The 141,905-nt window shown below is 46.9% G+C and overlaps 7 protein-coding genes, 2 long non-coding RNA genes and 3 pseudogenes across 19 annotated transcripts; 3 read left to right on the top strand and 9 right to left on the bottom strand.

Moving 5' to 3' along the window:
- The first annotated feature begins 3,704 nt into the window (after positions 1 to 3,704).
- LOC120674509 lies at positions 3,705 to 5,296 on the top strand. Its single transcript, XM_039955679.1, has 2 exons — positions 3,705 to 4,334; positions 5,141 to 5,296. The coding sequence occupies exons 1-2, from the start codon at positions 3,705 to 3,707 to the stop codon at positions 5,294 to 5,296; spliced, it is 786 nt and encodes a 261-aa protein (XP_039811613.1).
- Positions 5,297 to 38,464: 33,168 nt separating this feature from the next.
- LOC120675892 (mitochondrial substrate carrier family protein B-like) lies at positions 38,465 to 41,827 on the bottom strand. Its single transcript, XM_039957100.1, has 8 exons — positions 41,719 to 41,827; positions 41,274 to 41,493; positions 39,927 to 40,103; positions 39,685 to 39,825; positions 39,454 to 39,555; positions 39,308 to 39,378; positions 39,147 to 39,214; positions 38,465 to 39,002 (listed from the first exon to the last, which is right to left on the bottom strand). Exons 2-8 carry the CDS (start codon positions 41,451 to 41,453, stop codon positions 38,755 to 38,757), a joined length of 987 nt encoding a protein of 328 aa, XP_039813034.1. The 5' UTR covers positions 41,454 to 41,493; positions 41,719 to 41,827; the 3' UTR covers positions 38,465 to 38,754.
- A 12,500-nt stretch (positions 41,828 to 54,327) lies between these two features.
- LOC120676037 lies at positions 54,328 to 59,243 on the bottom strand. Of its 10 annotated transcripts, none has more exons than XR_005675608.1 (11): positions 59,129 to 59,243; positions 58,633 to 58,834; positions 58,196 to 58,475; positions 57,986 to 58,074; positions 57,538 to 57,904; positions 56,131 to 56,215; positions 55,921 to 56,050; positions 55,692 to 55,852; positions 55,236 to 55,568; positions 54,958 to 55,062; positions 54,328 to 54,779 (listed from the first exon to the last, which is right to left on the bottom strand). It is a non-coding gene; the product is annotated as an uncharacterized LOC120676037 (long non-coding RNA). The 10 variants fall into 10 exon arrangements; XR_005675610.1 differs by having other exon boundaries at positions 55,692 to 55,848; XR_005675605.1 differs by having other exon boundaries at positions 55,692 to 56,050; positions 57,509 to 57,904.
- On the top strand, positions 56,397 to 57,699 carry LOC120676036. The gene is made up of 2 exons (XM_039957252.1): positions 56,397 to 56,869; positions 57,382 to 57,699. Exons 1-2 carry the CDS (start codon positions 56,453 to 56,455, stop codon positions 57,406 to 57,408), a joined length of 444 nt encoding a protein of 147 aa, XP_039813186.1. The 5' UTR covers positions 56,397 to 56,452; the 3' UTR covers positions 57,409 to 57,699.
- A 1,494-nt stretch (positions 59,244 to 60,737) lies between the features above and the next one.
- Positions 60,738 to 70,732, bottom strand: LOC120673470 (annotated as a pseudogene).
- LOC120673472 lies at positions 65,316 to 67,096 on the top strand. The gene is made up of 2 exons (XR_005674664.1): positions 65,316 to 65,458; positions 65,568 to 67,096. It is a non-coding gene; the product is annotated as an uncharacterized LOC120673472 (long non-coding RNA).
- Positions 70,733 to 72,810: 2,078 nt separating the features above from the next.
- On the bottom strand, positions 72,811 to 75,037 carry LOC120671960 (annotated as a pseudogene).
- Positions 75,038 to 80,950: 5,913 nt separating this feature from the next.
- On the bottom strand, positions 80,951 to 83,523 carry LOC120671958 (uncharacterized protein At2g39795, mitochondrial-like). The gene is made up of 3 exons (XM_039952237.1): positions 83,184 to 83,523; positions 81,447 to 81,829; positions 80,951 to 81,351 (listed from the first exon to the last, which is right to left on the bottom strand). Exons 1-3 carry the CDS (start codon positions 83,457 to 83,459, stop codon positions 81,192 to 81,194), a joined length of 819 nt encoding a protein of 272 aa, XP_039808171.1. The 5' UTR covers positions 83,460 to 83,523; the 3' UTR covers positions 80,951 to 81,191.
- A 2,497-nt stretch (positions 83,524 to 86,020) lies between these two features.
- On the bottom strand, positions 86,021 to 90,761 carry LOC120671959 (probable pectin methylesterase CGR2). The gene is made up of 7 exons (XM_039952238.1): positions 90,426 to 90,761; positions 90,051 to 90,229; positions 89,915 to 89,954; positions 89,415 to 89,456; positions 88,265 to 88,633; positions 87,183 to 87,238; positions 86,021 to 86,531 (listed from the first exon to the last, which is right to left on the bottom strand). The coding sequence occupies exons 2-7, from the start codon at positions 90,171 to 90,173 to the stop codon at positions 86,385 to 86,387; spliced, it is 777 nt and encodes a 258-aa protein (XP_039808172.1). The 5' UTR covers positions 90,174 to 90,229; positions 90,426 to 90,761; the 3' UTR covers positions 86,021 to 86,384.
- Positions 90,762 to 91,970: 1,209 nt separating this feature from the next.
- On the bottom strand, positions 91,971 to 93,897 carry LOC120676240 (thylakoid lumenal 15 kDa protein 1, chloroplastic-like). Of its 2 annotated transcripts, none has more exons than XM_039957471.1 (7): positions 93,639 to 93,897; positions 93,449 to 93,544; positions 93,197 to 93,269; positions 93,025 to 93,086; positions 92,736 to 92,817; positions 92,446 to 92,506; positions 91,971 to 92,305 (listed from the first exon to the last, which is right to left on the bottom strand). In XM_039957471.1, exons 1-7 carry the CDS (start codon positions 93,807 to 93,809, stop codon positions 92,254 to 92,256), a joined length of 597 nt encoding a protein of 198 aa, XP_039813405.1. In that variant the 5' UTR covers positions 93,810 to 93,897; the 3' UTR covers positions 91,971 to 92,253. The 2 variants fall into 2 exon arrangements, with proteins under 2 accessions (XP_039813405.1, XP_039813404.1); XM_039957470.1 differs by having other exon boundaries at positions 93,194 to 93,269; positions 93,639 to 93,864.
- Positions 93,898 to 101,472: 7,575 nt separating this feature from the next.
- LOC120674508 lies at positions 101,473 to 103,279 on the bottom strand (annotated as a pseudogene).
- Positions 103,280 to 123,554: 20,275 nt separating this feature from the next.
- Positions 123,555 to 125,464, bottom strand: LOC120676009 (lecithin-cholesterol acyltransferase-like 1). Its single transcript, XM_039957218.1, has 2 exons — positions 124,999 to 125,464; positions 123,555 to 124,548 (listed from the first exon to the last, which is right to left on the bottom strand). The coding sequence occupies exons 1-2, from the start codon at positions 125,436 to 125,438 to the stop codon at positions 123,654 to 123,656; spliced, it is 1,335 nt and encodes a 444-aa protein (XP_039813152.1). The 5' UTR covers positions 125,439 to 125,464; the 3' UTR covers positions 123,555 to 123,653.
- Between the last annotated feature and the right edge of the window lie 16,441 nt (positions 125,465 to 141,905).

Genomic DNA, 141,905 nt, shown 5'->3' with positions numbered 1-141,905 from the left:
GTCTATCCATCAATTTCCCCTACCACTATGTGTGTTCAGCTGGCGGATTCCACGCTAAGATATCCAGAAGGAGTTGTGGAAATGTTAATGGTAAAGGTCAAGAATACCTACATATTAGCGGACTTTGTAGTCTTTGATATGGAAGGAGATCTTGGAATTCCGCTCATACTTGGGCAACCATTCCTCAAGGATACAAACGCCAGAATTGATGTGGGGACAGAAAGAATCAGCCTTTGTATCATGGGAAAGACCATGAAATTCAAGTTCCAGAACAAAAGGGAGGTATTCCTGATTCATGAGGATAGTGAGAAACAAGGGCTATGGGCAGAGCCAGGTTGGGATGATCAAGATTATCATCCCCCTTCCAAGCCAGTTTGGGAGGATTGGGAAATTCATACTCCACCAACCGAGCCAGTGGAAGACGACCAGAAGATCCCTGACTTCATCGCCAACACAGTATGGGAAGATCTAGAAATTGTCTATCCTGCATCCGAGGATCCTGTTCCTGCGCCGCCTACGCTACCAAAGAAGACCAAGAAGGTGTGGCGCAAGAAGAACAAGACGCCATCGACCGCTACTACTTCTCCAGGTACGGACGAAACGACCTCAACCTTATCAGGTATGGAGAAAGGTCCTGCTTTTTGGACCCTAAACCAAGAGCTAGCTTGGGGGAGGTTCCCTCCCCTAAGTCAACTGTATCCCTTTATTTGCTTTCAATAAAATTTGATAAAAAACTTTCAAAAATAAAATAAAAATTTACTGCTTTATTTCTCTTTTTCATGATGCGCTGTAAGAATGTTTTAACTCCTTTTGATATGTTGAAAGGATGAGTTTTGCTTTGCTCTATCATGTCTGTTGTGCCTAGTTTGAAAATAAGAGTTCTCTTGAGTTTAAATCTGCTGGTTATGCAAATGTCTTGTCAATGAACCTGAAAGTTCAGTGGGTTGCATATGATTAATTCAAGTCTAAGTTGTTGCGAGTTCAGATATGGTAAATAAGGTTGTGCAAGCTTGTTCTAGTGATGCTTGAAGTCTGGAGTTGTTTTCAAAATTCTAAAAGGGGCAAGTTCCTCAGCGATATGCAATGTCCTACCAAAGCCATATGTCATATTCCATGAAAAACCCTTTACACATATGCGGCTTGATATTCTGTTGAGTTTTGTCAAATTGTGTGACCCTAGTTAGATGCTTTTCATGCTTTCTCGATCATAAGTACGTACACATCCCATCCAATTGCTACATTCCTACACTGGGAATTGGCACCGCCACCTATTCATTCCACATAATAAATGCTCCATGTCTTGGTGATCTCTCTCGTAGAACATCCCTGAAATAAAATAAAGTCAGATTATGGTTGCCCCAAAAAGAGAAAAATGGCATGCCAAAGAAGCATGACCTAAAAAAAAAAGGATAGCCATGTCTCAAAAAAAAGAAAGAAAGAAAGAAAGAGACATAGGGATGATTCGAGAGAGAAAAGCTATTACCTCAAGGAGTAAGTCATATCCATCCATCCATCCACTCATACATTTGCACCTTTTGATCGAGATTGCATGACTTGTTTCTCCATGGATCCTCTCTTTGACTTTACAATAAATAGAATACAAGTGTTACAATAAATAAAGGCTTGTAGTAGTTGGCAAGATCAAAGGCAGATACTGCTCTGGTAAGGAAATACAAGATGAGTGCCTTGAGAGAGTTATCCTGGGAGCTTTGCCATGTTTTCAAAATTATTTTAAAAAAATATCTCCAGATGGATTGCGGATCTATGAACAAATAAGTATCACTCTATGCACCGTTCTGACTTTCAATAGCCCAAGATAAGGAGATAGCTACAAAGCCCCACGAAGGAGTAAGGTAATTGAGCAAAGGTATGCTAACGGACTTATTTAAGCTTATAGATGAATCCCTTTGCTTCAGACTATGACATGACAGGTAAGGTACGAGTCGAAGTGATTTTCTGATCAACAACCTGATTTGTCCTACTTTGCTCGGGACGAGCAAAGGACAGCTTGGGAGATCCTGTTGATGCTCACTAACGATCATTTCTAGGCGTCAACTTGATCAGAAAATCATGAGAGTTTGCATTTCTTACACGTACTTATATTCAATAAAGTCCCTAAACAACACTTTACCTTTTAGAATATGCAAGTTGCGCTTTTGAGCTAATATGCAGGTTGCAAACACACTTTGGCCCAGCAGAAAATCACAGAAAATATCAGAGTACCGATTCAGGCTCAAATGGACCAAGTGTAGCCAAAGAACCGAAGCAAAACAAGTCAAGACAGGCCAACCCCAGTGTGGATCAGACAAGGAGGCCCAGACAAGCCCAACCCCCAGCAGTTGGGGGCGGTTGGCGGCCAGGGCAGGCCTAGGTCGGCCGACCAGGCCTATGGGCCTCACCACCTCAACTTTGCCACGTGGCGCCTCCCTGTTGCTCCTTTAGGTCGCCCTGGGGTGCTGTGGCCGGTGGCTCCCTCCTATAAATACAAGGGAGGGGGTAGAGAATAAGAACACAAACACAGACCACACACCACTCACCTCTCCTCTCTTGCATTCCTTGCATAGTCTTTAGGCTTAGTGGAGTTTAGGAGAAGTCTAGGAGTCATCGAGTCGCTAGTGTTGCTCGAAAGTCTGGCATGGGTTCATCTCTAGTTCTCTCTTATAATATTCGGTTGTTTGTAATAGAATTAGACTATGGTTACTGATATCTGCTTGAAGTATATTCTGAGTTATCAAGTATATGCTTCTTGTCATGGTTGCGTTATCATTCTATGCTTGCATTGTATGATCGCCCTGTGCTGGAGATGGTTAGTCTTTTGTTCTTAGAACCCTATCAACTGCTCTAGTATTCGTATGATTGCTCTAGTGTGATGTCTGTCCATTCGGAGGGTGGGGGCTCCGTGCGGGACACTAGAGTATCCCTTACTAGTGTAGACATGGTGTCTAGATTAGCTAAGTGTTGCTGGATGTCAACTATACCCACGGTTTGTAGAGGTAGCCGGCAGGTGGTGACAGCCCTGTCCGAGCCTTTTAATAATCCTCCACGTTCGGTATGGGGGGTAGGAGGTACATAAAGTCGCCGGGGTATACGAGCTCCTCCCGTCGCTTCGATAGCGATCTCCCTGTTGTGTAGTTTAATCTCTGACGAGCTAACCAATGAGAAAGTGTAGATATAGCTAGCCTAGCACAACTGACTCGAGCTCTGACTTTTACCTTGCTCCCGGCCTAAAGCATCTTTTATCTTTCTTTTATTTATTTATCCGAGAGGGTAGTTTGTGTGTGTGTCACACTACCTCTTACCATGTTATTATCTTACCCCTGTTTATGCATGAGAATATCCAATCTAGATAGAGTTCACTCACTAATCTATATATTCCCTCACTCACCGCCTTCCCTGCGGAAATATAAATGACACCCCGGTATACTCCCGGGTAAAATGCTACAGCGGTATTCCGTGCGCTTGCGGATTTATTCGTGGTTCATGAAATACTGCCACCCCAAATTGGCGTCTGCGGGCGTCATCGCTGGTGACGTTGGTAGGCGCCAACACATTTTCCGGCGTCCAACAATATGGCGGAGTACGAGGCCCTCTTCAGCGGCCTCCGCATCGCCATCGAGCTTGGCATCAAGCGCCTCGATGTTCGGGGAGACTTTCAACTCATCATCAACCAGGTGATGAAAGAGGCCAGCTGCCACAACGAAAAAATGGAGGCGTACTGTAACACAGTGCGTCGCCTCAAAGACAGGTTCGACGGGCTCGAGCTCAACCACATCGCGCGTAAATACAATGAGAAAGCAGACAAACTGGCCAGGATCGTGTCTGGGCGGACCACCATTCCTCCGAACGTCTTCGCTTGTGACCTCACCAAACCATCCGTTGACTTCAAGAATCCAGCAGAAGCCATTGGAGCAGCACCTGAACCCTCGGGGGCTGCGACCACCGAGCCATCGGCCGAAGACTGCTTGGCGGAGGAGTCCGAGGCTCTGGACACTGAAGCCGAGATCTCCTCGGCAGATGAGGCTGAAGCGATGGAGATCGACGAGGCCCCGCCTTCGCGAGACTGGCGTTCCCAGTATCTCGATTGTATGATCCGAGGGGTCCTACCCTCGGACCGTGCTCAGGCGCTGTGCATCGCCAGGCGGGCCAAGTCTTTCATCTTGATTGACGACGAGCTGTACAAGCACAGTCCCTCGGGTGTTCTGCAGCGTTGCATCCCCATCCCCGAGGGCAAGGAGCTGATACGAGACATTCACGCCGGCATCTATGGCCACCACGCTGCGCCACGGACCCTCGTGGGCAACGCGTTCCGGCTGGGATTCTATTGGCCCACTGCGGTCGCCGACGCCGCAAAAGTCGTGCGGACCTGCGAGGGCTGCTAGTTCTACGGCCGGAAGACACGCCTCTCAGCTCACGTTCTGCAAACCATCCCCATCACATGGCCTTTCGCCGTGTGGGGACTGGACCTCGTCGGTCCACTGCAGAAAGCGCCCGAGGGCTTCACCCACTTGTTGGTAGCAATCGACAAGTTCTCCAAATGGATCGAGGCTCGACCCATCGACAAAATCAAATCCGAGCAAGCCGTGTTGTTCTTCACCGACATAGTCTACAGGTTCGGGGTTCCGAACTCGATCATCATCGACAACGACACCCAGTTCACAGGCAAGAAGTTCTTGCCATTTTGCGATGATTATCACATACGCGTGGATTGATCGGCTGTGGCGCACCCACAAACGAACGACCAAGTAGAACGTGCCAATGGCATGATCCTACATGGCCTCAAGCCAAGAATCTTCAACAAACTGAACAAGTTTGGCCGAAGGTGGCTCACGGAGCTACCCTCGGTTATTTGGAGTCTGAGAACGACCCCGAGTAGAGCCACGGGCTTCAGCCCGTTCTTCTCGTCTATGGTGCCGAGGCCATCCTCCCCACGGACTTGGAGTACGGGTCGCCGAGGCTCAAGGCTTATCAAGAGCAGCAGAACCAGCAAGCCCGCGAGAACTCGCGAGACCAAGTAGATGAGGCTAGAGACGTGGCGCTCTTGCACTCAGCGCGCTACCAGCAATCCCTACGAAGATATCAAGCACAAAGGGTTCGGCGCCGAGACCTCGACAAAGGGGACTTGGTGCTGAGGCTTCGGCAGGACAACAGAGGACGCCACAAGCTCACACCGCCGTGGGAAGGCCTGTACATCGTCGCGGAAGTTCTCAAGCCCGGCACGTACAAGCTAGCTAACGAAAAGGGCGAAGTCTTCATCAACGCTTGGAATATTCAGCAGCTACGTCGCTTCTATCCTTGAAATTCCAAACTCTTTGTACATAGTTTGTACTTATATTCCAAATTTCCCAAAATATTAAAGAGAATGCCTTACTTGCATATTTTTTGGGAACTATCCGAACCCTCAGGGGCTCGGACACGCAGGAACACTGAGGTAAGCTTGGTTTTGCCCTAGGCAAAGCCAAGCCTCCCTCGGGGGCTACTACAGGGGGAACCCCCGAACGTCCCCAAAAAACACCATCATTTTTCGAAAAATTCTCATGCCTAAGATTTCCGTATAATTAGAAAAATAGACGCGAGACGTAAGCAACTACGGCACAGGGCCGGCCGAGCCGCGGGACCGCCTATGCCTCCAGGATACGACATCTCCACTCACCACCCCACGCTTAAGGCGCTTATGAACGCAGAATTCCTCGCAGAAATTTATCTAAGTCAAATACGAGAACACGAAAACTCAGTAACAAAGACGGTGCGCATGAATTCACAAGGCCTCGAGTGGCCACACGGTTAAGATTACACATCTATCTTCTTACACCAAAAAGAGATTAAGACAACGTTCTAACTCATTTACATGGGCTCTACGACCCAGACTTTCTACAGATCTTCCTCTCTGTCGCGTGCACCCTCGGCGGCGTCATCTTCAGCGTCGGGGAGGAGCTCGCCCTCGAGCAGCACGGACAAGGCGGAAGCAGTACCCTCGACGGCAGTGTCAGCCTGCTCCATAGCAGCCACCGCGGCATCTCCCTTGATGCCAGGCGCGACGACGTAGCCCGTCGCCACTTGCTCGAGGTCCATGACGTAGTGCGTCGACATCACGCCAAGGGTCCTCTGAACGCCGAGGCAGAAGGCACTTTTGAGACGCTTGGCCACCTGACCGCCTAGGGATCCCAGGCGACTGGCCACCGAGCTTCCAGATGAGCCCCCTTCCCCCTCGAGCTCTTAGCACGCGTGTCAGACCCGGGGTAGCGGGACTGCTTATAGGCATAGATTGTTCTAGAGTAAGGGATAGCTCATGGATGTACCTTACCTCTCTTGTAACTACCCGAATAGGTGTAGAACTAGCTATAGTACAAAGGAAACTACCTGATTGTGTTGTAGTAGGACTCCAACTGTACTCGGCTAGGACTTTCTATGTAACCCTGTCCCCCCAGATATATAAGGATGGACAGTGATCCCCTCAAAACACATCAACACCTAAGGCAATACAAACAACCACACAGGACGTAGGGTATTATGCAACTCGCGGCCCGAACCTGTCTAAATCTTTGTGTTCCTTGCACCATCGAGTTCCAGAGCAGTCGATCCCTACCTACAAACCTTACTGCTAAGGGTATCCCTGAGCAGGCTTGGCGGTAAACATCGACAACGCGGCCACGGCGGCACCCTCCAGGTCCACGAGGTCTTTTTGAGCTGATGAATATGCGACCTGGAGGACTTCTTTCGCTGCGGTCTCGTCCGCCACCGCCTACTTCAACGCTGAACGAGAAAGCTAAGATAAGTTCTGACGAACTAAGTTCAACTAGGGCAAGTTTTAGATACTTACCCTCGGTACGCTCTCACTCCCTCTCCAGCTGAGCCCGAGCAACGTCCGCCTGCTCCTAGAGCACGGACAAGGAGGCTTCCTTCTCTCTGAGGGCAACCTCTGCGTCCCGAACGGCCACCTCTCGTGCCTCGAGGACAACGTCCTTTTGCACGATGGTCTCGGTGAGCGTCGTGACGGCCGCCTCCTTGCCCTGGAGCTCAGTATCCTTGCGCTGGAGCTCGGCCTCCTTCACCTCGAGTGCCTTGCCTCGCTGCTCTAGTGCAGCCACATTCTACTGCAGCTCTGCCACTTGTGCCTCGACCTCCTAGGCCTTCTGCTCGACTGCGGCTCTCTGCGCATCGCGCTCGCGGCGGGCTTGGGCGAGCTCGTCCTCCCGCACATGGTGCCGCTCCTCCAGGTCAGACACCAGGGCGTTGACTTCTGTAAGGATCTCCGGGTGTCCGACCCTAGAGGGGGAGTGGGTGAATAGGTTCGCTAATTCGCTTTCTAACCTAGTGCTTAATCTACTTGTATAAGATAAACCTAACACGTCCTACACATACTAGTTATGACTAAGGTTTATCTATGCTACTCTCTACTTATCCCAAAAGACTTGCAACCTATAGCCAATCCTAATCAAACTAATTAGAAAAGTAAAGTCACGCAAGATAGAGTAAATGCGGAAATGTAATACGGTAAGTAAAGAGGTAAGGGAGAGAATATGCAAACTCCCATGAAGACACCAAGACACACGATTTAATGTGGTTCGGTTAGGACAACAAGTCCCTCCCTACGTCCACGGACACTTGTCCACCAAGAACAAGTGTGATGCCGAGTCTCTTCGCTTGATCACCATCTTGCGTTTGCCACCAAGGCTTCCGGCAAGCAAAGGCTAAGTGACGCCAAGTCACCAAGACAAGGCCACCGCCACCGTCTCTCTCGAAGTGTCACCAACGGCACCATCTTCACTATCGGAGCTTCTCACCAAGAGGGGTCTCCTTCCCCGCACAAAGTGTCGTTGCCTATCCACACCAAGTCGGAGGGTCACACGACAAGTACACTTGCTTAGCCTCAGCTAAGACTTCTCTTAGGCTTGCTCTCTCAAGAACTAAACCTATACAAGTGCACAAAGCACTCTCTCAAAGCTTCTCACAAGCTAGATATAGCACTAAGCACTTCTAGGATGGTTGGTGATGAATCTTTGCTTGGGCAGCACTTTCTTCAGCTCTTGAGGCTTCCAACCATATGTGACAATCGGCCATGGGGGTATATATAGCCACACACCCCAAAAGAGCCATTGGAGGAAAGCTGACAGAAATAGTACGCAACGCCGGTTAATCCGACGCTCCTCCAATAGCCATCGTCAGTTCAACCGGTGAACACAGTTTTCCAACTACCCGTTATACTTCAACGGCTACAATAATCAACCGACGTAATCAACCGGTGAATGCATCTTCATCGCCGGTTTAACCGATGAATGTAACTGTCCCAGAGTTCCCAAAGAACCAATTCTCTGGACAACTACACCGACGTAATTGACCGGTGCATCATCGGTTCAACCGATGTATGCATTTTCCTTGGTCTTCTTCTGCCGTTGCACCGATGTATTCAATATCTTCATCGTCGGTTCAACCGGTGAGTGTATTTCCAGTTTCCAGCCTTCTGGATAACTGCACCGACGTATCTCTTTTGCCTTCATTGGTTTAACCGATGTATAGGAATGTTCTGCTTTTCTTTTGATGGCTTTAAGCGTTGAGTCTTCGTCGGTTTCTTCAACTTGTTTTCTTCATGTTTTCATGCCTTGGACCTAAAGTGCTGTATATAATCAACTAGAACACACACGTTAGTCCAAGTATTGGGTTGTCATCAAATCACCAAAACACATATTGAGGAAATATGGCAACCATGGCATGAGAGGCCATTTCCCTAAAAGGGGCCATTTTTCTTACAATCTCCTCTTTTTTTGTGATTGGTGACAACACAACCAAAGCAAGCAATATATGTAGATATTGAAAGAATTTAGACACTTGAGTTGAGAAAAAAAATCTTAGCTTGCTTGGATGACTCCTCAATGTCCAATGCTTATTTAGAGAATGTGTTGAGTTGATCTTTAGCATTGGCATTATGGTATAACACTATGGTTCAAAGGATCATTGATATTTCACTTCTCCCCCCAAATGTGTACCATAGATACATACCTCCCCCTATCACCATGCCTTTCATTTGCCATTGCACTTCTTCTTGGTCTTCTCCCCCTTAATGATGGCCTTCTAGGATCTCTTCTTCTTAGATGCTTGAAGACATGGGGTCTTTCCATCATATGCTTACTTTGAGACATCTCTCCCCCTTTGTCATCAAACACCCAAAAAGCGACCTAGAGGTCTACAACGGCCACTCACAAGGAAAGAGCATTAGTAGCAAAATGAATTAACTTGGTGAGAGGTGTTTTACCTAGCCATGCCTCCCGATAACTTTTTATCTCTTCAATCTTTTAGAGTTATGGCTTGGTCTCCTTCCCTTGTCCAATCTTGTGTGTACCATCATTTGGATTTGGGAGTGTGACTATAACAAATATCACTTTGAAAGCATGTTAGTCACAAAAACACAAGCTATAGAGTTAGCTCCCCCTAAATGTGTGCAATAGTATTTGAATCACATAGCCAAATGTATGCACTTGTATTTCACATAATAGGGACCAAACTCTACAACTTGAAAACAACATACCTAATTGAAGTGCATGTGCCATGTAAGAGTGGTGCATTTCACACCAAGATTAAGCTCATGTAGAATGCTTCAAGAATAAACATTAGTACAAACAAACTACCATATGCAAACTAGGAGGCACAAGTTTGAACAAAAAGATACCGACTTGAAAGAAATTATGCTTGTGCAAACCTAGAGAGGTATTGAGCTACAATGATGTATGATATAAATTTTTTTGGAATTTTGACATTTTTACCTTGCTCATTACCTCATTTGTAGGGTGGGGAATTTGGGTCACTAATCTTTGATTGCATACTTGGTTGCAATCCAATTGCATGATGCATCCCTACTTATGCACACCAAACTTGCCAAGTCTCCAAATTCCCCGTTACCGCTCTCATCTTCTAAGTCTATGGAACCCAAACCCTTTGGGAGCCATCCATGGTATTGATTATTTCCTTAGGCACCCAAATAGGCCGGTTCCATCCTTGATGTCTCCACCCCATGGCATGAGCAACCACCTTGCCATTTTCCTTCTTCTTGAGAATGTAGCGGTCGCACTTTTGCTTGAATTTGTGGGTGGGCTCGGTGTACACCAATGAGGCCTTCAAGTATGGAGATGTGTTTTTCTTGATCTCCTTAGCCTTCTTTTGGCTCTTCTTGATCTTGTTCAAGTTCTTGGGCTTGCCGTTTTCTTTGCCCTTTGCTTGGCCCTCTTTTTCCTTGCATTGGTAGGACTTGTGGCCTTTTTTGTGACACTTGAAGCAAGTCACGGTTTCTCCCTTCTCAAGCTTGTTCACGCCCTTGAGGGGGTTATCTTGAGAAGGTTGGGCTTGCTCTTGAGTGTACTTTCCTTTGAGCCGCCTCAAATCCACCATTAGCCTTTCTACCTCTTGTTTGAGCTCATCATTTTCCTTAGCAATGAGATCATCACATGTTTCTACAATCACATCCTCATTGCAAGGGTTTAGATCACAAGAGGTAGACGCATCTACCTTGACAATAGGAATTGCACAAGGAATATTGCAAGGGAAAGATTCATCCGATGATGATCTACTTTTAGATTCAAGGCTCTCATATTTATTTTTAAGCTCTTCATGTTCATTGTCTAACAAATTGAATTTGTTTAGCAAGTTCTCATATCATGAGACAAATGAGGCATGAAGATTTTCTTTAGCTTTGAGAGCTTTGATTTCTCTATTTTGTTTAGTGAGATGTTCTTGTTGATTATGGAGTAGTGTCATCATCTCACTAGTTTCATCGGTTTCAACATCGGATTCATCATTTGAGGAGGAGTCATCACCTACATATTTATTACCTTGTGCCATAAGACACATTGGTGGTGGTGATAATCTCCGAGGGCGATGAGTGGTGGCGCTCTTGGAATCTTTGTTGTTGCTACTTGAGCTTTCACCACTTTTCTTGGGCTTGTGGATGGTGGAGAGAGCTTGAGATCTTGACTTGTACTTTTTCTTCTTTGCCATCTTCTCCATCCCCACCGCATTCTTTCTAATGAGAGTTATGTACCCAAGCTCATAGAGCTCATGTACATGCTTGGCTATCTAGCGGTGGTGATATAGCACGGCGCTTGGGTATTCTTCATCCTCACTTGAACTTGATTCATCATCACTTTATTCCTCATCCTCTTCTTCTTGTTCACTTGAGCTTGATGAGTCTTGCCGCCTTGATTGATACTTGCATGAGTGCTTGGCGGCGAGACTCTTGTGGTTTGAAGATGAGGTGGACTCTTGCTCCTTCTTCTTTGTCATCCCCATACTATATTCATGGGCCATGATTTGATTGGTGACTTGGTTTGGTGTAAGCTTGACCAAGTCTTCTTTTTGCAAGAGTGAGTTGATGATGTCATAGTCGGGCTTGCGAAGGCTTCGGAGGATCTTCCAATTAATCTCCCAATCCTTAACTTGATTGAGACCTAAGGCATTAATTTCATTGACAAGAATATTTAATCGCGAGTACATGTCATGAGCATTTTCATTTGGAAGTTGTTTAAAGCTACTAAGCTCCTCGCCGAGAATATGATATTTTTTATTGGCAACATCCTTTGTGCCCTCATGTTTCTCGATGATTTGCGTCCATAGCTTATGAGCATCTTCACAAGCATAAACACGATTAAACACACTATCACATAAAGCGGACAATAGAGAAGATTTTGTAATAGCATCATATTGTCGCTCGGCCTTAGTCTCATTTTTCTTGCCAACCTCGGTGACACGCCAAACATCAAGCCCCCGGGCTTGAAGATGTGCTTGCATAAGCACTTTCCATTGTGGAAAACCCGTGCCATCGAAAAATAGAGCCCTATCGGTACTCATCCCTTCCGTCGGACACATACGCTCACTAGGCGGTGAAGCCTATTGATCTAATGAGCAACGAGGCTCTGATACCAATTGTAAGGATCATCGGGGTGTCCGACCCTAGAGGGGGAGGGGGTGAATAGGGTCGATAATTCGCTTTCTAACCTAGGGCTCAATCTACTTGTATAAGATAAACCTAACACATCCTACACATGCTAGTTATGACTAAGGTTTATCTATGCTACTCTCTACTTATCCCAAAAGACTTGCAACCTATAGCCAATCCTAATCAAACTAACTAGGAAAGTAAAGGCACGCAAGATAGAGTAAATGCGGAAACGTAATACGATAAGTAAAGAGGTAAGGGAGAGAATATGCAAACTCCCGTGAAGACACCAAGACACACGATTTAACGTGGTTCGGTTAGGACAACAAGTCCCTCCCTACGTCCACGGCCACTTATCCCCCAAGAACAAGTGTGATGCCGAGTCTCTTCGCTTGATCACCGTCTTGAGTTCGCCTCCAAGGCTTCCGGCAAGCAAAGGCTAAGTGACGCCAAGTCACCAAGACAAGGCCACCGCCACCGTCTCGCTCGAAGCGTCACCAATGACACCGTCTTCACTATCAGAGCTTCTCACCAAGAGGGGTCTCCTTCCCCGCACAAAGTGTCGTTGCCTCTCCACACCAAGTCGGAGGGTCACACGACGAGTACACTTTCTTAGCCTCGGCTAAGACTTCTCTTAGGCTTGCTCTCTCAAGAACTAAACCTATACAAGTGCACAAAGCACTCTCTCAAAGCTTCTCACAAGCTAGATATAGCACTAAGCACTTCTAGGATGGTTGGTGATGGATCTTTGCTTGGGCAGCACTTTCTTCAGCTCTTGAGGCTTCCAACCATATGTGACAACCGGCCATGGGGGTATATATAGCCACACACCCCAAAAAAGCCGTTGGAGGAAAGCTGACAGAAATAGTACGCTCCTCCAATAGCTATCGTCGGTTCAACCGGTGAACACAGTTTTCCAACTAGCCGCTATACTTCAACGGCTACAGTAATCAACCGACGTAATCAACTGGTGAATGCATCTTCATCGCCGGTTTAACCGGTGAATGTAACTATCCCAGAGTTCCCGAAGAACCAACTCTCTGGACAACTACACCGACGTAATTGACCGGTACATCATCGGTTCAACCGAGGTATGCATTTTCCTTGGTCTTCTTCTGCCGTTGCACCGACGTATTCAATATCTTCATCGTCGGTTCAACCGGTAAGTGTATTTCCAGTTTCCAGCCTTCTGGACAACTGCACCGACGTATCTCTTTTGCCTTCATCGGTTTAACCGATGTATAGGATTGTTCTGCTTTTCTTTTGATGGCTTTAAGCGTTGAGTCTTCGTCGGTTTCTTCAACTTGTTTTCTTCATGTTTTCATCCCTTGGACCTAAAGTGTTGTATATAATCAACTAGAACACACACGTTAGTCCAAGTGTTGGGTTGTCATCAAATCACCAAAACACATATTGGGGGAAATATGGCAACCATGGCATGAGAGGCCATTTCCCTAAAAGGGGCCATTTTCCTTACAACTTCATTTATCTGCGCGAGAAGGCGGGCATTGTCCTGCTCAAGCCAATACACCCTGGTGTACTGGTGGGCCAACTCATCGCTTTTATCGTGCGACATCTGCTTTAGCTGCTGCAAGTGGAAGGACGTGAGCAAAAAACCACAAAAACACAAAGGGACAAGTCGCAGGATAATCGCTTACGTCGCTGGCTTGGAGACTCCACCCCCGGTGGAGGTCCAGGGCAAACGTGAGGGTGTTGTAGATCTCATCGTTGGCTTTGTAATGCTCCGCCCAGGCCTCGAACTCCCACCGCTCGTTGCGGTCGAACACCAGGGGGATCCCAGGCTGAACCATCGCCTAGCTGCCCTCGTGCCCGGGCTCCTCGGACCGCCTAGCGCCAAGGACACCCTCGGATGTGGACGCAATGCCTCCGGCCGCGACGGCGACCTCCCAGGGGTCCTCCGCCGGCATCTCCTTCACCGGTGAGGCGCCAGGCGCGGCGGCGATCTCCCACGGGCCTTCATGCTGTTCCGGCGCTGTCGCCTCCGACGTCTCCTCTGCCGGCACCTCCACCGCGGGCACCGCCACCAGCGCCATTTGCGCCATCACCGCTACTGCGGCTTCTTCGGCCCCGGCCCCCGTGGATTTAGGGGCAGGGGTCTCTCCTTCCGTTTGGCCGGTGGGGTGCTCCGATGTGTCCCCAGCGGTCTCTCCTTCTCCAGCCACCGGCTGGGCGGCGTCTTCCGCGCCGCTTCGGCCGGAGTCGTCTCCAGCTCCCGGCCAGGGGTTTTTTTATCCGACCGTTTGGACCGAACCGCCGGCGCCCAGTTCCGGCTAACCGTTCCGGTTTGACCGGTTACCGGTAAAAACCGATCAAACTCAAATTTGAATTCAAAACCCGCAGTTATACCGGTTTCGAACGGCTAACTGGCCGGTTAGACCGGTTTACCGGTCCGGTTTGACCGGTTACCGGTCGGTTTGACTGGTAACCGGTCGGTTTGACTGGTAACCCGCTAAATTCAATTTTTTTTCTTTTTTTGTTTAAATTCAAATATCCGCAAAGTATACTAAATGAATGTTTGTATAACATGTTTTAGCCTAAATGAACCATACAACCCTTTTTTGTACTATTTTTACATTGTATTTGTATACTTTTGTATGCACGTTTTTTTTGTTTAACTTCAAATGCTCGCAAAGTACACTAAATGAACGAATATTTGAAAAAAATTGACATCATTAAATTCGTCGCAACTTGAAGTATTTTTAAGATTTTTCCATTTTATAGAATTCAAATTTAAAATTTGAATTTGGGCCGGTTTAAAACCGGCCGGAAACGGAACCGGTCCGGGCCGGTTAGACCGGTAACCGCGGTAACCGGACCGGTTCCGGCCGGTTTGGTAAACCCTGCTTCCGGCTGGGCGGCGTCTTCCACGCCGCCTCGGCCGGCTTCATCTCCGGCACCCGGACAGGTAGCGTGCTCCTCGTTGCCCCGGCCAGCCTCTTCCTCATCGCTCGGCCGAGCAGCCTCCTCGGCGCTGCTCCGGCCGGCGTCGCCCGCGCCCACTTGCGCTCGGGCTGACTGCGCCCTCTAGGCTCCCCGGGTTAACGCCTCCCGGTACTTTGCGATGGTCGCCTCCATCGCCTGAGGCCCTCCGGCAGGGATCTGCACCGCCGCGTGCGGCATGGCACTCGCCCCCGTCTTGAGAGCCTTGGACGGCGCTAGCAAGGCAGCGGCCGGGGCATTAGCCCTCCGACTAAAACAAGCAAGGGGAAACTGGGATCAGCATGGACCAGGGGGAGAAATGGGCAACGAACACGAAGAGCAAATTGCGGAATTACTTACCTTGAAAGAGCGATCAACTTGCGCTTACCCGTCGAGCTCCTTGGGGCTCGCGGCACCGCACCGCTTCCCGCCGATTGGCTGGTGGGCGGCGCCCCCTGGCTCACTTGCCCACACTCGTCACCGGCATGGGCGTCCTTTCACTCGCCCCCGCCGTGGATGCGGGCGTCTCCCCGACCACCGTCGTCGCAGGCACGGGCAACCTCCTGCCCGCCGCCGGCGTGGGCGACCTCCCGCCCGCTGCCGGCGCGGATGACATCCTGCTCGCCGTTGGCGTGGGCATCTTCTCAATCATTGCCGGTGCGGGCCCCTTCTTGCCTGTTGCCAATGCCGAGGCCTCGACATCGGCCCGTTGCTGGACCGGCGGAGGGCTTCCGGCCACCTCCGTGTCGAAGTCCTCGGACTCCGAGAAGTCCACCCCACCAGACAAGGAGCTCTGCTCTGGGGTGGACTAGGGAGTGGTTTCCAATGAGAGTCCCTCCCTCTCCCACCTCTTGTTCTCCCTCTCATGGTCCTCCTTCCTCTTCCTCTTTCTCTCACGGGTCGCCTTCTCCTCATCCTTCCTCTTCTTCTCCTCCTGCGCGCGCAGGCGGTTCGCGGCGCGAACCTCGTGGAGCGGGGGATCCGAGACATAGCCGCTGTGGCTTAACCCCTGCTAGCATGACCCAGATTGGGAAGGGAAGGAAATAAAACAACGCAAAATCATCAACAATCGAAACGATTCTCACCAGCTGGATGTACCCCTCCTCGGGGCGCATCTTAATCTTCTAGAGCTCCGCGGTGTCGGAGGGGAAGTGCGACACCCTACGCTTCGCCCTCTGGGCAGCGATGTCGCGGGCGAGCAAGTCCGCCATCATCCGCGAACCCTCGGATGCGGCCTTGGGGGTCAGTTGGTAGATTGCCAGCTTCCTCCCCATTAGAGGGAGCACCCTCTACCGGTGAAAGTTGGCGACGACGGCGGCCGCGGTCAGCCCTTTGCGCGCCAGGCGTTTCAGTGCCTCGGTGAACATCCCGAGCTTGGCCTGACGCTCGGGGGGTGACACCCCGTACACCCAAGAGGCTGGCTTCTCCGCCAGGACCTTGCCGCTGTACACCGGGAGCGCGCCGTCGTCATTGCGCAGGTAAAACCACGCCTTGTCCCAGTCACGATTGTTGGAAGCCATTGTGCAGGGGATGTACAGGTCCCCCCTCCCCTCACACATGTGCAGCGTGAGGCCATCGGCGCAGACGACCCACCTTGGTCCCTGCTGGACGCGCTCGATGTATAGCAACCCCGGAACAAGTGTTTCCACATGTCCCAGTGCACCTCCACCCCCAAATAGCCCTCGCAGATGGCGATGAAGACCGCCGCTTGCGAGATGGCGTTGGGGGAGAAGTTGTGCAGCTCCACCCCGTAGTGGAAGCAGAGTGCGCGGACGAATCGGCCAGCAGGGATGCCGAATCCCCGCTCGTGCAGCTGCGCCAAGCTCACGATATAGCCGCTCAGGGGCTTCGGCTCCATCTCCTCCGGCGTCGGAGCGATCCGTGCCGGGCGCGCCGAATCGGTGTTCGGCAGTAGGAGCCCGGCGGCCACCAGCGACTCCAGAGACTCCTGATCGGCGGTGGATTTACCCCACGGCACAGGGTCGGCGAACTGCGCCATCGCGTCGGCGGAAAGGAGAACGGGGGAAAAGGCTAGGCACCGTGCCTGTGAAACACCTCCGCGCGCATGCGCAATAATTACCGCGGTGCGGCAACCGATGCAGAATAGTGGCCCTGTACCGCCGTCACGTCAGCCTGTCGCTGCCCACGCCGCTCTGTATGCCCGAGGCTGCCGCCTGAAAAGGCGCGCCCACACCGCACGCGCCGGGCCATGTCGCCCACGACCAGCGGGAGACCCACGCTCGACCCACGACCCCGCGCCATATGCGGACTATAACGGAATATTCCCTCCGGGGGTTCCTTACCATCGAAGGAACTTTATTCCGAGGCCCTACTAATTAGGGGTTCGAAGGCTGGCCCGCCGAGGGTTCGACAGACACCCCAGATCACCAGAGTCAGGGACAGCATGGACGTGCCCTACAAGCTACCCTCGAATGCAGAGTTCGAGACGTCCTACGTAGTGTTCAAGGCCAGTCGAGGGTGCCTAGCAGGAGGATCCCATTGAGGGAGAGCATCAAGCCCTCGGACCCTATCTAATGGGTCCGAGCCCTGCCCAGCGAACCTTTGCGAGCGCTTTATGTGACGTGTCCACGGACCACGAGCCGACCCTTATCAAACGGAGCATGGACGTCCACTTGAACTACCTATTAACAGATCACAGAAGCATCCACAGCTCGCAGCCCTGGCATGGGTAGCGTGGCTCACTTCACCCCTCCTCCCTGCGGAAGGGCGACGAGGGTCGTAACACTAAGCCGAGGGTTCCCCTGAACGCCTTCACATAGGCCAGGGCTCGGGGGCTCCTCGCACACTGCTGAAGCGTCCCCTCACAAGAGAAGACTTAAATGTGATACAATATCAGTCCCAGGAGGCTGATAAAACATTTATTACATCAGATGATACATCACCGTACAACTCTACGCGGTAATGGGCAGTGAAGCGTCACTATCGCGAGGATAACAACTAAAACCCATACAACAATATTAACTAGGTAGAGGTCATCAGAGTCTTGCGCCATACAGAGCTTCTTGCGGGTGACCCTATTCACAGGCAAGGTTGGGTGCAGGACGGAACCCCTACTCAACGTCTTCGGGAACGAAATATGGATCTTCCTCTGTAAAAATTAAGAATGCGGTGAGTACAAACGTACTCAGCAAGTCCAACCACACCCACGGAGGGGGTATAAACAAAATTATAATGCACTGGGTAAATCAAGGATAAGGCTAGGGTTTAATTTGAGGAAAGCTAATTTTTATGCAGGGGTCTATTTGAAAGAAAGGGGTTTTCAAAAGCAATTATCTTGTACTGAGTAATACGTGGGGTTGATCCACACAGGATCCCAGTTTTAGATTGCTACCGGACTCCTCATCCGCCGACGCACACGGCACAACTGCCGGACACTTTTCCAAAACGACTCACTCCAACCCATCCATTCCCAGAAGAAATACTAGTTGTGTGACCAAACCATAACTCGCCCAGTACTGTGGGCATGGCTATTTGAATAGGTTTTAACTCTGTAGAGGTGTGCAACTTTACTCACAAGCGGGGTACCACAGCACGATCACCTTAGTGTCGGTGCAGATCCCAACAAAGCCATTACCCACCTTAGCTAGACCTGACTAGCCACCACGGGATCCACCAAGGGGTCATCGACCTATCACCGAGGTTTAGCCGGGGCATCAGTCACACAGAGCTTATCCCTTCTTCTTGGTCACCCGTTGCTCTCATCTCTCCTGATGGCTATCAGACTAACTAGTGAGGTTTATGCTAAGCCGTTGCCCATACAACAGTCAAGTGGTTTGCACAATAGTGGAGTTAGGCAAGATGATACTCCAATTCGGTCCTTAATTATGACGAGATGGATATCTCCCAACCTTGCTCTACCTCACAGGTACGAGCACACCATTCGGCAATTCACACAAAAGTGCCATCCATCCCATCTAACTCATCTTTCGAAAATTTCACATTTTCCCTTCCCACACACTCACACATTTTCCTTTTATAAAATAAGTTGTACCGTGTTCGAGGTCCTAAGCGTTCTAGCAGCGATTAACATCCCAATAGAATAAATCATATTCAGACATTAATCAAGGTGGTCAAGGAATGGTCATAACAAATCAAGGGGTGGCTATCCAACCATGTTTTCAGAAGTCAAAACTTATGCAGTTTTGTAAAACAGACCAATAGGTTGTATTTATAAAACCGGGACAAAATATGCATCAAAGGAAGAGATTGAACTTGCCGTTCTCAAAGCCTTCTGGGAAGTCCTGATCGAGGTACGGTCCTTCGGGTTTGGGGTCGCGGAACTGGTCCTCGTTCACTTGCTCGCAGTATTGCTTGTCGACGGGTTCTCCCTCGTTCACACCGTGATCTACGATGCACACAAGCAAGCACACAATCAAGAAAAAGAAATAAAGGTTTTATCGCTGAGCTCGAATCGGAAACAATTAAGATATGGATATAGGAGTAATATTTTTGGGCGGATTTCTAATGGCATGACCAAAATTGTATTAGAAATGGCGTGGTAAAGTTTCAGGTCAATCGGAGAATGTTTGGCGCATGAAATGATAGGTAAACGGAGTGGTTAGGGTTAAACCGGGGTCAGGGGCCTCTTTATAATTATTTTTGAGAGGGCTGGGGCTTGATTAGAATTTTAGATGGAAAAAGGATTCGAGCTCGAGACTAATTTTGCAAATATTTGAAAAATGATTTTTATCGAGTGATTTTAAATAATGAGTTGTTAGAAATCGAAAACGTGGGCGTTACAAACCTACCCCACTTAAAATGAATCTCGTCCTCGAGATTCGACTGGCTTCTAAAGAGGTGGGGAAACTCCTTCTTCAGAGCATCTTCGCGTTCCCACGTAGCTTGTTCTACTCCGTGTCTGCTCCACTGAACTCTGCAAATCTGTACTTCGGAGTTTCTTGTCCTCCTAGTGACAGTGTCCAGGATCTTGACCGATATTTCCTGGTATCGCAGGTCTGGCTGCAAATCTATCGCTTCTACTGGCACGTGTTCAGTCTCGGGTATCCTCAAACACCTTCTTAGTTGTGAGGCATGAAACACTGGGTGTATATCTGACATTTCTTCCGGTAGCTCCAGACGGTATGCTACGGCTCCGACTTTCTTCAGAACTTGGTACGGTCCAATGTACCGAGGGGCCAACTTTCCTTGTACTTGAAACCTTCGAGTTCCCCGAATAGGTGAGACCTTAAGGTAGACAAACTCTCCCGGGTTGAAGCTTATTTCTCGTCTCTTCTTGTCTGCGTAGCTCTTCTATCGAGACTGGGCGGCCTTCAACTTTTCTCTAATCTCGGCCACTCTTTCTTCTGCTTCCTTTATGAGTGCGGGTCCGACTAGGGCACGTTCTCCAACTTCTGACCACATCAGGGGAGTTCTGCATTTTCTTCCATAAAGAGCTTCGAATGGTGACTGCCCAAGCTTGCTTGATAACCGTTGTTGTACAAAAATTCTGAATAGGGCAAACTCTGCTCCCAATCCTTGCCATAGGTAAGGACGCATGCTCTCAACATATCCTCCATAATCTGATTTACCCTTTCTGTTTGGCCATCCGTTTGCGGGTGATAGGCGGAGCTGAAATCCAATTTGGTGCCCATGGCTTTATGCAAACTTTTCCAAAATCTAGAGGTGAATTGGGTCCCTCTATCTGAAACAATTCTGCTAGGCACACCATGCAACTTTACTATGTTTTCCACATAAAGCTTAGCTAGCTTTTCTCCACCGTAATTGGTCCGCACGGGTATGAAATGAGTCGCTTTAGTGAGTCGGTCCACTATTACCCATATGGAGTCATGTCCTTTCTGTGTTCTGGGCAAACCCACTACAAAGTCCATTCCTATCTCGTCCCATTTTCAAACCGGGATGGGTAGGGGTTGCAACAATCCTGCTGGCTTCTGATGTTCGGCTTTGATCCTTTGACAAGTATCACAATGGGCGACAAACCGTGCAATATCCACCTTCATTCCCTTCCACCAATATTTTTGTTTTATGTCCATATACATCTTGGTGGATCCTGGGTGGATGGAGTAGGCCGAGTTATGGGCTTCATCCATGATTATTTGCCGGAAGTCTCCTTCCTGGGGCACACAAATCCTATTTTTATACCATAAAGTTCTCCAGTCTGTATTCGGATTTTCATCAAGTCCTTGTCCGAACTTTAGGCCTTTCTGATTTTATTCTCCAGAGTGGGTTGAATGCTCATCTTGCGAATGGAACCTCGAGGGACAATGTGCATATTTAATCGTGCCATTTCTTCCTGCAGACGAGCATCCTTGGGTCCATAAGATTTCCGGCTTAAGGCATCGGCTACCACATTAGCTTTGCTAGGGTGGTAATGAATTTCCACATTATAATCCTTAACCAGTTCTAACCACCTCCTTTGCCTTAAGTTCAAATCTGGCTGGGTGAAAATATACTTCAAGCTCTTATGGTCAGTGTAGATCTCACACTTATTTCCAATTAGATAATGTCTCCAAATCTTGAGGGCATGCACTACGGCTGCAAACTCCAGATCATGTGTTGGGTAATTTTGCTCATGAGGCCTGAGCTATCGGGAAGCATAAGCTACTACCTTCCCGTCTTGCATGAGGACACATCACCTTCCCGTATTGCATGAGGACACATCCTAATCCTTGTCGGGATGCATCACAATAAATGACAAAATCTCGATGAATATCCGGTAGGGTCAGCACTGGGGTGGTCGTCAACCTATTCTTCAATTCTTGAAAACTTCTTTCACATGACTCTGTCCAGGTGAATTTCTTATCCTTCTTGAGCAGCTCTGTCATGGGCCGGGCTATCTTGGAAAATCCTTCAGTGAACCTCCGATAATACCTAGCTAATCCAAGAAAGCTTCTGATTTCACTAACATTGGTTGGTTGCTGCCAGTTGGAGACTGCCTCGACCTTCTCAGGGTCCACTGCTACTCCTTCTGCGATCCGAATATGACCAAGGAAAGCTATGTTCTCAAGTCAGAATTCACACTTGTTGAATTTGGCATATAGCTTATGTACTCTCAGCATTTCCAATACTAACCGCAGATGTTGCTCATGTTCCTGAACACTCTTGGAGTAAATAAGTATGTCGTCGATAAAGACTATGACGAACTTATCTAACTCGTCCATAAACACCTTGTTCATGAGATTCATGAAATAAGCAGATGCATTGGTGAGTCTAAAGGACATCACAGTGAACTCAAACTGCCCGTAACGGGTGACAAAAGCTGTCTTTGGGATGTTGCTTGCTCTGATCTTGAGCTGAAAATATCCTGACCTCAGATCAATCTTGGAGAAGTACTTGGCTCCCCTTAGTTGATCAAAAAGGTCATCAATCCTGGGGAGGGGGTACTTATTCTTGATGGTAACTTCGTTCAGTGCCCGGTAATCTGCACACAACCTCATACTCCCATCCTTCTTCTTGACAAATAGGACTGGGGCTCCCCAAGGTGACGAGCTTGGTCTGATGAAGCCAATTCGTTGTAGCTCTTCCAGTTGCTTCTTTAATTCCGCCAATTCAGAGGCTGCCATCCTATAGGGTCTCTTGGCTATAGGAGAGGTTCCAGGGACAAGGTCGATGACAAACTCTATATCCCTATCTGGTGGCATTTCGGGAAGTTCTTCAGGGAAAACCTTTGGGTATTCGTTTACTACCGGGACTTCTTCTAAGGACTTGGCTTCCATGCTAAACACCATTGGGTCTGGTCCACTTCCCCGGGTATGGCAGGTCACTCGTACTCCTTCTGGGTTCATTAGGTGTACCACCTTGTCAGTACAACCTATGAGACCATTGTGCAGGCATAACCAGTCCATTCCAAGGATCACGTCTATTCCCTTAGACTTAAGTACTACTAGGTCTGCTAGAAATTCTACCCCACTTAAATTAATCCTTACCCGTAGACAACCTAGTTGACACTTGATGTCACCTCCAGGCGTCCGGGTTAATAGGGGTGTTTTTAGTAGTACTGTAGGTATTTTATGCTTATCCACAAAGCTTGACGATATGAATGAGTGTGATACTCCAGAATCAAATAATACTGTTGCCAGAGTTGAGCTAACTAGGAACTCACCAAGTACTACTTCTTGTGCACCCTGAGCCTCCTGCGCGTTGATGTGGTTGATGCAGGCTCGTCCATAAGGCTGCTGGCTGTTGTTGTTGTTGCCCTTGTTGTTGCTGCCGATGGGGACACGGTTGGCTTCGGATACAGGTGTCCTAGGCCCATTCACCGAGTTGGAGAAGATCGATGCAGCAGGCTTGTTTTTGGCATACGGGTAGTTGGCAATGTAATGCCTGTCTCATAAGGCTGCTGGCTGTTGTTGTTGTTGCCCTTGTTGTTGCTGCCGATGGGGACACGGTTGGCTCCGGATACAGGTGTTCTAGGCCCATTCACCGAGTTGGAGAAGATCGATGCAGCAGGATTGTTTTTGGCATACGGGCAGTTGGCAATGTAATGCCCTGTCTCATGGCAGTTGAAACAGGCCCTAGCATTATTGTTGTTGGTGGTGACTTGGCTTGCATTGCTCTGCGGGGCCTTCATGGTGTTCTGGCTCTTGAACTATGTGTTAGGGGCCTGTGGGCCTGTCACCTGAGACTGGGTCCAACACTGCATTAGGGCCTGAGATCTTGGTGCAGTGTAGCTGAAGCTTCTTGGTTTCTGAAAACGGTCCTGCTGGCGGGCCTTACTTTCCAGAAACTTACGCTTGTTATCCTTCCTTTCTTCAGCTTTGGCCCGTTCTGTGAGAATGGCCTTGTTCATCAGAGTGTTAAAGTCTGGGTAGATCTGAGGGGTAAGCAAGGTCCGGAGTTCTGGGTTCAATCCCTTCTTGAACATGTCCTGCTTCTTTTCATCATTGTCCACTTCCTCTGGTGCAAATCGGGCCAGCTCCATGAACTGGTAGGTGTACTCTTCTATTGACATGCTTCCTTGCTGCAGTGCGCGGAACTCATCTGCCTTGCGCTTCATGGCGGCCGAGGGGATATGATAGTGGTGGAACTCCTTCACAAATTACTTCCAAGTGATGGTGGAGGCATCTTCGGCAGCGGCACAGTAATTCTCCCACCAGGCTAAGGCAGTCCCAGTGAGTTGGTGGGCTGCCAGAAGAACTTTGTCTCGATCCTGGCATTCGAACGGCTCGAGCTTCCTCTGGATCACATGTAGCCAGTCGTCTACATCCCAGGGATTGCTGGATCCGGCAAAGGTGGGTGGCTTGGTCCTCAGAAAAGCTATCAGCTTGTCATTCATGGTCTGCACTCGTGGCTGCTTGTTGACGAGGGCATTGGCCAGTGTTTCCAGTATGAGGGTCTGGTTGTGTATTATCTGTGCAAGGTCCCCGAGGGGTGGTGGTGGTGGCAATGGCACTTCTCCTTGATTTCCTCCTCCGTTCTGGCTCACTTCCTGTTCTTCCTGAAGAGGGTTCTGTCTATTAGGCTGTCCTCCTGCGCCAGCGGCTGCAGGGGTCCGGTTGTGGGAGGCCATCGTACCGCTCCGGGATGCCATCTATAGATTGGGCAGAGTCTTTGTGAGATTGGGATTAGGATTAAGTGATGCTTAATTTGTTTAATTCGTATTTTTGAAAAGGCAAAATCTACCTTCCGCCGAAAAGCAATCAAGCACACAAACTAGCAAACAACAAGTACAAACAACTTTATTTCTGCAAGGGGGGTACACACTGGGACAAGGCCAAACACGTACTACACGTCCGGGTACATGGTCACACTTAAGGGTACAACTTAAGCAAAAGGGGTTGGGGTGGCTTCGGGGCATGCTACTCGCGGGGCGAGCCTTCTTCGGAGCGTGCTTCCAGGGGAACGAGCAGTCCTTGCTCGCCGTTCTCTAGGTTTCCGTTTTCTCGGGGTTGCGCAGTAGCTTCTCTTTCAACAGCGGCAGTGGACCCTTCAGGGTTCTCGGGTGGGGCTTGTGGGGTTCTCAAGAGTGGTCCCATCCTATGACGGGCGTCCCAAGTAGGACATGGTCTTCCCCAATTGCCGGGACTGGTGTTCCACTTCTGGTCCATTCTTGCATACGCCGGTCTCGTGCTTTCCTGAGGCTCTCCTGGGCAACCGCTTCGCTGCTGACCGCGGCTGCGGCTCTTGCTTCGGCTTGGGCTGCCCGGATCTGTTCCAGTCTTACCGCGAGCTCTGCTTGCTCAGCTCAATGGGTCTGCTCCCTCAGGATGCTGGCTTGCTCATCAAAGAGCTGATCCAAGGAGGCTAGGTAGGTAGCCACTTGGTACAGGGGATCTTCTTCATGGCGGCGCCGTTCCAGGCTTCTCATACGAGCTTCCCAAACTGGGGTTCTGATGGCCGGAGGGAAGAACCTCATTGGTGTGGGGGCTAGGTGTCCTTCAAAAATCCGGCACAGATAACGGAGTGCCTTCCTGACGGCCAAGGGATAGGTGTCTTAGTGCCTAAACCCCGTGGCGGTCACTCGCCATGGCTGGATGTCGGGGTAGCGGTCACTTCTGGCGATGACCAGGATCACCCTGCAGCGGAGGGTACCATGGTGCTCGTACTCTCTGCTGTAGTACCTTGGGCATTCCGTAACGCCAAGGCTTTCCAGGGCATTGATCAAGAGGCTGGGAAAGCCAGGTGCAGCTTGGCAAAAGCCCTGGGTCCATCCTTCCTCTGCCATCTGAAAACAAAGATAGGGTGAACAAGCTTGCACAAATATTTGGGTACAAAGGGGATAGATGGTACTTATTATTACAATATGGTGGGGTACATATTCCATGGATACACGATTATTAGGATAGGGGTTCTAGCTTGGAGTGCTACTCCTATCATGGGGACTCTTCCTCGATCTGGATAGGGCGCTTCTTTGGTGGAAGACACTGCTCCATCACATCATCTTCGGTCTGAGTACCCCTATCCCAATGGGTTTCTTCGGGTTCTTCTTCTATCCACCCACCTACTCCTCTGTGAGCCTCGTGGTCTTGCCATTGGGCTTGGAGAGCGGCTAGGGAATACTCGGCTCGTACGGATCTTGTCTATTGTTCCTCCATTTCTTGGATTGCCTTTTCTGCCCTGTGGATTTCGTGCTTCAGTTGTGCCGCCTGTTCGCGGTAGAGCTCATTTAGGCCGGTGAGGTAGATGGATAGGTGGGAGACCGTATCTTCTAGGTCTTCTTCTTCCCTCCCAAGTCCTCTCATCCGGACAATCCATGAGCGTCCTCTCCCTCCCGTAGGCGGGAAAAATCCCATAGGAGTCCGCTGAAGATGATGCTTGTAGACCACATGCAGGCGTCGTAGGGCTTTTTGGGCGGCCTTTCGGTAGGTATCTGGGAAGCGAAAGCCACTGGTGGAGATGAACCAGGGGTCCACGTCAGGGTAGCAGGTGATTTTTCCCACGAAGATCATCATGTCGCACCGAAGAGAGCCCCTGGAGTCCTACTCACGGTAGACGTACTCTGGTGGGTCCACAACTCCGATGCGTTCCAGGCTGAGTAGCAATAACTTAGGAAGGCCGAGCTCTGCGTGGCAGATTCCGCCACTCCATCCATTGTCAGCCATCTGGAATAGGGCAAGAATCAGTGGTGAGTGTATGAGTGGAAAAAGGATTAAGCAAGGAAAGTCCTAATGTGGAAAGGCTCGAAAAAGGGGTCTCGGTCCTAGGGTCTCGTCCTATGGCCAACCTACGGCTCCGATACCACCTGAAGCGTCCCCTCACAAGAGAAGACTTAAATGTGATATAATATCAGTCCCAGGATGCTGATAACACATTTATTATATCATATGGTACATCACCATACAACTCTACGCGGTAATGGGCAGTGAAGCGCCACTATCGCAAGGATAACAACTAAAACTCATACAACAATATTAACTACGTAGAGGTCATCAGAGTCTTGCGCCATACAGAGCTTCTTGCGGGTGACCCTATCCACAGGCAAGGTTGGGTGCAGGACGGAACCCCTACTCAACGTCTTCGGGAACGAAATATGGATCTTCCTCTGTAAAAATTAAGAATGGGGTGAGTACAAACGTACTCAGCATGTCCAACCACACGCACGGAGGGGGTATAAATAGAATAATAATGCACCGGGTAAATCAAGGATAAGGCTAGGGTTTAATTTGCGGAAAGCTAATTTTTATGCAGGGGTTTATTTGAAAGAAAGGGGTTTTCAAAAGCAATTATCTTGTACTGAGTAATACGTGGGGTTGATCCACATAGGATCCCAGTTTTAGATTGCTACCGGACTCCTCATCCGCCGTAACACACGGCACAACTGCCGGACACTTTTCCAAAACAACTCACGCCAACCCATCCATCCCTAGAAGAAATACTAGTTGTGTGACCAAACCGTAACTCGTCCAGTACCGTGGGCATGGCTATTCGAATAGGTTTTAACTCTGTAGAGGTGTGCAACTTTACCCACAAGCGGGGTACCACAGCATGATCATCTTAGTGTCGGTGCAGATCCCAACAAAGCCATTACCCACCTTAGCTAGACCTGACTAGCCACCACGGGATCCACCAAGGGGTCATCGACCTATCACTGAGGTTTAACCGGGGCATCAGTCACACAGAGATTATCCCTTCTCTTTGGTCACCCATTGCTCTCAGCTCTCCTGATGGCTATCAGACTAACTAGTTGGGTTTATGCTAAGCTGTTGCCCATACAATGGTCGAGTGGTTTGCACGATAGTGGAGTTAGGCAAGATGACACACCAACTCGGTCCTTAATTGTGACGAGATGGATATCTCCCAACCTTGCTCTACCACACAGGTACGAGCACACCATTCGGCAATTCACACAGAAGTGCCATCCATCCCATCTAACTCATCTTTCGAAAATTTCACATTTTCCCTTCCCACACACTCACACATTTTCCTTTTATAAAACAAGTTGTACCATGTTCGAGGTCCTAAGCGTTCTAGCAGCGATTAACATCCAAATAGAATAAATCATATTCAGACATTAATCTAGGTGGTCAAGGAATGGTCATAACAAATCAAGGGGTGGCTATCCAACCATGTTTTCAGCAGTCAAAACATATGCAGTTTTGTAAAACAGGACAATTGGTTGTATTTATAAAACGGGGACAAAATATGCATCAAAGGATGAGATTGAACTTGCCGTTCTCAAAGCCTTCCGGAAAGTACTGATCGAGGTACGGTTCTTCGGGTTCGGGGTTGCGGAACTGGTCCTCGTTCACTTGCTCGCAGTATTGCTCGTCGACGGATTCTCCCTCGTTCACACCGTGATCTACGACGCACACAAGCAAGCACACAATCAAGAAAAAGAAATAAAGGTTTTATCGCTGAGCTCGAATCGGAAACAATTAAGATATGGGGATAGGAGTAATTTTTTTGGGCGGATTTCTAATGGCAAGGCCAAAATTGTATTAGAAATGGCATGGTAAAGTTTCAGGTCAATCGGAGAATGTTTGGCGCATGAAATGATAGGTTAACGGAGTGGTTAGGGTTAAACCGGGGTTCAGGGGCCACTTTGTAATTATTTTTGAGAGGCGAGGGGCTTGATTGGAATTTTAGATGGAAAAGGATTCGAGCTCGAGACTAGTTTTGAAAAATTTGAAAAATGATTTTTAACGAGTGATTTTAAATAATGAGTTGTTAGAAATCGAAAACGCGGGCGTTACAGCTGCGGCCAAGTCTGTACCCTCGAATAAATCAGCAATCGCCCGATTGTGAAATCCTACGTGTCGAGCAAACCCCCTCATGATTAACAAGCCATGTGGGCTGGCCCTCAAAGGATAAGGGGCCACCTCACCAGCACTGGAGAACGCCGAGGCCGGCTGAAACGAAAGCTGAGCGACTGCCTCACCCGATCGATTGCACAAACGCAACGTCTATAGCCCTTGAACGAGTGCTAGCACTCCTCCAAGGCCTCGGGGGCTACACCCGCGGGTGCGCTGATGTGCCCCCACGGAGGAAATTTCACACATTCGAGGGACTAAACCCAAAATTAACATTCGAGTCACTGCTCCGAGGGATCAAGCCTCTGCAGGACTGATACTCATCGCTACAAAGGCTCGGGAGCTACTGTCCGGTACCATAATCAGGGGCACCCTAATCTAGGGACTAAACCGCCCTAAAAAATGCTAAATACAATTAAGCAATCGGCCCCCAGTGTCAACCACCTTGTCAGACTCTGTAGTCATGGCAAACCAAGGCAAGCTGTCTTCCTCCGATACAAAGGGGAAGAAGGACTACTCGACGGCGATCCTGGAGAGGAAGAAGCCACCAATGATGACGACTCCGTCGTCACTCTGCACCCGGATACCATGGAGCATCTGCTGCTCTCCTACAACATCCAGACTCTCTCCAAACTCCCAAGAGGCCCAACGCTCACTCATCCCATGGCCCATCTGAGGCCCCCCTCGAACCCGCAGAACAATCTCTGCCTCGCTCAAGGCCTCCCCGCTGAGGCCTCCAGCAGTGCGCCACGTCTCCGCCTCGCTCGAGGGTAGAGGACCTACCCTCAGAAACAGACCAACTCAGCCTTGCTCGAGACCCCCTCGGCCGAGCCCTCAGTGGGGCCTCAGCTCAGGGGGAAACTCCGCCTCGCTCGAGGCCACCCTCAACAGACGGAACAAGCAACCCATCTGCTCACCCACCCGACTGACAGAGGCATTAAATGCCAACCACTCCACCGCAGGGTGTGGAGTCAGACGGCGTCAGGACACCATGCCGCACAGCAGCTGTGACTGGAGTCCCGTCCGCCAACTCCGGTCACTGTACCGCCATTCCCGGCACTGTTCCGACCCTGTGGGAACCTGCGACACCCTGTGCGGACGTGCCTGGCACTGCTCTTGCCGCTATGCTTCCTACTCCTTGTACTTCTTCAACTACAGAACCCTCGGCAAGCATAGGCGTAACCCTCGGACGAGGTACGGACCTTGACCAGAGGAAGACCCGTCAGCAGGACCCTCGGCGCTCCGCCAAGTCAAGCACAGAGGACAGTACTTTCCCCAGAAGACACCACACCGCCCACAGGAGTCGCAGGACGCCGGCGCGATCCCCGCGTGGCTAAAGGGTTTCCCAGGACGACTGCCACGCCCGACTCCATGCTCTGCAGTGCACTTCCAACAGCAACCCTCCACTGTTCTCCCACGATTCAGGGGGAAGACGACGACTTTAGAGATTTCCCGTACATGTACTCCGTCCCTCCTTGTGTCTATAAAAGGAGGAGGCGGGCACCTTCATCTCCATCCGCTCATCGCCTTCCATCCGTTCACTCGCACCCAACTCATAGAGCACTCGCTCACTCTCCCGTTATTGGCACTTTTCTCAATCACTTAGTAGAGATTTGGGAGCTTTCATCCCTCTCTCGCCTTGCTTGTACTCCCCTACTACAGGCACTTCGGTGCAAGATAATACAGTGCACTCGCACATCCCTGCTGGACGTACAGCCCCGTGGCCGGAACCAGGATAAACCCTTGCGTTATTGTGTTACCTCTTGCATCAACCATCTAGGATTAGGGACACGCAGCATCATCACTAATTGGTGCCAGGCCGTGAGGTCCGGACACCGATAAGTGTGTGGGCCCACCTGCAGTGAGCGCTGCCCTCCCTTCTGCGACAGCGTCAACTCCAGTAGCACGCAATAAATAGCTTTCGCGGGGTCCGGCTTGGGGCGTGGCGGCTGGTGCTGCATCTGCTGGACTCCGAACACGCGGACTCCTGATCCACGTCAACGAAGAAGTCATTCAGTGGTGTAAGAGCATATTACCTATATTCAAAAATGTTCTCTCTCCATTACTAATTACTACTGCAGCAGACTACCAAAATACAATCATAGGATAGAGGAAAAAAACCCCTACATTTAGGGAAGAGGAAGGTGTGTTTTTGTGATTACCAAAAAATTATAGGTAATGGAGATTGGATTGGTAATCTGTTGAAGCACCTCCATCACTAAAATATTAATTTTTGGTATTGAGGAGAGTGATGAGTAATCTGTTGGAGATGCTCCAAGCATACCGCTGAAGCCTTCACACTAATCCTCCAGAGACGTGTCAGAAAACAGATTATTTCTAAAAATGCCCACTAAATTCAGAAAACATCGTTTCATCAATTCAATAGACTCTGATTGATTGATGATAATCGCCATTGGATCTATCAATTTTCTTCTAAAAAATTATCGAACTCCACCATCATTAAATAGTCCAAAATAACATATAAAATCATACCTGAACTACCCACCCCTGCTATTACAAAATAAATAAACAAATAAAGTACTCAATTGTCCACCTATGCTATTATAAAATAATATAAAATAACCCTCAAATTTGTATTAAACAGCCCGCATCCAATATTCATAAATATAATGCAAAGTAGCTTTACATCTGCATCTAAATTACTACCTACCACCTGCCACATAAAAGGGTTATCCTAAATTACATCAATATATGATTCTGAAATTACCATTCTTTGCCACTGTTAATTTAGAAAATATTAATTTAAGGTATACATACATGCATGATGTGTACCAGGATTTAGACCGTGTATGCATGAAGTGATGAGAATACTTATATTCATATTAAAAACAGCTCAAATTAGGAGCAATTAAACACATGTGAAATACATATGGGGAGGTTTATTGCAAAATGAAAAACTATGAATGTGTGTGAGAGAGAGAGTGAGAGAGAGAGAGCACTACTACAGAAACCTCTTTTTATCCAGATCCCCAACCCCATTTAGTTCGGTTGCAGCAACCGGGATTATGAAGCCGGAACTAACCTATGTGACTCTATATGGGATCCCTTCCTTATGAACTAATCCATAAAGGACCTTTTAGTCCTGGTTGGTGGTACTAACCGGGACTAAAGGGTCCTTTAGTCCAAGTTGGAGCCACCAACCAGGATTAAAGACTTGGGCCCTTTAATTCCAGTTGGTAAGGAACTAATACTCATATTAGTCCTAGTCCCGGGTCCAATATTTGCTAGGACTAATATTCTATAAAATTTAGATGTTTCTGTACAACATTTCACGTCAAAAATTTCTGTCCATACGACGTTCCGAAGGATGCATGTAGTTCTAGTATTATAATCTGTAGTCCTTAACTACACATATGTAAAAAGGACTTAACAGGAGACGTCTGTACGAACTGAATGAATCTGCCTGCGTAGGATTAGGATTGCATCAACAACGGCGTCCATGTCGGCGACCTTGCAGGCAGGAGGCCGGAGACCGGGATCTTCCTCGTCAGCGGCGCCGTTCTTGCATTGCTTGCTCCTGATGTGCATGCACATGCTGTGTGCGAGGAGACTAGATCCCGAGCGAGTCAAAGGGCATCTTTGGCAGCACTGCGACTGTACAGGCAGGCAGCATCGATCCGGTATTTTTGTTAGCTAACTGACTAATTGTATATGCGTAGGTCATGTGATGAGCACAATGCAAGATCTATCTCCAGGCATAGCTGCTTACCTAACAATTTAATGTTAAATAGTACGATTAGGGCCTGCATGCATCTGCATCCTTATATTAGTCACTAGCATCTGAAGTTTTTATATATGCTCCACATTATAACAAAATTAATTAATTAAATACGGCAGTAATCGAAGGATACAGTATGTTCATGAATCTACCACAACAAAAAAAAAAACATATCCATGGAAGCTGTGAATTGCCAACCTTTTTCTCAAAGAAGTGATGCTTTGCCCTTTAGCCCCTAAAATGTAAAACTGACAAGCAATTTCTAGTTGCAACATACACTGATACACTACAAAACATACTTATATAAGTATGGAAATACTTGAAGATGCATGATTCACAATGTTTTTTCCTCAGTGATTGTCGTACTATCTGCGGTAATTGGAATGCTTACCTAAAATAATATATTCGGAAGGTGTGTAATTGTGGTATCCACAGAAGGGCACCTCTCTTTTTTTTAACCATGCACCTAAGTATCCAACAGCATGCATCAGCTTTGCTTAGCAAATCTTTTAATCACTTACAGAGGACAAGAATACACACCAGGTGGTGCAGCCTCCATATCATGTACAGCTTGTCTACATATATATAGATGCTGATCTTCAACATGCATGTAATATATACCCAAAGCTCTGATCATTTTTTTTGCAGGAACAAGCAAAACGTAATCACAAAAAGAAGAAAAGAAACATGCATAGCAACGAATAAATCGTCAAACTACCGAAAATCCCACCAAGCATATAGCCTGCAAGACCAATTAACTGCATACCTTCTTCGATCTGATGGCAAACACGGAAAGATTCAGAGACGGGAAGGATAGATGTAGCTCTTGATCATCATCTGGTAAGGATGATGAAGCCAATCAAGCAATCAGTAGAGAATGAGTACCAAGATGGAGTAATGGCTAGAGGAAGCCTCCAAAAGGATCGCATGATCCGTCAAGCCGTGCTTGTAGACGACGCGCACCATGGAAGAATGGAAGGAACGATGGATCAATGCGATCCCTTTGGATGCTTCCCCCAGGCATTGTTGCTTCTCTCTCTCTCTCTCTCTCTCTCTCTCTCTCTCTCTCTCTCTCTCTCTCTCTCTCTCTCTCTCTCCCCCCACTTAAAAGAAGCATGAGAGTGGTGTTGTGCAAGAAAGCTCCAGTGAGGTCCTTATATATAGCTACGCAACCATCCTTTGCCCATCATTGTTGCTTTTCTTTCCTCCCAAAACGGACGTATAGTTTTATTTTTTTTTCAATCTCACCCATTCTTCAGTTAATTTTTCAACGCATGGTATACGGAATTCCTAACTATATTCACCTAGAGCTTACAGGTAATGATTCTACTCCTCTGAAAACTTATAACCTTGATCCTAACTTTGGCCAAATTATAAATCGCATTATATAGTGATATATATTATAAAAATATCTGGAGTAGCGTAATATGCAGTTCATTTCTTATGGTGTTCCAGCTTTGTGGACATTCGTTCAGAAATCTGCTCGCACCTACTACCATTTTAGATCAAATTTGCGCACTTTCAGGAGGGCGCATAAGCATTTGCTTGATAATATTGTTAATTAGCATATGCTAATAATGGTTCCTTTACGCTTTAATCAATTATGGTTCCATCATTAGATGAAGCGTAAACTGTGGCTTCTTCTCCCCAGATGCCCTCGCCTTTACTCAATTTTAACGTACTAGCTTGCAAAATCAGCTTTACAAGCAACACTCACGCATGATTGAATATGAACGCTAGGGGAGCTGGATGACTGTATCAGCACCTGCAAGATCGTCTGGTGATTGGGACTCAGTTTTGTTAGGGTAGATTAGAGATGCATGTGGGCCTGGGAACAACTAATTGCAGCCATTCAATCATTAAAACACATCCATTACTGTGATTCCCCCTAACCGCTTTCTAGCAGCTATGCTTTCAGTAGTTGGGAGGCTTAAGCATCTTTGCCTCTATCTTAATGACAAGTGCTTAGTAGTCTTTTGCATTGTAGCTAGGCTTGATAGAATAATCTAAAGTCCTAGATTTTGCAAGTAGCAGGACAAATGTCCAGCAGATCTGAGTACCAATCAAGCAATATATATCAGTGTGCAGTACATTCTTCTTTTGCAATGTTACCGAGGTTGATACAGTGTTGTAACATGCTTCAACTGGTCCCGTTTGGTTTCTTCCTAGAAGATCCTAGATACCACTTTGACTGCTAATTAGGGGTATTAAATAAAGATAATTTACAAAGCCAACTCCAGAACCCCTGCGCTAGGAACCCTGAAGAATCTAATGAGGTCTTTGACCGCGTTATTAGAGGATGATTACTGTAGCATCACTGTACCCAATCATCAATTAATTACCGTCATTAGATTCTTCGCAAAAAATTACACCCATCTATGAAGAGGTTTTGCAAATAGACTTCATTTACACTTCTGCTGCTGCTTAGCTAGTCTTCATTGCTGCAGTGCTGTAACAAGCATCCAGGCTGCACATAATCTAGCTGACATTGAAGTTACAGACCAACAACCACACATAAGAGCTAGGGATTCGGCATTTTTGTTTTTGCATACACACAACCTTTGAGTGGTATATTGGTACACACCATAATTCTATAGTACAGAGAACTTCCCTACTAGTATTTGATTTAGTCATGACTCATGAGAGCTGAAAGCGTTAGACCCCAGCTACAGCTTAGTGCAATAGAAAAAAAAAATGTTCAGGAAGAAAGGACATTATGTGAGGATCACCAAATTTGGACCAACATATACAGTGGTAACCATTTAAACACTATATTGGATTTTCTTCTTCTGTACTCTTCCTGTCTGGACACAACATCAAGATGTATGTAGCCTTGTCTCAGTACGGTGAAAGCCTAGAATCAAGTCCTTCTTAATACTGCTTTACTCTGTGTGAGGCAGATGACTGTCATATAATGGATGCATTTCTCATTATCAGGAAGCAAGAAGCATACACATAACCTATTCCCAGGTGCAGCTTACTTGTTAGGTTACTGGTAAAATGATAAGTGGGTGGAAAAGTTCATCTCAATGCAAGAGGAAGAACTATATGCTTATTCGGAAGATATCATGTCATGATTGGACCGGTGTTTAGCCTTTTGATCTCCCAGTGACACAGATATGTTGCCGGAAGAAGACGATGACCGTTGGGGGTGACACTTTAGTGCCGGCTGGGGAGTCTAGCCGGCACTAACATGATCGTCGTGTACTGTACAAGCACGTTAGTGCCGGCTCCTATGTGACCGGCACTAAACGACTGGTACCGATAAGCGTTTCTCCAACAGTACCACGATGCCGCGTGTGTGGCTAGCATCCATGGCATCTAGCACTGGTGATTTGCTCGCCTAGGGCTCTTTGCCGATCCATGCCGAAAGACAGACGGAGGAGACATGCATGAATACATGATGATCTGCCAGTGCCATGTGCATCCCTATGATTCCCCCTGACAACGCCCAAACATTCTTTTTGCGCGCGCTATCAGCCAGTTGATCTCGTCCCCAGATGCAATCTTATCGTAGCTGCTAGCTCATCAGCACCTTCTAGGACGCTGCTCACATGTCCACAATCCAGTTAAGCTCGTCTCCTCCTGGTCGTCCTCGCTCGCCGGCGGCCGCTAGGCCACCCAAACGAGGTGAATTTTCAATGCTGCCGCCTGCATGCTTCAGATCAGCTAGCAGCAGCGTGCGTCTATGCAAGCCATGCCACTGCCACTCACAAGTCACATGTAAAGATCGATCCATACCACTCGCGTTACATGCCCGGCGTACACGCCCATGTTGCGGCTTCTTCTTCCACCCCATTACGCTGTGTGAACCGTGGACGCCGTTGCGTGGAAGGAAGGTGAAAGCTGAAAGGTATTGCCGTCGCCGTGCGCCGGATCGTACGCTCCTCCACGAAGAAAGAAAGCTTTTCATCAAAAAAAAAAACGAAGAAAGAAAGCAACAATGATTGGAGAAATTCAGGTGAGATTCAGATGGGGATCGGGATGCGCTGGTACTCAAAAGTCTGAAGAACGCTATTCGTTCTGAATTGAAGGTGCCCTTAATTGCCTTTATTTATGAGCAACAGTGAAATGAATTGAGATGATGTTGCACTGATACTTGATTATCCAGACCAGTAAATTAGGAACCATTAGCTGCTAAACTGAGGAAGTCACCTCTGCAGATGCCTCCAAGGAATCGTTGGGGGGGTCCCCTTGGCCGTTTGGAAAAAACAAAGATTTGGCTCGCCTAAAAGGCCGGGTGGGCACGGCGCGCCCCGCGTCTCAGAGATGATTGCCAGAACGCCACCGTCCTTGGTCCTAATCACATGCACCAGCCGTCCCGTCCGACGAGCCGCGCCACGCTCGCCTCTCGCCGGCCGTTTGTTTCCTGGGCACATGCCATTGGAGGGACCGGAGCACCGCCGCCGCCCGAGCACAAGCGCGCACGCATCGTGGCCAGCGCCGCCCCCTTCCTCTTCCTCTTCTTCCTCAATGATTGAGGAGTACGTGCTCGCCACAGCAAGATCGATCGGTCGGTCGCCGCCCAGATTTGGTTGGTTGGGTCAGAGGGAGATTGTGTTCCTTGCTTGCTTTCTTGGATCGGTCAAGCGAGCTGATGAGCTTTAAGAACATCACCGGAGACGGTAGCGGTGGCCTGATCTGACGGGTTTAGACGGACAGCCGTAGCGGCGGCCCAATCATTCGCGACGATCGATGATGTGCCAATCATTAGTGGCCGGGTGGTGCTTCGTGATCCTGTCATGTGCGTGCCGTGCCCCAAGTGGGCAACTGGCCATGTAATGCAAGCACGAGGGCCTCTGTGTTCTCGTCCGTCAGTTCCTGTTGGTGTTCTGGCGGCACGCTTCGATTTTGCGAGGATTGAGCTGTTTTCTGGCGGAACGGTAAGGATTTTTAGAGGTAAATCCTTTGTTTAAGGACGCAGTTAACCCGCGACCGGTCGCGCAAGCGCACAGCCCGCGACACCTTCCCACTAATGAATGTCGCTTTCCACCTACAGTATTATGATGAGGGTTCACCTCCAGATTTCTTTTTTTAATATGAAACTTCTTCAAATAAATGTTTTATTTCCTTCGTATGATCTTCATTTTGAATACTAATTGCATCATTGTGATCTACATGATGAGACGAACAAAACTAGATCTCACTTACATATATTTTGGACATGTTTTACAATAGTAGCAACTTATATGTTAATTTGAGTTTGATATTATTGAAGGATTTGCTACAATATACATATATAAGTTGTCACACATAAAAAAATATTTATAAGTTTTTTAAAATAATAAAGTTCCCACCAAAGCATAATCTATTACTCAAAAAATAGAATTTGTCATATACATAAGTTGTTACAGACACAAGATGTCATTTTACATAAGTTGTAAAAAAAGAGTAAATTGTCGTACACATAAGTTTATATACAACAAAAATAAAAGTTGTCACACATTTAAATAAATATTGCCACAAAACAAAATCGATTATATACATAAGTTGCCACACATATATGATATAAGGTAGTACAAATAAAATACTCATACATATAAGTTGACACAAGACAAAAAAAATTATTATATGCACATAATAAGTTGTTACTACAATAAATCGATATATACATAAGTTGCTACTACAGTAAGTCGATATACACATAAATTGCTACATAAAGAGAGCATATCTTCATATAAGTTACTACTATTTATAACATCGTCAAAATATATGCAAGTGGGGTCTAGTTTTGTCCGTCTCATTGTTTAGAATACAACGACGTAATCGATTCTTAAAACGGATGTAATATGAAGGATATAAAATATTTTTTTACCAACAAACATACTCCCTCCTTCCCTGTTTATAAGGCATACACGTATATCAAGATTCAAACCTTGTCATCTTTGACCAATAATTTGACTATTAAATTTTTATTTTTATAATGCAAATTTCATATGATTGGATTCATAATCAAATATATTTTACAATGATTATAAGTTTATAATCAAAAGTGATATAATATATAATAAATAAATGGTCAAAGTGTTGTTTAGAAGACCGTGTCATGTTCCACCATGCCTTATAAACGGGGAAGGAGGGAGTATTCAATAAAGGAGGGAGTGGAGAGGGTTGAGAGAGCGGGGGACGTGGACCCCTGGGCTAGCATGCGCAGCAGGCTCTATCAACAAGTCGCGAGCCCAACAGCTATAAATGTGCGTGTAAAACCAATCAAATAAGCCCAAAATAGAAGTCAATGCAGGCCAATCAAATAAGCCCAAACCAGAAGTCAATGCAGGCCATAGTTGGACGCTGGTGGGCTGCGCGGGGTCGCGTGCTCCGGCGCGAGCGCGACTCCACGCGCGGTAACATTTTCCTTTATCCTACCAATAACTACAAAACTGCCACACTGCCGGCCATGTAACCACTCTGATGCACTTAGTTTCTGACAGTGGACCTATGGCTAAAACTTTTCACTAAAGTTTAACCTCTCTGTAAAATGGAAAACATCAGCTCCCGTTATCCGCGTCCATGCTGGAGAACAAGCTCTTCAGTGTCTCGTATGTCATAAAGGCAATGCCAACACTAGGAACAACCTTGAGGTACTCAGGGGCGATCCCTCTATAAAAGCCACGAGGGCCTTCCTTCTGCAAAATGTCACGAACAGTTCCAGTAATTGTTGATTTATGGCCAGAAGATGTCCCAGCTGCTCCTTGTAGTTGCATCCGCCGTTTTACAAGATCAAGAGGAAATGTGGCTGAAATAATGAATGTGACATAAATATAGCTAGCTCCTCAAGAAGAGTTCATTCTTATTGAGCAAGTAATAAATACTGCAAATGTGTTTACTTAGTCAAGAAAAAATCAACAATTAAGGGGGAATTTTGGACAGATGGACTTACCTGTCGATGATGCAATGCCAGATAGGCTTCCAGAAAACAAGCTAACAACCGCAGTAGAGTCGTGGGGCCTGATGCACAGATGTCCATAACCATCAGTGAGAATTTTGAACAACAAATTCAAGAGGTTGTTATAATATTAAATAAATAGTGATGATGAGCACCTTTCCATTTTCCAGTGAGACCTCAGTGATTCATATACAGAAAAGCTGATTGCTATGCTAGGTCCAACTCCCTGTAATAATTCCTAAAAATTACTGGCAACCCAACTTAAAAATAACATATATCAGTAAAAGATTCTTGTACCCACCAGTAACGTGGCCCCAAGGCCTTTGTACAATCCTTTGACACCCTCATCTCTACAAATTGTAGACATCGCATGGAAGATGCCCTTGTAATACCTAGTTGTTTTCTGCAGAAATTTAGACAAAAAGAATAAAATAAAGTTTTTATCCATAGAGCAACCATGCAAAAGCTGATTTGGAGGATACAAAATTGACCGCTTCTTATGTTTTACTCATGAACAGAATAACAATGTTACCTGTGTCGCCAAACGAGTACGGACAACATCCAACGGGTAAGTTGCAGATGCGGCTGTTATTCCCGCCAACCCACCACCAAGCAAACGTACAACACCAACATTGTTTGATTCTCTATCCAAGCCTGGGACCATTTGGAGAAGCTGAAATGCTTATTCCAAATCTGCTCACTAAAATAATATTGACTGACAAATCTCACCATGCAATGTTTTATTTAAGTGTTAAAGCTCATCTTGGTGCTTACAATTTTGTAGCAGTCATATGAATAGAAGCTGATGGCAGAATAAGGTAAGCGATGTACAATTGTCACTAGATTTCCTTTCCAAAAGGCTCGAAACCCTTCTTCTCGAACAATTCGTGAAGCCTCATGCCATATGCTATACTTCCTTAGAACTGCAACATCTGCATGCATACCTGCCACCTGTCGAATCAGTGTGTCACAAGCTCATATAAGAAATCTTAAGGTCAAAAACGGTGGTGACTCATTCTTACAGATCAATCCAAGATTCAAGATTAGAACATGTACAGATAATTAACTAGTAACAGTGACAGGAGTTAAATACTTTCAACCACGAATCAAGAGTCCAGGACACTAGTTAAGCATCAGGACGTACCACAGTTATGCAAAGAGCAGTAAATGCAAAACTGTAAATGATACGGCGTGATGTTATTGATGTGCAGTTGGCCACATTTATACCCTGTCTAGTGCCTACTAACACATGAGAAACCTACTGTTTCTTTTAGCTTCCATTCATGACAGTTCTTATCAGTCCCTACAAACCAGAAATCCTATAACAGCGCAAAATGTAATATTCCAAAATGTCGATAGCCTTAAAATGCACAAGCAAAGGCATTTCAATTCTAAGTGCCGTGTGAGCATCCAGATTCCGATAAGCCTTCTGATTCTAGTATGCGATGAAAATCCATTTCAACAAACATTTTAATCCGCAATCATTTGTACCTTTTCTTGAGAAGCTATATCCAGTAACAAATACAAATTAATGATAAAACAACTGCACATGCACAAACTAACAACTACAAACAGCAAAATGATCCCATGTCTTATTATTAGCATCCAATTCCTTTGAAGAATCATGAAGTGAAAGGCAACAGCAGGCTTTCTGTCAGTCTCACATCAGATACGTTGCTACTCCATTCCATTTTAGAGCACACAGAATCTCAAAACAACAGATGGTTTTCCTTTCGCCCACTGATAATAAAGCCAAGGCCACACAAAGGGAGGTTGCTTTATTTATGGACAGAATCCCCTCCTCAAAAACCATTAAAGCACTACCCAATCAACTAAAACAAACCAAATACTACATATCTTTCTTAATTAGCTCCGTGTGGCTGCTAATGTCCGCCAATCAGTTAGACCTCGAAACAGGGATAGTAAACAGAAGAAGAAAAATCGCATGAAAAAGAGACGGACGCCCCTTTCTTCTGCTCTAAGCCCCCCAATCTCCACCCGCCGCTCGGCTCGTCGATTCCAATCCGTATCATTACCACCACCGCTCAGCACAAAAACGTATAAAATTGTTTCTCGATTACCAGACGAAGAGAGAGAGGGAAAAAAAAAAAGCAAGCTTACCTGGAAGAGGATGGTGAGCCGCGCGAGCGGGGCGGTGCACGTCTTGCTGACGGCGCCTGCGAAGCCTCCGGCGGCGAGGTGCGCCACCGTGCCGATGTGGCGCTGCTCCTGGCGCAGGGCGACGGCGGCGCGGCCGCCGCCGCCGTCGATGACGACGCCGACGCGCGCCTCCGTCTGCATCCCCCCCGGATAGGGGCGGGCTAGGGTTCGCCGGTGTGAACAGGGTTAACCATTTCGTTTTCCGGTGAAATTCCGGTGATCGGCGGAAATGGAATTCCGTTCCGGATTTTCGGTGATTTTCGGCGAATTTCGGACGAATTTTTTTGAATTTTGAATTTTCAAAACGAAATTTTCCGAAAATACCGAAATATTTTTTTCCGGTACCGAGCGGAAACGAAAAATTTCGCCGAAATTCGGCGAAATTTCGCCGAAATTTCAAACCCTAGTGTGAACGCGCCGCGCGGGTTGCGGCGCCGAGGCCGCCCCGAGGAGGGAATGAGATCCTCTGCAGTCGGCCTTCTTGACTTTTCTCTGCAGTCACAATATATCAACCGTCGACCCATAATCCTACGATGTTCCAGTGCTGGCGCTCACGCGCGGCTCTCCTAAGCCGCTGGCTCTTTCTTGCGGCTCGCCTGGTCGCTGGCCGCTGGCTCTTTCTCGCTGGCTCTCCGCCGTGACCTCCGCCACCGTTGCAGCCTACTGCTGCTTGGCCCGTGCAGCAAGCGGCTCGAGCTTCCCGACGCCCCGAGGTCCGAGCCCGCGCGGCGTTTTCTTGGCTCCTCCGCGCCGCTTCCCCGAGCTCCGGCGCGACCGCGGCTGTGACCTCCGCCGCCGTCGCGGTAGCTAGCTGCTGTTTTCTTCATATTCTCTCCAGCGTCGAATCCCCATTCTTTTTCTCCCCCATCCCCTTCATTGTTCCTCCTCCGTGGCCATTATTTTTCTAGCCTCTTCCGTTTGCTGCGGTCTCTAGCGGCGGCGGCATCCCAGCCATGGATCTATGTGAGGACGATTTCCTGTCAAGGCTTTGCAAGCTTTTGAGTATTGTGCAGCGTCAACTCACGATTGTCTCCATGAACAGCATACTCTCGAATCATTGTCGTTCTGCACAAAGAAGCAGAAGCTGGAGAGTTTTGCAGTTTCTCTCGAGTCTCGAACCATTGTCAGTAATTCAGGGAGCTGTCTCCACTATCCCAAGGGGGAGAGGCCGCACGCCGCGCCGCCGGTGGCCATGCGTGCTGGCGCTGGGCGGCTCGCCGGCCGCGCCGCCGCCGCAGGGGGCCACGCTGCTGCTGAAGCTGGGCGCCCCGCCGTCCGTGTAGCCACCGGAGGTGGCCACACAGCTGCTGCCGCTGGGCGGCTTGCCGTCCGCGATGCCGCCTCCGGCGGGGTGCGTGGCAGCCCACCGCTGCGGTGCTTGTGGAGGATATGGAGTGGCTGCGGCGAGGGACGAGGTAGGAGGCTGGGCGGCGAGGGTCTGGCGTGCGGTGGGGACTCCCGATCCTCTCCGCGACTTCGCCCCAATCAGGAGGCCCAGCGTTGGGCGCGGCTATCGCGCGTCCTCCTCTGGCCAGAGCCGAGCCTCGGGCAGGAGAGCCTAGCGAGCGTTTGGAGCACATCGCGAGCCAATCTGGGTGCATCGTAGGATTCCTGCTGGACGGCGGATATCGCGTGACGGCAGGGTGAAGTCAGCGACCCTGACTTCAGAGGTTCTGGTTCCCCGAGGAGAGGAGGGGAGCGGAATTCGAAGCTGTGTGGGTGGGCGCGTCGAGCCTTCCACCTCCTCACGTTCCCCCCTCTCTTGCCCTTAGCCTGTTTAGTGTAAACGAAAAAAAACCGTCACATCGAATATTTCGACACATATATGAAGTACTAAATGAAATTTATTTACAAAACTTTTTGCATAGATGGACTGTAAATCGCGAGACGAATCTAATGAGCATACTTAATTCATGATTTGCAACAGTGATGTTACAGTACTATATGCTAATTATTGATTAATCATAGATTAATTAGCATCATTAAATTTGCCTCGCGATTTACAACATATCTGTGCAAAAAGTTTTGTAAATAAATTTCATTTAGTACTTCAAATCAGTAAGATTCCAACAAAAAAAATTGCACTCGAACTAAACACGGGCTCTCTGCCCCTCCTGTTTTTTTTTCTAGTTTTTTTTGTTTAAAAGAAATCTAGACCTGGCACGAATCCGACTCGAATTTCGAATCCGTGCATGATTAATTTCGTCAGAGATCTTGGTAGGAAACCGAAACTATACAGTAGCGCCTGCATTTCAGCATTTGAGATTATACGCTCTCTTGAGCTGGTCGTAGCCGGTCGTAGTCGGCGGCAGATGCTGATTTGTTATCAAAAAATATTGTTAGGTGGTAGTGGTTGGTGTTGATTTGGTGTGAGAAAAAAATACTAGCTGAAAGCATATTTGATTTGTGCCTCTCTTTTTTTATATAATAACGATTTTTGCCTCTTGGATCTGCAGCACAATTTCATTTGGGTCAGACATGGCAGCCACATCGAGCATCAACGAAATACTGTCCTACTAGCAAACAATCCGAATGTGTAGCATCGGCCACGTGGATCACAACTTTTTTTTTAAAGAAAATGTGGATCACAACTCTAAGGGATCCGAGTCTTTTGCCACCAAATGTTTTTTTTCTTTGCCGCCACATGTTTTGAGTATATCCTGCTGCTGCACCCTAGAGCAGGTTTACAAAACCGACCGGTCCGGTCAAACCGCCGCCCTCCGGTAGTGATTTACCGGACCGGTTTGACCGGAAATCGGTGGAAACTGGTTGAATTCAGATCCAAATTCAAAAGCACATGTGTAACCGGTTCCGACCGGTATACCGACCGGTTTGACTGGTTTACCGATCCGGTCTGACCGGCTATCGATGTTTTAACCAAAAAATCCGACAGTTTAAAAGGGGTTTCCCGGTTTGACTGGTTTATCGGTCGGTTTGACCGGTTTACCGGTCGCCATATGCGGTGGGCCTTAATGGGCCGGCCCATTTTTTTCTTTTTTTATTTAACTTCATATGACCGCAAACTATACTAAATAGACGAATTTTTGAAAAAAAAATTGGCACCATTAGATTCGTCACACTTTGAAGTATTTTTAAGAATTTTTTGAAATATTTTATTTTTTAAATTTAAATTTGAATTTTAAATTTGAGCCGATTTGATACCAGCACAAACCGAAACCAGACCGAACCGGTTTGACCGGTAACCAATCAAACCGGACCGGTTCCCACCGGTTTGATTAACCCTGCCCTAGAGCAGCATGAGCTGTATCGCTGGAAGGAGAGCCAGCGTTTGATTTTATTTTTCCTTTTGCCCTTCTTTTTATTGTTTTTTATAAATATATAAATATGCATATATCGTCCAGCTTGCTCATTTTTCTCCTATTTGCTGCGTCATGGACTCATCGATATGACATCATATGAGTTGTTCAACGCAAAAATGTGGATAGCGCGGCAGGCGCAGGAAACCATGGACCAACCGGAGGCCGCCCCTAGTTTCTCCTGGAAACCAGAGTTCTGAAGCTCATCACTTCACTTCTTGGTAGTGTGAGTGTCACTGCAGCAAAGATTCATGTGATGAGGTAAAAAAAAAAAAGAAAAGGAGAAGTGTCAGTGCCACAAGAGACAGAGAACAGAGAGATGGAGCAGTGCTAATGGTTCAGGATTAGCGGCGTAACTGCACGCGACAACGCGATTAGCAGCACTCGCCCAAAGTAGCCTGACAAAACTATGCGATGCGTCGATGATTCTGCTGCGTCCAGTTCCTTCCAGTCCTACTCCTCGCCGTATGCCGCAGCACGGAACAGAGTTTGCTTTAGCCCACACCACTTTGGAGAGAGAGCAAAAGTAGATGCCCAAAAGCCCACATGGCTGAGATTGCAAAATACTATTTTGGGGGGGGGGGGGGGGGGGGGGGGGGGAGGGGAGAGGGAGGGAACGAGATTGCAAACATACTCAATTGCTCATAAATATCCTCTCCCAGAAAGATGCTTCAGCTCAGACTACTAGCACAAGAGGATTAACGAGAACTTGGTACAGTAACAGCCACAAGATTTTCATGTAACAAACATGGTCTTGAGATTTACACCGAGTCATGTGACAGGACTGATCCAGCTCGAGCTGTGCAGTTTCTGACTGGCTAGCCGTGCTGTTTGCTTGAGAGATAAGATAGTGCTACATTAGGGTCCAGATAGGTGATGGAAGGAATATTTACAGGGTAAAGCAGGCGTATTTCACACAAGGTAGTCCTATGACTGCTGCAGAGACCTATTTACAGGGTTAAGCAGGCGTATTTCACACAAGGCAGTCCTGGGTGACAAGCTCCAGTTTTAGTGCCTTGGTAATTTCAGAACCAGGGAACCTGCATATGCTTTTACATCGTCCATTCAGTTTTCTCGACTCAACTAGTCATCCTACTTTGTTGTGGGTGTTAGGCTACTTTGCTGTGGATACCGACTCCACACCAGAGAAGCTTGTGTTCAACAGAACAGTTACCCTTCGTGATTCGTTTGGGAAATCTGGACCCAAGTGACTTCTATCTAATTTTGAGAGATCGTCGGTTTTGATTGGGTGCAGACTGCAGCGGCGCACCTGAACCATACAATTTGTGAAGAAAATGATAGTGTAATCCATGATAACAGTTTAAAGGCCTTTCTCCACGTAAATTGTGCATGTGAATGCAGCTTGTTTGCTTTGATTGAATCTGATTTTGTATGATCATATTAGTGCTGTGGTGTACCCAATTTGTGCCAAAAGCTACAAATACATGAAATTTGGGATGTCAGCAATCAAAAGCTACATATATACTATCATAATTTGGGATATCAAAGATTAGTTTTTTAAATGTTGATTGAAAATTAATCTGGATCGTTTCTTTTTCTTTTTGAGACAATTAGCGTGGCACTTTCTATAGCTAGCTCAGGTTGTTACTGATGTAGACTTTATTTGGATCTAGTGCTAATGGGTGAAAGTGCTAAATTTTAGCACTAGTTCATTCAATAGGATGTTAATGGGTTGGCTAAAGTTCTAGTAGGTGAAGTTTAGCGCTCAACTTGAGCCCATCCAAACAACTCTTATTGTCACAATTAAGTTGTGATAAACTATCCGTTAAAACTAGGGAAGACAAGCAGACGAACAAGTGTCTGAAATTTGAAATACGACACATCATATACTACTAGCGTACGTACAAAAGTGTTCAAATTTGAAATTTGAAAGATCAATTGCAGACAAACTGGCATACTAAGCAGCAAAATAAACCACCAGGACATGCCATCTCACTTCCTAAGCAGTCATAAAAATCATGTAATATAACATTCTACCTAACTCCGCTGTACAAAATTTGGGCAAGGCGTGGTTAAGCGCAATCGTTGCCATGATCGCGCTCTCAATCTAAGGCAGGATCAGACGTGCCGAGCTTATGCCCGTTGACCGAAGCATTCTTTCTGATCCAGGGCAGCATTCTTTCTGATCTGAGGCATGAGCTAGCTAGTGAAATAACTCATCATCAAATCTAGCTAAATTAATTACTCGTGGAATGCCATGATTAGCATATGCATGCGTGGAGGCCTGATGGGATTGTGGTCTTTCTGAGATAGGCCGTGTTTAGATCAAACGCAAAAAATATTTGCGATGGAATCTTACTAATTTGAAGTACTAAATGAAGTCTATTTACAAAACTTTTTGCACAGATGAGTTGTAAATCGCGAGACGAATCTAATGATGCTAATTAATTCATGATTAATCCATAATTAGTAGATTGTTACTGTAGCATCACTGTTGATTTCTTAGAACAAGAGAGAGCCAACTTGACCATTATGAGCTTGATGTATCTACCAATCCAAAGTTTCAAGATGTGACAAGTGTAGCTGATCTTTGTGGTCGACTTGTACAAACTAAAAAAGCAGATGATTATCATTTGATTCACAGGTGTGCTCTTATTTTATATTATTGATACTTAGTTACTTAATTAGAAAATTATAACATCAATTAGTAATATTTCTTTTTTCCATGTGTAGGTTGATTCGCCTAGTTCTTACTTTACCAGTTTCAACTGCAACTACAGAACACACATTTTCAGCAATGAAAATTAATAAGACTAGGCGACAAAACAAGAAGAAAGATGAATTACTAAGAAATTGCTTGGTACTCTATATTGAAAGAGAGGTTGCAATGAAGGTCACGACAGATTCGATTATCGATGCTTTCAATATGGTAAAGAATCACGCTATGAGATTTAGATGAACAAGTAAGATATATTGATCACTTTTATAAATTATTTGCTTTTGTGTATTGCCGTTGAGTGATTTATTACTATAGTTTGCTAGCTAGCGTATGCTTGTGTGGATAATGAAAAATTAGGACAAATTACCAAATTTTGAACCACTTATATGTTTATCCGGGCTCCCCTTAATTTTGTCCCCGGTTCCGCCACTGAGCAGAAGAGCCCCTATCAACGTGCCAGCGGCTAATCCAACCTCCGGCGGGCGCCAGGCAGAACCAGCCATCCTGGACGATCGTAGGAGTACAACGGTAGGTGTGGGATCGGAGGTACACTGTTGTTGATGCCTTCTTTTTGGACTCCACTCCACTGCTCTTATAGCGGCGCAAGGCACACGGTGATAGGTGACACTTGGCATGGATAGGTAATAGGTGACACATGGCGCCGACGGCCAGCTTTTCTTCCGTTTGTTTTCGCATCATCAGTGAGGGAAGCCGGTGGCCAGACGAGACCGAGACCTGACGGCGCCGAGACAGGACTGATCATGAGAGCGACGGAGCGAGCCGCGCCAAAACAAACCACCACCCACCGGCCCCCGTGTTGCAAGTATCTTTGCAAGAAGTATTGATGTCAGCAATCGAGATTTTTCAGTTTGTTAAAGGTGCAAATTGCTATCCAAATGTCTTCATTGCATATCGGATTCTCTTAACTATTCTAGTGACAGTAGCAAAAGCCGAAAGAAGTTTCTTCAAATCAAAACCATTGAAAAATTGTTTAAGATCAACAATGTTACAAAAAAGATTGAATAGCTTGGCTATGTGTAGAATTGAGAATGATATTTTGGATGACATTAATCTTGATAGAGTTCTTAAAGATTTTGCACCAAGAAATGCGGAAGGCAGTTTTTTACAAGGCACTAAAGCATTATATTTTTATTTAGGTAATTATAGTGGTTATTGTTTTTAGTTTTTTGTTACGATATATTATGAGCTACACATATATTGTAAAGTAATTTTTATTATTCATACTATTTTGATACTAAAAATTAGTTCAACGGGCTCTTATCTTGCTTGCCCAAAGGCCCAAATTATAGAGCCGCCCAGGGCCGTCGTCGTCTCTATTCATCAAACCATGTGCCACAACTTCTCACCTGTCCGGTGTTGCGACAGTTTATGTTCAGAAAAAATTTTCTCGGCAAAAAAATGAGAAAACCGATAATTGTGTTTATCGGTGGTGACTGGTTTGATAAAAAAATTCTTGGTAATTTTGAATCTGTACTCACCCTTTACCTCCTAGGCCACATGTCTTCTCATTTCTAAGTACTAGGTGAATTCCCCGCGCATTGCTGCGGGAATATTTAGATTATATCAAATAAATGCTTAAACAATTGTTGAGTGAGTACACAAATATAAAGATAGCAATGCATATAATTGTCGTTGGAATATTTAGATGGATAATCTGGGTATAAGTAACTACCTAAATGCGGTTGATCGAGCACGTTATGATGTGGCCATGGCAGAAAACCTGATGCTCCGATCCTGCACACCTGCTGAATCGACCAAGCAAGCATATATGAATCCCATCATCGAGACCATTGGAGAAATTCTGATGATCTGCTAGCTAGGCTGCAGTGCTAGGCAAAAGAAAAGCATGTCAGTTTGTTGGCTCCATTGCTTGGACCTTGGAGAATCTTTTTTTGCTGGATTTTGCTCCTTCTCGACTCAGTCACCACCTACGCACCTACCGGAAGCAATCAGCTACTGTGGCAGGGGAAGGCCGCAAAGCATGCAGGTAGGGGCCCATGGCATTGGAGATTGATGGAGCTTCCTTGCCGCTGCAGGTCTGAGGCAACATCGTGGAAGCTTTACTATGACTGCGAGCGCTACTTCCTGGAGGCAGCGTGGCGTGGAGATGAGTTGCCGCACCCGCACAATGATGCAAGCGGTTTATATAAACCTTGAGGAAAATGAAGAGACATAATGTCTCTCTAAGTTAGAACAATACACGCTGATCTGCCGGTGGCAGAGGAAGAGATAGTGATGACATATTTATTTGTTGGGTACGTAAAGAGGTAGTGCTGATCTGTTGGAGGCCATTGGACACCAGCGCATGCAGCGTTGAGTGGTGGAGAATTTATTGTTTTTTTTCTGCAGACCGAAGGAAGGAGGGAATACAAAGGTGGGGGTTGATGTGTGAGCAATCTTAAACAGTGTTGGATCGAAGACCGGGTGGTTAAAAAATATCAAGGTGATGTGGCTGTACCACATGTTAGAGAAATAACAATTAATGGATTGTAGTGGGGAGCTTTTTTATAAGAGTTATAGATTATGATGTCTTATTTTTCATATTAGATTGTTTAGAAATAATCTAGATTACTTTGTGTATAGTTTGAATGATTTTTTTGATAATTTTTCAAGAAATCCAATAAACACATTATTGGCAACCTCGGTTTTTCCCTTACCGGTAAAGTTATGCTCCGCCTGACTGCCGAGAGGCTTGAAAGCAGGTCAGAGATTAATGGTTTTACACATGAGGTGAGGTGGTACCGGATCATGATACCAGTGCTCTGGTCACGATCTAATTTGACTTTTATATATTTTAGCTTAAAATTATATAAAATTGGAGCATGATCCTTTTAGGATCTGAATCTTAGATTATCTAGGTTAAATTTTAAGGATAATCTTTGCCACCCCTACACATGACATTGGCAACCCAGTGGCCTTCTTGTTCTCTTCGCCATTTCGCCATTAACACCATGACATAGATCTCGCAACCTAAAAAAAACTAGGCATAACTGAAGTCAAACTATGCCGACCAATCGGAGCGGCCAACGTGTCCCGGCCCTCTGTTCACAACTTCAAACCACGCACACAAAACTATAGACAAAATGCTCCCCAGCAAAGGTGAATACTTTTTGAACCCGGCTATATTACGGCCGGATATAGCCTTTTCGTACGACTTTTCTATTTTTGGAAATAGTAGCACCAACCGTACGGCCTTTTTATTTTTGGAAGTAGTAGCACCTACACGCGCGCTAAAAAATGGGCTCGCTGGCCAAGCGAATCCGCCTCCACCATCCAAGACTCGTATCCATCAACCCCCCCCCCCCCCCAATTTGCTTGTCTGCCGAGCCGAAAAAATCACAGCACAGGAGCAAAAAAAAAATCGATGCAATAACCAAGATTCACACAAAATCCACTGTATTTCTACTCAACCTTCTTTTGTCCGGTGCTTTACATACACATGCATATATGCCTAAAGTTCTTGAGCTATACTACCAGCATGACTGCACATAAGTATTTGTTTTGCCTGATTTAACTACGTAATCTGTTTCAAATCTGCACATATTGTTCTCTCCACCCCTGTCCTTCCTCCTATGCTGCCGAAGACCTGAAAAATAATGCTTTTTTTGAAGAACTTTCAGGAGGAGAAAAAACAACGAGGTGCTGTGTATAAAACTATGACTTTGAGAAGCCATGTGGGAATGGCGGCAAGGGTCTTTAAGGTTCTTACAGTGGAACAGGTAACCTGTTATTGGGACAACCTTTGATGCACAAGGGTTTGCTTCCATCCCAACTGATCGGCCAATTGCAGTGGAAGCATCCCTCGTACCACCAATCCTTGCTGCAGTTAATGCCTTTCAAGGTGACTATGCACAAGAATTTGGTCCTCGACTATAATAAAAGAAGGTACATGTCAGTGAGAGGCTGTGCGCGACATAAGTTTGAATCTGATCCCAGGACACCTACTTACGTGTAATTCATGTGGGTTCAGGATTTTCAGCTGTTCGACTGTTCGCCGGCTATCAACTAGCTCATTTGCATTTATAGGGTTTTGTAGCTGACATGGGAGGCATTCGATTGGTTTGGGTTGATCAGCCAAACTATATGCACATAAAATAGATAGCGCTGAACTAGTGTTATATATGTAACCTTCATCAGTATTTCTCCCCAAGTATATATCATTTGAGTTAACTCAGACCACACCTTGCGCGGAGCTCTTGCACCTCCAGTATATCCAAATCCAGGTAGTACTTTGAAGCTGATGTTGAGCGAACTGTAAATCCTATCCCTAAATGCATGGTAGTGAGATGAGATCTGGAAAACAAAGAAAGGAGGACACAATAATTTGGTTCAAAACATAGCAGAGTGTAGTTCAGACCTTTGTATAGTTGAACAAGCATCCCTGCAAAAACAGCAACAACTGAGACTTCTCGGCCTTGCTTGACAACCTTCTCTGCATCAAAATTGTGACCGAGATCCCCGTAAAGCACAACATGCATTGGCCTTCCCCTGAAAATGGTATACATAAACTAACTAATTAAGGTAAAGCCACAAAAAGAGAATGGTGATTGGAAGGAAGGCTAGTGCCCTATATCACCTCAAATCACGCAAATGTAGGTTGCGAAAGGAAATGTTACGAGAAGCCTCTGCCTCGCCCAACTTACAAGCCTGCCCCTCTTCTTCAATGGATACAATCTGACCAATGACATCTGCCAAAAACAAGCAACCAAAAGGGTAAGTTCAGACATGTGCATGAAGCAAAGACTAATTGCAAATGTAATATCAGTTCCCCAAAAAAAACATCTACCTGTAAGCAAGCTATTGTCTTTGTTCCTAGAAGGAACATCGCCAAAATCAACAAACTCGAAGCTATGGATAGGTATCGAAGAACCGGTATCGTCGCTTATCTCATCCACCACTGTCTGAATCATTAGCTAGGTCATTCCTACAGGCCATGTAGCACTTCATTTTTGTGCGTACCACAAAATTCGACAAGGCATAGACCTTCCCTTCAACTAGCTGGTGTTGGACTCGCTTCATGTCGCCGGGATATGCTCGCGCTTGCATAGTTACACCCTACAGAACATCAGGGGAAAGAAAGAATGAAAGAAAGAAGTGTGCCGAGAGCCGAGACTAATAGGAGAAAGGCTACTTGATCAATAATAGTTTGGATGGGATGGACTACGGAAGTTCAGTTGGGGATCGGAATGGATTGGATCACACCTCGTCGTCGATCAGGAGTCTGTCGAGGCCGAATACCTGGCCAGTATTTGGGTCGGAGGCCACCCAAATCCTGGAGACGCGCACCCGAATTCTGATCCATCCGTGGTTTCTGAGGGTTAGACGAGACAAAGGGGTGAACCCACCCTGTGATGAACCCATTTTTGGCCTAGCGGCTCAAGCTTGTTCTCGCACTACAAAAAAATCTATTGATCCATGACGATTGTCACAAAAACTTGGCCCAAATTAGAGCCCGTATGGGCTATTTGCAACTCCGTGACAAAAATTCATAAATCGTCATAGATCATGTCCATTTATGACAGCTTTTGTAAATGTCACAAAAAATTCGTCATGGATTAATGAATTTCTTGTAGTGTCGTCCCTAACCCTAAGCTTTTCAGCAGAACATAGAACAGAGACGAACATAGATCACTAGAGCTATAGCCTGCAGGCAGGGTAACTGTATGCGGGACACCAAAACCAGCGATAAATCTTTCTGTATTGTTACCCGCTCCATTAAAAAAATCAATCTTGAGAATTCCACTTAATTGAAGCGGTTTGGTGTTTGAGTTCCAAGAGTATCTTTAGTCCCCAATCTAACTACCATAATGAGAGAGTAGATAAAAAAATAGTGCTCCAACCGTCTTTCTTAACCTTCCATTTTTCAAAAAAAAATCAATTTTTCAATAATTATTAGGGCAACCTAATAATTTATCCCAATTCTTTCTAAATAAAGGAGGAGTTGTGACCCTCCCAATAAATAATTGGATTGGGATGAGATTATTGAAAGACTGTAAAACCAACTTCTCCAGTAATCCTAAATCTGCTATTAGAACATCTCCCAATACTAGTCGTTGGGAGAGACCAGGGGGACAGATGCCCCCTAATTTTTTATCTTAAACAGTTTGTGTCATGACTTAAACCCGGACTGACTCAGCGAACCACTTTGGCGCGTTCGGCTGATCAGTTGCACCTTGAGAGTGTTGGTTGGTGTTTGAGCCCTCATTATGCACGTAAAGTTAATTAGGGGCAGCTAAGTAATTCTGGTTCAAAGCTGATCTGTTTATTAGGGTCTATTGATTGGGACACAGATTATCATAATATTGATTGATAGTAGCTGTAGATTATATGAATCAAGATTGTAAATTATAAATAGATAGACTACTTAGATCCATAGATTATGAGGTGGTTGGAGACTCAAAATAGCTGGCTGGAGAAAGATAATGATTGAATTCTATGTTCTATACCATAATCTAGGCTGCTTCGGATGTATTGTAGATTTTATTATGTAGTTTTCATAATATTTTGTTGGTCCAAATACCCTCCTTAAGATTCTATATATGTTTGCATTCTCTTTTGACCGATGAGATCCGCCTCTTTTGTCCCACACTCATATCTAATCAAGACAAACGTGCGTCACCTTTGTTTTGCTGTGTTGCCCACCGTATTGAGATCCCAGGCATGTTATCTCTCTCCAATTTGTGCCGTCATAGCACACAGTCCATAGTTTTTATTATATTGTGCGTTGCTCTGAGCTATGTCAAAAGTTCATGCTCTATGTGGCCTAGAAGTGTGATAGTCCAAATCCCAACTCTTATCTAGGGTGATCCCAATCCCCATCTAGGATTCATGATGTGGTGCCCCGACGTCTGCGAGTTCGACCAGGGGCAGCCAAGCCCACAAGGCTAAGACTGCATCATTATGTGCGGACAGATGTTACAAACATAAACATCACAGCATCGTTCAAAATACATATGCACCACGGTATCAGATCCTGATCTCCAAGAAAGATGCATCATAGTTCAGACTACTAGCATTTTTTTTAAAACTTAGACTACTAGCATTAGAGAATTAATAATAACGTGACTTTGATACCATGGCACGCGATTAGCAACGATTACACTGAACCATGCGGCAAAAGGATTGATCCAGCTCCAGCTCTGCAGTTTCTGACAGACTAGCAGTGCTGTTTGCAGGAGATGCTGCTACATTAAGGTCACGATAGCTATTGCAAATATGTAAAGGGTAGAACAGTTCTAATTTCACGAAGGATACTTCCATAACTACGGCTGATACGTTGTATTTCGACGATCTGACTAACCATGTACACGTCTTATTCTTCTAAGATGATATGTTGTTGATGGCTGCAGAAAGGGGGTCATTCTGCATCTGTCGCTCAGCCTCGTTGCGTTGGGCGATCTTCTGCCTTTTTGGCTCCCTCTCTTCTTTTTCTTTAATCGCCATTTTCTCCTGATGTTAATCAGGAAAAAAAGAATTGGTCAGCAGATTAGTTGTTTTTCATGAGTTCAATCCAGCTTTCCAAAATCAAATGCAACCTTTTTACATATCACTTTACATCCTTAAATTAGGCAATATTTCATTTCAAAAAGGAAATACAAGAATAAATGAGTCTGATATCATACTCTACCTTTTTCACTGGTGAACTGGAGCTGCAGCATGCAGGAGAGCCCCCACCATGTGGCAATTCACAGCCAACTCCTGCTTCACTCTCTTCTTCATACACCATCTTCTCCTAATACCAATGGACAAATTGAAAACCAACTTGAGCAGCAGGCTAGGAGTTTTTCTAGAGGTCAACCCATTTTCAGAAATCGGATGCAAATTTCTTCTTCATATTAATTTACATACGCATGCCATTTTATTTCGAAAAGTAAAAAAATAAAATAAATGGATACTATCTCCTACCTTCTTAACAATTTTTACAGGACTGGCCTCGTAGATATAGAAGAGCCCTCTTCCTCTGACAGGAGAAGGCCACCTCCTGCTGCCGCCTGAGCTGAACCAATGAGCTGCAGCTCATCATCGTTCAGGATGTGCTTCACCACGAAGCACCCTTTGTCAGCAGCAATTACGAAGGCGTGGCTCTGGTGGGAACAAAGAACAGCTGAAATGTCTTCGCCTGTAACCTCTCAAACGAGCTCCTCCGCTGCAGCACCAACAAGCTCTTGTGCTTTGTCATCAAAAATCATGACGTCCATAGCGCCTGTCATGTCTTCCATCACTGCATTCAGTTTGTACCTTGCTTACCGATAACATCAACAAGGTTAACAACTTTCAGAAGGAAAATATACCAGGATCATGTAGGAACTCTGAATTGGGCAGCCATGACGGAATGGCAGCCAGGTCCTTTAAGGTTCTTACCGTGGAACAGGTGGTGGATTTTTCGGGCAACCTTGGATGCACAAGGAATTGATTCCATCCCTACTGATCGACCGTTTGCAGTGAAAGCATGACCAATAAAACCAACCTTTGGTGCAGTCTATGCCTTTCAAGGTGGCCCTGCACAAAAATGTGGTGCCTGGCTACAGGGGAGAAAGGACATATAAGTGACCGAAAAAGGTTTGAATCTGATCACAGTGCACCAAGTTACCTCTAATTCATGTGGGTTCAGGCTTTTAAGCTGTTTGATTGTTCGCCAGTTCTTAACTAAGTCAGCTGGATTTACAGGATTTTGTACCTGACACGGGTGGAGAAGGATCGGTTTATGTGGATCTGTCAAACTGCATACACGTAAAACAGTTAGATCTGGACTGATGTATTTATTCAAAACTATAAATCACTGAATTCACTCAAAATGCACCTTGCATGGAACTCTTGCACCTGTGGTATATCCAAATCCAAGTAGTACTTTGAAGCTGATGTTGAGCAAACTGTAAACCCTTTGCCTAAATAGCATGACAGTGAAATGAGATCTGCAGCACAAGGAAATGGGAAAGTACATATAATGTTGCTTAACATAACTGAGAGCATGATTTTTAAGTCATTGCCTAGGCGTCGCCTAGTGTCCAGGCGAGAAAAAATGTGCGGCGTCCAGGGCGCCAGGAAATCGATGGATATGGCGTCTTCAGTCGTCGCCTAGGCGGGTCTGGCGTCCGAGGCGGGCGCCGCAGAGCGATTTGGCGATGGGGGCGTGCGGGGCCGCGGGGGAAAAGGGCGCGCGCGGGAATCGCAGGCGGGAAATAGAGCAGAGTTGCGCGCGCGAGGAAATCGCGCGCCAACACCTCCCGCCGCGAGTACATCTCACGGGCGGGGATTCAGAGCGAGAGATGGAAATAGAGAGGGAAAGAGAGAGGGCGGCCGGCCGCCGGTACCTGGAATCCTCTCCGGCGGCGCTCTACTCTGACCTAGCCATGGCTGCTCTCCAATGCGTGGCTCGAGCCCCTTCTTCTCCAATCAATCTGCTTCTTCTTCCTCTTCTCCAACTAATCCGGGCGGATTCCCTCAACTCCCGCACCCAGGAGCTCCTGGTTCTTCTCCGGCGTGCTCACCTCTGCCTCCCTGTCGCCACCCCTTCCTGGAGCTGCATCACAGGGACACAGGTACCTCTGCCTCTCCTCTTCCCTCCCTCTGCTCAGTTGCTTTTGTTTATGGTCAGAGTGCAAGGCTGCGCATCTACTTATATTTGGAATTAGTGCTCTGCTCTGCTATCCATGTGCGCCTTGCATGTGCACTGCTTTTGCTTATGCTAGAGTAGCGCATCTATTTATGTCTATTTATGCTAGACTGATGTCCTTTGCTTGGCTTTTGTGGTGTGCCCATGTGTGCATTGTCTGCTTTTGCCTGGTGCATGTGCATGCGCGTGTGCTGCTGCTGCTGCATGCCACCCTTTTGCTTGGCTTTTGTGTAGTGCATTTTGTTTAATTATTCTTTCCTAATCCCATGTGTGCCCTGTGTCTCTAGTTTAGTTTTTAAATCTGTGTTGTGCTTGTTCAATTGATTAGTCTAATGTTAGTGCTCCACTTCTTTGAACTATGTGCTCACTGCTCACTTGATTAGTCTAATGTCAGTGCTTTTCGTAATTGTAATTTGTGCTTTTGTTCTTTTTATGCAGTACAAGATAACAACAAGCAATGGCTAGTCCACCCTCAGTCAACAATGAGAACTATGATCCAAAAACTAATAAAGCAAGGAAGGCAAGGTCTAATGATCCAGGTTGAAAGTATGGCTACTGGGCAAACCTTGAAAACAGAGATCAAGTGACATGTACCCTCTATGACACCATGGTTCATGAAGGGATTAAAAGGTTGAAGCAGCACTTGGCAGGTGGGTATGGAGATCAAGTGACTGTATGTTGGTGCATGTTTGTGCTGCCTCTATTCTAGATGAGGGTATGTATATGGCGTCGCCTCGCCGCGCGCCTTATTCGCCTAAGCGTCCGGAAGGGGGTCGCTCGCCGCACCTCGCCTTTCCGCCTTAAAAACCATGACTGAGTGGAGATCAGACCAGCGTATCGTCGAACAAGCATCCCTGCAAAAACAGCAACAATTGGGGCATTTTGGCTTTGCTTGAAAACCTGCTCTGCATCAAAATTTCGACCAAGATCTCCGAACAGCGCAACATTCAATTTCCTTCCCCTAAAAATGGTAATGAATAAACTAAGTACTGCCATGAAGAATAGAAAAGATGATTTGGAAAGAACACTGGTAACCCATCACCTCAAATCGCATAAACATATGTTACGGAAAGATATGTTACGCCAAATTTTCCACTTCCAAGCCTCCCCCAAGCCTTCAGTGGATATTATCTGGCCAATCACAGACAATAAGCAAGTGAAAGGGTGAGATTTTTCAGACTTCAGATGAGTTGCAAACACAAAAACTTCATTGCAAATTATACTAACAGCTCCCCAAGGCCCAACCATGTACCTGTAAAGAAGCGTTTGTCGCCATTCCTCGAAGGAACATCATCGAAATCAACAAACTCAAAGCTATGGAGAGGTATCGAAGAAGAACCAATATTATTATCTATCTCATCTACCACTGTCTGTCCATCCATGTAAATCATTGAACCATTTCTACAGGCCATGTACTCATGCTCTCTTGGGCATACTGTGAAATGCGACAAGGCCTAGACCTTCCCTTCAACTAGCTGGTCTTTGAGCCGCTTCATGTAGCGGTGGAGTGCACGTGCTTGTATAGTTACACCCTGCAAACCAGTAAAATAAAGAAAAATAACATAAAAATCAATGTGCTGAGACTGAAGAAAAAAAATGCTAATCAGGCACAAGAAGTGGGCTAGTAAGGTTATCATCAGTCAGTTGGTATGGACAATGGAACTTCAGTTGGGGGATGGATTGAATCACCTCTTCGTCGATCAGGAGGCAGTCGAGACCGAACTCTGTGCCAGTATTTGGATTGAAGGACACCCAAATCCGGGACACGCGCACCCGGACTCTGATCCCTCCGTAATTTCCTAGGGTTAGCCGAGACAAAGGGGTGAACCCACCTTGAGATGAACCCGTTTTGGCCTGGGGGCTCAAGCTTGTCCTCATCCCTAACCCTAAGCTGCAGCAACACAAAAGTACAGAACAGAGCAGAGATCAGTAGAGCTAGAGAACCGCAGAGAGACATCAAAACCAGCGATGGATCTTTCGATGCTATCTAGGTTGATCCCAATTCATCTCCTTCACTAGAAATCATGTGGCCCTGCTCACGAATATGAGACTATTTCTACGCCTCATTCATCCGTCACTGACGAAATGGGGGAAATGTAGCAACGATCCTACATTAGCAACTGCATAACGTTTCAAGAAGAAGAAACATCGGAGCAGAGATGAATAATATTGGAAACGACTGTACCTCTCTTTCTTGTGCAGGGATGGAGGTCTAAGGTCTCGGCGATCAGACTAGCGAAAATGGAGCTGTGCGTGCGGAGTTTGAGGCTGTTTGGCTTATCTAGACTTTAATTTAATTTGTCTCGATTTGTCTCAATTTATTTTATCTCATATAATACTATTTATTTACTAATATAATACTATTTATGCGATCAGCCCAACAGTTGGCTATTACTGGGCTTCAGTTGAGCTGCTCCGGCCGTGGTAAACGAGGAAGACGTGGATCGTACGCGGAGGGAACAGTGGAGCGGCTGGTGTAAAAAAGTGATCTTGACGGGACGCGACAGTCAGCGAGGCTGTGGCCACCAGGGTTAACCATTTCGTTTTCGTTGCAAATCCCGGTGTTTAGCGGAAACGAAATTTCGTTCCGAAATTTCGGTAAATTTCGGCGAATTTCGGTGACTTTTGGCCGAAATTTTTTGAATTTTGAATTTTCAAACGAAATTTTTCGAAAAATACCGAAATTTTTTTTCCCGGTAAGTAGCGAAAACGAAATTTTTCGCCGGATTTCGGCGAAATTTCGCCGAAATTTCAAACCCTGGTGGCCACTGGCCGGGGCCGGGCAAGGCAACTGGGCTCAGTTTGGTTCGTACGAACGTCTTAGAATTTTTACATAAAGTACTAAATAAAATTTATATGTAAATTTTTTTAAAGAATATGTGTAATTTTTTATACCAAATCTAAAAACGGTAATTTATTAATAATTGGCTACAATAATATTATAGTAATTATTCTCTAATTACACGATTAATTGTCTCATTAAAATTTTTAGGGTTCCTAGAGCAAGGGTTGTGAAATTGATTTTGAAAAAAAATATTTTTATTTGACACACCTAATTAGCAATTAAAATGTGTTCTAATTTTTTCTAGCAACAAACCAAACGGAACCTAACTGGCTCATGAAAAACGAAGTACCGTAGTACTGTAGAAATATACCGGGACTTTGAGGCATCCATGGCCCCTCACATCACCTTGTGGTTTCAACTGGAGACGAAAACAGTAAAGAAATAGATATCTAAGATATTTAAATTTGTTTCCATCCATATCCAATTCGTTTCTATACTAAGAGTGTGTTTAGTTGGTAATAAAGTTTGGATTTTGGTACTGTAGCACATTTTGTTGTTACTTGACAAATAATTTTCAATTATGGACTAATTAGTCTTAAAAGATTCAGCTCGTACTAATCAGTTAGACTATGTAATTAGTTATTTTTTCAACTGCATTTAATGCTCTATACATGTGTTCGAAAATTTGATTTGACGATTACTGTGCAATTTTTTTTTTGGAACTAACAGGGTCTAAGAGCAACTTCAAGAGACTAATTGTTAGGAATAGAAATTATGATGCAAAAATAGATTCCATGAGCTTCTCTAAGTGATTATCCAAATATAGTCATCATCTATTTCGGAATTCTCGCTAGCCAAAAATAGATAGCGAAAATTACTCTCTAAAGTGTAAACATGATATAGAAAAATTGTTGGAGAGTGAAGATGTATAGAGAGCGACTTACATGACTCTCCAAACGATGATTTAGAGAGTAAGATTTAGAAAGACTTACAAAATCATGAGCATCTCCAGCTGGGCTCTCAAAATTAGACCCTATTTTTTCAATTTAGGATCCGAGCTGCAAAATCTAGAGGCCCAAATTCGGACCCAACTCTAGCCGGGCTCTCAAATTCCGGCTTGCAAAATCTGCGGGACCCACTGTCAGCGACAACAGAACGAATCCTCGCCGGCACCTGGACGAGTCCGTCCGTGGAGCCGCCGCCGTCGCCGCGCTCGGCGCCCCGCGTGCCTGCCGCCGCCGTCGTGTCCGCCACATCCTCGCCGGCCATGCGCGCGCCGTGACCGCCGCCATCACTAACCCGCGGAAGCTCCCGAACGGCCACAGCCCGTGGGGCCCAGGTCGCCGCTCCCGCGGGGGCTGCACCCGGGCGACCCGCTGCGCCCGAACGGCTGCGCTGCCGTCAGGTTGATGGCGAACCGCCCGCCCTTCATGGGCGGAGCTACCTTGATGCCTGGGTATTCCCAGGAATACCCAACTTTTTTCTTCAAAAATCACTTGTACATTAAGTATACATATATGCATATATTATGTTAAATCTATTTCTTCATTTTCTCAGCCTAGCGACACCTCTAATACGAGTATATGACCCAGGCCAACAGTCCAATCCCCACTCCCACCTCCTGTTGTTGTAAGGCCAGTTCCCTCGCGCGCATTTTGTAGCTCCTGGTTGCTGCGAGGTTGCGAGCAGGCGGCCATGGAAATTAGCAAGCCGGCTAGGTGGCCAACGGCAGCGCACATAAGTACCCAGCAGTTTAGTCCTACTATCCAATACTACCCAGCAGGGGTGCCGCTGTGCTGGCGATGAGCTGCAGGTGCACGGTTCTGCTAATCTGCTTCTCTCTGAATACTAGTAATTATAGGGGCATGTGATGTGCTTACAAAGTGTGTTGCAAAGGAGGTTCGGTTGGCAACATGGTGTGCTTACGAGCGTGGAAATGTGGAATGGATTGCTCGTCCCCCGTGCAAGAATTTGAATTTGTAACTACAAGTGTTTTGTTGCTGATTAAAGAAATTTGAGATTTCATGGCATTACAAATGGAACCATAACCTACCCCATATTATGATGGCATGGCTCAGGGTCCGCATTCTCCGACGAGGGTACGTAGCGGGTGTTGTGCGATTACAGTGTAGCTGTACAGCAAAGCTTCTATAGCGGTTATGGGAGAATGATGACCGTGGACTCGTTTAGAAAATAGGAATACCCAACTTCTAAATTCTGGCTCCGCCACTGCCGCCCTTGGACGCCGGGACGCCCGACTCGGCCACGCACACCCCCACGCCGGAGTTGGTGTGGTCCGGGACGAGCTCGAAGCGGTAGCCCAGGAAGTCACCGCCGGCACCCGCGCCGCTTTCGCGCCAGCACTCGAGGCGGCCCCACGGCGTCCAGTTGCCGGCGACGGGGCGGAGGATGAGCCATCCGCCCGGGTTGGAGCGGCTCACGCGGTCCGAGCCGGGGGACGCCACGAACGGCGTCACCATCGAGGCCAGCGCCACCGGCGAGCCCGACAGGTCGTGGACCGTCACCGACCACCCCTTGCGCTCCTTCCCTGCGCGCTCACGGTCCGACCCGAATTCAGGGTTTACAAAACCGACCGGTCCGGTTAAACCGCCGCCCTCCGTTAGCGGTTTACCGGACCGGTTTGACCGGAAACCGGTGGAATTCAAATCCAAATTCAAAAGCACATGTGTAACCGGTTCCGACCGGTATACCGACCGGTTTGACCGGTTTACCGGTCCGGTCTGGCCGGTTACTGGTGTTTTAACCAAAAAATCCGACGGTTTAAAAGATGGTTTTCCGGTTTGACCGGTTTACCGGTCGCCATATGCAGTGGGCCTTAATGGGCCGGCCTATTTTTTTTTCTTTTTTGATTTAACTTCGTATGCCCGCAAACTATATTAAATGGATGATATTTTGAGAAAATTTGACACCATTAAATTCGTCGCACCTTGAAATATTTTTGGGAATTTTTTATTTTTTGAATTCAAATGTGAATTTTGAATTTGGGCCGGTTTGGTACCGGCCCAAACCGAAACCGGACTGGACCGGTTTGACCGGTAATCGATCAAACCGGACCGGTTCCCACCAATTTGGTTAAGCCTGCCGAACTTGGCCAGCCAGTTGCGCCCGCCGTTCCCTGCCAGATCAGAGTGCACCGACCTGCGGCGGCCATGGATTCCATATTTCCATCATTCAGAAATCTGCCGCATTTGCCTTGCTTGGATAATGCAATGAGCCGGTGAGGAGGAGGGTACCTTGAGCGGAGGTCGCTGTTGCTGCGGCAGGAGAACTTGCAGGTGAACATGGGCTGCTTCATGCGGCCCTGCACCTGGAGCACCTGCAGGTTGCACTCGGGCTCGCCGTCGAACTCGAACACGATCCGCGGGTCGGGTTCGGCGCGCATGGTCAGGTTGAGCTGTGCGGCGCCCCTGCCGGAGGAGGCCACGGGCGCCACCGCCGCCTTGCGCCCGGCGCAGCGCCTGTCGATGTCGACCCAGCCGCTGTGGAACACGACGGGCTTGGCGACGGCGACGCGGAGGTCGAGCGGGACGACGACCTTCCCGAGCAGCCGCCCCGAGCTGGCCCCGTCGCACATGGCGTCACGTCGCCCCTCGTAGACGGCCACCTTGAGCCGCGTGGTGCGGCGGGGCCCGAAGAGCGCGGGCTTGGCGGTGGCGCGGTCGAGGTCGGCCTTGGAGACGTGGAAGGCGGCGGCGAAGGCGGCGGCGAAGGCGCCCGTGCACGAGGCAGGGCCCTCCTCAGCGGACGGCAGCAGCGGGGCCGTGGCGGTCTGGTAGGGCAGCTTGTCGAGGCGGATCCGGCAATAGCAGGGCGCGGTGGTCGGGTGCACGCAGGAAGGAAGAGGAACGGGGACGATGGCGATGGTGGCAGCGTGGTGGTGGCCGTCGTCGCTGCCAGCAACGTCTAGTCGAAGTTAGTATAAGCTACTAGTAGCTCGCTGAATTGTTTCCAAGGATCAGCAAGCTGCAGGTTGCCACGAAGTGTTCCTGCTTGAAGGGCGAACGAAACGACGGCGGCGCGGTGCGCGTTCTCTGTTGAATTTTCACCGAGGGAAGGGCGACGCCGTTGGTCGCCTGTGCGTTCCGATCCCCGGCCGGTGACCCCGTTAGCACGCGGGCCTCACCGTGCGGTTGCCGGCCGACGTGGACCTCCGCCACTGCCGTTGCAGAGCGAGAGATCGACGCAGTCGTACACTTTAAGCCAAACACGCTGGTAAAAAAGCAACCCTCCGTGGCCTAGCTAAGATGTCCACACACGACAGGATCGTGCACGAACATCAATCCGAATCGGAGAAGAGAGTTTCGATCCGTATTCAGGCCTGAATTGTATTGGACTACACGGGAGTGCGTCCACGTGTAATGATTTCACAGTGTCTGGGTTCTTCAGACGAAAACTTTGCAGACGTGTCAAATTCATCACGACCCCGGATCAGATCCGGTAAGAGCACCAAGGCGATTCGTCGTACGATGATGGCATGACACAAACCGATCCGCAATCCGCCCATAATAATGTCCACCAAGGCACGAACAATCCCAGGTCCAGAGGGGTAGCAGAGAAGGGGTTAGTTCGCAGAGGACTCGTCTCTCATCTTCTTCTTCTTCTTCCACACGATGCCACACACGTCGGCGTCCTTGCCCGACCCCTACTCCAAATCGAAGCTACCTAGAAGCAGTATATACACACGAGTATGAATATGAACTGCCAACCAATGCCGGGTACTAGCTAGCCGCCAAGCTGTGGTCCGACAGCGAGCGCTACCTCGCCGTCGTCGGCAGCCTGGCGGGCGCGGGCAACCCGGAGGTGTGCTTCCTCTCCGGGGTCGCGCTCGTCTTTGCGCACCGGTGCGTGCGCCCGGGCGCCGAGCTGCTCGGACAGGCCGCCGCCGCGGGGCACAAGGTGGCGGCCTACGTGCTCGCCCTCGTCCTCTACAAGGCCGGCGGCGCCAGCGACGTCGCGACGCGGCACATCAGGCAGGTCGAGGGCGAGGCGGCAGAGGCTGACGACGGCGGCGGCGACGTCGTCGTCAGCGGGTGCAACAAGAAGATCGCCACGAGGAGCAACAAGGACTGCGTGCGGTGCCGCGCGCGAGCCGCGGAGGCGGTCCAGCAGGCCACGTGGAAGATGGCCAAGCTGCCAGCCCCGGTGCCGGCGGTGGTAGTGGCGCCGCCGGAGGAGGACAACGACGGCAGTCATCGATGCACGTCCAGCGGCTGCGGCGTGCGGGAAGCGTGGTGCGACTGGGGCATGTTTTGCAGCGAGGACTGCAGGATCAGGTACGAGTGCGATATGTTCTTCTCGCAGCTGCCATTGACCGTCGCGAATTTCGTGACCTAGAACTGTGCAAATTGAATGGGAAGGACCTTCATGCTCATGTAAAAAGTTTCATCGTACCATGCATCCGGTATAGCCGTATCAGGTATCACGATTATATTGTTATCAAATAAAGAAAAACCAGTGGCGGATCCAACGTGGGGGCAAGAGGGGCTCGAGCCCCCCCCCCGGAGACGGATTCAGTGACTTGCCTTGAGCAAGTCACTGAATCTCCATCCACCCCCCCCCCCCCCCCCCCCCCCCCCCGCAAACTGCCCCCACCGGCCGCCGCTCATTTCTCCGGTTCTCCCAACCTTGAGCCGCCGCCGGCGCCCAGCATCCCGCTCCGGCGCTCCCGGTGCATACGGAGGCCATCCGGTCTGTAGCTTCGCCACTGAGGTTAGCTTGTTGGCCCTTCTTTTCCCTCCTCTAATTTTTTTATCAAAGAACATCCAATCGAAGAAAGAAATGGAGCAGCAAGATGATCCCAATCCTCCACCACTCGCAGATCGGATGGCGAGGAGGTCGAGGAAGAAGCAGCGCGTGCCCAGCCTCTCTGAGGACCTCGTCGTCGAGATCCTCTCGCGGGTGCCCTACAGGTCGCTGTGCCGGTTCAAGTGAGTGTTCAGATCCTGGCTCGCCCTCTGCTCCGACCCGGATCTCCGCAAGAAATCGCCCCAGACCCTGTCCGGATTCTTCTGCTTCCGCCGTCCTGAAGACGACGGGACCAACACCTACTGCCTCCCTCAATATTAGGCCGGCCGCTGGTAGACCCCTCTCCCCCTCCCTTGGAGGGCTGTGTGTGTCCCCCCCTGTTCATGGAGTGCTGCAGCAGCCTTCTCCTCTGGAAAGTCTGGAGATCGTCTCCGTATGAGCCAGAGTACGTCGTGTCGAATCCCGCGACTCAGCAATGGATCATGTTGCCACCTACAGAGGCTAGGCACCTTCTGCACTTTGTTCGTTTGGGGTTCGACCCGGTCGTGCCCTCCTGCTTCTATGTGTTCATGTTCGTGAAGAGTCCAGAGTAACTGGAGTCGAGATCTACTCGTCGGAAACTGGAGGTTGGGTTTTCAGGCAGAGTGAGTGGGGCGACTACACTAGAGTGAAGGATGATACAGAAACCATCTTCTTTGATGGCACCCTCTATTCAATTACCACTGATTTATCGCTAGCGTCGATAGACACAGAGGGCAAGACTTGGGGGAAAATCCGCATGCCGCAAAGCTACATTCGACCCAAGATCAGAAAGGATGACTGTTTCATCGCACATTCTCAGGGCAGATTGTATGCTATGCACATAGATTTTCATAATGACAACCAGCTATCAGTTTGGGCACTGGGGGCTAATGGCAATGAGCAGTGGATCCTGGAACATTCTGTGAACATCACACACCTCCTTGGAAGGCACATGTTGGTTGCAGCACATCCGGAACGTAACTTGATTTTCCTTACTGGTGGGTTGCGTGATGAACTCATGTCGTATGATATGGACAAGAAGGAAGTTCATGCTATCTGCACTCTTCAAGAATACTTTCGGGCCCCATGTTTGCCCTATATTCCCTGCTTTGTGGAATGGTCTTTGCCTCTTCAGATGGTCACTAAAAGTTAGAGAAGCTCCTCTTATGCTAAGTTGGCACGGCATCAGTGCCTTCATAGTAATGGTGCTGGTTAGGGCCTGAACTCCAGTTTTGGGCAGTGGTGACTTGGACAGTACGACCTCCAAAGTGTACATCAATTTGGTACTCTCACTGCTGGTGTTCCTTTGTGGCTTCCAGCAACATTGGTTAGTCATGTATCTTATAGGTGTAACCAAGCTCTAATAGCCTAATAGTAGAGTTATTCAAGTGGATGCAGTCGTTCTGTTTGCTTTCATATTCTAACAGCTGTTGTCAGTTTTTAAGTTGCTAGGTCCTCGTTTTAAGTAAATGTAACTAAACACATTATGTATGCTGGAGTTTTATGCATTCTCACATCTGTTCTTAATTTTCTGCATGTGATTATGCAACTTATTATTGAATACTAACTTACTGAATGTCATGTTGTTTGTTTACCTGATGCTCACTTCTTGTTTGACATGGCAATACTGCTGGTAAAGTCGTAATATATTATCCCCTTGATTCCAGTCTGAATGATGATATGTTGATGCTGCCAACCTTATGATGCTTCATCACAGGGTCCAAAAGTAGTAAATTTTAAGTTATGCTGAGCTAGGTCTAATTCGTTCCATGATACTTCCAAAGTTATGTTTGCTTAATTAGTTATGTAATACTATTCTAAATTGTAAGTCGTTTTAGCAATTCTAGATACATAGATGTTGCTATGTATTTAGACGTAGCGCATATCTAGATGCATATCAAAATTTATATATATCTAGATTTGCTAAACCGATCTACAATTTGGAACGGAGGGAGTACTGTGCAAGTTTGCCATTCACCACCGTGGCTCGTGCTCTGGTGTATTGTTTGTTCTTGCATTGATATTTCATAGTCTTGTCCTTTGACCAACAATTTTGTCTTACGTTCTGACTAGGGCACCGCTACACCATCAGCAAGCACTAGCGAACACGAGAGGTTGCAGGTTCACATTTTATATATGAATCTCTCAATAAAGTTAAGTTCAGTTCTGAACCATTGGATTTTTCTTTAAATCTAGAAAGCAAACAAAATTGTCCACTTGGCATTCGAAACTTAGTTCTCAGAATACTCATATATGGATTCAATTCCTTTGTTGCGATCAGCACTTCAGAGTACCAAGTGGCTTCAAATGTTGGAAATTACATGTAGATCATACAAGCAACTAACAATAGCACATCAGTTTCGTTATGGTTACTGTTATTCATGATGATCTTGCTCAGATTTTGGTATAAGCACATTGTTAAAACGTAGTGAATCTTCATATGTATTGTTGTGCCAGCATCTGAATGTTGATGTAAATGAAGTTGTTCAGGTTATGATTTATCTGAAGAATTTATCGTAAGCCTTTGGTAACTATCAACTGAGTGTTTCAGATTATCTCAGTATCAGAGGCGCTCAATCCTAGTAGTCAGTATCAGAGGCGCTCAATCCTAGTAGTCTGGTCGCTGGCAAAGCAGCAGTGGGAGAGCGGCAACCGGGAGGTTAGAAGTGCCAGGCAAGGGCAACAGAGCCGTCGTGGAGAGGCGGTGGTGAGGGGGAGGTGATGTGTGACACGGCCGGGCCGGCAGACCCGGTTCGGGCAAAGCACCAATCAATCGAAGCATCTACTCCATATACATACATCAATCAACAAGATATAATCAGGGTGCGACGGCCCTTCCACCACGAGGTGTCAAAATCAGGATTCAGGTTAATGCTTGGGGCACCGCCCTCACACAACACAAATGTTTCGAGGGTAATAAAGAGCAGAGCAACAGAACTTAGAATCCTACTCAAACATTTAAGAAATATCACACGTTCCAACCTCCAGATCAATGGGCCGTTATCATACCACCAAAAACATAGTCATGAATAAGAACTTATGGCAGCACATGTAAGTGCATATGCATCCTAAATATAAGCAGCTCGTCGCTCCAAAATCTGAATGTGCAAAGAAACTTGACTATCTCGTGCCTGTGAAGCGGGGGAGGTGATGGCCATGATCTCTACTGCCTGAAGAAATCCTTCAGCTTCCTCAGCCATAGGAGGTACTCACGGCTGTCCTTGTTGATCATGTACTCATGCAAGAAGTTTGTTGTCAGGGGTGAGATGCCACGCAGTTCCAGGTACTTGTGGAATGCCCTCTGCAGGTTCTCATCAAGGTCGCTGAAGCAGACAAGCAAATGTTGATTGTCAGCATAAAACAGGGATACATTAAAGCACTAATATATTCAAGAAATAAAAACGGGTTAGTTTAGTTGCCTCCTTACTTGAAATCAGGACCCTCATATGCAATTAAGTCAATTTCATCGTTCCCTGATGGCTGCCTCACGGACAAGGAGTCGATGAGGACCTCATCAGGATAGGCAGTGCAGGTGAATTCAAGGATGGGGCCATCACCCTTGGTGATAGTGACCGTGAGAGGGATGCTCGACTGGGGGGGCTTCTCACTTTGATCTTCATCACCATCACCATCCCCCTCCTCGCCCTTGCCCTCAGCATCCCGGTCATGATCAGGCTCATCTCCAGTGACTAGGCTGGGCATCTGAGCCAGAACCTCAATCTGCTCACCATGATATGTCCTTTTAAGGGTAATTGCATTCATCCCCTTCTCATCAGTGATTTTGAAAGGGAAATTATCTGGAATCTCCTCAACCTGATTTCAAGACAAACAAATGAGAAGCCAACTAAAAAACAAGAACTACTAAAAAAGAACAGCTAGCTCTCAATATAGTAACTACATAAACGACAATGCAAGGTTCTCTGCACAGGATTAGAACTCGCTGATTGACATCAGGATCTCCATTTTTCAACTCTGCATACCAAAAATCGTACAAGTTGAGGTAAACTGCTAACACATTGATTTCACAGGCATACTCTTCTATCCTGCCGTACAGCTATCGACAATTGCAATAAATTCATTCAATTCTCAGTTACCTACCGACCATCTATAATACTCAAAGCATGGATGCTTTAGATTGGCAAAGGTGAACCACAATGCCAATCACACTGTTCATATAAATACACACAACACTAAACAGCAGCAAATATTCATGAGCTTCCACAAATAAAACTACAATACAATGACAAAATTATAGTGACAACAGGCACAAGTACTCAAAGACATAGAGCTGCCGGGTCAGTAAAGCCAAAATAAAAAATATTTGTACTAGCAACAGCATAATTTCTGAATTGGTATAGTTATATAGTAAGTGAAGAAGATGAGACACAAAAATTGATTAAAATCAAGGGAAGAGTTGCAATTAATATTAGATGTGTAACAAAAGCACCACAATTTGCTGATGAAAACTCTAATACAGCTAAATTCAGCCTCAGAGCAGAAGAATCAGTTGTTCGAACGTGCAGAAGAATCAGTTGTTCGAACGTGCAGAAGAATTGCGATTTACGAGCTTAGGGTAAAAGGCAAGCAGGAGTACAGGACTACGCTCCCATTCAAGGAATGAGCATACGGATTGGACCAAAATATCAACACAACAATACTATTTAAACATCCTCCGTGTCCCTAATACCAGATCCCAATTCGCAGCGCTTACAACAGAATAGATGACACACATAATCAATCCACCAAACATGCCATAAATTTTCTCCCTAGCGTAACTGAACATTCACCAACAAGGGACCAGGGTGCGAAACAATGATTGATTCTATTCTTGGGCTTTCACGGTAAGATCCGAACTACGATACATTATTCATAGGGGAATCGGCTCCCTTACCCTGTCGTGGTCGTCGCAGTCCTCGGCGTACTTGATCTCGGAGTCGATGACGCTGAGGAGCTCGGCGTCGGAGCTGGGCCTCGTCGCGGGCGCCGACGAGAACGGCATCGCGCGGGGCTGCGGCCGCGCCGCGGAGGCAGCGAGGGGCCGGAGCAGGGCGGCGCCGCGGTGGGCCCCCGAGGAGGCGGAGGCGCGGAGAATGAGGGGGGCGGCGGATGCCGCGGCGCGGCGGGCGGCGGCGAAGAGGGCCATGGCGAGAGGAGCGGCGGCGTGTGAAGGCCTGCTAGGGTTTACGGGGTTTAGGGCTTGGGGGCACTTCTGGAAGGCGTGGGGATTGCGAGGCTTAAGAGGAAGGGAAGCGGTGGGACCCATCCGTCAGCTTATCTCTAGGGTGTGTCTAGAACTCTAGATACCCCAAACTCCTCCCAACTTTCCAAACTTTCCATCACATCAAAATCACATCGAAACATTAAATATAGCAAATGACTCATGCATGGAGTACTAAATGTAGGTAAATAAAAAAACTAATTGCATAGTTTTGATGTACGTTGCGAGATAAATCTTTTGAGCCTAGTTAGGTCATGGTAGGACAATATTTACCACAAACAAACGAAAAGTGCTACAGTACGCTACAGTGTCTGATGCGACTTTTTTATTTATTTTTCGTGGATCTAAACACACCCCTAGTCAGTTTTGTTCCATATTTTCTGCCCAGGCCCCAGGATGTGCTTCTTGCGAAAGAAGAAAAGAATTGTTTTTTTAAACTAAATAATACTACTCCTATATTCTACTCAGACCGAATTACATTTCGAGAGCCCAAAGGATAAATACTACGTAGCTTACATTACAATTCGCAGTGTGTGTTTTTGTGCTCAATTGACTAAACAGCTCATCAATTTATCATTTTGAAAAATAAGATTTTTTGTCAAATACCTATCGAACTCAAAAAAAAAAGCTTGGATTTCAGACTGCCACAAGACGTTTACAGAAGAATATGAGCCCAGCCCAAAGCTGATCGTTTCATTCCAAATCATTCCGAAACAAAACAATTATCTTACCAAGCAGAATGCGATCCTCAGCACAACACAAGGTCAATATCATCAGTCAGAACTCCGCAACATGTATCCAGAGAAGCAGCAGAAAAATTGTAAGAGCTAGAGCTAGCAGTAACCGGTAATTCTTGATTTTTTAGAAACACAGCTGGAAATCTACATGCACCGGATTGGCCGGCTGATAAAGATTCAATGAGGATTTTTTTTTATTTTTAACCTATTTTTTATTTTTTTAAAATAATCTATCCAGATAAATATTTGCAGATCTAATTTTTTTGGTCACACCATAAAAATATATTGTTGCGCCACATGCATTGGCCTGACAAAGTCTGCAGCGCTCGGAAGGGGTCTGCCAGCGCATATTCCACACGTCAACCTTGTCACACGCCACTCCCACCGGCGTGACAATAAAATCTTGTCACGTCACCTACGCCGGCGTGACAAGGTCTGATATTAGAAAAATCATATCTTTTGCATACAAACTCGAGTGAAGATAATTTTTATATCAAAATTGTAGCTCTAAACGAGATAAACAACTTTGTGGTTTTGAGTTTTTTCATTTGAAATCACTAAGATACTTTAAAAATCAATTTAAGCTTTTAACAGCATATTAAGCACTTGTACCTCTATCGGATCATCTCCAATTTGATATGTTTTATCATGGTTCCACCAATTAAATTCTATATAACATTCGATATATGAAATAGCATGGAATAAATTATAATAATTTAATAAAAATACAATGAAAAATCAAACTATATAATTGTTAAATATGGAATAATTTTTTATGTATATTAACGACTTCAAATGAAAAAAAACTCAAAACTACAAAGTTGTAGATCTCATTGAGAACTACAATTTTCATATGATAATTATCTTCATCTGAGTTTGAATGAAAAAAATATGATTTTTCTAAGATCAGACCTTGTCACGCCGACGCGGGTGGCGTGACAAAACTTCACTGTCATGCCAGTGGAGAGTGGCGATACAAGCTTGACACGTGAAATATATGCTGCCAGACCCCTTCCGAGTGCTCCAGAACGTGCAAACATAGCACACCTTATCACATCAATGCATGTGGTGCACAACTATTTTTGTCCTGCCACACGGACCAGCACAACTATTTTCGTCATGCCACACGGACTAGCGCAACCAAAAAAGTTAAATATGCAAATATTTGTCTGGTTAGGTTACTTTTAAAATAAAATTCAAAAATAGGTTAAAAATAAATAAATTCTCTGACACATCTTTCCCTAGGCCCAAATCCACCCTGGCTTTGCGAAATTGTAATATTCCAACAGATACTAAGGCTAGGCTACCAAAACAATGTTGTCAAATCGTGTTCCTGTTTCTCATTGCTGGACGAAATCCTTCAGCTTCCTCATCCACTGGATGTACTCTTGGGTCCGCTTCGTCACCATCAGTGGCGGAGTGGCGGAGGCAGGATTGAGCTCCAGAAGGAGCTTTCCTCTTCTTCTTTATCCTCTCGTCTCCCCTTCTCTCCTTCCTCCTCAAATTTATTGGGAGAGGTTAGGAGGGGCTCCATAGAGTTTCCAGCGGTAAGAGGGGCTCGAGCCTCTCCAGACTCACCGCTGACAGCGTGATCCCCCGTTGCTCCAGGTACTTGAACAGGCCTTTCTGCACATTCACAGGGAGCTTTCTGCAATAGAAACGAACCAGTATTGACTGCATTAGGAGGTAGCATTTCATTATTATAGAACCGAAAACTGAACGTGGAAACTGCTATTGCTTACGTGAATTCAGGGCCCACGTATGGGAACTTCTTTTCTCTATCGTCATCTGCTTTCTCTACTATCAGCATATTATCGATGGTGATCTCCTCACGGAAGGCTGTGCCGGTGAACTCAAGCTTCCGGCCAGAGTCTTTCGAGACTACAACCTTTAAAGAAATGCTACTATCTCCGGCACTTTCTTCTTCTTCGTCATCAGTAAAGCTGAGTTGAACGACGGGGCCATCACCCTTGCTGATAGTGACCACGAAAGGGGCGCCCTTGTCCTCGTCAGCCCGGTCATAATCAGGCTCGTCTCCAGTGACTAGGCTGGGCATGTGAGCCACAACCTCAATCTGCTCACCATGACATGTCCTTTTAAGGGTAATTGCATTCATCCCCTTTTCATCAGTGATTTTGAAAGGGAAAGGAATCTCCTCAACCTGATTTCAAGACGAACAAATGAGAACCCAACTTAAAAACTAGAACAACTAAAATGAACAGCTAGCTCTCTATATAGTAACTACATAAACGACAATGCAAGGTTCTGTGCACAAGATTAGAACTGGCTGTTTGACATCTGAACCGTCATGTGGGATGGGTCACATAAATAAATCTCCATTTTTCAACTCTGTATACCAAAAATCCTACAAGATGAGGTAAACTATACACAATGAATTAACAGGCAGGCTATCCTATCCTGCCGCGACAATTGCAATAAATTCATTTGTTTCTCTGCTACCTACCGACCATCTATAATACTCAAAGCATGGATGCTTAGATTGGCACAGGTGAACCACAATGCCAATCACACTGTTCATACTAATACACACAACAACACTAAACAGCAGCAAATATTCATGAGCTTCCACAAATAAAACTACAATACAATAACAAAAATATAGTGACAACAGGCACAAGTACTCAAAGACATAGAGCTGCCGGGTCAGTGAAGCCAAAAATAAAAAAATCTTTGTACTAGCATCCGTATAATTTCTAAATTGGTATAGTTATATAGTAAGTGAAGAAGATAAGACACCAAAATTGATTAAAATTAAGGAAAGAGTTTCAAATAATATCAGATGTGTAACAAATGCACCACGATTTGCTGAGGAAATTAAAGCTCTAATACAATAGTGTGGTAAAAAGCCGGCTGATTCAATGGAGTTCTGTGAGAGAGAATAAGCTGAAATAAGCCAAAAGCAGACAAGCCGAACAGATGCGAAAACTCTAATAATACAGCTAAATTCTGTCTCCGAGCATAAGAATCAGTTGTTCGAACGTGCAGAGAAATCACGAGCTTAAGCCTTAGGGTAAATGGCAACCAGGAGTAGAGGATTATGCCCCCATTCGCGGAATGAGCAAAATATCAACACAACGACACTGTTTAAACATCCTCCTTGTCCCTATAGTATCAGATATTCAGATCCCAATTCGCAGGGCTTACAGCAGAATACACGACACAAATAATCAATCCAAATAGGCCCTAAATTTGCTTGCTAGCGTGACTGAACTTTCACCAGAAGGGACCAGGGCGCGAAATAAGGATTGATTCTTAGGCTTTTACGCTAAGATCCGAACTAGATACATTAGTCATAGGAGAATCAGCTCACTTACCCTGTCGTGGTCATCGCAGTCCTCGGCGTACTTGATCTCGGAGTCGATGACGCTGAGGAACTCGGCGTCGAAGCTGGGCCTCGTCGCGGGCGCCAGCGAGAACGGCATCCCGGCGAGGGGCCAGAGCACAGTGGCGCCGCGTTGGGCCCCCGAGGAGGCGGAGGCGCGGAGGTCGGAGGATGAGGGGTGTGGCGGATGCCGCGGCGCGGCGGGCGGCGGCGAAAAGGGCCATGGCCAGGGGAGCGGCGGCGTTTGACGTGTTGGAAGTTGTTGGGTTGAATTGGTGTGCATGCAAGTCAATATGTCAGTACGATAGTATTAGGGTTAGAGGTCTCAAGTCAATATGTCAATATGATAGTATTAGAGTTAGAGGTTTGAAGTTCAAATGATGGATATATCAAGAAATATACCATTTAGATCATGGTATATCCTAATTTAGCCAAGTCTAGTAGTTTCTTATCCTTGAGTTTTTTCTCCCGTTCTGCAGTTAGAACTCTTTGAACTTTTTTCACTACTACAAAAAATGATTTATCGTTCGGCAATTCGAACTCTTTGAACTTTTTTCACTACTACAAAAAATAATTTACCATGACTTTTTTTAAACACCTCCGAGGCAGAAAAGAATTTCAACCGTCTCGGGCATTAACCGATGCGGTCATTTTTTTATTAACTGAGGCGGCTAAAAAATGAATTGATCGAGGTGGTTAAAAAATGAATTAATCGAGGCGGTCACCCTTAAAACGCCTGCCTCGATTAATATTGATTAATTGAGGGGGTTGTTCTAAAGCAAACGCCTCGGTCAATCGATTAACCAATGTAGGTATACATCACCAACTTGGAGCCCAAACATCTCATCTTGGCCCGATATCACCCTTAGTGTATATGTACCATCTAGTCATCCAGTTAGGGTTTCAGTCTATCCCATCCCGATCCTCTTTCTCTCTCACGCAGCGGCTGCAGCTCCGACGGCCTCCTCGGATCTAGCGAGGGGAGGGGGGCACGGAGGCGACGGCAGGGGGCCGGGGAGGCCGAGCGCGGTGGCGGGTGTCGGTGTTTACCGCCAAGCCTGCTCAGGGATACCCTTAGCAGTAGGGTTTGTAGGTAGGGATCGACGGCTTTGGAACTCGATGGTGCAAGGAATACAAAGATTTAGATAGGTTCGGGCCGCGAGTTGCGTAATACCCTACGTCCTGTGTGGTGGCTTGTATTGCCTTAGGTGTAGATGTCTTTCGAGGGGGTCCCTGCCCGCCCTTATATATCCGGGGGGCAGGGTTATATGGAAAGTCCTAGCCGAGTACAGTTGGAGTCCTTCTACAACACAATCGGATAGTTCCCTTGTACTGCAGCTAGTACTACGCCTATTCGGGTAGTTACAAAAGAGGTAAGGTACATCCATGAGCTATCCCTTACTCTAAAACATTCTATGCCTATGAGCAGTCCCGCTGTCCCGGGTCTGACAAGCCCCCGAGCTCTTCGTAGCCGAGTCCTGCAGGCGTCAAGTACTTGGCTGGGCGTCTTCGAGTATTTCGAGTAGTCAGAACATCCTTCTGGTTGCTTCTGGTCCTTCCTTCAGATACGTCGAGTAGTGCTTCAAGTACTTCCATTTGCTCCGAGGCTGTGAGGTGCTCAAGCCCCGAAATCTTGATCATATATGGTGCGCGAAGTACTCGCGCTCCATATGGAGTAGCCCCCGAGCCTTAGATTGAATCGTAGAATCAGGCTGAGGGTCACTTTAGTCTTTTTCTTCTTCTTTATTTTTTTTTAAAAAATTGAAAAATAAATCTCTGATACAAATATTCCGCAGCCCCGAGTCTTGAATTTAAATCCCTCTATTTAGATTTAAGAATCAATGTAAACTCGTTATATTTGAGTGGCCTCTGAATTGCTGGCTCAACTGAGAGGATCTCTCTGAGTAGGAGCTTCTGAGCTCTTTTGGAGAAGCTAGGGTCTCATCCAAATATGACGTTGACGATGTTTTGTTGCTGTTGGAAACCATCATGGTCTTTCTTATCATCTTCGTCATCTTTATCTTGTTTTTTCTTAGGAGCATCTACAGGTGCCGATTGGAAGGATTTGTGCAGGATCATGCACTCCCACATCGAGTGGTTTCTCTTGGGGTGGATTGGGCATCTCTTGTTGTGGAGAATCTTGTCGAACTGATCCTACGGCTTGTCGCCCTTCTTACCACGCGGGGTGCGATCCATAGTGCTGACTATATCGTCAGGCTTGCGCTTACGCGCAGGATCCCACTGGTTACTAAGGCCTCCGCGGTCGTTGTGGCGCTTCCCATTGTTGTCGTTGTTGCGGCAGGGGAAGCGACTGCGTTCTTGCTCCTCTTCATCAGCCCAGCGCTGCATCATATCCCGTAAATCTACCACTATTTTGGGGCGATTACGCCCGAAGTCGCGGTACAGGGATTGGACGGTGATGCCGCTCTGGAAGTAGTCGATGACGTCGTCGTCGGCGACGTTGGGGATGGTGTCTCTTGTGTCGAAGAAGCGCTTGATGTAGGATCTGATCGACTCGCCTTGCTCCTGTTTGCACATGGACAGGGCGTGTCGAGTAGCTACTCGGTGTAGCGACCCTTGGAAGTTGTCGATGAAGGCCTTCTTGAGGTCATCCCATGAGTGTATGGACTCACGCACCAAGCTTTCTAGCCATGTGAGGGGTGCGGGCTCCAGAGCCATTGGGAAGTAGAGGACCTTGGTGTTGGTGTCTCCCCCTGCAACACTAACAACGGTCGAATATAAACGTAACCATTGAGCAGGGTCTTGCTTACCGTCGTACTTCTGGATGTTTGTCGGCTTGAAATCCTTTGGGTACTCGATGTTGTCGAAGACTCTGCTGAGGGCGGGGAAGCGATCAGAGTTGTCCGCAAGCTGTGCTCTGCGTCTTGCGTTGATGATATCCCGTGCATCCATGATGGAGTCGGCTACCTCTTCCCTGTTATGCCCACGGTTGTTGTTGCGGTTTGGCTGAGGCCCAGGAGCTTGGTTTGCTTGCGGTTGGCCACCCCTAGGGCAATGACTACTCGCAGCTTCCTGATCCTCTTGATTTCTTTGGTTTTGCTACTCCTACTGTTGTTGACGCTGGTGGCCTCTGGGGGTACGGCTTGCCTGAGGTATGACTGTTGCGGTAGCCCTTGATCGTGTGCCATGGAGTGAGGATAGCGGGTTTTGTCTCTCGAGTTGTTCGACAGCGTTCTTGGTGAGATTTATGACTCGGTCTATCTCTGGATTCTGGGGCATCGTCATGAGTCGTAGGGTTGCTTCTGTCATCGCAGCAATTGGTGTTCTGAAAACTGGATCTGCGACATTGTTGAACTCATTATTGAGGTTGTGTGGTGGAATTCGAGCACGTTCAGCTGCATGAACCCTGCGTGCTTCTTTTCGTTGATTCCTTGCCCTGCGGGCCGTGCGAGTGGCTTCGTCTTCATCAGCTGGAGCATCTTGGGTCAGGTTGTCTGCTGAGATCTGATCCAAGGCTTCGTTTGGATCATGTTGGCTTGGAGCACCCCCGGGCTGGATGATTACCGGAACCAGACGCTCGTGAGAGAAGATTTCTAGGTCTGATTCGTAATCAGCTAGGACAGTTCCACCGGAGCCAGTTTCCCTCTCAGTTTCAAGGGGAGTGCCGTGTTGAAACGGGAGATCATCAATGCTGGCGACTTCTCGCAGGTTGTCGAGTAGTTCTGCGAGGGTATGGCCTCGGCAAGATTTGAGTTGCATCTTAGCCAGCGCATTGGTGATGAAATCCAGGCTGTCTTTGACTCAACTTGATCTGGGTAAACGTCAAAAATGGGTGTCTCCCGGCTAGCGGTGGCTGATTGGTTTTCGACGTGAAGTAGGCGATCCAAGCTATTTTCATAGGAGGATCTAATTATCTGTTTGTAAACAGACGATGAATTGCGCAAACCAAAGATGGGTTGCGCAATAAGAGTCTCAATCCGAGTAGAATTCGGTCTGAGATCGATCTGAGTCCGAGGAGAACCCGACTTGTCTTCGAGTTTCGCCTCGATCTCCTTGGCGAGGTCAGGAAGCAACGTGACGCCGCGATTACAGGATCTGGCGATCTTGTTGGAATCTTCCGACGTAGAGATCTTCGGTGTGGGAGAGTTGGTTAGGTGGCTGTCGAAACTGCCCGGACCATTGGCGACGCAGACCCACGAGCCGAAGATGAAGGTGGCTTCTCTGGGAGGCGTCATGGTGCTGAAAGCGAAAGTGGTCATCGAACTCGCCGATGAACTCACCGAGTCCCCTACCTGGCGCGGCAGATGTTGGTGTTTACCACCAAGCCTGCTCAGGGATACCCTTAGCAGTAGGGTTTGTAGGTAGGGTTCGACGGCTCTGGAACTCGATGGTGCAAGGAACACAAAGATTTAGACAGGTTTGGGCCGCGAGTTGCGTAATACCCTACGTCCTGTGTGGTGGCTTGTATTGCCTTAGGTGTAGATGTCTTTCGAGGGGGTCCCTGCCCACCCTTATATATCCGGGAGGACAGGGTTATATGGAAAGTCCTAGCCGAGTACAGTTGGAGTCCTACAACACGATCGGGTAATTTCCTTGTACTGCAGCTAGTACTACGCCTATTCGGATAGTTACAAAAGAGGTAAGGTACATCCATGAGCTATCCCTTACTCTAGAACATTCTATGTCTTTGAGCAGTCCCGCTGTCCCGGGTCTGACAGCGGGCAAGCACCTCCACATTGACGCCGATGGCGGGGCGACGCTGACGGCGGACGAGCTGTCCTCCTCCTGCTGGGCGGCGGTCCTGCGTGCACGGGCACGGATGCCAGGCGGGCACCCGACGCGGCATGGCGGGACACACACGGCGGCGGCGGGCGGCCACCGCAGCAGCTCCACCCATCGATGGGCCTGGCGGGCCCATGGACGGGCTCGCCAGGCTTGTCCATGGATTTTTTTTATTGTATTTATTTTGATTTACCAAGACGGGTACCAAACGGTCTCGGAAAGTATGTCATTTACTGTAACATTAGGTCCGAGCTGGTTGGGGTTGCTCGCCTGGAGAATCTTTTCTAACCGTCTCCATTAAGTTTATTGCAGTAGTGCTTTCGGCTCCTGTGTTACAAGTCAAGTTGCTCTCTGTCCACCACGTTGAGGTCATTCATGTATGCATTTCCCGGCAATCACTACCGATTATCTTGTCCTCCTCTACACACATAAAAGAGTAGATCTAGACAATTAGACATCTAGTCTTCTTTTTTTTACGGAAAAGATATTTAGTCATCTTATATCATGTCAATTAGAATTTTTAGAATACTCAAATATGATGACATTCCATTGAGATCGCGATGTACAAATACCTAATCATGAATTAATCTAATTCATTTAGTACATGAGTTGGTAGAATTGATGCATTGCATTCTTTTAGTAGAATTTATGAATTATGAAAAGAAGGGGAGAAATTATATCTCTTTTTTAAATGTGCATCAATACTATTTAAGATGTTATGAGATATTTTAAGTATATTATCATACTTTTAGTTATTTTATATTTATATATATCGAATTGTTAGACAAATTTATAGTTGCTTATATGGAGTCGTTCCATAAATTATACTGAAATATATTAGTAACATTTGTGTGGCTTACCCTATGTTAAAATCCTAGATCGGGCACTGATCCAAATGGACGTGATTAAATAAAATAGTTGCAACCGACTCCTAATTTTCGTTTGAGGCCCTGAACGAGCCTGTATATGAGAGGAACTGTTGAAGTATAAGTGCATGTAACTCAATATGAACGAAGGCAACTCAAAATGAATGGCGGCCTGCTAGGGTTTACCAGGGCGGCGAAGAAAGGAATTGGTTTTTTGACGACTCCTAGATTCTATTCAGAACGAATATATTTCGAGAGCCCTAAGGATAAATACTACTACTAGCTTACAATTGGCAGTGTGTTTTCTTGCGCTCACAATTCACTAAGCAGCGGATTAATTTATCGTTTGGAAAATATGATTTCTGTCAAATGTCTTTAGCAATATGAGCCCAGCCCAAAGCTGATTCAATTATTCCTCACCGTTCCAAACGAAACAAATATCTTTAGCAAACAGAATGCGCTCCTTTCTGCACGACAAATCAACCATCAGAACTCCGCGACATACCCAGAAAAGCAGCACAGAAATGGTAACAGCTAAAGCTAGAAGTAACCCGTAATTGCTCTTGAAGCACAGAAATGCAAGAATGCAACTACAAATCTACATGCTCCTGATTGGCCAGCTGATACAGATTCATTGAGACAGATACATCTTTCCCTCTCCTTTAGGGAGTCATAACTCATAAGCTTTGCGTAATTGTAATATTCCTCTTAACACATACTACTAAGGCTAGGCTACCAAAACAATGTTGCCAAATCACGTTCCAGTTCCTCATTGCTGGACGAAATCTTTCAGCTTCCTCATCCACCGGATATACTCCTGGGCCTGCTTGGTCACCATGTAGTCGTGCATGTAGTTGGTAGCTGACAGCGTGATCCCCCGTTGCTCCAGGTACTTAAACAGGCCTTTCTGCACATTCACAGGGAGCTCTCTGCAACAGAAACGAACCAGTAATGACTGCATTAAGAGGTAGCATTTCATTATTTGTAAAGCCGAAAACAGAACGCGGAAACTGCTATTGCTTACGTGAATTCAGGGCCCTCGTATGGGAACTTCTCTTCTCCATCATCATCTGCTTTCTCTACTATCAGCATATCATCAATGATGATCTCCTCACGGAAGGCTGTGCAGGTGAACTCAAGCTTCGGGCCAGAGGCTTTGGAGACTACAACCTTTAAAGAAATGCTACTATCTCCGGCACTCTCATCTTCTTCTTCTTCATCATCATCCTTGCCAGCACTCTCACCATCGCCCTCACCATCCTCATCATCAAACTCAGGACCCCCTTCTAAATTAGGCACGCTGACAACGACCTCAATCTTCTCATCCTTGTAGCCCCTTTTCAAAATAACCACACTCATTCCATCTTCATCAAGGATCTCAAAAGGGAAGTTGTCTGGAACAGGTTCCTGTCAACATAAGGATAAATGAATACAGGCATACAGCTACAGCTAAAAAGCTTGAACACTTGCAAAACATGGGACTGGTGTCGTAACAGAATTCAAACTTTATGCTACATTTTAAATCTTGCAGAAAGTAATATCTGCTTAAAGTCTTTTCAGAAGTGTGCATGACCAGATAATCAGTCAACCTCAATATCAGTTTGAACATTGCTCTCACGTGGAGCCTCAAGGTAGTTCAAAACTTGAAACCAAATAAACCCTCAACAAACTCAATCATTGGTCCCACTAATTTAAGGTCATACTCCCCTAAAATCATTAGAATGACTGGATGATTTGACATCAGCTGAATTATTGCAGGCTTCAAGCTGGTCAGAAGAAAAGCTTCATTGTGGATATTATTATTAAAAAAAGTGGTAACATGAAACCAAGTTAACCTGTAATTCATATGAAAGGTTATTACAGAACATACACACAAAGAAGTACCACCAGCATGCTTTATTGGTTATATGTATATATGCATGAAGCAGGCAGCAGACACAAGGAAGAAATACCTAGATGAGAGGCGTCAAGAAAAAAACAAGAAATGGTTTATATAATTAGACTAAGAAATGGTTTATGTAATTAGACTTCCACAGATATTCAGGTGAACATCTGAGAAAAACGAATTCAAGAAAGTAAACAATTTGGATAATCTGACGGGGCAGTGAAGAGCAGATGCAACGAACAAAGCAGCTCTCTAAATAACAACTCATATCGCAAATCTTTAGTATAGTATGACCTCTCGCAGAATATAAAAACATAACTACAGAATTTTGATGCCACATTGTGAAATGATATCCATGTAGAATATGAACTGGTTCAATCCACAACCAACAAGTGCAAGGAATCACTAACACATCCTTTTGGGAGATAAGCCTGCTCAATTTCTACCATAATTAATCGACGATCAAACTCTCTGTGTAAAGCAAATCCTTTATGCGAACTAGCATTAAGTGGTAAAAAGCAATGGGGATTATTTTTCACTGTGCGTGTGAATTAAGCTCTTCCTCCTAACATGGCAAACTATCGACGTCAAACTAGTGGTAAATCAGCGACTAGAGTTCAGTACTCCTGTTAGTTTCTACCTATCAGTCAGCAGTAAACTCTTACTACCTATCATTCACACAGACAGGACTAGAACAATAGAACTTGACAAAATTTCAGGAAAACAATAACAGGCTCCCTCTCTGTGGAGGCGCTTCTTTAGTCGCGCAATCCCAGTACGTCAACGAGGTTACTACATCCTATCGCTAAACATAGTACGCAATTGGATCGGAACCGAATGATTCAGCTGCAAACGTGGGTAACACGAGGGAGTCACCTGCTCGTCACTGTCGAGGTACTCCTGCGCCTCCCTGATCTCGACGTCGAGGGCGCCGGGGAGGTTCCCAGCGCCGGACCCCTTCTTCTTCTTGCCCTTGACCTTGCTCTCCATCACCACCTCCACCGGCACCGACTTGGCGCCCTTCGCCGCGTGCAGCGGGGCCAGGAGGGTCCGCCGGGGCTGCGGGCAGGCGCATACGCCGGCGCTGGCGCGTCCGGTGGACGGGACGGAGACGAGGAGGGTGGCGGAGGCGGAGGCGGAGACGAAGGCCATAGCGGAGTGGAGGTGAGCGGCGGAGGGGATAAGGCGAGGAAGGAAGAGGGGGTTTGCTTGGGTTTTGGATTGGGGCGGCTTTATTACTGCATAGGCGCAGGCGGCGGGGTGTATGGCCCACACGTCAGCGACAGTTGAGGCCCTTTCTTCGGCCGCTCTTCGCGTTTGTCCGATTGCAATTGCTTTCGCGTGCGCTGATGAATTTTTTGGTAGAAAAACACTGGAACGCTGCATTTGGGAAGGCGAATTTGCGACGAATTGTTCGAGAAACTGAATAATTCCCGCACAATCATAGTGAAAATTCGCCTTTTCAAGTTGAGCTTTTTCAGTCCTAAAAGGAAATTATTTGGTTCGTCGAAGTTTTTAGGCGAGCCAAACAATGGTAGTAGTTGGAAAAGATGGCATGTTTTGTTTTTTTTTCCGGTTTCCTTTTTTCCTTGAATTGGTGCTACCTGCTAACAGCTCCGACCAAGCACGATCATGCTCCTTTTGCTTTTTCAAATGACATGTTCTGAACTTTCTGATGAAGCCGCAGCCCTTGTTTGGCATTCTACAAATTCTAGCGCGCACGTTTTCTAAAAAGAAAATCTCACGTGCATAATGTACTCGGCTCAAAAAAACATGCATAATGTACTAAATGAAGTCTATTTGCAAAACTTTTTTTAGTGATGTGTATAACTTTTCGCAATGAATCTAATGACGGTAATTAATTGATTATTTGCTACAGTGATGCTACAGTATCCATCCTCTAGTCGCGTGGTCAAAGACCTCATTAGATTCTTCAAAGTCACTAGCGCGGGGTTCTGAAGTTGATTTTGTAAACTGTCTTTGTTTGACACCGTAATTAGTGGTCAAATGTTACTATTTTTAGCATTGCCTAGCATGCCAAACAAGGCCATAGGACGTATTGAATTGCAAAGCAAGGAACGAGGAATAAAGACAGAAAAAAAAGGAGTATTGAATTGCAAAGCAAGGAACGAGGAATAAAGACAGAGATAAAAAGGAGTAGGCCTCGAGGCCAAGGAGCAGCAAAGAGGTCATGCACCAACTGGACAAGAACATCACAGCGCCTTGGCACCAAAATCACAAACATGTATACATCAGATAATCAGTAGCAGCTTTCACATTTCGCCGTGTCTGAGCGCCTGCAATTTGGCGAGCTCCAGACTGATCACGTATATACAACGGCGGAGGCAGAGGATCCTCCTTTATTCCAAGAAGCCAAGGGAAGGAAGAACAAAGGCTATTCCAAGAAGCAGCAGCCAAGAGCCCAAGAGAGAACGAGAATCAACGAAGACTCACAAACTCACACACGGAAGAATTCTTCTTCTTCCTCCTTGCACGCCTCGTATCGTGTCTCGCAGCATGTCGCGCCCAAGCGACGACGACGACCCCATCGGCCCGGCTCACCCGCGGTCGTAGTAGCCCCGGCCCGTGGAGGAGAGGAAGGCCGGGGCGCCGGCGAGGCGGACGTAGTAGGGGGCGAGGGGCGACTCCGGCGGCGACTCGTTGCGGAAGGGGTTGCCGAGGGGCGTCTCCCCGCCGCTGGCGAGGTGGAGGATGGCCCGGTACAGGAACGGCAGCAGGCCCTCCATGGACGGACGGCTCCTCTCCCTCTCCCTCTGCTCACCAAGCGAAAAGCTCCGGAAGGGCAAGCCAACAACTCCTGCTCTCTCTGTTCGTGAGAGGTGCAGGAAAGGGGGTTTATAAAGGCGATTAGCGAGACAAAGATGTGCTCCCAGCTTTGACTAATCAATTCCACCGGAAGTTAGTGGGGAACAACCGAACAACTGGATTAGCCAGGCCGCCAATGCAAGCTGGGCAGGGGAAATGGTCAGTGAGAGGATGGCCCCTAGCAGCCACATCAACTGGGCGGGGAGAGGAGAGGGAGAGGATAATGTGCCTGGGCTGGACGAAGGTGATGTGTGAGTCGCATGCCCGCGGCGTGGAGGTCACAGCACAGGCCAGGAAACTGATATTTATCAGGGAGGAAGATGCCAGCCACAGACACAGAAAGGAGTAGTTTATAGTCTGTGCAGGCGCTGCAGCTTGGAAGTTGGAATATTGGTTGACGGAACAAGTCAGTGGGTGGGTGCAAAATGATTTTCGTGGTGCCTGGTGTCTGCTGGTGGAAATAAGCTGGTGTGCTCTGGATTTCTGATTCTGGTCTGGGGGAGGGGAGGAAGAACAATCCATTGCTCCGCATAAAAGATGACCTCAATGGGCTTGTGCTTGAAGAAACTGGAGGGCCACAAAAGATGTATAATCTATGATGAATATCAAGGCATACATGCAGGTTGGGGACAAGTTACGTGACGTTAGGACAAAATATAGTGATGTTTGTTATGCTTTCCGGCGGGGCTTGTTTGGTGAAGCTTGCGATTGGGACTTCAACTAAAACCTTATCATTGGGCCGATGAATAGAGATCTAATAATCAGAAGTTTGGTAGACCATCTTTCTCAGGTATCAGAACAGGAAGAATGGGTCGGCTTGAAGCATCATCCAACTTACTGAAAACGACATACTACTATTTATTAGGTGCGGACAAAGGGAGGGCCAGGGATCAAATTGCTTCTCTTGGATTGGATCATAAGCTTACATGTGAAACCGTCCAGACAACCAACACACCTAGAAAAACAGGGTACAACAGTGTGAAGTTCTTACGTATATATCATCGGCGCTTCAATTCGTGATCCTTGATGACACATAATTTAATTACCACAATGAATTTCTAGTATCAAGTGGTAAAGCCTCTCTCTCTACATAAGCTACCTATAGCTGAAGGCTGGCTATTTCGTGCGACTGGTTCCTCCGCATGAAAGATGAGCGAGTCAACAAGGGGGTAAGCAAAGAGGTTGCTTACAAAACTGGTGCGGCCATGATCCATGGTGCTGTGGACGGGCATCACCTCAACAAGCACAATCCTACGTACTAAGGTGGAAGATCTGGCAATCTGGTTTGTATTCATTCTTGGATGTAGCCTCTTCAAACTTCTTCAATGGTCCTTTGTTCTCTGTCAAGCCAGTCTGGACAAAGTATCTAGTCCACCATGAAGAACTCCGCAATTTCGCCTGCAAACAGACCGGATAGATTTTGTCAGTAAAGGAATCTGCTCCGATAGTCATGAAAAAGTCTTCACTGACAAACTATCTAGCCTTCAGTAAAGTACAGTACTATATTCCACTATTGATGTGGAAACTTGGATTAGACAGCAAAACAGCCAAACCAACAGTCTCCAAACAAGACTGGCCATCAATAACACCGACAGGACATCCTATTAGGATGCGGAATCAACAGGTTCTGAACAATAAAATGGCCAAATCAACATCAAAGATTCTGAACAAGATAAAATGGCCAAATCAACAGGTTCTGAACAAGATCGATCATCAATATTCAGTAACAGTAATGGACTGACAGACTTGGCAATAGGTAGCATGCGTCTCAAATTACGGCATAACAAAACATTAGTCAAGATATAAGATCCAAATTAATTCTGCAACATCAAAGATCCGGACGAAAATATGCCCACACAAGCAATATCATTAGAGCACCAAGCAGAGCAGCAACTTTTTAGACCATCAGCAATTCTGTGTAATTAATCCTACAATGTTTTTCATTATGAACAGGAAATGCGTACAACAATACGTTTGGCTCAGTAAAAGCAGACATCTTGTAGTTAAATCATATGCAAAACAAATCTGTATGCAATCAACAGTACATACCGGTCTCCCAAATTTTGGTAGTTCTGAAACCTTATGTTTCTGCTGACCTGGATTGCCTGAAATAAAGAAATGAAACAAACACTACTTAGAAAATCTATGCCATCCACAGACACAAAATATGCATGCATTGCTATCTCCAAAAGCTATGTTCAAATATTTAAAAAATTATACAAGAAATATTACAGGAGTACAACAGTGGGGCCTAGGCGGACATCACTTGCAAGTTGCCAACCATGATTGACTCAACACTCAAAAACGAGACTAGAGCTGTTTGAACATCAAAGTTTCAGCTCCAGTACCCACCCCAGGAGTTCAATCATGTACCTGCTACAGAGACCTAACACTAATCCTTAAAAGTTCATACCACTTTGACCTCCAAGATGCCGGGGCGAAGCTAGAGCTGAATCGAGGGGGGATGCCTTGTCTATGGTTCTGCTGGTAGCTCTCTAATTTATAAGGTCAAAATTTGATAATTAGCATTGAGTTTCCATTTCGGCGTGGGTGCCCGGGCACCCGGCGGAGCCAACGTAGCTCCGCCCCCGCCAAGATGTATTATCATCTGGTGTTGCACTAGCACCAGATTTACATTGGTTACATTAGGATACAAACACATACTACCTTAAAAGTTCATCCTTCAGATTTTTTTGTTGTGTCCATTTGGTAAAGATAATATAACTACCCAAAGAAACAACTAAGGTACCTGCATTTCTTAATAGAAAGATGTGGAAAAAGAATGGCAGATTGAACATTATTCTACAAGAAAAATTCAAATAAAAAATTCTTATCTTCGAATGTAACAGCCACCTAATGAAAGATAAATAATCAGTAGTATGCGATACTTGCAGAGACTGAAGGACAAGGAGTTTGTTTGATCACTTCTATAGAAAAGAAAGGATTCTTATACCATGAAAAAGTACATCTATAGGCATGTGCAGAGACTGAAGGACAAGGAGTTTGTTTGATCACTTCTATAGAAAAGAAAGGATTCTTATACCATGAAAAAGTACATCTATAGGCATGTGTATGTCAAATATAAGTTCTCTCAACAATAACAGGCAGTAAATGTTTCAAGAAGTACATACCAGCAAATATAACAAGGCCATCGGTGGAAACCCTCGCCAAGTCTGGAAGTGTTTTGTTCAGATATCTTGGGGTCAGATAATCTAAAGCATCTGACACGACAACAAGATTGAAAGAATTTGGGCGGTATGGAAGGGGGAACTTAATATCAGACATGCGGACAAAGCCCTTGCGCACAAGGCTTTTGCAACTACTGTCAGTATCCTCCAAATCATAAGGCTCCACTCCCCAAGCTTCAACCTTTCCTTCTTTCAACAAGTTAGAAACTACTGCACAACTATCTGGGCCTACATGGAGCACTTTTTGCATCGCACTGCCATATGCCTTTTTAAGATAAGGAAGCGCCCGCATAACTTCTGATGTGCAAGAGCCTGGGTGCAGACGTAAACAAAAATTCAGAGATAAATAGGAGGATAAAACTCCCACAATAGTAATTCCGGAAGCTAAAACACAAAGATGTCCAAGACAACGAAACAATAAAAATTCAACTGTTCACTGTATTATTGGCAATTTTATTTTATCTAGCTGGTCTGTATCAACCTCATAATGATTAATGCCATCGTGTACCCTAACTTACAGGGTTTGCAATTGGCATATCCAGGTCCGAGCAAACGGTAGTTAGATTAATCAATAATAGAAAAATGTTTTGTTGTCCTACCAAGAAAGACGACCAAAGTATAGTCATATGGTATAGTTCCAGTGTTCAATGGGAAAAATCGTCAATTTACCATGTGCCCATAATTGATCATAAGTTCCTAGCATTTGGAACATGGAGGGAGTAAGATCTAGATATAGGTCCTCCTGAGGAAAATGATTATAAGGAGTCGGCATAGGAATGTGTCTGAGATACTTCGAGGTTGCCGCACAACTAGAAATGATAAGCTTACAAGAACAAAGGCAAATAGAGGGTGTTGTGTGATTGCTGAAGAAGAAAACAGAATGAAGAAAAAATAGTTGAGCGCAAGAAGTGCACGTCATAATAGCAAAGCACAGCTTGAAGTCTGAGAGAACAAAATTAATTCCAAGCTGCAACTACAATGACATATCAGCATAGTACATTTAAGGAAGAAATCATAATTTTGCATTAGGATACTCAGAAATGACGGCAGTAATTGATGTAACTTGAGAAGGAGATGCAAAAGATAAATGTACCTTCGGACCTGCTCACAGCTTCTCTGCTTGTAACAGTTACACCTAGACATTGGGGAAAGAGTCAAACAAGAAGTACAAGGAATGAAGAAAAACTGATTGGTTTTATTTTAGTCTTTTGGAACAAAACCACAATAGAGACCGAAAATACTTTATTCATAATTCGGAGGTGCTAACTGAATGGCATATGACATAGTCACTCTGCTTTCTACATTGTGTGATAATACATATGCACTATCATTTCTCATAAACAATTAGCAACGGTGCATTGTAGGTGTGTGCCCACATTGAAATGAAGTGTTTACTTAAAAAACTAGTAATGAACTTAATTTGAAGTCACAAGCCATGCTCTTTCGCTGCTCTACAAATTAAGCAAGTCGAAGATTAAATTGAACAGGCCACAGGCCATGCTCCATCGCTAATTAGCATTTACAAACTTTCCAGAACCCAACATTAATCAGGGAAAACAAGTTAGTGAGCCTAACCGAGAGCCTTTAACCAACCTGAGCCACTGTTGAGGTAGGCGATGAGAAGAATGACGCCCTGCAGACGTGAGCAACTAGACCGTAAGCACCAAAGCAAATTCCAACCGACGGCATTAGCAATTACCAATTAGTGCACAGAACAGAGAGTAAATACCAGGACGACGAGGGCAATGGTGAGCACTGGCGGCGAGCGCGACTTGTGGTGGAACAGGCCGCCGACGGACGGCAGGCCCCCGTCCGACACCCGCCGGCTCGGGTTCACCGACCTCCTAGACATCCTCCTCGCCTCCCTCCCGAATCCGGTCAGCCAAGCTCCGTCTTCCCCTCGATGGCCTACGAGCACACACCACCGCGCGGATTAGCGGGAAACTCGGAATAGAAGGAACGACGAGAGCCCCCCACAATGGCGCGGACGAGAATCCACACGCACGCGGATGCATCCGCACTGCAGCCGGCGAGCCGGACCCACCCCCCGCGCCGGCCGCAGATCGGAACCCCTTGTGGCGCGAGGAGGACGCGGCGGCGGTACCTCGGTCAATGGCGGCGGCGGGCGGGGAAGGACGCGAGGGAGGAATCCGGCGCGCTAGGGTTGCCGGATTGGGGACGGATCTGAGGCGGGGAGGCCGGGACGAAGTGGGGCGGGGCGGAGTGGGGTGGGGGGAGGTGGGGCAGCGAGTGGGTGGCGATCCGGCGCGATAGGGAGGAGGGGCGCGGCACGAGCAGGGCGCGGGAATGGAAATTATGCTTCCGCTGAGGGAGCTCGCGGTCGCGGGGGAAGGGAGCGGCTCGTGGTGATCCCGGTGATGGCTGGCCGGAGGTATTGCTTTCTTTACAGTTTCAGATATTCGAGTTATTGGAAGGTGAGGTGGTGGGTGAGGCGAGGCCTTTACATATACATATAGAATGGTGAAGATCGGTGGTTTCATTAGTGTTGTGAGGAGAGTTTTCTGCCGAAGCAACGTCTGAGCAGGGACATCGACGACTTTGTGTGTGCAGCTTGTTAGTTTAGCTCATAGTGGAGGAGTTTAGGTGGCCACTTATATTCGAGCGGGTTGCGGCTTTGGCTGTGACACAGCGTTGATGACGACGGCGTAAGTTGCGGCAGTTTTTTTTGGCTCTTCTCCAAGGATGTGGTGGTGTAGTGTCTTTGTTGTATGTGTTGTTCACGTGTGTTTGTTTGTGTGTGGTGGCGTTTGCTTCGGCGTGTGATATACAATTGCTTCCTCTTCTTAAATGATACGGCAATGCTTCTGCCTTTAATTTCAAAAAAAAAAAGAGCGGCCGGCTGGCTATGTACGATGGTGGCAGATTAGGCACGCCATTAGCGACCGGGATCGGGGATTAGTGGGGCGCGGCCCGAATTCCGAGGACGTGGGCGGAGGAGATTTGGTTCGGGGATGTCTGTCGTTGGCGGCGCGTCGTGGGGTGCGTGACGCTGACCGGTGGGGCCACCTGGTCTTTTCTATTTCTGGTCTGGTCTGGTGGCCTGGCCCAGGTGGGTTCCGGCCCAACCCAACCCATCGTGCTTTGTACACTAGTCAAATAAGTCAGTGGTCGAATGGACACGAGTAATTTGCAGCTCTTTGTAAACCTGACATGGCATCATCGATGCAGAATTCAGTGTACCTAACACTAACACATTTGAAAACAAAAACTAAGCGACAGTTTGGATGGGCTCTCACAAAAAGGTCTCACCGGTGAAGCCGAAGCCGGTGAAGCAAATAAAAAATAAAAAAAATAGTTTCATCCGACTTCTAGTTCATTTTTTTAGAGTAACAGTTCCCGTTTTACTCAAAGAATGTTCACAAAGTGCAAGCATCTGCGTATTCTAAGCGCACCCGTTACTAGTTAGCAAAAAAGAACAAGGCATCACAAAACAGGAGTATATCAACATTAGAACGACAAGTCAAATAGTCTACTGGCTCCTCCTCCTGCATCTATAGTTCCAGTTCATTTTTACCCTGACTTACAAAACAGTTTCACGCTATAGTTCCTTGTTTCGCCAAACAGGTAAAGCTGAAGTCATGATAAGCCCTCCAAACAGACCCTAACATAGTTGAGTGCTTAATAATAGAAAAAAAAAGCACGGCTGCGTCAGCATGGCATTGTATAAAAGCTTCAGAACCTGCGTTGTCAATACATGATACGAAGTACATGGTCACTTTCACAGAATTACATCAAGTAACGCGGGCTTTATTTTCGTTGATTCTATGTAATTACCAGCAAATACTTGCAGCAGCATCTCTTCTCTATAACCCAATTTACAATCCTCGTGTGCTCTCGAAAATCGATAGGCATATGATTGATCAGTCGCTAAAATCAGTCTCAATGAGCCGCTAGCGCAGTAGCCTCGTCGGTCAGCTGCAGAACAGAGTCTCCTTTGTGGCGTTCCCAGTGGTTGAGTTCACTCTGATGGACAAGTGGTTGCACATTAGTAGGCACACAAACTGGTGGAATGACCATTAGTCCACGCATGTCTTTTTTTTTAAAAAAAAAAGAAGAGAGAAAAAAGTCCAGGCATGTCAACTGTTGGTGCACTGCATTCTTACCCATCAGCGATTTTGCACAGGTATTCCCGTTGGTCGTCTCGCAGTGGGACATCGGTAAAATCTGCAGGTTCATGAAACGGCTGGTTATTCAAGACTAGACCTAACGTTTGATCCTGTTAGAACTTTGGTGTAACTTTTCCTCATTTACGCATGGAATTCCCTATGAGAATTTGTTTTTACTTATACTGATGAGAATCTTTAGATCAGTGGAAATGCTCATATGGCGATGCTCTGCGTATGGGCTGGGACAGGAGATCAGTGTAAGAAATATTATCAAAAAGAGCACTTGCCTGCCCCAGTTATGTTAGCGCCTTTGAAAGAAGTGTTTCCTGTGACCAATGCCCCTTCCAAGTTGGCATTTGTTAAATTTGCCTGAAAAATGGAAGGAGACAAAAACCAATTGATGAGGTTGCTGTAACACCAATTCCTGTAAGCTAAGCACTAAACAGTTATTGGTCCGAAAACAGTTACTAGCTATTGCAATGTCTGACCATGCTGACAGGAGTTTGTTTAATGAATTATGAAAAGAACAAGCAAAGAGAGTGAGGATCCTGAACAAAATGATCACCAACATTGCACCTTTGATAAATTTGCCAGCGAGAAATCGGTGCCTCTAAGATCAGCATCAGAGAGATCAGCACCTGAATCAATGGGCAGACATACTCAGTAATTTACAACCATAACCAAATCATAAGCTGTACGATGAAGAAAATCTGGAATGTGCAGAGGTAGCAAGCAAATGCAGTACTACTTGTGAGGTCTGCATCGAAGAAGCTCGCGCCGAGCAGGTTCGCGCCCTTGAAGTTGGCCTGCCTCAGTATAGACTGCAGCAACAGAAGGCTAAGGATCACCACTCAAACAAGCATGCACAAAACAAGCATGCTAGTCTAGGCACAGAAATTCCGAAGCTTTCATGGATTTCTTCAAGCATGCGATGTAACAAAAAAAAATGTAAGGGCCAAAAAAAAAAAAAAAAAACAGGCCAGATGTGCAATCGCTGTACCGTCTTGAAGTCCTGCTTGACGAGGGTCTGGCCGCTGAAGTCCTTGCCGGTGAGGTCCTGCCCCCGCGTCACCTGCTTCCCGTACGGGCCTCCTCCCTGCGGCCACACGCGCGTGCGCTCCCCGTCAACACCCCTACCCTCAAATTCTTGCCAGAATTCGAACCAGGGCGACGAGAGGAGAGATGCTGACTATGAATGCGAGGGACGGGTCGGCGACGAGGAGCGAGGCGGCGACGAGGGCGGCGGCGCCGGCATTGGCGAGGTGGAAGTGCACGGAGGAGCGCGCAGGCGTCGCCGGCGGCGCGGCGCCGGCGAGGGCGGGCGGAGACGGAGCGAGCCTGAGGGCGCCCAGGATGTCCATGGCCGAGCTGCTCGTTTCTCCTTCCTTACGTGGCTCTGTGTTTACCCGTCTTATCTATTTGGCGGCCCTGCTTGCCCTGCCAGCCAATCGCACACACGCGCTCTACTCTGGTTTCTTTCAGTTTTTTGCTGGACAAAATCCTCTCTCTCTCTCTCTCTCTCTCTCTCTCTCTCTCTCTCTCTCTCTCTCTCTCTCTCTCTCTCTCTCTCTTTTGCGAGGAACAAAATCCTCTCACTTTAGTTTGAATCCGAGCACAAAAAAAGGGTAAATGAGCTACCTTTCGCTATTGAGGTGGTACAAAAGTTACCTAGTTAATTGTAAGGGGAAAACAACATGAGAATTTTCTATTTGACAATGGGAACAACAAAATCACAAGTCCCTCTTGCTGATTATGATTAAGATCGGAGCTGACAAGGAGGCATGGAGCAAAAAGAGAACGAGAATAAATACAAATTGCTAGCACTTGGCATAGGGTCAGTAAAACTCACTTGAATGCGGTATCATTGAACTAGACAAACAACAGGTGATAAAAAAACGAAAACAGATAAAGCACCTAAACGACAAGTAACCTTCACCAGACATATGCCAAATTCCATTAATTATACAAATGGAACCCAACCATACATATCCCTCAATCTCTTATAACCAAACCTGGTGCATTTTCCTGCACCAGGAGGTGGCCACGTACCGTGTGTTTGGTTGCGGGATCAGTGGGTTGGGTTGGCTCCAACTCTCATTTTGAGAACGGAGCCAACCCATCCATTGTTTGGTTGCAGATTTGATTTTAGGGATGGAGTCAACCCATCACATGTTTGGTTGAGAGAATTGGAATACGGGTTGGATGGCAACACTAACTCCGTTAGTGGGCCCCACATGTCAGACTCCTCTCTCTCCATCTCCTCTCTCTCCACTCGCCTCGTCCCGCCGCCGCCGGATCCACACGCGGCACCGGCCCGTCCCTCCGCCCCTCCACCGCCGCGGGCGAGCTCCGCCGCCGTCGCCGCCGGCCTCGGCTGCCACGGACGCGCTCCGCCCGCGGGGCAAGTAGGCCTAGGTCAGCGGCCTTTTCCGCCCGAGCTCGCCGGCCCCGCCCTCCTCCACCATCGCAGCCGGCCAACCCCGTCCGCCGCCCCAGCTGGCCGACCCCACGCGCCGCCGCCAGCAGATCCGCGCGCCACTCCTCCCGCCATGGCCTCCGCGCTCCAGCTGCGCGCCACCGCGCTCGCGTTCGCCTTTGCCGCCACCGCGCTTGAGGTCGCCGCTGCCGCGCTCGAGGTCGCCATGGCCGCCGCGCTCAAGCTCCGCGGTGCTGCGCTCCGCCTCGCCCTGCCCGCCGCGCTCGAGCTCCGCGGCGCCGCACTCGACCTCGCGAGCCAGGTGGTGGACGGCGAGGCCGGGAGGAGCGAGCCGAGCGGCGGGTTAGGCGAGACAGGGCGGAGGAGAGAGATGGGAGAAAGACGGCAGTCATGCGACCGTGAGAACGCGGAGCGGAGCAGACTCATCCACCAGATTTCGTGGGATGGAGCGGACCCGCATCTTCACCGAATATTCCCTTCTTGGGTTCGCTCCAACCCCTGCTACCTCCATCCAAACGCTCCAAAAAGGGGTCCAACCCCAAACAGACAGGTAGTCTATCGGCTGATCCGACGGCTAGGAACAGTTGGGGATGTAAATTTTGCAAAATAATTCCTCGAACTTTGGTGAAATTAATCTGCAGTCCAAGGATAGTAATTTTGCAAAAAAAATCCCTAAATTTTGTGAATGTCAATTTTACAGTTGATGGATGACAATTTTGCAAAAGAGTCCCGGACTTTGTGAATGTTAATATTATGAAATACCTATTGAACTTTAACGGATAGACACGCACTCTACTATGTCAATTTATAGAAAAACCCCCAAACTTTGATGAAACCAAAAAGACCCCTAAACTTTAACAAAGTCAACACGTACTCTATTGACGGTAATTTTGCGAAAAAACTCCATAAAATTTGGTGAAACCAATCTGCACTCCAAGAACATCAGATTCACAGAAAACTCGTATATCGGTGACGAGTTGAATCGCCTCGCTCATATTACATAGTGCATATACCACAGTATTGACACCTATGATGATTGCCACATACAAGCTTTCTTGCTTCGGACGCATGGACAATACATAGACATATTTCAACGGTCCACACCTCACACACATATATTTAAGAACCCAAATCAAATTTGACCAAACCTGCAACAAAAAATAAAAAGAAGAGGACTTGTTGGTCAAATCAAATTTGACCAAACCTGCAACAGAACTTTATAAATACGGATCTATACGTTAGCGATGGACCTACTAATAATCCACACCACATTATTTTCTAGTTATATCTTCTAAATCATCCACACTAATAATCTATCCTTCTCCGCTACAAGGGGATTTTTAGTAAATCTCCCCCCTACTAAAAAAAAGAAGAGGGGACTTGTTGGTCACGTGCGACCGTCGTCCCCTCCAGTCCTTCGTCCTGCCATATACTACAATTGTTGGCATTAGCTCGCTCCGTCCTCCTACCACCAGCACCCTTCTGACGAGTTTCCCTCCATTCATCCTCACTCCAACCTCTCTCACGAGTGCGCCCCACTTTCCCCGCACGACCCGCCCCATTGCTCCCATCAATCACGCCACGCTGATGCCTACGCTCCGCCCCCTGTCTCACCTCTTCCAATCGAGATCAGGAGTGCTCTCGCCGATTCAGCGACGACGATGGCGTTGGCCTGCTCCCTCTCTGTCCATCCACATTACCTTGAGCGTCGGCCGGTGGCATCCCCACCACCCGCAGATTGACCAGTCGTCTCGCATCGACGATGCGCAGCAGCTAAGGAATGTTGAGTACCTTCTCGTATTTGTGATGAGTGAATTGTCAACCGTGCGGTGTGATCGTGCGCTTGGTCTTTGGATTGCAGGTACACGGGCGTCAAGTGTCGACGGAGAGCTGCCGTGGAGGTGCTGTGGCCGATGGACCGTGCGGTGGACGGCGGTGAAGGGCAGCCGGGACCGGAGCTCGTACCGGGCGGTAGCTATGGCGTCCACTCCTGGATCGAGGGCGCAAGCGGTGACGGAAGGCGGGTTTCTTGGTTTGCGCCACAAAACCAAGAAGGCGGACGGCGGTTGAAGACGCCAAGTCATGGAGGCACGGCGCGTCGGTCTCGAGACTGACGGAGGCGACGGGCGTCGACGGTGTCTAGGGCCTCGCTGCGGGCGAGGAGGTGACGGGCGTCGGGCAGCGTCTAGGGCCGTCAGGAGGCCGAGGTAGGAATGGCGTCTAGGGCCACGGCGTGGAGGCGGGAATCTTCCCGCGCGTGAAGTTTTGGCGGTTTTCTCAAAACCGGCCACCTACCCGGGTTTCGCGGACCCCCCAAAATCGCGAACCGGATCTTCATCCACACGGCGGCATCGCGGAGAAGACTTCGACTCGAAGAAAGAACCTCGACCGTCGGATGAGTCCTTGTATCTTTTTCCAGTTTTGCCCCTACGGGTTTTCTAGTGTCTAATTGAGTCTAGGGGTAGTTTTAGTCCTTTAGTCTAGAGTTGTTGGGGTTAAATACCCCCTCACCCCCTCTCCCTCTCCCTCTCACCTTTTGCCTGGACAGCACGCCGCCTCCTCCTTCCTGGCGTCCTCCTCCTCTTCCTCTCTGTTCTTCCTCTTCTTATCTAGGGGTAGGATTAGGAGTATGGATTTTTGAGTCCTTGTACTGAGATTGAATGGGAAAGGAGGCCCTTCCCTCCTTGTGCCCTCCGGGGATTTGATTTCTTTTCAATCTCATTCATCTTGTGCACGAGATCGTAGTTCTTCTCTGGGCTCTTTGAGGTGAATCCATCGCTCTTTACTTAGTACCAAATGCCTAGGATTCACGAGCTCCTTCGATTCGAAGTTTTTGAGTTCTTGAGAAAACCCCAATCTTGCTCGGAATTTCTTTGATTCCTCCCAAACCATGGAGTGATTCATCGATTCCTTCAGTGGACATGTTCACAAGTCCTTTGTGATCGTGCCTACGAATTTTGGTAAGATTTGGACTTGATTTGATCCTTCGATCATCGAGTTTTTGGGCGAGGCGCGGACTGGAAAATCATTTCTGGACTCGAACAGAGTTTTTACCTATCATCGGTTAAACCGACGCTTGAAGTCATGTTGCGTCAGTTCAACCGGTGAGTAGGCTATTCTGTGTTAGGGTTTTGGCTGTTTGACTCGTTTAACCGACGAGTTCATTTTGCTCCTCAACGGTTTAACTGGTGAGCGTTTCTGTTCCTTGACTGCTTTTGCACATCGGTTGAACCGACGAGGTGCCCTCTGTGCACGTCGGTTTAACTGGTGCTCTCAGGTCTGTTTGAGGTCTCTCTGGACAACTGCACCGACGATCTAAGATGATTTTGTCGGATCATCCGGTGCAGGATCGTCGGTTGAACCGATGCCTTTTAAACCTTGGCGTCGGATCAACCGGTGATTGCCCTTTCGTGCTGCCGGCTCTGTCTCACCGGTTTAACCGACACGTTCAAATACATATACGTCGGATCAACCGGTGAGGTATACCGTGCGTTTCCTAACATTGTTTCTGCGTGTCTTCTTTCGCGTTTTGTCGTGTTTGTTCCAAGGGTTGTTTTGTGTTAGTGTAGCTCCTCTATAGCTACTCTACACTTCACCAAGGACTCTAGGGTTGGGTACGCATTAGGGATCTTAAGCCGAGCCTACGTTTGTGATAATTTTTATCGGCTCCCATTCACCCCCCTCTGGTCGCCCCTTCGGTCCCTCAGCCTTTCGGGGGGACACGGTGCGGTACAAGGATGTCACCAATCAACCAGTCGCAGCACCAACATTTCCAGTTAATAGGAACACAGCACTAGGCACAGGCAGCGTGCTCGTTGATATGCTCTCAGTGCAACAACGGCCACGCTGACTGCGTCAAATGCTGTCTTCATATCAATCGGAAGTGCTGGTGATGCGACCAACCGATTCGCGACGTCCATATAGCGCATAGTGTTTCCCCGAAAGGTAGTGTCATAACTATTGGATGGAGATTAACGACGTATACTTGATTCGAAATAAAGATTTTTTTTAGCTTATAGATAGTTTCAATGTGAGCCTGAATAAATACATCACTAGAGTGTCAAAATAATCAATTCATATTAAAAAAATCTATTATAATTCTTTCATTAGTTCATTATAAAAAAATTATCTATCCACATTAGGGTTATATCTACTACAATAACATGTTTTGTCTACACTCATTCTAAAAATTTCTACTATCCACATGCTCATCTGAATCTAAAAATAAAAAATGTGCTACGGTCATTTGTAATATATAGAAAATGATTGAAAAATATGTCTATAAATTTTTCATATTCAACCTAGCCAATAAACCTACTCCCACATTCAAGTCATCGGTTCTATATATCTCAAATCATTGCATAAATCAAAGAAATCATACTCATCCTCACTATTTCTAAAAGTCACAAATTTCTCTAACTATAGAGCATAAAACGAAGAATAAAGACTATCAATGAAGAGAGGATGAAGTTGTAAACCTTTGGCGCACTTGAATGAGTCCAAATCACACAAAAAATGGATCAAATAATGGCGGCGCAACTCTAATATGAGAGAAGAAACCGAGCTCGAGCTAGCTCTCTGGTGAAATGGGCGCTGGCTCGTCTCGGGGAGGAAGAAACCCCAATTTATAGTGGGAGCATTAGTACCGGCTGGTTGCTACAGCCGGTACTAAAGCTCCCCATTTAGTACCGGCTGGAGCCACCAGCCGGTACTAAGTTTCCTGGCGCCAATTTAGTACCGGCTGGCTCCAGCCGGTACTAAATTGTCACTAGCCGTTCCAGGCGGCTGTCGGGGGCTGTTGGTGGCGCACTTTAGTGCCGGCTGGAGCCAACAGCCGGTACTAAACGACTCCCAAGGGCACTGTTTCTTTGACCCGGTACTAAATTTGCACGTTAGTACCGGCCGAAACCGTGACCGGTACTAACGGCCGCGGACGAATGTGTGTTTTTCTAGCAGTGTGAGTATAACATGAACAATCATTAAATGGCTCCGTCACAAATATTAGTTATTTTCACTTTTTTAGATATATAGATTTTGCTATGCATCTTGACATAACATATATCTAGATGCATAATAAAAACTAGAATAGCTAAAATAACTAATAATTTGAAATAGAGAGAATACATCCCTCGGACGATATTCTGAAAAATACATCTCCCATTTATTCGACACTGTCACTATTGAGTACGCCTTTAGTAAAACAAACAAACTAAGGCTATATTTGGATCCTTTGGATGTAGGATATCTCATTTGTTGGTTGGGCACTTCCACGAGTTTAGAGATGTTTGAATCTCTAATGAAATCCCATACTTTTTCTCATTTTAGAAAGATCAGCATACTATGTGAGACTTCTGTGAGACAGTTCTTACACTTCGTTTATAGCTTTAAGCATATGTTTGGATTGAGGGTCGAGGTGGCTTGCGATGAGTTGAATCGAGATGGACGCATATTTGGTTAGCATGCGTTTGGTTGGAGGGTCCAACTAGGTTGGGACGGATTCGACCAATTTAGACCTGCGTTTGGTTGCAACCTATGTGGGTTGGGTCCAACCCGCATGGAATATTCCCATCAATTGCGGGTAGGATTGGTGCCTCTCCAAAACGAAGGGACCATCCCGATCCACTTGAACGCTGTTCTGCTCCATCTCGTGAGGCAGGCGGAGCACGGCGAGAGGCACACGGGCATGGGTAGGAGACGGTGCCGCGGCGGTGCGCTCGCGGGCGAGGAGACAGTGGCGGCTAGCAAGGTGGAGGAGCTCCGGCGTAGGGCGTGGATAGCCACAGTGGCCGAGCCCAGCAAGAGCTGCAGTGGGTGTAGGCCAGTGCAGGCGCAGCGACGGGCAGGGGTGGGAGCAAGGGCAGCGGCGGGCAGGCGTGGGAGCAAGGGCAGCGGCGGGAGCCAGGGCAACGGCGGATGCGGGAGCAGGTGCGTGTGGGAGGAGCCGGTGTAGACGATCTCGGGCTGGTGCGGGTGTGGGAAGATGAGGAGTGGGCGGTGCAGAAGAGCTCAGGAGGCGGCAGGGTGGATGGCTGAGGCGAGCTGTTGGCGGAGCTGGAGGAGGAAGATAAGATGGGAAAAAATAAAAATAAACAGAGGATGACATGTGAGGTCCATAAATTTACTGTTGCTAACGATGTAAAATAGACATCCATTCCTATTCCAACCAAACAAAAAATGGAGTTGAACCCATCCTTCTAACAAAACACTAAAATACTATGTGGGTTGAACCCAAACCCAAAAACTAGGTCGCAGGGGTGGACAAACCAGCCGCTGCCATCTGTCGTGCAGGGTGAGCAAGCGGAGGGGCTTGCGAGAGGAAGAAGAGACTTGTGGATCTACGAGACTACGACTGGCTAATGGATCCTATTGATAACTGTTGATAAACAAGTGATAATGTATCCATTTCCATCCCTTCTATTCCCTCCAACCAAACAAAAAACTGGGAGAAATCCGCTTCCAACCTCTTATGATAGCGATTTTTCATAGGTAGAGATGAACGGGGAAAACGGTAAACTGGCTAACTACCAGCAGCATTGCTGACTGATAGCCGGAAGAAATAACTGCACGAGAGAGAAAGAGCGGACAAATTAAACAAACTAAGCCCCATGTTTGGATTCTATTATGATAATAAAAAAAGATAAATCAGCTACAAATAAATTCACTATGTGCGATATCGATCGAGTACAAATATTCATTCCGGATAACTGTGTACAAATTCCATTTTTATGACGGCCTAGAGCCCTAGACACGATTGGCTTCAAGTATTTCTTGAATGACACGCTTCAGCACCCAGTCCTCCGTCACAATCGTACCGTGGTCAGCCCCTCGAAGCTTGATGGTCTTGAACAGCTTGTTCTGCTCCGGCTGCCGGCGCATCTGCTCATCGAACGCCAGCATGCTGATCAGGTTGATTTCGTTATCCCCGTCGCCGTTCACGATCTCCGGCTCCGCATCGAAGTCGCCGTCCCAGTACACGAGCTGCTCCGGCGTCTCGATCCCCACCCCGTTGAGGCACGTCGTCGGCACCATGGGCGCCTGGAAGTAGCCCATATTGGGGACCGACCGCCTCCTAAACGGTTCCACGGCGGCACTGTACCCGGTGGCGGCGAGGAAGTCCTCCATGTCGTGGGCGGAGTAGTTCCGCTCCCTGGTGATCACGAGCGGCCTGCTCCCGAACAACGTCGGGGACGGGAAGTTGACGATGGCGGACTCGAAGGTCCGCCACATGGGCCGCATGGCCAGCGTGTCGACTCCCAGGATGATGAGGAAGTCCGCCCCGGACGCAAAGTTCTGCACCGCCTGTGTGAAGCCTCCCGTCGGGAGCGGCGCGGCGAGGACGAGGTGCTTGATGTACCGGTCCCGCCACTCCATCGGGGTGCTCCGCACGAACTCCAGCGCCACCATGCCACCGAAGCTTTGGCCGAAGAGGATGGCCTTCCTGCCCTGGTTCCTCCTGCTCGCGTCCTCAATGAGCCGCCTCACCTGCCGGAAGTAGCGGGAGTAGACCTCGGACGACTGGCCGGGCACCCGGCGGAGCATGGCGGAGGTCGTAGGGCGCCCCGAAGAGGGTGTCGCCGTCACGGTACCCGATCCTCTCCAGCTCCCGCATGAGGACCTCCAGGCACCAGTCCCTGCACAAGATAGACGAGCAGTAGTCAGTGTAGTGCTCTGGGTTCACCACTCCACGGAGAGCTATAGTAGCTACCGTACGGGAACTCCGGGTTCCTGTGGAAGCCCCGCGAGGAGCCGAAGTTGCGGACGCGCGTCTCGACGCCGGGCAGGTTCCGGTAGTCGCCGGCGGCGGAGTCGTAGACGAGGCTCATCTGCTCCACGAAGCACGGGACGTAGTGGTGCGCAAGGAGGTCGGAGCAGTTGGCCCAGAGCCCGAACCAGCCCTTGCCCTTCATGGCCCCGCAGCGCGGCAGGGTCGGGCGGTAGGCGTCCGTGAGGCGCACCTCCAGGTCGCTGCAGGTCAAGCCGGGCACCAGCACGATCGGGTGGAGGACGAGGCCGCCGGGAGCAGCGGTACTACTAGTACCACCATCCTCCTCCGGCACGCGGTTGATCGCCGGCGAGAGGTACTCAAGGTCAGGAGGCTAGGGGGCAGCGTGAGCAGGAGGAGGAGTGGCAGGAACCGGAGGATCCCCCCCCCCCCCCCCCCCCCCATATGTGGCGATCGTCGATCGACTGGCTACCACTACGTGGGCCGCCCCTTTTTTGGTCTGTCACTGATCTGTCCAGAGCCGGCCGTATGCCTATATATAGATTTCTTGATGCTGCTGCGTCATTACATTTGTCATATTCGTCTCCTTGAGCAGGCCAGGTGCAGGTCGATGTCACCTTTACAAGCCCTCACATCAATAAAAGTATAGGCACTACCGGAAACCCGAACATTGCCGAGTGCCAAGGGGTTTGCCAAGTACAATTTTTCGGGCACTCGGCAAACAATCTATTTGCCAAGTGCCATCGAGAAAACACTCGGCAAAAAAGGCACTCGGCAAATAATGTTGTTTGCCGAGTGCCTAGAGGTTGGCACTCGGCAAAGAGGTGTTTGCCGAGTGCCAAGGGGTGGGCACTCGACAAACAACCCATTTCTGAATTTTCTAAAAATTTTAAAAATAGCAAACAAAGTCTAAAAATTATGAGATTTGGCAAGATGTCATAATATCATATGTGTAGGTTGTGAGAAAAAGTTGAGGAGGTTTCGCACACTTTTGTCATGTACGTGCTTACAAACCGATACATCTCCGAAGAAAAATCATAGAGTTGAGAATGATCCGATAAGAATTGGAGTCAAATTGATGGTCGAATTGTTGTTTGAGTTCAAAACTTTTTGTATAGGCAATAGATAACATAGATTGCTTAACGTGAAATTTTGGTAATTTTTCAAGTCCATTTGGTATTTTTAAATTTATTTTACTTAATTTTTTTGCCGAGTGTATTTTATTGGCACTCGGTAAAAAGAGGCTTTGCCGAGTGCCATAAAAATACACTCGGCAAAGCGTCTCGGATGAATTTTGAATTAGAATTTTTAGAGTATTTCAAATAACCTCGGATGAAGAAACTCACAACAGCAAAGTTGTAGATCTCGAAAAGTTAAGAAACTTTGTAGTTCACAACTTTTTTTATTTGAATGCATTTAGGATTTCAAATATGTGTTTGAATTTCTCAAATTTGAAATTCAAATTTTGCAAACGACCTCGGATCAAAAAACTTACAACATCAAAGTTGTAGATCTCGAAAAGTTATGGAACTTTTTAGTTCAAAAGTTTTTTATTCGAATACGTTTAGGGCCTCAAACAAGTAATTTTATCTCAAATTAGTATAATATGTGGAGAATCAAAACATAATCTAGACATATGTAATAATGAGTTGGAGTGGTAGAGGAGGCTACACGCGAAGCAAGAGGTCACGGGTTCGAATCAAGGCAGCTTCGAATCAAGGCAGCCGCGTAGCACGCGATTTAACGCGAAATAATAGCGAGACTTGTGACTTGTGACATTGGATGATTGGTGTGATTACCGGGTGAAAATAAAATATTTTGCTATTTTTAAACGCTGTTTTTCTAATCTGGTTTCGAAAAGTTTGCCGAGTGCTTTTTGACACTCGGCAAAGACTTTGCCGAGTGCCCGAAAAAAGACACTCGGCAAAGGTGCCTTCGCCGTCACTTTTTTTACCGAGTGCGGTTTGCCGAGTGCCACACTCGGCAAACCCTTTGCCGAGTGCAAAAGGGCCTTTGCCGAGTGTATTCGACACTCGGCAAACAAGGCCAGTCGGCTAGTGAGGTTTATTATAAGCTATAAAGGGCATGTAACCTACTCCCTCCGTTCCAAATTATGAGTTATCTATCTATCTATTATATTATTAAGAGAGTGTTAAAAGAAGTCACCATGTTTGCCGAGAGGGTCTAGAAATTTCCACATTAATCTAAAAAAGAGAAGAATTTGCACTGTTGGATTTTATGAAGATCTAACGGTCTAAATTAATTCCAGAATTAAGAAAAATTAAGATGACCAAAGAGTTCATGTCAAATACAAGTAATAGATAGCTAAATTAGTAGTTTGCCAAAAAGTCCGTATGGAACACCATTAATTTGGAAGGGAATAGAAAAGTCCACGTATAGCGTACAGTTCTGACGTTATTGGCGTGAGTATCAAATATTCAGCTTTCAAGCTACATAAGTTTGTAGTTGCATCAAATGCAAAGGGATTAAGAGAAGATAGTGGTAGGTAGCAACTGAGCAAGCGTATGCGGAGAGCTGGGCCCCACCTGTCAGAGGGTCGCACACAAGGTAAGGTCGTCGACTGGCCGTCTGTTGTCAGAGATGGTCGGTCCGTCCTACCCGCAATCATCACAGCTGGAAGCTGGAAGGGATCCTCGGCAGGATGGGCAATTTTTGCCGACCACTGAGACAATATGTTAACTTTATAGATAAATTTTCCCGCTAACTGTAGTTGAATTTTGTATTTGTCATCCTCTACACTTGGGTATACTACATGCAGTGGCAAAGCTAGAGTAAATGGGGGGTGTGCATTTGACGTGTTGGTGCAAAGAGTTGAGTCAAGAGGGTGCAAATATGGTGAAATTTTGAATATAATTAATGATTTTTCATTTTTAGGGAGTGCATTAGCACCCCCTAATCAACATATAGCTTCGCTCCTGACTATAGGGACCTGGCACTCTTCTCGAGAAGTTCACTGCTACAGATATTCCTATGGCAAATAACCTTTATCGCCTTTTAGTTCAAACCGTCAGTGATAGACTTTTACTGCCCATTCCACACCATATGGCCGTAATGATCAATGGAACAAGCGATTGAAGTGACCATTAGCTCCGGTTCGGATTATGAACTGTTGGATGAAAGTTAAAATAGCTATTAGGAGAGAGGGGACAATCACAACAGAGAAGGAGAAGGCTATGTCTTTCTAGCTATAACAGTGAATATGTAGACCCGTTCACCGTAGGTATTGCAAAAAGGTGCATGAATAAGATATTATGGGAGTATGCCACATGGGGCTTTAGAGCATCTCCCACCGTCTATGTTTTCAAAACAAATTAATAATATTGGAAAGAAGATATACTCTAGCAGTCCTCCAAAATCTTTCCCTTTCTCCAATAGTTTTTGGATTGTCCCAATTCTTCACCCCAGCTTCCCTTAAATAAAGTGAGAATTTTGGCTCCCCAATATGTTAGTTGTATCACGATAAGGTTATTGGGAAATTGTAAAAGCATCTCTCCCAATAATCTATATATGAAAATGGTTTGAGACATTCCAATACTATCTTATTGGGAGATGTTTATTGGAAAACTGCTAGAGAAGCTCTTATGTACTGGAAATTAGAGAAAAAGAAAAGAAAGGAGATTATTTGTTTCTATTTTATACGTTGTACTACTTATTTATGTCTTCTCTGAAAACATGAGGATAATTTTGCATGCCACCAATAAAAACTTCTAAAGAAAAAAATGTACCTCCAACAAAATATTTTAGAAAACTATATTCTTGCCAAAATGAATAATCCATGTAACATAAATAGCACTAGAAAATAGAAAAATATTTTTCTATATCCTGAATTCATGTTTCCAAAATACTACATAGTGTTCCAAAATATACTCAACAGAATATGACAGGTAGAAAATGCATAGATGATACCTCTGTTTAGACCATATGAAAACCAATTATAATGGTATTATTCATAAAAAATCATTTACATCTACTTTAAGTAAAAACATAATGTATAGAATGAAAAAGCTAGCTACTCGCGCTATTTGCCTGGGCCAACTCGCTAGGTAATTCCTACGTTAATCTAAAAAAATTGAAGGATATATATCATAAGATTTTATGAAGATTTAACGGTCTGGAAAATAGTACTATATGAACAAGCGGAGTTTGGCACATGAAGAACAACTACACGATCATCAGAAGACCGAAGAGAAGAACATAGCGTCGGACTAAGAAACAATTTTGAGCTAGAAAGTAACATGAAACTGCTCAACTTGGGGTGTACGACAGTAACTAGCGCACAAACATTAGGCCTATGTTAATTAAAATTTGATGGTGCGGCCATATTGAGCGAGAGTATCACCTGATATAGCCTAACAAGTCATTGCCACTGAAGCATGGTCATCATCACTGGCAACTAATAGAAGGAGCAAGATGATAATGTCTTGCTGTATAGAGCATTGTGATTACTGGATGGTCGAGAGTTGAGGAGTTTATGAGAGAATGACGACGTAGTAAGGACAGAGTGGTGATGCGACCTAAAGAAAGCAACTCTCGATTAATATTTGACATGCATATACTTGTTCAACCCTATGAACCCAACCCGCCCGAAAAAACTCAACCCGACCCGATCCAACCGATATGCAGGCTGGGCTCGGGTTGAAATTTTTGACCCAAATTAGGTTTAACCCATCCTGACACGAACCCAACCCGGTCCAATCACATGTCAGGCTGGGCTTAGGCAAAAAAATCCAACCCGATGGTCGGGTCAGACTTGGTTCTGGCAAAGAAAAAGGTACCATGTTTTTCTTTGACCCAACCTGAACTTGACCTCAAACTGTGATCAGGTTTCGACATGCATGCCTATCTGTAGCAAGTTGCTGACCGTCTGAGATGCATCTTCAATGACTAAAGTGTAGCGGTCAGAGCTTCTTGGCAGTATAAGTAGGAAATAGAACGAGCACAAGAGGCTATGCCTTGCCTGCGCACCAACACATTATTGAAATCAGTGTACGGGCTGCAGAAAAGATGCAACAGCCGTAAAACAAGAGGAGCCTGTTTAGATCTGTTGTAGCTATTGGAGATATTGAAGAGATCGAATATGATCAAAACTAAAGAGCATGCATCCACTGCTCATTAAGATTTTGACTAATATTCAAAAACTAAATTCTAATGATCTCAGGACAGTATACATTGAGCCATGCACCTAAATCATCTTCGTAAAAAAAATTAAGAGAATTTTTTAACCGGAACTAAAACTCTCAGACATCACTATCTACTACCAGTGAAAACAAAAACTACATTCCTATTGAAAGAATCAATTATTATAAAAAAATATGTTTGTGAATGAGGTATTCTAAAAAATTATATGCCACAAATTATTATGATGGAAAAAACATAGATGCTGCATTGATGTAGGATATGGGGACAAAACAATTACAATGACATGACAAACAAGACTATTTGCATAAATTTGTTTTAGAGCAGAATACAAATATTATTACATCTATTTAAATTATTAACCATTTTAGTTTTGTCCTAAGACAAACATTTCTAACTTTGATCAATATAAAGACTATTTTAATTTGTATGGTGATTAAGTTTCATTTAAGTTAGACAAGTTTGAACTAAAACAAAGATAATACTTAATAAAATGACTATAATAATTTAGAATAGAGGCAAAAACATAAAAATATCTAGCCACCCGCGCTATTTGCGCGGGCCACCTTGCCAGTTCCAAGAATCTTGGAGAGTCAAAGTTTTTTAAGTTTGACCAAATTTATATAACAAGATAATAATATTTATGATACCAATTAAGTACCATTAGATTCTTTGTTAGCTATATTTTCATAGTATACCTATTTGATATAAAAAATCTTTATGTTTATCTCTATAATTTCGGTCAAACTTTGAGATGGGTTTGTTGGTGTAAAACACTCTCCGGGACGAAGAGGTCACAACAGCCCTGACGAAGGGAGACAGGAACTCGTGAAAGGAAGACACTAGCACAAAGGCAGCACGAAAATCAAAGCAACAGAGTAATTGCACTGTATTCAATATCTCTTTCAATTACAAAAGGGGGGGTATTTATAGCCCAAAATCTCAACTACTCCCTGGCCAAAATTCCCTTCCTACCCCCTAACTGCCAGCATCTTGGAATATTCTCTGGGCATAAATGTAATGTTACAACGCCCGACACAATTTAGTGGAATTACAGCTGTACACTCCGTACAAAACTCTGACAATGGGGTCGCTTCGCTTCGCTTTCCTTTGCGACCGAAGGCCTTTGCATATTCGAAGGGGTCCTCTGAGTCGCTTCGCTGCTTGTCTCTTCGGCTTGTGCACTATCCCTTCGCTGCACGGGTCGCCCCTTCGCTTCTCTTCGGGGAGCTTCGACCTTCGCTCATCGCACTTCGCTCCGAGTTCTTTGGACGCACCCTCTTCGCCTTCGCCGGTCGCTTCGCCACCTCCCTGCTCGCAGCCGAATGTCTTCGATGTCAGGCGAAGGTGGCGCCCCCAACAGTAGCCCCTCGAGACCACGAACGCTCCTCGGAGCGACCAAGGCCTCGACAGACCGGCACATGAGTGTAGCCACGTCCCCTAAGCGCCACCCCTCGGATGTTTGCATGCGAACGTTCGAGGTTTCTGCAGTGTGATAGAAGAGAGAAACAATTTTTTTTTCAATCGAGGCGTTGCTGATTTGTGCGAAGACGAGAATGCCCCTGCATTTGACCGTTGAGGCAGCTGTTGGCTGGTATTTGACCGTTGGGAGTCGAGGGCATTTTAGTAACTTCGCACGGACTGTCGCATGCCGCTATGCGCACCCCCGGCTATAAAAAGAGTGGGGGGGGGTTCCGTTTTGCGCGAGCTCAGACGACGCACAAGTTTCAATTGTGTTCGCCCTTCGCACATAGATCACTTTGCTTGCTCTTCGCTCACCACTCCTGGTTTTCTCCAAGTCTTCGCCACGGCTTCGCACGAAGAGATGGCACCTCGCACAACTGAGAAGTCACCTGCCACTCGCGCCTTAGGCTACAGCCACGCAACCTCGGAGGTCCTCGAAGGGATGATCCTCAATGGTTTGGTGGACCGGAGCCAGATGCGGGCTCCCCCAACTGATCAGGCTTCGGCGCGGCCCAAGCCGGACGAGGTGGTGGTGTTCTGCGATTTCTTCACTGCTGGTCTTCGCTTCCCGCTGGACCCCGTGATCGTGGAGATATTCCGCCTGTATGGGGTCTACCTCCATCAGATGACTCCGACGTCCATCATGAGGCTAAACCTCATCATGTGGCTGGCGAAGACGGGCAAGGTAGAGCCCACGGCCGAAGCATTCGCACGCATCTTCCGCATTCACTACCAGCCGAAGACGATTGTCGTGACCAGGAAGGACGGCAGCAGTGGGGACGGGGAGCCTCAGTACGACTGTTATACCTTCACTTTCCGGCACACAGCCCCGAGCCCCATCCCTGCGTACCGGAACAAGTGGCCAGTGGATTGGACCAACGCTTAGTTCTACCACAAAATCCGGCTCGACCCGGAGACGAACTCCAGCCCCCTTTGGGTCGCAAAGATTCCTCCACTCCCGAAGACCCTAGTGGTCGCACCGCCAGACACCGCGGAGGCTAATGCCTTCGTTGCACTACTTCGCCAGGATTGCGAAGTGTTTCAGAACTCGTGATCTTGTCGAAGAGATTGCTGCGTGCCAGTGCTTTCCCATCCGGGAAGGGTGGACGGTTGATTCCTGGGCACCCGAAGAGAGGTGGATTGAGGGCATTCCTATGCCGGACTTCACGGAGGGTTTCAGCCTCCGACGCGAAGGGGTGTGTGTGTCTATATGTATATATATATATATATATCATTGTCTTCGCTTTTGACTGCAGACATTGATCCGAAGGCTATTCAGACTGCCGCTGATGAATTTGTCGGCCCTGTTGGCCTTGTTGAGTACAAGCAATTGGTAGAGAAGCTTGGTGGGGTTAGGAGGAATAGAGTTTTCAGCTTCTTCGGAATCAATCCTCCCCGTCGCGAAGCCGAGGCGGCAATTGCGGAGGCCGAAGAGAAAAAGCAACAAAGGGAACAGCAGAAAGCTGCTACTGGCGGTGTGGGCGCTACAAGTGCCCTCGAGAAGAAAAAACGGCGATGAAAAAACAGCGGGGCTAAGGCGCCGAAGTGTCCGAAGCTTCTGGAGTCCCTCTTCGCTTCGGAGCTGCTTAAGGCGAAGGGCGACTCCGAAGATGATGTGAACGTGGTGGATAGCGGAGAGCCCCCCCCCCCGTCAGTCTCCAGCCGCCGCTGCTTCGATTGTGGCTACTCCCATCACCGTAAGGCACGTGCCTGCGCTGGAATACAATGTGATGGCGGAGGAGAGTGATGAGGACGAGGGACGAAGAGGCTTGCCTGCCGCGGTCGAGTCGCGGCTGACCCAGACGATCCCTGAAGGTCCCCAAGGAGGGGCTGCTGCCGACGGCGATTACCAGGATGACTCTGAGTCCTCGGAATCTGAGAGCGACGGCGAAGACGAGCCTCAAGACGAAGTCCCCGTGAAGGCTGCCACCTCTTCTTCGAGCGGGGGCTCGGATTCTTCGGGTGACAGCAACGCCTTCCTAGTTGCCAATGCTGACCCCCGCCAGGTGGCTGATGCTCTTGGTGCCACTGGTGCCAAACTTATTGGGAGTCTGGTTGTAGGGAGTCTCCGCTTCGAGAGCCGTGACCGAGAGCGCCAATTCTTGGCGGAGGCCGGGGGTGCGTTCTGCTTCCCCCTGATGGAGAAAAGGCTGATGGACACTGGGGCAGCCAATGCCCTGCAGTGCGCGGAAGAGAGATGGTCTCCGCCTTGCAGCAGGAGAAGAGAGATGTTGAAGCGTCACTTGCTTCTGTGCGCATCTGGGCGGAGACCTCTATGAAGCAGCTTGATGAGGCGCGCGAAAAGGCCACGGCTGCGGAAGAAGCTGTGAAGACTGCGGAGGAGGGCCGGAAGAAAGCCGAAGAGTTGGTGACAGCCTTCAGGCAGGCAGTTGTTAATGAAGCCACGCCCCTTCAAAGAGAAGTGCACCTCCTTCTGGAGCGCTTTGGGATAGAAGCCCCTCCGCTTGCTGGCAAAGAAGCAAACTCTGTTGAGCTCGTTGAGCTTTTCCACTGGCTGCGCTGCTGTGTGGCCATGACTGACTGTGGCTGCCAGTTCTTTGGTGAATTGAACGCCGGTGTCACCGCACGCTCGCTTATAGCCGCGGTGTGCTCCCTCGTCGAAGCCCCGGCTGGTGGTGAGGCCTCCGTGACCAAATCTAGGCCTCGTACTCTTTGCGATCCTGGCGTAAAGTGGCCATGTGCCGAAGAGGTGAAGCCGGAGACGCTGCCAGCTCTTCCTCGCAACATCGCTAAGAATTTTATGGCCACATTTTTTCAAGAAAGAGGGCGGGGGTTGGTGGCGCATGAGGGCGACCGCATGAAGGCCCAGGTTAGGCTGTTACTTTGTTTTTATTGCCTTCGATTCTTAAAGGTTGTTGCTGACAATCATTTTATTTAGCTGCAAGAGAAGGCAACACAGTGGGCTGCCGAAGTGTTGAATCTCAGGCGAAGGTCTCCGCCCAGAGATGATGAAGACGCCGAGGGCAAGGCTAGCGCTGGCCGTGGCGGAGACGATAGAGAGGTGTGAGCCATTTGATGGATGTAATTTTGGGCTAAATGTAATTATAACTTTTGATTAATGCCTTCGGTGACTGCACAGGACCCTGTGTCGGAATCTGCACGGATCGCCGAAGGTATACTACCTTTGCGGATGAAACATGGCAACTTTGTTGTTTCCGGTCAAAGAAACAATTTTAATGCGAACAGGCCTTGGCTGACCTTCGCTGAATTCTGGTCAAAGAAAGAGCGTGCTTATAATCGGCGCAACGCTCAGTCGAAGCTCTTCTTCGATAATTTTACGCGCGACGAAGAAAAACACCACGAGGTTCTTCGCGATTGTTTTATTCATCGCGAAGTTAGACGTATGCTTAATAATGATGTTCCCTATTCGCGTCCTGCTGGGCTGCTTGAGCCGAAGGTGGAGCCCGTGGAAGAATTCCACAGGGATTATTGCTTTATGTACAAAGAAGAAGGTGCCTTCATTCAAGGCGACTGACGGGAGGCGTACTTTATTGCAGGGCCTAGGTTTGAGGCATATCTTCGGAGTTTGGCCGAAGAGATAATGGATGTTGCGGTCCGCAATGTAATTGATGAATTGGACCGCATTATTTTCGAAGAGGAAGAATCTGTTGTAACTTTATAGTGAACGGGCGATGACCCAGTGTGGTTTTCATGTAATCGTAAGAGAAATTTGTGTAGCACTGAACGAAGCCCCTGTGTGTAAATTTTATTTTTGAAGCGCCACCCTTGATGATGTAACTTTTCAGTCCTCCGAGGACGCATTGTTTTTTATTTGTGAAGCGCCACCCCCCTTCTGCGTTCTTGGAGGGCAGATTTATTTTTAAAGGGAAAAAATCATGGGTCTTCGAATTTGGCGAAGCCATGTTTGGTTTGTCCCTTCAAGGGCGCATTTTGTTTTATTTGTGAAGCGCCACCCCCCCTTTTGCGTTCTTGGAGGGGCATTCAGTTGACGAAGCCTTTGATTAATTTGGGAAACGACTGCAAGAACTCAATTTTATCATTCGCGAAGTGCCAGCCCCCCTTCTGCGTTCTTGGAGGAGTGAGGCGCGATTTGTTTGGATTGCATGTATCCTGGGAACTATGTTCCGAAGATTTTTCGAAGGAAAAGGGGGTCCTAGCCCTGGGCCTTCGGCTTTTGCACGAAAGGACTTTCCATGCACTCTGCGCTTCTTTGCGGAGGTGCCTCTGTTTCTAAGGGGGCCTTCGGCTCTTTAGCACGTTTAGGCAAGCCCTGGGTCTTCGGCTTTCGTTCGATAGGTTTTTTTCATGCCCTCGATGCTTCAGCGCGGAGGGTCTTTTCGTTGCCTTCGGCGCTCTGTGCGGAAGGTCTTTTCTATGCCCTCGGCGCTTCGGCGCGGAGGGACTTTCCGGTGCCTTCGGCGCTTCTTCGTGGAAGGTCTTTTCTATGCCCTTAGCGCTTCGGCGCGGAGGGACTTTCCGATGCCTTCGGCGCTTCTGCGCGGAAGGTCTTTTCTTTGCCCTCGGTGCTTTGGTGCGGAGGGTCTTTTATTTGCCTTCGGCGCTCTGCGCGGAAAATCTTTTCCAATTGAAAAAAAATAAGAACTGAGGCTCAAGGGTGATGTGGGCCGCTCAGCTCTGCGATCCCTAGGCTCATTTCTAGGAGTGTTAACCATGCACACAACACCGATGACTCCTCCCTTCGCTGCGACGGAAGGGGAAAGATGCTTCGGTGCCTTTTCACAGGCTAGATTTTTATGGGGACCTTGTTTATATTTCACAAGGGGTTACACTGGGTTGCCGCCTAGTTAAAAACCTCACACCTTCGGCAACCAAAGCGATTGCACGAAGGCTTCCCCTGTAAGGAAAAGAGTACGAGCCCTTGAATACATTGTTCAAATAAACTGGAATAATATTACAAATTATTACAAAAAATGACGTGGTACTAGACAAAGTAGTGCTGGAGCATATCCTTGTTCCAGGAGTATGGCTCTTCGACTCCTTCGAGTGTGCGAAGCCTGCAGGCTTCGGGTCTTGCCATCGAAGCGACCAAGAATGGCCCTTCCCATTTGCTATGCATTTTCCCTTGTTGCTTACTCTTCGGGATGCGTCGAAGGACGAGATCGCCCTACTTGATTTTCCGAGGTCTCACCTTCTTGTTACACCACATTCGGGTTTCCTCTTGGTATCTGCCGAGGTTGATTGCCGCTTGGGTCTTGATAGCTTCGATTGTGTCGATTGTTGGCTTGATGTCTTCGTTGGATGCTTCGGTCCTATAGGACCTGTGGCGAAGTTCTTCTGAAGTCATGGCCTCTTCGCCATAGAGGAGCTTGAAGGGTGTGAATTTTGGCAGCTCATCGTTTCGGCTGTTCTGTTATGTCCTTTTTAATCCATGCGAAGATGATTCCATTTGCCCTTTCAACTGCCCCATTCGACTGCATGTGGTATATTGACGCGAAACACAACTTGGTGCCCAAATGCTGACAGAACTCTCTGAATGTTGTGCAGTCAAACTATTTCCCATTATCCACTGTGACTTCTTTGGGTATGCCGAAGCGGCATACAATGTTCTGCCAGAAGAATTTTTGCAATGTGGCGGCCGTGATGTCACGAAGAGCTTTGGCTTCGATCCACTTTGAGAAGTACTCCACGGCGATTGCTGCGTACTTGAAGTTGCCTGGAGCTGTTGACAAAGGTCCCACAATATCGATGCCCCATCGAGCAAGGGGCCAGACGGGGTATGAGACAGACTTCTTCGGGTGGGAATTTGATGTAATGGGCATGCTTCTGGCAATTTGGGCAGGTACGCACGATTTCATGGGCGTCTGCCACGGCCGAAGGCCAATAGAACCCTTCGCAGAAAGCTTTTCCCACCAGAGCCCTTGTTCCGATGTGCGAAGAGCACATTTCTATGTGTATTTCTTGTAATAGTTGTTTGCCTTCGATTTGTGAGATGCATTTCAACAACGGAGCACAAACACCCCCAAGATACAATGTGTCATTGCTTATTGAGTAGCTTTGCGCCCGAAGGGCAAGTTGTTTTTCCTCTTTCTCGTCCTCTGGAACAAAGTGTCCCCGATGGTAAGCCATAATCTTTGATCTCCAGTCTTCGTTTGTAATAGCATTGACAAATTTTGCTGGCTCTTCGGCGCAATTTACCGAACCGCTCTTGATTGTTTCAAAAAACACATCAGGAGGCAACGGATCATTCTCTGCAGCTGCCTTCACCAGGACATCTGCATGCTTGTTCTGCGTTCTAGGGAAACTTCGCACACTAAAACCCAAGAAATATTTTTTCATGCTGTGGACAGCTGCCAGATACTTCGCTAACTCTGGTTTAAGTGCTCTGTATGTCTTGCCGATGTGGTTTGTGATCAATTTAGAGTCAGACTTGATGGACAACCTCCTCGCACCAAGTGCCCTTGCCTTGCGAAGGCCTAGAAGCAGGCCTTCGTATTCTGCAACATAGTTTGTACACCCTGGAAAATCCAACCTTGCTGCGTACTTGAGTTGAGTTCCCGAAGGCACTGTTAGAATTGCCGAAGCTCCTGAACCATTCTTGCAATAGGCTCCGTCACATTCCAACTGCCAAATGGCTTCGATGACCGGAGGGTTCTGCGAAGGTGTTGATGGTGTCCAGTCAGCAACGAAATCTGCCAAGACTTGAGACTTGATTGCGCTTCGTGGGATAAAGTCAATGGTGTGCGATGCCAATAATGTTGCCCATTTCCCAATTCTGCCTGAAGCCTCTCTGTTCTCAAACATATACCGAAGAATAAAGGATGTTGGGACTTTGATCTTGAAACACTAGAAATAATGGCGAAGCTTTCTGGCTGCCATTACCACTGCGTAGGCCATCTTCTCCATTTCATAGGAGAAAAGCTTCGATCCTTTTAGGGCTTCGGATACGAAGTAGATTGGTAACTGTTTTAATGTGCCTTCGACCATTCTTTCTTCGACTAAAGCCGCGCTCACCGCGGAGCTCGAAGTTGAGATGTATAACAAGAGCTCAGCTACGGGTGATGGGCTTGTCATTACTACTAAGTTTTCCAAGTACCTTTTCAGATCTTCGAAGGCCTTGTCCTGCTCAGGACCCTAGCAAAAAATTTTCGTGCCCTTCAACACCTTGAAGAAAGAAAGAGATTTCTCCGCAGACTGCAAAATGAATCTGTTAAGCGAAGCTAGGCGGCCTGTCAGCTTTTGCACCTCCTTCTTAGTCGAAGGTGGTCGCATTCTTCTGATGGCTTCGATCTTTACCGGATTTGCCTCTATGCCTCTTTCCGTGATCATGCAGCCTAGAAGTTTCTCCCTTCTGACCCCGAAGACACACTTTTCTGGATTCAATTTGAGCCCATGCTTGCGAAGGTTGGAAAAGGTTTCTCGAAGATCTGCGATATGGTCTTCGCATTTTTTTGCTTCGCACGACGACATCATCGACGTGCGCAGAGATATTCCTATCCAGTTGAGTGTCAAGTACTGTTGCGATGGTTCTGTTAAACGTGAACCCTGCGTTGCGAAGCCCCTCAAGTATTCTTACGTAGCAATAAGTGCCGAAGGGAGTGGTAAAACTGGTCTTCTCCTCATCTGATTTCTTCATGAAAATCTGATGGTAGCCGGAGAAGTAATCTAGCATGCTTAGCATCTCTGACCCTGCTGCTGCATCCACCAAAGTGTCTATGTGAGGCAACGGAAACTCATCCTTTGGGTAAAACTTGTTGAGAGTGGTGAAGTCAATGCACATTCTCCAATTGCCATTCTTCTTTGGGACCATGACTACATTGGCCAGCCATTCTGGGTACTGTACTTCACAAATTACTCCCGCATCGAGTAACTTCTGAACTTCGCTCTGAGCGGCTTTTTTGCGGTCTTCAGACATGGTGCGAAGACGCTGCTTGTGCGGCTTAACCTTCGGGTCAACTTTCAGCTCGTGCTCCATGACTTCCCGACTGACTCCTCGCAGGTCCGACGAAGACCAAGCGAAGACATCTTGATTATTTCTCAAGAACTGTATCAATCTGGACTCTTCGGCTTCCTCTAGGCCTTTACCTATTGTCACTGTACGATCTGGTACATCTTCACAGAGCAAAACTTTTTTGGTGTGTTCAGCTAGTGTGACCCCTTCTTTTTCGGTCTGCTCAGCACCGAGTGGCTTTGTTTCTTCTTCTTCGATTTCATCTTTACTGGCTTCGATGGCATGCACATTTTTCATGGTGCTTGCCGCATTGTCTTCGCATCTCCTGGCTTCCTCTTGGTTGCCGAGGATCGTGATGACTCCTCCAGCTGTTGGGATTTTCATGCATAGGTAGGCTTGATTGATGACTGCCGCAAACTTGATAATGCTGTTACGGCCGAAGATGGCGTTATATGGGTAAGTGATGTCTACGACATCGAAGGTTATGACTTCTGTTCTTTGGGTATTGCCTTCGCCAAATGTTACGTTTAGCTCTATCTTGCCGAGGGCTTCGATTATTTTTCCCCCGAAGCCAATGAGTGGGTACTTTGACTTGTGCAGGTTCTTCTCTATGAACCCCATCTTCAAGAAGCATTGCCAAATGAGGACATCCGCGGAGCTACTGTTGTCGACAAGGATCCGGCTGATGTCGTTTCCCACGAAGTGTACGGAATTTCTTCCAATGTTTGCACGAATGACGAGGGGATCATTGTGCGGGTAATGTTGAAGCCTCAGGTCGGCTTCGGAGAAGGTGATTGGGACGTGAGACCAGGTGGTGCTAAAATGTTTGCCTTCGCAGACATGCGAGACTGTGCGAAGGTATTCTTTTCTCTGACGTTTCATCTCATGTAGTGGTTCGTTTGACCCGCCGGAGATGGCATTGATGACATTCACTGTGCCTCCGACCGGATCACTGGCTCTCTCTGGGATTGTGCCGGGTTCTAGCTTCGGAGGTGGAGGGAGGTAATTGGATGTTTGTGGCTGGGGTTGTGGGTGCCACCCTTGATGTGGCGTCGAAGGGTTTTGGATTTGTGGAAAATGTGGAGCTGAAGGCGCTGTTAGGGCTGGAGGGGTGTATGTGGGGTTGTAGTGGAATGTTGGGAAGGATGGTGAAAGGGTGGGGTATGCCGAAGTCTAGTGGGGTTGAGGCGAAGGCTGCCACTGAATTTGCGATGGCGGGCCTTGCTGCTGGTTTGTGTGGGTAGAATTGATGTGCTTCGGCGGCTGCTCGTTGTTTGTGGCTCGCTCCAACTCTTCTTTTTTCTCCTTGATGAGGGGGCACTCATTAGTCTAGTGGCCTTTGTCTCTGCCTTGAATGCAGGAGTAGGGGACTTTTTGTTTCCGGACGGAGTTCTCTTTCTGACCACGATTGGAATTGCTTCGATCGCTCCTCCCTCCTCTATTGTTCTGAGGTCGGGAGTCGCGGGCTTCGTCGCCTGAGACCGTGTTCACGGCCTTCGATGTCTTCTCTTGCTCAGACTGATATTGGTTTGGTCGGTCGCGATTGCGCCCCCTCTTTTCATTCATCTCTTCTATTCTCCGACGCTTTCCTTTGTCAGAAACGCAGTACTCTTGCATAATCTCGAAGAGTCTACTTAGAGTCTTCGGTCTGCGGCATTCGAGGTACTCTTCGCACGAGCCGAGACTCAAGCCAGCAATTGCGGCGTCAATGATAGTCTTCTCGTCTACATTTGGAGCCCTTGCACGAAGCTTGACGAGACTGTGCAGATATTCTTGTAGCGCAGAGCCTCCTTGCTTTAGGTTGTGGAAGGCACAGGAATTGACTTCTTCAGGCTTCGGCGCTCTGAAGGCAGCGGTGAGCTCTCTTCGGAGCTGGTCCCAAATGTGGATGCGTCCAGCCGGGAGATTGGAGTACCAATGTTGAGCGAGTCCCTTCAGCGAGAGGACAAATGCTTTTACTTTGCAAGCCGCGCCGCCTCCGGACGCTTCGATGGCCGCTTCGTACTTGAGTAGAAAATCTCTTGGATCGGATCCCCATCGAACTGTGGGAGGATGGTTGGGTTGAAACGTGGAGGCCACGGGATCTCTTCGAATTCTACGGAGAGGGGGGTGGTGGGGTTCTATTGTGGGTAATGCTGTTGTGCGCGAAGCTGGTTTGGAATCACGTACTCGCCTTCCTCTTCATCCGAGTACTGGTCTTCGGTGAAGGGGAGTTGCCTGCGAAGTCCTTGAGGCTGAGGCACTTGTTGCACTAGTCTTGGGTCTTGACGAGTGGGTTTCATCATCACCAAATGATCTCTAATGGTCTGTCGCATTGCCTTGCAGCGAAGTTCTTGTTCTTTTAATTTGTTGAGTTGTTCCTCTAACTCTTCGGTAGATAGCTGGCGCCCTTTTCCCTTTGCTGTTGTAGCTGCCGCATTGGATGTGCCGGCTTGTGCTTGCTGCGCTTGAAGTTGCCTTTCTACGAGGTGTGCGTCGATTCTCTTCATGGCTTGGATGTCTTCGACGGAGATGCCGAGGTCATGGAGATCGACCTCAAGGCCTCCGTCAGCGAGGTCTTCGACCTCGAGGTCTTCGCCGTGGTCGTCGTTGTTGTCGGTGTTGGTTGGGACGATGATGTTGTTCGAAGGCTGGGCTTCGGTCGAAGCGTTGGCCTCCGAAGCGTGGGGTTTGGTTCCTTCTTTGCTGCCATGTGGTCGTGTCGAGGACGAACCGCGGGTGGGTGCCAAAACTGTTGGTATAAGACACTCTCCGGGACAAAGAGGTCACAACAGCCTGGATGAAGGGAGACAGGAACTCGTGAAAGGAAGACACTAGCACAAAGGCAGCACGAAAATCAAAGCAATAGAGTAATTGCACTGTATTCAATATCTCTTTCAATTACAAAAAGGGGGGTATTTATAGCCCAAAATCTCAACTACTCCCTGCCCAAAATTCCCTTCCTACCCCTAACTGCCAGCATCTTGGAATATTCTCTAGGCATAAATGTAATGTTACAACGCCCGACACAAATTAGTGGAATTACAGCTGTACACTCCGTACAAAGCTCTGACAATGGGGTCGCTTTGCTTCGCTTTCCTTCGCGACCGAAGGCCTTCGCATATTAAGCGAAGGGGTCCTTTGAGTCGCTTTGCTGTATGTCTCTTCGGCTCGCGCACTATCCCTTTGCTGCGCGGGTCGCCCCTTCACTTCTCTTCGGGGAGCTTCGACCTTCGCTCGTCGCACTTCGCTCCGAGTTCTTCGGACGCACCCTCTTCGCCTTCGCCGGTCGCTATGCCGCCTCCCTGCTCGCAGCCGAATGTCTTTGGTGTCAGGCGAAGGTGGCGCCCCCAACAGGGTTGACTCTCCAAGATTCTTGGAATGACTTATAATTTGGAACGGAGGGAGGAGTGATTATAAGAGTCTCAGTAGCACCCCGCCGCGGCTGCCCCCGCGACCACCCCGACCAGCCACAGCCGCCACCGGTTCCGCGCTGTTGGGGCCGCCGCCGCCCGGATCCGCATCGCCTGTGCCGCGCCCGACACCACCGCAACACTGAGCCACCGGCCACGCCGGATCCGCCCGCCAGCCGCCGCGCCGCCGCCACTCCGGCTGCCTGCAGCCGCGTTGGATCTGCCCACCACCCACCGCGCCGGCCGCCCGCGCCGGATCCTCCGCTGCACTGAGCGAGTGCGGGAGAGAGAGGGAGGGAGGGAGGGAGGGAGAGAGAGAGAGAGAGAGAGAGTGCAGGAGAAGTGCGGGAGTGAGAGAGAGAGGTGACAGGTGAGGGAGAGAGAGGTTGGAAGGGTTAGGGTTTATATACTCCCCTAAGCAATCAGGCTCAATTGGACTTCTATTGGCCGGTCCATTAACTGAGGCGGACACTTATAACGTGTCAGTCTCTGAAAACAGGAGCATTAACAGAGGCGTCACTTATAACGTGACCGCCTCTATTAATCAATTTTGAGAGGCGGTTTTATTTAATCGCCTCAGTTAATAAAAGATATGATCGTCTCTGTTAATGCTAGGCATTAACAAAGGCATTTGTTTTCTGTGCCGATCTCAGAGCTCCTAAAAAATATCGTTGTTAATCAGTTTTTGTAGTAGGGACTCCCACAGATTTAATTCATTGCTCTCCGAGAGTAGTCAACAAAATTAAAGGTAAAGAAAAGGATGGATACCGTTAAAAAAGAGCATAGAAATTAATTTAGAGATTTTTTTTAAATGACACGTGATGCATATTGTTTAGACCAAAGACCTTTTAGCCCTTCTTTGAATTCAACGCGAAAGATAGTTACAAATCGGCCCTTTCGCAGATTTTGTTGTTCTTTTTTTTTGAACAAACAGATTTTGTTGTTCTAGAGAGACACAAAATAATCGAAGCAGATTTTGTTTGGTTCGTCTATCCCTTTTGCAGTGTTTTCTTGTTTCTTTTCTTGATCTTGATCCTCCATCGTCATGTCTGCCGTCAACCGCACAACTGCCATAATGTCATGGTCTGGTTGAGTTGCGTGGCCGAAAGCACAGTATCTAGCACAAATGCATCTTTTTTCGGCTTCTGTGTTATCTCCTCCCGTTCCCTAGCTAACTATCTCCTCGCATTTTAATATTATACCAACATTGCTGGCCTCCCAAAGACCACGGTATCTCATGCATCCAAGTAACATGTAGAAAACACTCGGATGAACCCGTTCCACTCAACCAAATACAAGATAGGCTCAACCCAACTTAGAAAATAGGAATGGACCCAATCCATCCCACTTGGTCCTCAAATCAAACACATGCTACATAAACATCTAGATATTGGAAAGTGAACCCCTTAATTAGCAATTTCATAGGTAGAGATGGATGTGTAAAGAACATGGCCCCATTAGGCCATTGTTTGTGATTTTGGTGATTGTGTGACAACATAATCAATGAGACTAATAAGTTTGTGAGATCATATTTGTAGAATTTTTAGGTCCCATGGATAAAATCCAATGTGTCCAATCCACCGCTGAGACACTCAAACCGTAGTGAAAAAGTAGAGATAATATATTTTTGAGGTGTCCAAATGACCGCCGCGACGAATTAGACAAGTGGATGCAAAGTCAGCTGCATCGATTTAACCGGTGACCAAGCACCAGTCTAACCGGAGGTCTTCGGATAAACCGACGCACAGGCACCGGTGCATTGGACAGAGCGCATGAAGGCCAAGTCAAGAAACCTTAGTAGCACCGGTTGAACCGATGGTCAAAGAAATAGACGTCGGTGCATTCACCATACTATTGACCAGAGGCATGTCAAGGGGGGCAGAAGCCAACTCTTCAGGACCGGTTGAACCGGTGCCCCACCAGAGCAAGCACCGGTGCAACGCCACGTCAGCTGACAGGAAAATGTGAAGCACTGGTTGAACCGACGACAACGCACCGGTCTAACCGGTGACAACCACGTCAACTATCAGAAAGCCAATGGCTAGTTGCAAGAAGTGTGTGACCGGTTACACCGGTGCCCACCCACCGGTTTAACCGATGCCCTCGCAGAAAAGTGGGTAACGGCTCTCTCAACTTGGTGGGCTATATATATGTCATCCCCCGGGCATTTCAAGGTTGCTGTAGTTCAGGAACATCACACCCACACCCAAGAACATCTCCAAGTCATCCAAGAGCTTAGTGATCATATCTTTAGTCCTTAGCACATCCTTGAGAGTGTTAGTGCTAGGTTAGCTCTTTAGTGAGTGAGATAGCAAGGTGTTGTGCCTTGTGAGCTGGTTCTAGAGTGAACTAAAAGAAGAGCTCGGTGCGCCGACCCCTTGAAGCCTTGTTGGCTTGGCAGCAACGTCAACGACCCTCTGACTTGGTGCGGAGCGGTGTCAACAACTTTATGCGGGGGATGTGGAGACCCCCACCTTCTTAGTGAAGCTCCTTAGTGGATAGCGGAATCAAGGTGACCGTGATTGTGTTCGCGGAAGAGACTTGATTGCCATGAAGCAATACTCTTTGTGAGTGCTTCGACAATGTGGATGTAGGTATGTCTTTGTGGCTAACTGAACCACGGAATAAATCTTCGTGTCGAGAGTTTGCTTCCTCTCATCCCGCCTTTATGTTTCCGCATTTTATACTAGCAACTTTTGTGTGCCTTTACTTTCATAGAGTAGTATCTTGATAGAATTGACTATAGGTTGCTAAACTTTTTAGGGATGAGAGTTTCACACTAGAAGAACCTTAGTTGCATATTTAGATAGCACATTTTTAGTTTAAGTTTTGTGCAAACTAGTTGGAGGCATAGTTTAAGATTTTAAGTTGCCTAATTTACCCCCTCCCCCTCTTAGTCCAGAGCACACGATCATTGAAAAAACGATAAACTGACTAACTACCAGGATCATTGCTGATTGATAGCCGGAAGCAATAACTGAACTAGCTAGAGAGAAAGAGCGGACAAATTAAACAAACTAAGCCCATATTTGAATCCTATTGTGATTATAAAAATAAATCAGCTAAAAATTTACTATGTGTGATTACAAATACTCCAGATACTTGAGTACAAATTCTTTTTTTTTATGATGGCCTAGAGCCCTAGATACGATTGGCTTCAAGGATTTCTTGCATGACATGCTTCAGCGACCAGTCCTCCGTCACAATCTTACCGTGCATAGCCCCTCGAAGCTTGATCGTCTTGAACATCTTGTTCTGCTCCGGCTGCCGGCGCATCAGCTCATCGAACGCCAGCATGCTGACAAGGTTGATTTCGTCATCCCCGTCGCCGTTCCCCGTTTCCGGGTCCGCGTCGAAGTCGCCGTCCCAGTACACGAGCTGCTCTGGTGTCTCGATCCCCACCCCGTTGAGGCACGTCGTCGGCACCATGGGCGCCTGGAAGTAGCCCATCTTGGGGACCACCCGCCTCCTGAACGGCTCCACGGCAGCGCCGTACCCGGTGGCGGCAAGGAAGTCCTCCATGTCGTGGGCGGAGTAGTTCCGCTCCCTAGTGATCACGAGCGGCCGGCGCCCGAACACTGCCGGGGACGGGAAGTTGACGATGGCGGACTCGAAGGTCCGCCACATGAGCCGAAGGGTGAGGGCCAGCGGGTCGACTCCCGGGACGAAGAGGAGGGTTGATCCGGACGCGAAGTTCTGCATCGCCTTTGTGAAGCCTCCCGCCGGGACCGGCGCGGCGAGGACGAGGTGCTTGATGTGCCGGTCCCGCCATGCCATCGGGGTGCTCCGCACGAACTCCAGCGCCACCGTGCCGCCGAAGCTGTGGCCGAAAAGGATTGCCTTCCTGCCCTGGTTCCTCATGCTCGCAACCTCGATGAGCCGCGTCAGCTGCCGGAAGTAGCGGGTGAAGACCTCGGACGACTGGCCTGACACCGGCGGGGCGTGGCGGAGATCGTAGGGCGCCCCGAAGAGGTTGTTGCCGTCGCGGTACCCGATTTTCTCCAGCTCCTGCCTGAGGATCTCGAAGCACCAGTCCCTGCACAAGAGCAATGATTGTTGATATCCGTGGGTTCCTGTGGAAGCCCCGCGAGGAGCCGAAGTTCCTTTAATAGTATCCGCGACTAAAAGAACCTGCAGAAACTCTGCAATTTATGGGACTCAAACCTACATCTCAGTTCACGTATAGTTTTCTTACCACCCCATCTAAACAGAGTATCTGATTCTAAATAAGATGTTTTATATTAAAATAATCCGTGAACGATCCTTTAGTCTCGGGAGGGACTTTTAGTCCCGATTAGAGACTCCACCCGAAACTAAATGTCCATTCCCCTCTCTCCTGGCTCTAGCCGTAGGATTGGAACATAAGCTTTCATTAGTTCCGAACCCAACGGCAGGCAGAATAAATATGCAGGATCAAAGACCCTTTCTACAGCCGTGTATGGATGGTCGAGTCCGAGCTCCATGCCAGAGCTTGTAGATACCGCACGTGTGCTCTGGGTTCCTCTGGAAGCCCCGCGAGGAGCCGAAGTTGCGGACGCGCGTCTCGACACCGGGCAGGTTCCGGTAGTCGCCGGCGGCGGAGTCGTAGACGAGGCTCATCTGCTCCATGAAGCAGGGGACGTAGTGGTGCGCTGGGAGGTCGGAGCAGTTGGCCCAGAGCCCGAACCAGCCCTTGCCCTTCATGGCGCCGCTGTGCGGCAGGGTCGGGTGGTAGGCGTCCGTGAGGCGCACCTCCAGCTCGCTGCAGGTCAACCCGGGCACTAGCACGATCGGGTGCAGGACGACTCCACCGGGAGCAGGAGCAGCGGTACTACTAGTAGTGCCATCCTCCTCCGGCACGCGGTTGATCGCCGGCGGCGAGAGGTACTCCCGGAGGCCAGGGGGCAGCAGGAGCAGGAGGAGTGGCAGGAGCCGGAGGATCCCCATGTGTGACGATCGACTGGCGACGCTGCCTTTGCTGGTCTGTCAGTGATCTGTGTGTCCGGCAGCCGTACGCCTATCTATATATAGATCTCTTGATGCTGCTGCTGCTGCACCGTCATTTGCCATTTTCCTCTCCGATCTCTTGATGCTGCCGCTGCAGCACCGTCATTTGCCATTTTCGTCTCCTTGAGATCTTTTCTAGCTACCTTTCGGATAATTAAAACACTCGCTCTCGATATGATTAGGCATCATCTATGATAGTTGGTCACGCACACGGTAGCTGGTGCGCCACGTCGAGAGATATGCATGCACTGATTGTGCCTACATGGACGCACGGGTCATCCAGGCATGCAGTGGAAAGCAGCCTCTCGCGCATCTCTAAACTGCAAAAAAAAAAGGAAAAACAGTACTAGAATTTTTTTTCCAAAGAAAGGGGGGAAAAGAGAGGAATATCTCCATACAGTACTCTCAGGGAGTGTAGAAGCTTTTCTCTGACACTACAACAAAAACGATTTGTAGAAATATCCTGATTTTTTCACGAGCGAACCAAAATTCCACCCGTTACTACAAATAGAGCGGATTATTGTAGCATCTGACCCTCCCCTAAAAAAGTATTTTTAAGGACGGGTCACCCCTCACCCGCTCCTAAAAATGAGCGCCATTTTCAGGGGCAGTTAATGGCGTCACCCAGCCCTAAAAAGAACATTTCTAAGAGCGAGTGACGCCATGAACCACCCCTAAAAATGGTAGCATTTGTAGGGGCGGGTCATGGCCTCACCCGTACCTATAAATATATTTTTAGGGGCGGGTGATGGCATGGCCCACCCCTACAAATGGTTCCACGCAAAAAAACTCATAATTTTTTCATATGATCTTGAATGAAATCAAACTTTATACCAAAATTGTAGAAGTTCACAACTTGGTATTTTTTTTATGTTTCTATAGTCTACAATAATCATAGTGTAGAAGTTCCACATTTTTTAATTTGTTTTGCTGTACGGAAACAATTAAATAAATTTTTTGATAAAATAGAAAAATATTTTTAGGAGTAGGTGGTGACATCACCCGCCCCTATAAATCAATTTCAAAATTAATATAAAACAATAGCATACCCTATGGAGTAATAAGTGATCGGCTAAGACTCTATTAGCGCGGGGTATAAATATGAGCTCCCGGTCATTGTAGAAGATTGATACACATCCAACAAACACAACTCTACTTTTATTGCAATTTACTTTTCTGTCGGCGGCTTCGCTATTTTCTTTTTCATGAGTTCTTTCAAGCCAATCAAGGACGCCTCACATTCGAGCGACTTGGTTTGTTGGTAAGTGTTCGTTTACCGAGTAAATCTGAGCTTTAGCTTTCGGGCGTATCACTGTTGCTTCGTTCAAATCTATTCAAATGTTATCAAATTTATCTAAGCTTTGATCTCTGGCGCATCGCTCTTTTCTCGTTTAGATCTATTCACAATTTATCCAGTTCATAACCTGTTTAATCAGCTATTAGTTCTCTTGCTGTCACATTAAATCTCGTAAAGCTGATTAGATTTGATGTGAGCTTAACTTTGTTCAGATCCATACATTCGTGGATCTACACATTGTTTCTTGGGACGTGTAGGTTCAAATCAAAGTCGTCTGTTGCGCACCGATATCGGCAGCTTCTTACCGATTTCCTTTAGATCGCTTTCAATACACGCTTATTCTATCTGATTTGTTGTCATTTTCTGTATCGGCGGAGCCTTGCCAATACACCGCGTGGGAGTTATTCGAAAATCCAGCTGATACGCTCTCGAATTTGACGGTTTGTTGATTCCTTGTCAATTTACAGGTCAGTGCAGTCCGAGCTTGGCACGCCTTTGTTTGAATAAAGTGTTTTTGGGCTTGGTGTGTGATCATTTCGCATCAACATATCTTTTGGCACGCCCAGTGGGACCAGAAGAATCAACATGTCAAAGTCCGAGGTCAAGGAAGATAACTACATCCCGGTGGACACGGACAAACTGAAGGATCATCAGAAAGCAGAGCTCAAGAGGGCTACGGATGCTTATGAACAAGAATGCCTCAAATCCTTCAGTGCAACCAGGGCTGAAGAGGTTTTCAAAAAGTTCGACTTCCCCACTCTCCAACCTTTGACTGAGGCACAGTGTGAGAATAGAATGCTAGATGCGGTCCATCAGGCAGTTGGGCATGCTTTTGTTAGCCATGCACCCATTATGACCAAATCTGTTCATAGTGCTGTGGTCAAGACACTACAAGAAGAGGGATTACATGGTTATGTGGGACCAGCCTATCAGCAGGCTAGTCAGATGATTTTCACCCCTACCGGGTCGGCCATTGCATTGCCTCCAGTTGTTCCTCAGAGTCAGATCAAGGGAAACATTGGAGTTTCACAGCCGATCGGTTCAACAGTGCCTCCTCATTTCAACCCGGTGTTTACAAACTCTACGCCAATGGCCACGCATGCGCAGGGAGGTTTCGTGCTAGGATATCCTGTTGGGTGGGACCCCGCTTCTAGTCTTGGTATGCCTCCGAAATTCTTTATTCCATCTAAAGTGGGGCAAGCAAGCTCGTCGGCTTCACAGCTGTCGGATCAGCAATTAAGTGTGTCGGCTCCACAGCCGACTCAACCACAAGATAATACATCAGCTTCACAGCTGATGGCACCAAATGCATCAGCGCCACAGTCAACAGGTCCAACTAATGTGTCGGCTTTTGGGCCAACACCTCATTAGCAAAGTTTGGCGATGCTGATACGTCCAAAATCTCCTACGGAGGTCCTCATGTCAAGATTCCCTCACAGTATTGGAGTCACCTGGGTGTTCCATGACCCAGTAGTTGGTATTGTATGCATGTGAATGTGCCATACATATACCCCGTGGCACAGCAGCAAGTTAACTAGGGGTCAGCGCAATTGAACACCAACAATGAGATGTTTTTGTATCAGCAACCATATAATCAAATCACTCAGCGTGCTACGCCGATGGCTCTGACCAGTCCACAACCAGCATCGACTGCTTTGCCGATGGCTTCACCACCATCACAGCCTGTGTCAGCAGCTGGTCAACGGGTTGACTAGACATCCAAGATTGCTGAGGTGATCAGAGACTAGTTTGGCCAAAGCAACAGACACTCATGTACAAGACACCTTATCCATCTGCGTATGATGAGATCCCACTGCCCCACAAGTACAAGCTGCCAGATTTCACCAAGTTTTCTGGGCAAGGGGAAGTCTCCACAGTTGAGCACGTCAACAGATTCATCATGCAATGTGGAGAAGCAGCACATAATGAAGTGCTGAAGGTGTGTTTGTTTTCCATGACTCTGTCAGAAATGGCCTTTACATGGTTTACAATACTTCCAGCCAATTCTATACCATTTTGGGCCGATCTGGAGAAACAGTTCCACAACTTCTTCTACTCTGGTGTGTGTGAGATGAAGCTGACCGATTTGACCAGTTTGAGATAGAGGAATGATGAATCGGTTGTTGCCTTTATCCAGAGGTTCAGAGATGTTAAGAACTGCTGCTATAGCTTGGTTCTGTCTGATCAGCAGCTAGCGGAAGTTGCTTTCCAAGGACTCTTGCCACACATCAAGGAAAAGTATACTTCCCAAGAGTTGGACAGCATCAGTCAGATGGCTCATAGGATGACATGAGAGATCAGATCCTACGAGCAGAAGAGGAGCAACTTTCAGAAGAAAGTTAACTTTGCCGATTGCTCGGATTCCTCTGATTCTGATGATGACTAGATGGTGGGATCAGCTAAATGAGTTCAGAACAACAAAAAGCCGATCTCATGCCCGTTTGGCAAAAAGGAACTCGAGATGTTTGGGTTCGACATCACCAAGGCTGACAAGATCTTTGATCTGTTGCTGTCAGAGGGGCAAATCAAGTTGAAGCCATATCATAATATCCCTACAGATCAAGAGATCAAGAACATGAAGTACTACAAGTGGCACAATGCAACATCTCACGACACGAATGAGTGCAAAGTGTTCCGTCAGCAGATACAATCGGCTATCAAGCAGGGTAGGCTCAAGTTTGAGGCACCCAAGAAGCCGATGAAGATAGATGGGCACCCGTTTCCTACTAACACGGTGGACATTGGGGGAAAGAAGAATGCATTACAAACAAAGGTGCTTACATCGCAATCAGCTAAAGCATCTGGAGCTGTTGACCCTAAGGCTCAGGTATCGGCCGATGAAGTCAAAGGCAAGAAACCGCAGGAAGAAGCTGAAGGTTTTGTGGCACCAAAGAAGAAGGTCACGTCTCAAATGCTGTCGGACAAGTTCCAGCGTGACCAAGAAAGACGACAGTACAAAGAGGAAGCTGCGTGACACAATGACGGCATTGGAGATGTCCTTTCTTTGTGTACTATTGGGTGGAGAGGTTGACTCTACCGACAGTAGATAACTGTCCAGAGTGCAATGGTTTCTACCGTGATGACCGATCATACAAAAAGCCACGTGTCGACCAGAGGCCTCGAGGGCCGATCATCAGAGAGAGGCGTGATGAAAGACGCACTCCTGTGCATGATCGGCTGGGGGGCAGGACCATGCTACGTGATCCTGTGGGAGGAAGGATTCCTGCAGACGAGCGGCTGGAGCAGATGGCCAACGACAGAGTTCCAGATGATCAGTCAATGCACAGGGATCTAGAAAGAGAGCCAGTTCATGACAACATTGATCGGCCTTAGTGGTGTCCAGCGGGTCTGACCAGATCGCAGAAGAGGCGAGTTCAGAGGCTTCGTCAAACAGAGTTGCTGGAGGAAGAAAGAAAGGAAACTCTCAAGAAAAGAGAGTTAGAGCATCTTCAAGAGTTCCCAATATCACTTCCCCATCCTTGTTTTTTTGGGAAAAGGCAAAAAAATAGTCTCCAATGGTTTCCCATCCCAATTCCCCATCTCCTAACAATTGGCAAATTGGCCTCCCTTGTGCGTAAAAATGCGCACCCCTTGGCGACTCCCGATCGCTACTCCCTCGTGGCCTTTTCTTCATTGCGCGCTTCTTCCCCACGCCGCTGCTCCTTGTCTGCCGCCGCCGCCTTTGGCCTGCGTCTGGCCGTGGCTGGCCCATGCCTGCCCCTACCGTTGCCCCATCCGATGGTTCGTGGCACAGAACCTTAGCCGTCGTTGCTTTTCTTTTTTTTAATACATGATGACATTTTGGACAGTGCTGATTCCGACCGCTGCGGTGCATCACCGTTGCAAGTAAAAGTTAAAATGGAACCCTCTCGCCGTCCTCTTTCTTTTCCCCCAAATTTCATGCCCTCTTGTGCCCTAAATCACTGGTATTCTGACTTGCAAGAAGCTTCTGTCCGCCAACCATGGCTGCCGGCCATGGAAGTTTCCGTGGAATTAATCTTGTGGGACCACAACTTCTCATTTTTGGGAGTAACAATTGGGAACCATTGGAGAAGTACTTTTTTTGCCTTCCCATACCTATTTGGGGAGTTGGCAAACAACAAGTTTTGGGAAGAAAATATTGGGGACTTTTGGAGATGCTTTTAGGTCAGAAGTTTGGCGTGTCAAGCCAAGGGCTGATGATTGGCAAGATCCTGGGTCATCGGCTGTGCCTGTTAACATGGTTGTCTTATTGCCACCGATCCAAGCAATCGGATTTTCAAAAGGTGTCTAATGGATCAGTTCCTTGACGATGATGGTAAGTTGGGGCATGGGTTCCCATCGACCAATGCATTGGAAGAAGTAGACATTGGGAGTGGTGATAGGCCAAGGCCGACGTTTATTAGCGCCAGGTTAGATCCTGAGTACAAACATGAATTGGTAGAGTTGTTGAAAGAATATAAAGATTGTTTTGCTTGGGATTATTATGAGATGCCTGGATTGGATCGATCTATTCTTGAGAATCAGTTACCTATTAAACCTGGGTATCGGCCATTTCAGTAGAGCACAAGATGGTGCAATCCTAAAGTCTTGCCAGATATAAAGGCCGAAATCACAAGGTTAATAGAGCAAAAGTTCATCCGGCAGTGCAGATATACTAAATGGATATCTAATGTGGTCCCTGTGTACAAGAAGAACAGGAAGCTGCGTGTGTGCATTGATTTCAGAGATCTCAACAAAGCTACACCGATGGATGGTTACCCGATGCCTATCGCCGATATGCTGGTGGATACTGTTGTAGGGCATAAAATTATTAGTTTTATGGATGGCAATGCTAGATACAATCAGATATTTATGGAAGAAGAAGATATCCATAAGACTGCATTCAGATGCCCCAGACATGTTGGTTTGTTCGAATGGATTGTCATAACCTTTGGGTTGAAAAATACTGGAGCTACATATCAAAGGGCCATGAATTATATTTTCCATGAGCTCATCGGCAAGATTGTGGACATTTATATTGATGATTTGTGGTAAAATCCAGAGGGCATCGAGAACATTTAGCCGACTTACGCAGAGCCTTGGAATGCACCAGAAAGCATGGGTTGAAGATGAATGCTAACAAATGTGCATTTGGTGTGTGAGCTGGTCAATTTCTAGGATTTATGGTTCACAAAAGAGGAATTGAAATTAGCCAGAAGACCATTACAACAATTAACAAGGTGGTGGCTCCAGAAATGAAAGTCGAACTTCAATCATTGATCGGCAAGATTAATTTTATTGGGAGATTTATTTCTAATCTATCCGGTAAGATACTACCACTCAGTTCATTATTGAAGTTGAAGGCCGATCAGAAATTTGTATGGGGAGAAGCACAGCAAAAGGCGTTGGAAGAAATCAAGCAATATTTGACTTCGCCTCCTTTGTTAGTTCCGCCTCAAAAGCACAAGTCGTTTAAATTGTATTTATCGGCCGATGAACGTGCTATCGGGTCTGCCCTTATTCAAGAGTTTGAGGGAAAAGAATGCATGATATATTTTGTTAGCAGAAGGCTTCTGGACACTAAAACAAGGTATTCTCCTGTTGAGAGATTGTGTCTTTGCTTATATTTTTCTTGTACTAAACTTAGACATTATTTATTATTGGCAGAGTGTGTTGTGGTAAGCAAACATGATGTGATTAAATACATGCTCTCTTTGCCGATTTTAAATGGGAGAATTGGAAAATGGATTTTGGCCTTGTCTGAGTTTGATTTGAAGTATGAATCGGCTAAGGCGGTTAAAGGGCAGATCATGACCGATTGTGTTGTTCAACATTGTGGGCCAGAATTGGGAATTGTTGATCTTGTTCCATGGACATTGTTCTTTGATGGTTCATCATGTGGAGCTGGTTCTGGTATTGGCATTGTCTTGGTGTTGCCTCGGGGGGCAACTTTTGAGTTATCTTTTCCGATAGAAGCAACTGCTACTAATAATCAGGCTGAGTACCAAGCTTTGCTTAAAGGAATCCGGCTGCTACGAGAAATTAGAGCTGATGCAGTAGAAATATTTGGGGATTCCATGCTAATAATTAATCAGTTGATCGGCATATATGAATGCAAGGATGATAATCTACAAGTTTATCATGAAGAATGTTGCCGATTGTGGAAAGAACTTAAGAAAGTAACTATAGAACATGTCCCCAAATTTTATAATGATGATGCAAATCAGTTGGCACAACGTGCTTCTGGTTACTGACCGATGGAAGGTGTAATGGCTTTGGAGTTGCCTGCTGGTGATTGGAGGAAAGAAATTGTTGATTATTTGGAAGATCCTTCTAAGAATGTAAGCCGAAGAATAAGGTTTCAGGCAACTAAATATGTGTTGCTTGAGGGAGAATTATATTATCCGACGGTTGATGGGGTTTTACTCAGATGCCTTGATAAAGAAGAAGCAAAGATTTTAATGGGAGAAAAGCATGAGGGCGTTTGTGGATCTCACCAATCGGCATACAAGATGAAGTGGGTAATCAGAAGGAACATATATTTTTGGCCGACAATATTGGAGGATTGTTTTACATATTATAAAGGTTGCCAGGAATGTCAGAAATTTGGTAATGTGCAAAGAGCACCGGCATCGGCTATGAATCTCATTATTAAGCCGTGGCCATTTAGAGGATAGAGAATTGATTTAATTGGTCAGATTTATCCACCATCCAGCAAGAATCACAAATTTATATTAGTGGCAACATATTATTTCACTAAGTGGGTTGAAGTAATTCCTCTAAAAAATGTAACATATAAATATATGGTTGAATTTGTTAAGAAACATATTATCTATCGGTTTGGTATTCCACAGACCATTACGACCGATCAAGGTAGTATGTTTGTTTCTAAGGAATTTGAGGAATTTGCCACAAGTATGGGGATTAAATTGTTAAATTCTTTTTCATATTATGCTCAAGCTAGTGGCCAAGCAGAAGCATCCAACAAAGAGATTATTAAGTTGATTAAGAGAAAGGTTGATGAACAGCCTAGGAAGTGGCATACTACACTTAATGAGGCTTTATGGGCTTACAGAATGGCTTGTCATGGGGCTACCAAGGTGTCCCCATATAAGTTGGTGTACGGACATGAAGCTGTCCTTTCCTGGGAATTAAGACTTGGCTCTAGGCGTGTGAAATTCCAGGATCAGTTGGCGGCCGATGATTATATGTCACTAATGAAAGATGAGTTGGAGGACTTGGCTGGTCATCGGCTGAATGCTCTCATAAATGTTGAGGCAAATAAGGCCATAGTAGGCCGGTGGTATGACAAGAAAGTCAAAGTCAAAACCTTTGACCAAGGGGATTTGGTGTGGAAGTTGATTCTGCCGATAGGAACCAAGGATCTTAGATTTGGCAAGTGATCCCCAATATGGGAGGGGCCATATAAAATTAGTAGATGTGTTCCTGGTAATGCATATATTTTGGAGACACTAGAGGGAGAAGAATTTTCCAGAGCGCTTAATGGAAAATATTTGAAGAAATACTACCCTAGTGTATGGGTAGACGCATAGCCAATGACATAGCTAATCGGTTGGTTTCAAGATGTAGCCGATGCAGAAGACATCACCTTCAGTACAAAAATATAAGAGAAATCCGATTGTGATGGGGGTGCATTCGGTTATTCTCGTGGCCGGTCTGATACGTATCGCCTTTAATGCAAAAAAACACACCCGATACAAGTGGATTATGTTCAAGATCATATGGTGTTTTCCCTTACTTATTGGGGTTTTAGTGATCAGTTCTCTGATTTGGATTGCGGAGGTGCATGAATTTGATTAATACGATGGTTGTGGTTAATGCGAGGGAAATCAAAAAATTCAGAGCAAGACAGAAGCAGAGAAAGGGAGGAGGCCCATCCATTGATTAATATTTACATGGAGCCAATCAGGCTGTTACATCAACTACAACAACCTAATATGACTCCTCGGCGAAGACGCTGCCGACCACCGTGTCCAAATTGATGTCGTCGACGACGGCATCGGCGACAATGCTGCGGTCATCGACCAGCTCCTCGAACTCCTCCTGCCCTCGGGGAAGACAGGGTAGAATGTCCGATAGTCGCTCCCGGACATGGTCAAGACCATGGCAATGGCGACAGCGGCGCCTTGATGGGCCCCATAGCCAGCGACCTCCTTGACATGGCTGGGGATGTTCCGCAGGCGGGCGGCGACGGTGCCTCCTCAGGCGTTCACCGAATTCGTCGCGACCTGGGCCGCGTTGAGGAGGGCCTGGACCTGTGATTCCAGGTCTGAAAAGAAGAGGGTTAGGAGGAAGAAGCTAAAGAGATCATAGAAAGAGCTAGTGCAAAGAAGCTTACTGGTGACCCTGTCGTCAGCGGTGGTGAGCTGGCCTCGGATTGTGGCCTGGTCGGTCTGTGCCGCGTCGAGCTGGCGGCGAGCCTCGTCCCTCTCGCGGAGGAGGTCGCGGATGAGCCCCTGGGTGCCCTCATCCAGAGCATGAAAGTTCTCCGGGAGGTTGGCGTCGACGTCCCTACAAAGGTCAAGAACCAGTTAAAGGTCCAATCTAGAATGCGACATTGGTCATGAGAAAGAAGAATGTGTTACCCATGGCGAGGGCGAAGGGATGGAGGCTCATCGGAGGGACCCTCGCCGGAGTGCTTGTTGCTCGCCATTTCTGGAAGAAGGAAGACTGGGGTTTTTGGCTAAGGAAGAGAGAAAGAGCAGAAAGGCTATGGCCGATGGGAGCTTGTTGTGCCGATGCAGGCTACTTATAGATCCCGAATGAGGAAGATGAATCGGTCGTGGGATGCTGGTGGGGTTTTTACCCTTGAATTTAATTGAGGGGGCGTATGGGTAAACAGACGGAAGGTGAATCGGCGAATTCCGATTGTGTGGATGGGAAGGCAAAAGGTGAAGGGCAAAGAAGAGTTTTTGGCTCGCCGTCCGCATGGGAAGCGAGGAGTAGCAGCGGCGAAATGACCGTTCGGAAGCGTAATTATGACAGGACTTAATTTTGAAATAAAAGGATGTTTTATTCCGAAATTGGGGGCATGTGTTGACACCAAATTTTCACACGTGTCGAGATTGAGTGTTGGAAAGGAGAAAAGGTTATGTTTGGGTAGGAACGGAGAATTTGGCAGGCTGACGATGCGTCGCCGATGGAAGATCCTGTTGACCGGAAGGACGATAAGGTTGACCAGATTTTTCGGTTCCGGTTTGGCGGGTGTTATTTTGTTTAAAGATAGTTTTCTTTCGTGTCAAGGTTTGTATTTTGTCGTGATCGGCTAGGACTCTGTTAGCGTGGGGGTATAAATATGAGCCTCCGGTCATTGTAGAAGATCGATACACATTCAACAAACACAACTCTACTTTTACTGCAATTTACTTTTCTGTCGACGGCTTCGCTATTTTCTTTTTCGCGAGTTCTTTCAAGCCAATCAAGGACGCCTCACATTCGACCAACTTAGTTTGCTGGTAAGTGTTCGTTTACCGAGTAAATCTGAGCTTTAACTTCCGGACGTATCGCTGTTGCTTCGTTCAGATCTATTCAAAAGTTATCGAATTTATCTAAACTTTGATCTTTGGCGCATCACTATTTTCTCGTTTAGATCTATTCACAATTTATCCATTTCATAACCTGTTTAATCGGCTATTAGTTATCTTGTTGTCACGTTAAATCTCGTAAAGCTGATTAGATTCGTTGTGAGCTTAGCTTTGTTCAGATCCATGCATTCGTGGATCTGCACATTGTTTCTTGGCACGTGCCGGTTCAGATAAAGCCGTTTGTTGCGCACCGATATCGGCAGCTTACCGATTTCCTTTAGATCGCTTTTAATACACGCTTATTCTATCCGATCTGTTGTCGTTTTCTGTATATGCAGAGCCTTGCCAATACACCGCGTGAGAGTTATTTGGAAATCCAGTCGATACGCTCTTGAATTTGACGGTTTATTGATTCCTTGTCAATTTACAGGTCAAATTGACTGGCATGCCTTGGTTTGAATAAAGTGCAGTCCGAACTTAGCGTACGATGCTCTTGCGCTTGGTTTGTGATTATTTCGCGTCAACACATGGGCTCACCCGGCCCTACAAATCGACCTGTCCCCACAAATCACTCGTAGGGGCGATCATATTACCCATTCCTACAAATTTGATTTTTAGCTGCGAAAATTAGGTGCGGGTATCACATCTGCCCCTAAAAATAGGTTTTTACCCGTCTCTAAAAATTGTTTTTGTAGTAGTGTAAATTGTAGCTTTTTGAAATATACATCTTCTAGTTTTGCAGCATGAGGTGCAAAAAAAAAAACAAGTCGCTAGGACTCGGTACTAGCTCGCAGCGCAATGCCGTGGCTTCCGAGACAATCACTCCCAGGCGAACCCATCATGTGCTTCTGAACAACAAACATGAGGCCGAGCTCTGGATGGCGACAGGGGCTGATCACGCACCTTGGTTGCTTGCAAATGGGTAGGAACCACTAGTGCCTGTTTAGCTACATACCTAGGTTGTTACCGTCATGTAATTACACTATTGTTACCAGGCTCGGACGTCATTTGTGCGCACATCAAAGGTGACGCATTATGTAAAATTTCTCAATATACTTAATACAAAAATATTAAGTAGCCCTCCTTTTATTTGTTGTTGCACTATTAAATGTTTAATATATTTATGATAAAATTTGTGAAAATCTAAAGGTTATGAATGTGTATTTATATTTAGTAGGTAGTGTGCAATATTTATTAAACAGGGAGATATAATGTATGTCTCTATTTCATCATTATAAGAGCTGAATGTTTTAGTTCTTCGTGTGTTATTGTTCGTGGTGGTTGACTTATTATCCCATATTCCAACATGTGAGAGGGGAAAGTCCTAAATATACTATTAGATCAGATATATTAATTGTCATATCATACTTTGCTCTTGATTGATCATGATTTGTCCATTTAGTTGTGAGTTAATTGAACAGAAATTGTCATTTCAGTCATTGTAAAAATGGAGTTCATGCTTCGCTCACAGGTTCATGCTGAGAAATTGAATTGATTAGTTGTCGTGGGATCCACGGCGACAATGCTTATGGCCTTCATTATCATGTCATGGTTGCGTGAGTTTGCGTGTGTGTTCTGCATGTTAAGGTACCTTTTTATGCACGTTGACTTTAAAATTGACATGATTTTATGCACATTTATTTTTTTTGCAAGGATAGAGTAGACATTATTGCAATTTAATACTTTTATTGGCATCTTATCCTAACAAAGCAAACAAAAGCTAATTCATATAGTTTTTCTATATTTTTTCTTTGTATTTTACAAACTAGTAGGATGTATTTGTAACTTCATGAAAGGTAGATGGTTTTTCTGAAAAGTTGCGTGAGAGAGGCTGGTGGACGGTAGGCGTCTTTCAATAAAGTTGGGGGGTTTTATAAAAACTTTTCTGCAAGAGAGGTCGGTGGACGGAGGTCGTATTTCGACAAAGTTCGGGGGGTTTTATGAAAAGATTCATGAGAGATGTCTTTGGATGGAGGGTGTGATTTCCATGATGTTCAGGAGATTTTTTTTGCAAAATGGTCGGACCTCTAGTGGATAATTTGTGCCGTCCCCGGGCGATCCAACATTTGCTTTTTTTTTTTTTTTGCTGATCTGGACGTGCTGCCTGGTCTGAAGTGCCACCAAGTTTCAGTTATTAAAGATTTCTTAATATACTTAATACAAAAATATTTCTTAATATACTTAATACAAAAATATTCGAAAAGAAGAAGAAGAAAAATCTCATAGCGCATAAATCGAGGGCTCGAGAACCCGTTGCTCCTCTATTCTGGCTGCTTCGATGGACAAGGTTGAGGAAATGGAAAAAATTGTATGACAGATATACACCATTGGGCGCGCGGTTGAACTTTTATGCTATGGACGACAGTCCAAATCCATTTTGCTTCCTAGAGTGCAACCATAAGATTGAACAATAATAACCCACTCACTATCATTATTGAATACTACATTACAAAGCCACTTGAATCTTATTTCAGAAGAAAATGCATCAACGACTTCACGGCAAATCTCTTTGGAAAAAGAAAATAAAAGAATAAAGCGCCAGCCCAGTTTGTTTAGTGTAAACCGGAGCCAAAAACCACGCAGCTGCCATGCATGGTGCGTCACCCATCCCATACAACTTTAGTACAGCTCACTCTGAAAATCCACACCAAACACCAAGTCAACGAAAAAAGCCGCTTGAATCTAACGAAAAAAGCTCACTCTTGCACTGTATTCTAGCTTAGCCCCCTCGAGCTTGATCGACTTGAACAGCTTGTTCTGCTCCGACTGCTCATCATGATAGCTGTGGATAGCTGCTTATATTGGACAACGATTACCCAAGTGAGTGCTACCCTTTCTTATTGGTACATGTAGATTGTTTATGGCTTGTGAAAAGTTTAGAAGAGATAAATCAAATGTTTTTATTTCTTGATTCCTATTTTACTAGCAAGTATGTTCATATCAAAATTATATATATTTTCTTTATGCACGTGGGTGTAGCTACTTCACATGTGCGCGGGCTATATTGGTTGAGGCATCATGCATGTAAAGATATTGGAAAATATTGCGAGAGTGACAATATTTGTTAAGCAAGTGGAATAATGTAGGAAAGGGACTGAAAACGGTACACACTATAAATTCTAGATAGGCTCGCATTTGGAGAAGAGTATTATCCCCACGATGCACACATGCACACAGCACACCCATATATTCGCTCCTCTCTCAGAGTGGTCAAACAAAATTGAAGGTAAAGAAAAGGACGGGAACGGTTGAAAAAGAGCATAGAAATTAATTTAGAGAATATTTTTTAAAAAAATGAGACGGCATGCATATTTTTAGACCAAAGACCTTTTGGCCCTGCTTTGAATTCAAAGCAAAAAGGTAGTTACTGGTGTTAGATCATCTCCAAGAGTCCCCAATCCCACTTCCCTATCATTGTTTTTTTAGAAATAAGGAAAAAAATTCTCCCGTGCGTCCTCTCCCATGTGTAAAAATACGCACGCCGTCGCTCCTCCCTATCGCCCCTCCCCAGCGTCGTTTTTTGTCACGCGATCTTCTTCCACGCGTTGCCCCTTCTCCTTCGCGCCATCGACGAGCAGAGGTTCGGTGGGGCTGCGGAGCGGTGCGGGGCCATGGACAGGAGGCGGTAGCTGGAGGTCGAGGAGGTGCGGCGCCGGATGTTCGCCGGGGTGGTGGCATTCCCGATAGCGGCGCTGGGCTGGGCCACACCCAGCAGGCGGATTACGGGGAGGAGGCGGGCGGGCTTGGGGATAACGACGCGGGCTGGTCGGAGCTGGAGCCGGAGCCGGCGCAGGCGTGGCAGCGCGGAGGGTCCGACAGCAAAAGGAGCCGCGCCGCCGAGGTGCATAACCTCTTCGAGAAGGTGCATAACCAGATTACAAAAGTATGATACGACTTGAATTTATCGCCGAGGTGCTAGATGTGAAAGAATCACAGTTATCCTAGCCTCGATTAAGATCGCATTGGCTGATACGACTTGAATTTATCGTCTTGTTATTCAGATCGGTTTAATTAGCTTTATCTTGTTGGAATAGACGATAGACTGATCAATAGCCTGTTGCATCTTAATTTTGACTACTTCTCAAGTGTCGTTGAAACCGAGTTCTATTGTGAATAGATCTATCGGCTGGCGAAGTGTAGATTAACCTCTTGTTGGTTGTATTTCTATATTGCAACTTCTGGGCACATCGCTGTTGTTTCATTTAGAAAATACTGATGGTAATGTTAGTTCAAGCTTTATTGGTTTATGGTTCTATTCATAATGAATCAAGATCTCAATGGCGCTCCATTTCCTATCAGCTTGCTAGCCGATAGTTTTCATGCTTTATTGTTATCAATCTTATGGATTTGATTCAGATAGCCAATGAGTTGCTCATGCACATCAGGATGCTAAAATCGGCTTCATGGTCGATAACTTATTTATCATACTTTATTCGGCTACATCATCATCGCTACCGGTGCCAGGATCACATCGGCCTGATCGGCCGATCGCATTTGACATTAGAAGAATCATCTTCACATTGTCAGTTGAATTGTCAAACTAACTGGCACGCCAACGCACACCACGCGAGCTGATCTGAGTTCGGTACGACGGAGCAAAGCAGATCTCCCCGGCCCTAGTGTACATGGAGTGCAGAGATCCGTCCGGCGGGATTTTTGCGTCAACATAAACAACCTGCTTCCACTGATTCCAGCGCAAAAGGAGAAGATAAGTTAGCAGCTCTACGGGCACAAAAAAGACAATTAGGCTTGTGCATGAAGTGTGGTGAGAAATGGGGTAGACAGCATAAATGTCCTACTCAAATTCCATTGCATATTTTGGAGGAATTCTTAGATGCAGTAAACTCACCAGATGTTTCTGAGGACAACAAGGACTTAGGATCCAGTGATGAGGAATTGCTGAGTATATCTTTTGCTGCAACTGAGGGTATTCAATGGAAAAGAATAATGAGATTGCAAAGCATGATTAAGAATCAAGAACTCCTATTGTTGGTCGACCCAGGCAGTTCAAGCACTTTCATTAGTAAGGCGGCTGTCCAAAATCTGCAATACATAGTTCAGGAGGCACCAATGGTTCACATCACTGCAGCTAATGGAGGCACATTACCCAGCTCAGGAATCATTCCAGAGCTTACATGGTATACTAAGGGCATACTTTTATAACAGCAGCAAGAGTATTGGATCTCCAACACTATGATATCATTTTGGGCATTGGATGGCTCGAGCAATTCAGTCCAATGTGGATTGATTAGAAGAGCGAAAAAAAATGAGATTCAATTACAAAGGCAAGAGAATTACATTGAATGGCATAAAAAACTGTACATCATCTTGTCCCAAACTTAAAGTCAACAAACTCAAAGGTCTGTTGAAAAGAAAGGGAGTTTCATATTTGATTCACTTGGCCACTGTGACAGAAGCTTCAACCCCTCAGCCCATACATGTAGCTGTCCAAGAATTGGTACGTAGATACTCATACAAATTTGTTCCAAGCTACCACAGAGTTACCTCCTGTTAGACCTAGTGATCATACCCCCTGCTACCTGGGGTCAAGCCTGTTAATGTAAAGACATATAGATAGTATCCCTCTCAAAAGGATGAAATAAA

Source organism: Panicum virgatum, chromosome 5N (genome assembly GCF_016808335.1).
Source record: "Panicum virgatum strain AP13 chromosome 5N, P.virgatum_v5, whole genome shotgun sequence".
Lineage (NCBI taxonomy): Eukaryota > Viridiplantae > Streptophyta > Magnoliopsida > Poales > Poaceae > Panicum > Panicum virgatum.
This window is presented reverse-complemented; position numbering and strand designations above follow the sequence as displayed.

What these genes read in the sequence shown, in the direction of transcription:
- LOC120674509 (XM_039955679.1), top strand. Translation starts at nt 3,705, where the DNA reads ATGGAGGCGTACTGTAACACAGTGCGTCGCCTCAAAGACAGGTTCGAC. An exon ending in GATTCTATTGGCCCACTGCG is followed by an intron (nt 4,335 to 5,140) that starts GTCGCCGACGCC and finishes AGGCTTCGGCAG; the next exon opens with GACAACAGAGGACGCCACAA.
- LOC120675892 (XM_039957100.1), bottom strand. Translation starts at nt 41,453, where the DNA reads ATGCAGACGGAGGCGCGCGTCGGCGTCGTCATCGACGGCGGCGGCGGC. An exon ending in GGCTCACCATCCTCTTCCAG is followed by an intron (nt 40,104 to 41,273) that starts GTAAGCTTGCTT and finishes CTGATTCGACAG; the next exon opens with GTGGCAGGTATGCATGCAGA. An exon ending in CATATGACTGCTACAAAATT is followed by an intron (nt 39,826 to 39,926) that starts GTAAGCACCAAG and finishes TAAGCATTTCAG; the next exon opens with CTTCTCCAAATGGTCCCAGG.
- LOC120676036 (XM_039957252.1), top strand. Translation starts at nt 56,453, where the DNA reads ATGGGGGCGTGCGGGGCCGCGGGGGAAAAGGGCGCGCGCGGGAATCGC. An exon ending in GCTGCATCACAGGGACACAG is followed by an intron (nt 56,870 to 57,381) that starts GTACCTCTGCCT and finishes CTTTTTATGCAG; the next exon opens with TACAAGATAACAACAAGCAA.
- LOC120671958 (XM_039952237.1), bottom strand. Translation starts at nt 83,459, where the DNA reads ATGGCCTTCGTCTCCGCCTCCGCCTCCGCCACCCTCCTCGTCTCCGTC. An exon ending in ACCTCGACAGTGACGAGCAG is followed by an intron (nt 81,830 to 83,183) that starts GTGACTCCCTCG and finishes TTATGTTGACAG; the next exon opens with GAACCTGTTCCAGACAACTT. An exon ending in TACGAGGGCCCTGAATTCAC is followed by an intron (nt 81,352 to 81,446) that starts GTAAGCAATAGC and finishes TTTCTGTTGCAG; the next exon opens with AGAGCTCCCTGTGAATGTGC.
- LOC120671959 (XM_039952238.1), bottom strand. Translation starts at nt 90,173, where the DNA reads ATGTCTAGGAGGTCGGTGAACCCGAGCCGGCGGGTGTCGGACGGGGGC. An exon ending in CCATTGCCCTCGTCGTCCTG is followed by an intron (nt 89,955 to 90,050) that starts GTATTTACTCTC and finishes TCACGTCTGCAG; the next exon opens with GGCGTCATTCTTCTCATCGC. An exon ending in AGCTGTGAGCAGGTCCGAAG is followed by an intron (nt 88,634 to 89,414) that starts GTACATTTATCT and finishes GTCTGCACCCAG; the next exon opens with GCTCTTGCACATCAGAAGTT.
- LOC120676240 (XM_039957470.1), bottom strand. Translation starts at nt 93,809, where the DNA reads ATGGACATCCTGGGCGCCCTCAGGCTCGCTCCGTCTCCGCCCGCCCTC. An exon ending in ACCCGTCCCTCGCATTCATA is followed by an intron (nt 93,545 to 93,638) that starts GTCAGCATCTCT and finishes GTGTGGCCGCAG; the next exon opens with GGAGGAGGCCCGTACGGGAA. An exon ending in CGATGCAGACCTCACAAGTA is followed by an intron (nt 93,087 to 93,193) that starts GTACTGCATTTG and finishes CCATTGATTCAG; the next exon opens with GTGCTGATCTCTCTGATGCT.
- LOC120676009 (XM_039957218.1), bottom strand. Translation starts at nt 125,438, where the DNA reads ATGGGGATCCTCCGGCTCCTGCCACTCCTCCTGCTCCTGCTGCCCCCT. An exon ending in CAGAGGAACCCAGAGCACAC is followed by an intron (nt 124,549 to 124,998) that starts GTGCGGTATCTA and finishes GCTCTTGTGCAG; the next exon opens with GGACTGGTGCTTCGAGATCC.